General features: G+C 44.1%; 5 protein-coding genes, 1 long non-coding RNA gene and 2 other non-coding genes across 11 annotated transcripts; 5 read left to right on the top strand and 3 right to left on the bottom strand.

Moving 5' to 3' along the window:
- The first annotated feature begins 12,018 nt into the window (after nucleotides 1-12,018).
- PRDX3 (peroxiredoxin 3) lies at nucleotides 12,019-22,604 on the top strand. Its single transcript, XM_042908977.1, has 7 exons — nucleotides 12,019-12,089; nucleotides 13,697-13,832; nucleotides 17,085-17,226; nucleotides 18,258-18,393; nucleotides 19,208-19,311; nucleotides 21,297-21,462; nucleotides 21,798-22,604. The coding sequence occupies exons 1-7, from the start codon at nucleotides 12,054-12,056 to the stop codon at nucleotides 21,849-21,851; spliced, it is 774 nt and encodes a 257-aa protein (XP_042764911.1). The 5' UTR covers nucleotides 12,019-12,053; the 3' UTR covers nucleotides 21,852-22,604.
- A 2,082-nt stretch (nucleotides 22,605-24,686) lies between these two features.
- On the top strand, nucleotides 24,687-48,482 carry SFXN4 (sideroflexin 4). Of its 2 annotated transcripts, XR_006194340.1 has the most exons (15): nucleotides 24,687-24,856; nucleotides 26,249-26,314; nucleotides 28,133-28,207; nucleotides 29,602-29,628; nucleotides 29,715-29,769; nucleotides 32,024-32,049; nucleotides 32,599-32,652; nucleotides 32,738-32,794; nucleotides 32,927-32,992; nucleotides 34,075-34,147; nucleotides 35,025-35,140; nucleotides 40,035-40,120; nucleotides 41,733-41,850; nucleotides 46,120-46,856; nucleotides 47,248-48,482. XR_006194340.1 is itself a non-coding variant. In XM_042907818.1 (14 exons), exons 1-14 carry the CDS (start codon nucleotides 24,818-24,820, stop codon nucleotides 46,195-46,197), a joined length of 936 nt encoding a protein of 311 aa, XP_042763752.1. In that variant the 5' UTR covers nucleotides 24,687-24,817; the 3' UTR covers nucleotides 46,198-47,058. The 2 variants fall into 2 exon arrangements, 1 of the variants encoding a protein (XP_042763752.1); XM_042907818.1 differs by lacking the exon at nucleotides 47,248-48,482 and having other exon boundaries at nucleotides 46,120-47,058.
- Nucleotides 48,483-48,546: 64 nt separating this feature from the next.
- DENND10 (DENN domain containing 10) lies at nucleotides 48,547-70,176 on the bottom strand. Of its 3 annotated transcripts, none has more exons than XM_042907815.1 (9): nucleotides 70,085-70,176; nucleotides 67,364-67,560; nucleotides 64,667-64,746; nucleotides 60,639-60,787; nucleotides 59,301-59,412; nucleotides 57,481-57,581; nucleotides 55,402-55,509; nucleotides 52,448-52,542; nucleotides 48,547-49,939 (listed from the first exon to the last, which is right to left on the bottom strand). In XM_042907815.1, exons 1-9 carry the CDS (start codon nucleotides 70,137-70,139, stop codon nucleotides 49,763-49,765), a joined length of 1,074 nt encoding a protein of 357 aa, XP_042763749.1. In that variant the 5' UTR covers nucleotides 70,140-70,176; the 3' UTR covers nucleotides 48,547-49,762. The 3 variants fall into 3 exon arrangements, with proteins under 3 accessions (XP_042763749.1, XP_042763751.1, XP_042763750.1); XM_042907817.1 differs by lacking the exon at nucleotides 70,085-70,176 and adding an exon at nucleotides 69,984-70,075; XM_042907816.1 differs by lacking the exons at nucleotides 64,667-64,746; nucleotides 70,085-70,176 and having other exon boundaries at nucleotides 67,364-67,452.
- Nucleotides 70,177-78,088: 7,912 nt separating this feature from the next.
- Nucleotides 78,089-88,974, bottom strand: LOC122201854. Its single transcript, XR_006194341.1, has 3 exons — nucleotides 88,872-88,974; nucleotides 85,605-85,755; nucleotides 78,089-80,331 (listed from the first exon to the last, which is right to left on the bottom strand). It is a non-coding gene; the product is annotated as an uncharacterized LOC122201854 (long non-coding RNA).
- A 98-nt stretch (nucleotides 88,975-89,072) lies between these two features.
- EIF3A (eukaryotic translation initiation factor 3 subunit A) lies at nucleotides 89,073-124,598 on the top strand. Its single transcript, XM_042907822.1, has 22 exons — nucleotides 89,073-89,279; nucleotides 95,045-95,235; nucleotides 95,414-95,550; nucleotides 95,973-96,136; nucleotides 98,203-98,402; nucleotides 100,283-100,491; nucleotides 102,196-102,367; nucleotides 105,972-106,076; nucleotides 106,462-106,560; nucleotides 107,706-107,822; nucleotides 108,330-108,515; nucleotides 109,029-109,376; nucleotides 109,807-109,911; nucleotides 109,999-110,112; nucleotides 111,360-111,482; nucleotides 111,990-112,143; nucleotides 112,705-112,889; nucleotides 116,380-116,468; nucleotides 117,309-117,970; nucleotides 121,156-121,369; nucleotides 122,108-122,289; nucleotides 123,370-124,598. The coding sequence occupies exons 1-22, from the start codon at nucleotides 89,231-89,233 to the stop codon at nucleotides 123,597-123,599; spliced, it is 4,035 nt and encodes a 1,344-aa protein (XP_042763756.1). The 5' UTR covers nucleotides 89,073-89,230; the 3' UTR covers nucleotides 123,600-124,598.
- On the top strand, nucleotides 106,186-106,319 carry LOC122202908. The gene has a single exon (XR_006194958.1). It is a non-coding gene; the product is annotated as a small nucleolar RNA SNORA19 (small nucleolar RNA).
- On the top strand, nucleotides 107,240-107,369 carry LOC122202907. Its single transcript, XR_006194957.1, has one exon. It is a non-coding gene; the product is annotated as a small nucleolar RNA SNORA19 (small nucleolar RNA).
- Nucleotides 124,599-128,114: 3,516 nt separating the features above from the next.
- On the bottom strand, nucleotides 128,115-130,117 carry NANOS1 (nanos C2HC-type zinc finger 1). The gene has a single exon (XM_042908465.1). It carries the CDS (start codon nucleotides 130,115-130,117, stop codon nucleotides 129,239-129,241), a length of 879 nt encoding a protein of 292 aa, XP_042764399.1. The 3' UTR covers nucleotides 128,115-129,238.
- Between the last annotated feature and the right edge of the window lie 3,537 nt (nucleotides 130,118-133,654).

The raw sequence follows: 133,654 nt of genomic DNA, 5'->3' as shown, positions 1-133,654 counted from the left end.
ATGTGAGAAGCAGAGGTTGCTGAAAGGAGGTTTTACACTGCTTGGATCCAGTGTTGGCAAAATCTAGAAGCCACCACTTTCACTCATTGTGGAGGGAGCGTGAACTAGCACAGCCTTTCTGGAAGGCAGTTTGGCAAAACATACCAAAACTCCTAAATACACACAGAACACTTAGTCATAGTAGTTTCACTGGTGGAAATACACCCCAAAGATACAGATAAGAATGTGTGCAAAGATGGCCTACAAGGATGGATAAAGATCATCATAGGGAGAGAAATTTCAAGCAACACAAACCTCCACCAATAGCAGATTGGTTAAGTAAGCTCTGGAACAACACTTCAGTGGTATACCTGTCAACAAGGTTCAACCCAAATCTTATCATGAGGAAATACCAGACAAGCAGGCTAAGAGACATTCTACCAAAGGGACAGCCTGTGTCCTTCAACAGGACAAGGAAGGTAAAGAAAGAGTGAGGAACTGTTCCAGATTAAAGGAAACTTAAAAGACCAGGAAACCAAATGCAAGGTGTGATTTGGGAATGGATCATGGAGGGGTGAGGAAGATTGTGTGGCCAGCTGTAAGGACATTTTTAGGACAATTGATGAAATTAAATATGGTCTGGGGATCAGGCAGTAGTGTGTTGATGTCAATATCCTAGATTTTGATCATTGTACCATGGTTATTATGAAAAAGAATGTCCTTGTTTTTAGGAAATACACTCTCAAGCAATGAGGGGCTTCAGAAAAGTGAAGTGTCATTCAAGCTGCAAACTAAGATAGCCATCAGAAATGATTAAGACACACAACATGATTCAAATATTGGCTCAAGGCAATGGTAGAAGGTTTTTTTTGTTTTTTTTTTTTAATTTTTTTTTAACGTTTATTTATTTTTGAGACAGAGAGAGACAGAGCATGAATGGGGAAGGGTCAGAGAAAGAGGGAGGCACAGAATCGGAAGCAGGCTCCAGGCTCTGAGCCATCAGCCCAGAGCCCAACACGGGGCTTGAACTCACGGACCGCGAGATCGTGACCTGAGCTGAAGTCAGACGCTTAACCGACTGAGCCACCCAGGCACCCCAGAAGGTTTTTGATCAAACACACAGGATTTAGCTCCAAAAGAATTATGTTGATGATAGCTGCCAAAGGCATTTAGGAGAAATAAGTGTCAGCTGGGGAGGTCAGAAGTGCCTATATACGTGTGTTTTTAGCCAGGTCTTCAACCAGACTCGTCTAAATGGGCTAGGATTCTGCCATGTGCCAGCCACTGTTCTAGGTGCTGAGGACAGAGTAATGAATAAGATAGGAGCAGCCCTTGCCCTTATTGGGGCTTGTATGTGTCTGAACAAAGGATACAAACAAGGGCCGAGAGAGAATAACACACGCAGCCTTTTTTTTTTTTTTTTAAATGTTTGTTTGTTTTTGAGAGAGAGACAGAGTGTGAGCAGGGGAGGGGCAGAGAGAGAGGGAGACACAGAATCTGAAGCAGACTCCAGGCTCCGAGCTGTCAGCACAGAGCCCAACTCGAGGCTCGAACCCACGAACTGTGAGATCATGACCTGAGCGGAAGTCAGATGTTCAACTGACTGAATCACCCAGGCAGCCCAACACACACGGTCTTTAAGGAAGTCCTCTTGGTGAGGATGACAGCTAAGCTGTGACCTAAATAAGGAGAAGGAGCTAGCCAGATGTGAGTGGACAGCATTCCCACCAAAGAGCACATCCTGTGCTGGACGTCCTGTGTGGGCAAAGTAGGAATAGACCCATATGGCTGAAGCAGGAATGGCGTGGGAGGAGCCCAATGTGTTTTCTGAAAGGAGGCAGAGGCTCGGACTGTGTAGGGCCTTGTATGAATTTGGGTTTTACTCCAATGCACTGGGGAGCCATTGGAGAGTTCTAAGTAGGAGATGAACTGACCTGCTTGGTGTTTGAAGAAGAGCCACTGTTGCTGCTTAAGTGAAGAATAAATGGGAAGGAGGCAAGAGTGAAGGCAGAGAGATGGGTTAGGAGGCCTCAGGGAGGGGAGAGGGCGAGGAGGAAGGCTCGCTTAGACTTCTGTAGTGTCTCCAAACCAAGTTCCGCTTAGCATTACAGAGAGAAGCTGATGGGGCTAAGAAGGGTGACATTCATCCTCTGCTTTTCAACCTGGTTCCCATGACCAGCACTCCTGGCCCAGAGCGCATTACAAATGAATATTTCTACCTAAATCCTATGACCAGCCTGGGGATAGCATTCTGTGTTACAATTTTTATAGTGCTGTGTCCTAGTTTGGGTTCTTCTAGACCCTGAGACAAATCGTATGGGGAAATGGCCGGCGAGGGTGTGTTAAGTCACTGCTGTGGGTGACTAGAACTTAACTGGTGTGGACACTCCGGGAAACACAGCTCAGCTCATCTACCCAAGTGGCGGGGGAGCTGTGGTATTTCTACACCAAATCCGTTCACCTGGCCATTGCAGGCTGGCTGCCAGGAAGGGGGTTAATTCTCTCTCATTTCTGCCTTCCTGGAGGGATGGGCCCATCCCCCCTCCCCAGTTATGAAGAAAGCCCTCAGCACAGAGATGCAGGTGTCGGTGGTTGGTAACCTCTGGAGCCCAAAGAAGTGGCAGGGTCTGAGGGACTCTGGAGATATACAACAGAGTGGCCTGGACCCTGCGTTGTGTTTTCTTTCACTTTTGAAATAGAGCTCAGATGATGAAGGTGACCGAAACTCTTTAACCACCAGGAGACCCTGAGAAGCTAGGAAAGGATTCCAGGGAGAAAGGATGATGGCTTGGACTGAGGAGGTGGTCATGGAGGTAGAGAGAAATCGGTGTATAATTTGAGTGCTGGTTGGGGGTGAGGAAGGCAGCAAGGAATAGATTTGAGGAGAGAAAACAAGAGTTTGGTTTTGTGTCTGTTAAGTTTTCGGGGTGTAAGGAACATCCAAGGGGAGACGAGGCAGGACTGGAGGCACAGCTCCACAGAGCGGATGGGTCGGGGGCAACTGGGCGGCTCAGTCGGTTAAGCATCTGACTCTTCGTTTCAGCTCAGGTCATGATCTCATGGTTTGTGAGTTCGAGCCCCATAGTGAGCTCTGGCTGACAGCACAGAGCCTGCTTGGGATTCTCTCTCCCTCTCTCTCTGCCCCTTCCCTGCTCACTCGCGTGTGCGCTCTCTCTCAAAATAAATAAACAATAAATGAATAAATGAATGAATGAATGAATGAATGAATGAATAAATAAATAAATAAATAAATAAATCAATCAGGGTGCCTGGGTGGCTCAGTTGGTTAAGTGTCTCACTCTTGGTTTCAGCCCAGGTCATGATCTCATGGTTCATGAGTTCGAACCCCATGTAGGGCTCCACATACTGAGAGTGTGGAGCCTGCTTGGGATTCTCTCTCTCTCTCTGCCCCTCCCTTGCTCATGTGCCCTCTCTCTCTCTCTCAAAATAAATAAATAAAAATTTAAATTAATAAATAAAAAATAAAAAGGGGATGGGTGGCCAGGGGTTAGGGTGGAAGAAGGGAAGAATTGAGGGAGCACAGAGGATGTTTAGAGAAGTAAAATTATTCCACGTTAATGGAAATGTATCCTTACATACTCGTCCAGACCCATAGGACGTACAACACCAAGAATGAGTCTCAGTGTAATGAGACCTATCCCATGACCTATCCATGCAGGTGATGCCTTTGGTGATGACCTATCCTTGCAGGCTCTTGTCCTGTAACCAATGTACCACCCTGGTGTGGGCTGTCGGTGGCGGTAGGCTGTGTGGGTGTGGGGTGAGGGAATCGATGAGTACTCCCTGAAAGTTCATTCAATTTCGCGGTGAACCTAAAACTTCTCTAGAAAATAAAATCTGTTTTTAAAAAGTTGGGGGTGGGGGACAGGTTAAGGATAGGCAACAAAGATAAGCAGGGGAGAGGTTCAGAAGAGAGCAACGATGTGCCAGGGGCTGGGCAGAGGAGGAACCTGCACAGGACGAGCAAACAGGAACTAACCGCAGGCCTGCTGGGTGCAGGCACCCCCCTTACTGCAGCTTCCTGGGAGATGGGTGTTCTTAGATGGGGACCCTCAGACTCTGAAAGGTGAAATAACCCACGGGGTTTAAACTGAGGACAAGTGACTCCTTCCATCACTCTGCTGCCTGCCATACAGAGGACAACCTGGAGTAGTAAGGCAATGAAGGGATTGCCAGGGGATAAGACTCAAAGGAGAAGGCTTTGCTAGGAGGTATGTCTCTGCTTTGAGACTTCACCTCCCCTGAACCCAGGAGAGAGTTGAATTTGGGGCTCCTCGTCAATGAAAAAAGGAGAGAGGAAAAAAAAAGAATGCTTTTTGCCATAGAAAGAGGAAGAACTGGGGTGGCTGGGTGGCTCAGTCAGTTAAGCGTCTGGCTTCGGCTCAGGTCATGATCTCGTGGTTCATGAGTTCGAGCCCCGCATCAGGCTCTGTGCTGACAGCTCAGAGCCTGGAGCCTGTTCCAGATTCTGTGTCTCCCTCTCTCTGACCCTCCCCCGTTCATGCTCTGTCTCTCTCTGTCTCAAAAATAACTAAATGTTAAAAAAAAAATTTAATTAAAAAAAAAAAAAAAAGAAAGAGGAAGAACTAAGCAAAACCCAGAGTAATGTTGACCGTCTCTAATTGTGGCCCCAACTCGCAGAATGTGACTTGTGGTTCCAGGGAGGTATTTTCCTAATCATCATAAAAAATAGCATATATCTTTTCATTTGCCTTTCTCTCAAAAAGGTCCAAAAATTCTTCTCCCAAACTCAGAAGGGAGGAATTTAGTTATTTTCTACTCTTCTGGTAATGTGCACAAGGTCAGTTTGTCTTTTTCCTTTAGCAGAACCATTTGTGTCCTTGTTGTGACAGTGAGAGAAAGCTGAATAAAAAAGATGTTTTTTCCAGGACGAGTGTGGAAGGAACGTTTTGGCCACCATGTCGGGCACTGCTTATTCATTCATTTGACAAACTTTTTTTTGAGCAGTTGCTATGAGCCAGGCACTAGCCCAGCCATTAGGACCTTAAAGACGAGTAAGACAGGAACTCTATCCCCAAGAAGTTTGCAGTATGGTTAAGACCCACACAAGGCAACAGAAAATCCCGCTATAATATGACAGGAATAAGGAGAACCAGAAAGGCATGTGCACAATGCTTTCTAGGTACCTGGAAGATGGACGGGGGAGGTGGGCAGGGAAGGCTTGGCAGAACGGTGCCCATATGGTGATTAAACACCAGTCACGGTTACATTTGCATGGAATGAACGATTGGAGGACTCTGCTTCCTGTTTTAGGGGAAGTCTCTGGCTGCAGCCTGGGATGAGCTGAAGGCCATTCACTTTGTAGTTCTGAACAGAGCATTGGAAGGCTCTTGCACAAAATTCCTTCTGGGCCTCTGGGCCTGAGATTCTCAGGTATTTCATTCCCTTTAGGATAAGAGAAATCAGGCTTTAGTCAGAGATCAGCAGACCAGGAGACCCAGCATGTTTACTGAAGGGTTCTTGGTTCTAATGGTCCCCGAGCCAATGAATCCCTGTGTAACTTGAGGAAAGCTCGTTAACCACAGGCAGCTGCCTCAGCTTCCTGTTTGGAAAAGAAGTGATAAGCAGTGAGACTTCCTCTCCTATGGCCAAAGGACTTGAAAATCGGGCCTCTGCTTGGTGTTGAGGGAAACGGTGATGCTTTGTTGAGCATGCTTAAAATGCCAGTGTGAAGAGTGACTTTGGAATGATTGAGATTTATGGAGATAAAAATTACAAAATGTCCTGGCTTGATTTATATTGAGGAAAAAGGCAAAAAGACACCTATAAGGCAATACTTTCACAAGGTGAAAGTTAAACCATGTATTAAAACCATAACAAATTTAGATACACACACACACGCACACACACGCACACGCACACACACAAAATGTAGACACAAGTTAATACAGTAGAAATTAATGCCTTCCATCTGACAAAGAGAATTTCTTTCAAACTTCTACCAACCTATTGGATACCCAACAGGTAAGAAACAGAAATCTGCATCAAGCCTAGATATGGTCACTATTTCTTTCTAATCAGAGCTAAAACTCATCTCAGGTAGACGGGGGTCTGATAAGTGCCTTACCATGATGGTCACCCTTATTCCTCAGAGTTAGTGTTAAAAGGAAAAATAAAAAACTCTAGGTTTCTTGAGTAACAGCCTAGTCCAGGGGCAGGGACTGTGTTAGGCAGAGAACGCTGAGCTGCAGTGAGCTGGTACGTTACTTCACTCCTTCCTTTCCTTGACTTCATGTCCCTCTCACATCCAGAAGAGCCTAATTTGAGGCATTTGGAGATCAGAGCTTGTGCAAAAGCCTCGTTCTTCATTCCTGAATGAGAGAAGGGAGAGGAACTTCATTACTTTGAGAAAAACAAAATGTATTCAAAGTGTGTGCCTGCTGTTTGAAAATGCTACAGGTCTGCTGGTGGGCAAAACAGTAACTGATATTTATTTAACCCTACTCCGTGCCAAGTACTCCCCTAAGCATTTTGCCTGTACTGTCTCTCTCTCTCTCTGCACAGCTAATGATTTAAGGTCGATTTCGGTGATTGCTCTCATTTCACAGATGCAGAAACTGAGGTGTAGAAAAGTTAAGCCACAAGGGATGCTTGATGCTCCAGACATACACCCCGCCCTCTAAGACCACAAATGACAAAAGAAGAATTTGATCCCAAGTCCTGGTGGCTCTAGAGCCTGTGGCATTAACCATTAACCATTAGCGCAGTGGGTTTTCAAATGGGGATGATTTTGTCCCCCAGGGGATATTTGGCAGATATTTTTGGTTGTCACATCTAAGTGGATGCCTTTCTCTCACAAGCTCTGCAGGAAGACAGGAGCAGAAGAACCTAGAAAAGAAAAAAAAAAAAAGGCTGAGAAAAAAAAAACAAACAGAAAAGAAAAGGCTGAGAATAGAGTGGGTAATACCAGGCAGTTCCCCACACTGGTGAACATCAATTGCAGGGGTAGAATCAACAAGAATTGCTCAGACGAAAGAACAGAGAGTACAGAACACATAAAGGAAAGCATCCCTGTCAGGCTCAGGAACAGTATCTGGGGACATTTCACCAAAGGACAGATGGCCAATACTCCCCCAGGTTCAGATTCAGACCACCTTTTTACAAATATTTCCTATTAAGCCCTATTAAGCACCTTATGCTTCAACAAATACGGCAGAAGGGAAGACAACATCAGGTTAAGAAGGGTTTCTGCAGTCCACTTTTGGGGACTGGCTCCAAAAATCCTGGCTCCTTCCCTTTCCACTTGTGAGAATTTGGGCAAATTACTAAACCTCTCTAAGCTTCAGTATCCTCACCTAATGAAATGGGGATGGTGAATTAAAAACAGTACCAATGTCACAGGTTGTGTGAAGACCATAGAAGCTACTGTTTTCAGCCAGATCTTGGCCCTATAAGTTCTCAATAAATGTTGGCTGACACTGATAGAAAAACAAGGAGACAAAAGTCACCAATTCTCTATGCCATCTTCTTCTTCTTCTTCTTCTTCTTCTTCTTCTTCTTCTTCTTCTTCTTTTTTTTTTTTTTTTTTTTGAGAGAGAGAGAGCACAAGTAAGTGAGGGGTCAGAGAGAGAGAATACCAGGAGGGGCAGAGAGATAGAGAGAGAGAGAGAGAGAGCAGCGGGGCTCACCTGAAGCCGGGCTTGAGCTCACCCGACGTAGGACTTGAACTCACCAACCGTGAGATCATGACCTGAGCCAAAGTCAGATGTTTAGTGACTGAGCCACCCAGGTGCCCCTATGTGCCATCTTTCCCTTCATCTTCTCCCATTCCACCCTCAAGGACAGAATCTATCTATTCTAATAACACTTGTTTCCTCTGTGAGACCCTTCTTGAGCTCTCTTTCTCTAAACTCCCATAGCACTTTGCCTGGATTCCTTTTATTTAATGTAACAAACGCTTCTAGTGCTCACTCTGTACCTGATGACTGTGCTAAGTGCTTTAAAATTTAACTCACTTATTCCTCACAACAATCCTTGGGGGAGATATTAATATCACTCCCATTTTACAGATGGAAGAACATTCAGGGAGTTAAGTAACTTCTACAAGAGAGTTAAGCACTAAATGCCAGAACTGGTGTCTGAATCCCAGCTGTACATTCTGAACCATTATTCCTGTCATGCCCCTTAGTATGATGGATCTTGGATTTGGTGGGTTTTTTTTTTTTTTTTTTAATGTTTAATTTTGAGAGAGAGAGTGTGTGTGAACTGGGAAGGGGCAGAGAGAAAGGAAAACACAATCTGAAGCAGGCTGCAGGCTCCCAGCTGTCAGCACAGAGCCCAACGTGGGGCTCGAACCGACGAACCGTGAGATCATGACCTGACCCGTCGGACGCTTAACCAACTGAGCCATGCAGGCGCCCTAAAATCACATGGCTAACTGATGCAAAGTCATCCAACACAGAAGGCTCTACCTGGGACCTAAGTAGGAAAGGAAATGCATTATTCCAAACGCTAAAACGGGCTTGGGGCAGGGAGAATGCAGGAACCACACTCAGATGAATGGCAGCGGGAGGAGGATGGGTGAAATGGACAGAAGGTAATGATATCTTTAAGCGTAAACAGGCCCCACCCAAACAGACAGGACTAACTAAAACTTCAAAATTTTAAAACTGAAACCAAGATGAATAAGCCTAATCATGAGGGAACTCCGCTGTGCTTTGTGGTTCATCACAGTGAAGTTTAGTTATGAACCAAACTGCCTATGTGTGGAAACTTAGATGTGCATAAAATAGGAGAGAGAGGTGCCTTTGCAAATGCTGGAGAAAAGGAGAGGTGGACAGTAAAGGACTATGGGTCTAAGGAACATGGAAAGAGAATGCGACCCCTTGCCTTTTCTTTGCCTCCTCCCCCTCACCTTTGCCAGCTCACATACTGGCTGGCCAGGTGTGAAGATGTTCTGGGTTCTAGTCCTCTCCTTCCAAGCAGCTGCGTGACTTTGGGAAGGTCTCTCCATCTCTAAAAGTCTGTTTTTGTGTCTACAAGACCAGTGCTCTAACCCTTGAGCTATGGAGCCTGTTTTTACAGTGTCTACAAAATCACAGGGCTAGACCACAGCATCATTTTTGTATTTGTTGTTAGTTTCTATTTCTTCTTCTTTTTTTAAAATTGGGGTAGGGGTGCCTGGGTGGCTCCGTCTGTTAAGCTTCTGTCCGACTTCGGCTCAGGTCGTGGTCTCACAGTTTGCGGGTTCGAGCCCCATGTCAGGCTCTGTGCTGACAGTGCAGAGCCTGCTTGGGATTCTCTCTCTCTCTCTGCCCCCCTCCCCAACTCGCAAGGTCACACTCTAAATAAATAAATACATATCTAAGAAAAACTCAGATAAAGTGACGTAAAATTCACATGACATAGAATTAACCACTTTAAAGTGTACAGTCCAGTGATATTGAGAACATTCACTACATTGTGCAATCACCACTTCTATGTAGTTCCAAAACATTTCCGTCACCCCAAAAGAAAACCCCGTACCCATTAAGCAGTCAGTCCCCTTGCCTCCTCCTCCTCCCAGCACTTGGCAATTGCCAATTTGCTTTCAGTTTCTATGGATTTACTTGTTTTACATATTTCATATGAAAGGAATCATACATCTGGCCTTTGGGGTCCGGCTTCTTTTACTCAGCATAATGCTTTTTTTGAGCTCATCCCTCTTACAGTAGGTATCAATCCTTCATTCCTTTGTATGGATTAATAATATTCCTAAAGACTACAGTATGATTTTGAGTTCCAATAGTTTGACCCCCTTTCCTTTTCAAACATCTGTTCATAAACACATTATGAGCAGCAATTAAAAAGAAGGCAGGTACTAAGGGGAAATACTTGGGGTGCCTGGGTGGCTCAGTCAGTTAAGTGTCCGACTCGGTTTCGGCTCAGGTCATGATCTCATGGTTCGTGGGTTCGAGCCCCACATTGGGCTCTGTGCTGACAGTGCAGAGCTTGCTTGGGATTCTCTCTCCCTCTCTCTCTGCCCCTCCCCTGCTCACTCTATCTCTCTCTCAAAATAAATAAATAAACATTTTTTAAAAATTAGGGGAAATTGTTGAGAAATGTGTAGCCCCTTGCTTTATATTTACATAAATTTATATATATGTTTATATATAAACTTATATATATATACATAATATATATATATTCAATTGGAGTATAACATTTAAAAGTGCCCAAGTGTACAGCTTCATGAACGCTCACAAAGTAAATACAACTATTAACTTTAAGCTGGGTCAACACACAATATATTATTCACACCCCATTCTTGTCTTCTCATTACCCGCCCCCAATTCTCTCTTTCTCAAGGTACCACCATTCTGACTTCAAACGCTATACGTTAGGTTTTCCTGTTTTTGAACTTCATGTAAAGGGCACCACAGATTATCAATGCTTTTACATCTGGCTTCTTTCACTCAGTATTACGTTTGTGAGACTCTGGCACTCTTGCATGTCATTGCGGTACATTCATTCTCGTTGTTGTACGGTATTAATAATATCGCAATCTACTTATCCATTCTGTGGGTGATGGGCACGTGAGTAGTTTTAGCTCTGTGCCATATAATAGTGTTGCTGTGAACATTCTAGCCTGTTTTCATAAACTGATGCTCACGCATCTTTTGGGCATATGCCTAGGACTGAAATTATGAGTCATATATTCAGCTTTACTAATACGGACACAATTTTCCAAAATGGTCAGACCATTTTTGATTCTCATCTCTTGCTTCTACGATAATCCTTTCCAAAGCATGGGGCTAGTACCCACCGCCATACTAGTGTTGCATAAAAGGATCTATGTGAGGAGCAAAACAAATAACATCAGGCTCCAAAGTGAGAAAATTATTGCCCGTTTAATGCTCTTTCAGTCCTTCTGATTACATAAAGAGAATCCCATGTGAGGTTGCTAGCTACCTCTCTGTCTGTTTTTATAAAAAGTCTCGGACTCTCAGCAGGCAACTGTATCTACTTGATACTTAATAACATTTTGTTTTCATGTATTTGTTTTAATTACTTTCTACTTATCGCAAGCGATGAAAGGTTTCTCATTTTAGTTATTTAGTATTTTCTTTCAAACAAATTCATTTAAGGGGTGGCTGGGTGGCTCAGCTGGTTAAGCGTCTGACTCGGGACCTCAGCTCAGGTCCTGATCACACTGTCAAGCCCCGTGTTGGGCTCTGTGCTGGGCGTGAAGCCTACTTAAAATAATAATAATAATAATAATAATAATAAATTCACTTAATTTTTTCAAAAGTGAGTCAACTTAAAGAAAATAGTAAACAATATGCAGATGATATGCAGCTTCCAGAAACGAAGTTGGTAGTGGAATGACTCCTGTTTGGAAAATACCCACTTAGAGTGTGCATTTATTTACCAGAAGGCCTCCGTGTGATTTTTATCTGCATTTGATGAGCTTACTTCAGAGTACCAGGCTCACCACTGAGCACTTGGCTTTACTAATCGACAGAAGACAAATTTTAAATTTGTTCCAATTCTAATTTGCGGAAGAGAGGCCAAAATGAAGTCCATACACCACTGCAAAGGTCTTCAAATACCAAAAACTTGATGTGTCTGACCAGCTTGGCTTATTAATGGACAAAAATCGCATTGAAATTACTTCATTTCATGCAGAAGTCAGAAGGCTCTACTTGATGCCTAAACAGATATGAGAACCTTTTGCAGAACTGGTAGAAACAGTCATCCACACAGGTTAACAACAAAAATCCGTAGAAATATGAAACTAAATATCTAGTTCCCCACCTGGATTAGTCCTTTCTGGATTGGGGCGACAATTAGAGACCAAGTGTTGCTTTCCCCAACATTCGGCTACTCAGAAGCCACAACGGGAATCTTCTCATAACTAGGGCTGAGGCGCCCAACACGTAAGTTAACGCGGGGAAGCAGAAGGTAAGTTGAGGCGAGGAATCGAAAGGCCACGAGGACTTCTCTCCGCCCCCGCTCCGGCCCAGGCCCCGCCCCGCCGCCGAGGTCCCGCCCCCACATGCCCCGCCTCCTCCGCTTCCCAGTCGGCTTCGCGAGTCCCGCGCGCACTGGAGATGGCGGCCGCGGTGGGAAGGTTTCTCCGGGCCTCGGTGAGTGGCTGCAGACAGGGGACAGGCGCGGAGACACTGCAGTGGCACCGAGATCGTAGTTCCCAAGCAGGATCCTGCTCTCTGCCGTCTGGGGACCTTTCGCCCTTCTTGGAGGGCACCAGCGGGTAACGGACCCCAGAGGCCTCTCCTCTAGGGAATGTGCCTGCGCAGAATCATCCTGCCCCCGCCCCCCGCCTCCTCCTAGCTGTCCCCTCTTCTAATCCCTCCTCACCCAGGAGTCGCGGGTCCCCAGGCCTTTTTCCACCTGAGCACCTGGTCCCGGAGGCAGGCGACCTGGGCTCTGTTCCCTGTTCCGTAGCCTACTCTGTGACCTTGGACTGACTTTCCGAACCTCAGTTTGCTACCCTTCCTTACCTTAAGATAGAAAGAGTGATGGCCTACATCAGGGCGTTGCTGTGAGCATCCACTAGATGCTGGATGGAAACCAAAGTGGTAAAGTACCAAGTGCTAAAGTGCAAGGCACTTCCCTTCTCCCACCCCAGGTCTGTCCCCACGCTTCTCAGGCAAAGCCTAATTCCCTCTTGGTACCCACCCTCCCCTTTCTCCTGGCGGGGTTCAACGCAGGCTCCTTCTTCCTGAGTCATGCTAGACACTGTAGTTGAGCACACAATTCCCTTGAGCCCTGTACACACTTTGCCGGAGGCTGAACTTTGCTCTGCTTGTTTGCTTATCTGTGAGGCCTTGTCTTTTCTGGGAAAACCTTGACGTGGTAGAAATTGCTTAGCAGATCATGCTGGTAAAGGGCTTAAATACACAGAGCATGGCCAAGTCCTCTTGGTTTTTGGATCCTCTGTGTTGTTCTTAAGAGCATGGCGTCTTTACGGTCTTATAATTCCCCTCTGCCTTGCAAGATTTTAAACAAATTATTTATATACTTTTAAAATAAAAGTTATATCTGTATAAGATGTACAACGTGATGATTCGATATACATAATGAAATGATTACGACTGTCAAACTAACATATCCCTTCACATAATTCCCTTTTTTGTGTGTGATGAGTGTGCCTGAAATCTATTCTCTTAGCAAATTCCCAGGGTTCAATATAGTATTATTAAGTATAGTCATCATACCCCTCTACATTAGATCTCTAGACTTATTCACTTTGCATAACTGCAACCATGTATCCTTTTACCAACATCTCCCCATTCTCCTCTTGCAGTCTTGAAGGAGAAGGAGGCAGAAGAGAATGTTAGGAACATGAAGATTCAAGGGTGCCTGGGTGGCTCAGTTGGTTAAGTGTCCGACTCTTGGTTTTAACTCAGGTCGTGATCTCACAAATCGTGAGTTCCAGCCCCACATTGGGCTCTGCCGTGATGGTGTGGAGCCTGCTTGGGATTTTCTCTCTCTCTCTCTCTCTCTCTCTCTCTCTGCCCCTCCCCTGCTCATTCTCGCTCTCTCTCGAAATTGAAAAAAAAAAAAAAGAACGTGGAGATTCAATCTATGCTCTTAGAGTTTTAGGTTTGATATTTGATTCACAGGATCAAGGATAGCTGAGCCCACCAATGGCCTGATGCCCTTTCAGCAGGGCCAGCCTTCAGCTACCGTTCTGGGGCTACTTCCTAATATAAAGTGTTTCTCTTTCCAGGTTGCCCGACATGTGAGTGCTATTCCTTGGGGTATCTCTGCCTCTGCAGCCCTTCGACCTGCTGCTTCCCGAAGAACATGCTTGACAAACGTATTGTGGTCTGGTTCTGCTCAAGCAAAATTGGCTTTTAGCAGCAGTAAGTGTTAATGCCTTGGGTTGACCCTAGAATGAAAACAGGAATCCTCATCTCAGGACAAGGGTTCTGAACCCTGTCTATGTCTGAACCCTCACTTGGGAAGATTTTTTTTTTTTTTTTTTTTTTTTAATTTATTTTTGAGACAGAGAAAGAGAGCGAACGGGGGAGGGTCAGAGAGAGGGAGACACAGAATCTGAAGCAGGCTCCAGGCTCTGAGCTGTCAGCACAGAGCTCAATGCGGGGCTCAAACTCACGGACTGTGAGATCACGACCTGAGCCGGAGTCAGATGCTTTACTGACTGAGCTACCCAGGCGCCCCGGGAAGATTTTGAAAACGTACCACTGCCCCAGTCCCACTACAGACAAATTAAGTCAATCCCTGAGGTGTGAGACTGGGACATCATTTTTTTTTTAATGGAAAAGTAGTTGATATGACAATATTATTAGTTTCAGGTGTACAACGTAGCGATTCAAGATTTATATACATTAGGTGGTGATCACCATGATAAACCTAGCTACGGGCTGTCACCGTACAAAGTTGTTACGGTATTATTAACTGTCTTCACTGTGCTGTGCATGGCACTCCACCCCTGTCTGTCCATTTGTAACTGGAAGTTCCTACCTTTTAATCCCCTTATCAGTATATTTTAAAAGCTCTCCAGGTAATTGTGATGTCCAGTCAAAATTGAGAATTGCTGAGGCAGACAGCCCTTGTGTCACATTACCATTTTGGTCATCAGAGGTTTTAATCCTCTGTGTTGAGGAACATGGAGGGAGGGAGGTGGGACTCAGATACCTCTGGGCCTCGCTGTGTATGAGGGGATGTGAGGTAACCGGAAGTGGCCAACAGCCTGTCGGAACCAAGGCTTTTGGACTCAGACCTGTGTGCTAGTTCTAGCTGGCCACATGAGAGCATGGACTCCTCCAGGACCTGAGTAAAACAAGGCTATTTCTTTTTTAAAATTTTTTTTTTTTTTTAATGTTTATTTATTTTTGAGACAGAGAGAGACAGAGCATGAATGGGGGAGGGTCAGAGAGAGAGAGGGAGACACAGAATCTGAAACAGGCTCCAGGCTCTGAGCTGTCAGCACAGAGCCCGATGCGGGGCTCAAACCCACGGACCGCGAGATCATGACCTGAGCCAAAGTCGGCCGCTTAACCGACTGAGCCACCCAGGCGCCCCAAACAAGGCTATTTCTTGAGATTTACACTCCCATTTTCTAGAATGTGGGTTTTGCTGAGATGAGCCTCAGATGAGCGGTATTTGAAAATACCTCCTTTAAATTGTCCCACCTTGTAAAAAGCACGTGCAACATCTAATCGCTTGACAAATATACTTCAGCAAAGCCTTTGCTAATTTTACTACCCTGGAGCTTTAGAAAAAATTTCTAGTAATTTGACGCCCCACATATAAAACTTTCCTTGTCCCCTGTCCCAGACCCACTCCAGCGGCCCCCACCGTTTCTGAAGCCTGCAAGTTTGCGGCAAGTTGCCAGTGGAAGCAAGTCCTCTCTAGTTCTGACACATGTCTCGTACCCTTTCCTTCCGTCCTGTCCTCTCAGGCACACCCCTCCTGTCCGTACCTCTCATTTAGATAACTGCAACGCCCTCCTACCATCAGTCCCCCTTCCTCCTGCTCCCCTTACCCTCCCCTGCCAGACTAACCCTCCCAAGAAGAGTTGACTCATCTTCCATCTCCTGTGTGTAAACCTCCTGCGTGAGGGGCGCCTGGGTGGCGCAGTCGGTTAAGCGTCCGACTTCAGCCAGGTCACGATCTTGCGGTCCGTGAGTTCGAGCCCCGCGTCAGGCTCTGGGCTGATGGCTCGGAGCCTGGAGCCTGTTTCCGATTCTGTGTCTCCCTCTCTCTCTCTGCCCCTCCCCCGTTCATGCTCTGTCTCTCTCTGTCCCAAAAAAAATAAATAAAAAACGTTGAAAAAAAAAAAAAATTAAAAAAAAAAAACAAAAAAACAAAAAAACAAAAAAACCTCCTGCGTGAAACCTCCAGTGAGGACTCTGTCTTTTTTTTTTTTTTTTTTTTTAAGAACAAACTCCAGCCTGATATTTCAGGGCTGTCACAGCCTGGCTTTCAGTCATTCTTGCTTTGTCTCTCACACTTCCTTCCACACACCTGCTCTCTCTGTTCTTTGTTTGTTTGTTTGTTTAATGTTTTTTATTTATTTTTTATTTATTAAAAAAAAATTTTTTTTTTTAACATTTATTTATTTTTGAGACAGAGAGAGACAGAGCATGAATGGGGGAGGGTCAGAGAGAGAGGGAGACACAGAATCCGAAACAGGCTCCAGGCTCTGAGCAGTCAGCACAGAGCCCGACGCGGGGCTCAAACTCACGGACCGTGAGATCACGACCTGAGCTGAAGTCGGACGCTTAACCGACTGAGCCACCCAGGCGCCCCTAATGTTTTTTATTTTTAAGAGAGAGAACGCACACACGAACCGGGGAGGGGCAGAGAGAGGGAGACAGAATGCAAAACAGGCTCCAGGCTCTGAGCTGTCCGCACAGAGCCCGACGCGGGGCTCAAACCCACGAACCACAAGATCATGACCTGAGCTAAAGTCGGACGCTTAACCGACTAAGCCACCCAGGCGTTCCTGCTCCCTCTGTTCTAATCAAACTGTGCCACAGGCTGTTCCCCACACTTGCCCAGTTCCCTCCTCCATGCCGTTTGCCCTGTCCCACGTGGCCTTGACAAAATCTAACCCATATTTAGAATCCACGTCTGGGCTCATGTCTTCCTCGGTTCTGTCTTAATGCCATCCCTACCGTCTCTGGCATCATCTTTTTCAGCTTTTTAGTCCCCATAGTACTTTGAATTGAATTTGTATACAGTCTAGACTACAGAAGGTGGGGGGGAAATGACCTAAGATGTACAGTTGAACTGAACCTTTTATTTATTTATTTATTTATTTATTTTTTAATGTTTATTTATTTTTGAGACAGAGAGAGACAGAGCATGAATGGGGGAGGGTCAGAGAGAGGGAGACACAGAATCCGAAACAGGCTCCAGGCTCTGAGCCCTCAGCACAGAGCCCGACGCGGGGCTCGAACTCACAGACCGCGAGATCGTGACCTGAGCCGAAGTCGGCCGCTTAACCGACTGAGCCACCCAGGCGCCCCTGAACTGAACCTTTTAATTTATACTACTAATTAGTTACTGTGAGAGATTTGAATAAAGTCAAGTAGGCGCGTGAATAAGCAGATGATGAACTGTACGTGCGTGTGGGCTTCCTTCAGGTTCTTCGTACCATGCTCCTGCCGTCACCCAGCACGCACCCTATTTTAAGGGCACTGCCGTTGTCAACGGAGAGTTCAAAGACCTAAGCCTTGATGACTTTAAGGGGAAATATTTGGTGCTTTTCTTCTATCCTTTGGACTTGTAAGTATAATTTCTGTGATGCTTGATGTCATTCTGAGAGCAAGCAAAGGTCTCTGCTTCCCCCTGACATTTCCTATCTCTGGTTGCTCTTCTGGTCAAGGGAAGGGTTCTTTGGGTTGTTTATCGCCAGTGGCCTTGCTGAGTACAGCTTGCAGCTGCAGCTAATCTGATACGTGTAGAGGATGAGGTGGCATTCTTAGTGGGGTTGGGTTTTGATATGGCTGTTTTCTGTACTCCAGGGCAGTGGTGTCTGTAAGCCAGTCTGTAAGGAAGCTTTCATTGGCCTGGAGGAAAATGAGAAAAGTAAAGATAGTAATAAAATGAGTTTTCTCATAAAGTTATTTATTTTTGGGCACGCCTGGGTGGCTCAGTCGGTTAAGTGTCCAACTCCGGCTCAGGTCATGATCTTGCAGCCCGTGAGTTCGAGCCCCGCGTCAGGCTCTGTGCTGATAGCTCAGAGCCTGGAGCCTGTTTCGGATTCTGTGTCTCCCTCTCTCTGACCCTCCCCCGTTTATGCTCTGTCTCTCTCTGTCTCAAAAATAAATAAAGGTTAAAAAAAAAAAAATTAAAAATAAATAAATAAAGTTATTTATTTTTTTCTTTATTCTTAGACTATGCCTCTTTTCCTCTGCCCACCCCCATTTTTTGATAAGATTTTTTTTTTTTATGTTTGAGAGAGAGAGAGAGAGAGGGTGAGCGCGTGCTTGCAAGCAGGTAAGGGGCAGGCAGAGAGGGCAACAGAGGATCCGAAGCAGGCTCTGTGCTGACAGCAGAGAGCCTGATGTGGGCTCGAACTCACGAACCATGACATCATAACCTGAACCAAAGTCAGCTCCTTGACTGACTGAGCCACCCAGGCATCCCTTGTGGTATGATTCTTCAATAGAAAGGGAAGTCCATTGAGGGTGGTTAACCATTTTTGCTTTTTTCACCTATAAGCAAGTGGAACTAGTCTTCAGACTACGTATCGTTTAAATTCTAAGTCCTTGTTTTTAAATTCTCTGATGGGAATTGCTTCCCTTTTTTTCTAGCACCTTTGTGTGTCCTACCGAAATTGTTGCTTTTAGCGACAAAGCCAATGAGTTTCACGATGCGAACTGTGAAGTTGTTGCAGTTTCGGTGGATTCCCACTTCACCCATCTTGCCTGGATAAACACACCACGGAAGGTACAGACCTCAGTTACCCTACCTTTGCAGTTAGCTTCCTAAAGACTGGAAAGATCCCATGAAAGACTAGCCTAGAAGTTGTTAGAGCATGATTAGTCTGAAATAGGCGTTCATAGGTCCTAAACTCCCGGCAAATTCTGTTAAACTCTCGCCATGTCTCCCTCCACATTGCCTGGATTTACTGCCCACCACTCGTGTGTTTTCCAGGGTACAAACAGTAACAGAGACCAGTCTCAGCAGAGCGGGGCAGACCCAGCTGGGCATGGCTGCCTCCTCTCTGACCTGTACCTTATACATCCCACATACCCGGCCTGGCTTGTGGGACGGTGGTTAATAATTTCACTCTTTTGCATGATCATTGTTCCTGCCTGAAAAGTTGCTTGGGAGAATCAAAATTTCTAGCTGTGTTCCCAGCCTGTCAATACCAAACTATTCAAAGTCTTTATTACTCTTCCATTTTTATGCTATAGAAATTAATCTTCAAGTAAGAGAATACTTCAAGAATTAGGAAAAGAAAGTTTTACAGTATGAGCTGGGTTTAAATCCTGCCTCTGTCCCTTTCTAGCTGTGACCTGGAACAAGTTACCTAACCTTTGTGTGCCTCCAGTTTCCTCACCTGTAAAAAGGTGATTGTCATGGTATCTGCTCCAGGATGGTTGGGAGGAGGAAGTGAGTTAACAGAAAGAGCTTAGAGCAGCACTCGGCCTGCTGCCGGTGCTCAGTCCCGCTGCCTGCTGCCATTCTTGTTGGCCTCAGACGTCATGTTACCTGGCTGAGACAGTGTAACAGCCCGTCGCGTTTGCATTTTTATTAGAATGGCGGCTTGGGCCACATGAACATCGCACTCTTGTCAGATTTGACTAAACAGATGTCCCGAGACTACGGCGTGCTGTTAGAAGGCCCTGGTATTGCTCTAAGGTAAGATCCTGTTCCTTATGAACTTAAACTTTGTTTTTCGTGTTTAGCATCATCTCACTTCTTCGGGGATTTGTAGAGACCTCGGTAAAGCGCTTTGAAGCCCAGAAAGCCTTCATTCACCTTAGCTTTAGTAGCGCCAGTGAGTGCCTGCTGCGAGGGTTGGCAGAGGCTTTCAGAATGGCTGTGACAGACCCGCCCCCTGCAGCACCCTGAGTGTTGATGGTCACACTGCTGCACTTGCCCTAACCACCTGGGAGCCGCTTTCGTGGTGGGGGGTAGGGGGTGCACTCCTGGCGTGTTTGGGGAGGGGGAGACCAGCAGCCCGTAGGAGTCAGGAAGCTGGCGTGGGTGAGATCTTATTCAAGCCCGAGTCAGACCAGAGTTTGAATTTTGTTTTTTAACCCAGCTATTTGTTTAACAGCTGTAGGACTTTGGGAAAGTTAATGTAACCTCTCTGAGTCCCACTTTTCCTGTCACTGAACTGAAAATGTACCTCCCAGGTTGGTTGGGAGGGCTAAATAAGGGGAGGCAGCCAAAGTTTACAGCACAGGTTCTGGTAGCTGTGAAGACCTTTGTCCCAGAATGTCATTTCTGTCCTCGTGCTTTCAGTAGTTAGAGCTTCATTCCTTTGAGTGTTGAAGCTTTCCTTCTCTAACAGTCCTATATGCAGGAATGCAGGCTTCCTGCAGGGGGGTGGGGGGGGCAGAGAATAAGAACTTAGGCCTTAGAATGGCATCTTGATGACCACTGAGTGAAGGAGGGTTGGGCAGAACTTCACCTCCAGGAAGCCGATGAGGACCTCACTGGGATGCACCTAGCAGTTTTGCTGGGGCTGGTTGGAACCTACTCACCTGCTCTGTCTTGGTACCTCACTCTTCTCTGGCCCACTTTCCTTTTGGGTTATCCCTGGGATTTTAGTTCTCCACCTTGGAGTTTGGGCCTTTTTTACTCCAGGCAGAGTCTCTCTTTCTTTAATAAACTAAAGCCTGGCTTTGGCAAAGTTGGCTAGGGAAGGAGAAAAGGAGTGCTGGCTTTTTCCTCCCAGGCTCCCCTTCCCTGTCGGGTCTTGCTGGTGTTGCCGTTACTTCCCTGCTAGTTTCACCATTAGGATTGACAAGGGAGGGTAACCGAGTCTGGTTCGTAAGATGAGGCTTTCGTTCTGGAGTCTGTGGGCTCCGTCCTCGCTCTGCATCTGCACCATGGACTCCAGCTTGGCTCCTCTCTCTTGAGCATGCGCCAGGACCGCCGAAAGCCTCAAAGCCCAGACCCCCAAGAGCCGGGCCCAGGGAGGAAGAAGCACCATTTTACCTTGCTGTTTTCTCCTACTTGCTTCTTCCCTGAACAGTGAACACTTGGAATGCCACACCCTTTTAAGATGGGCTGTTAAAACCTGTGGTTTAAACATATCTGCATATGTCATAGTAACACCAACACTTGTACAGAAGATGAACACAGACTTTGGTTTTTCCTTTAGATTTCTGCCCTGAGGCCTTATTTAAGGCCATTAAATTCTTTCTGCAAAGATTTCCCCTGGGATTTTCCACCATTTCCCCAAGAATTCACTCATTTAATAAGTATTTACTGAATATAGATAAAATACATCTCTGTCTTTTCCTTTTGCCTATGGTTTCTTGCCAAGGTTTGATACGGCAGCTCAAAGAACACCTGCTAAATATCACTAATAAGTGAAAGAAGTCTTTGCTCTCCGTGACTTTTAGACTGTGTGACAGTCCAGTCACATTTGCAAAGGTGACTACCTGCTTTCCATGTTGTCCTGGTCCAGTCACACCTTTGTTAAGGCATCTCATCAATAGGAGATGATCAGCTTTTTATATAACAATGAAAACACCATGTTTAAGCATATGATTGAATTTAAGAAATGCTTTATTGATGAGAATTAAAGACAAAAGTGGGTAGAAGTTAGACTTTCTAGTTCTCTCTAGAACATTCTGCCGAAGTACTAATGAGCACAAATTCTCATGCAGAGGTCTCTTCATAATTGACCCCAATGGAGTCATCAAGCATTTGAGTGTCAATGATCTCCCTGTGGGCCGAAGTGTGGAAGAGACCCTCCGTTTGGTGAAGGCATTCCAGTTTGTGGAAACCCATGGAGAAGTCTGCCCAGCAAACTGGACCCCGGATTCTCCTACAGTAGGTTTCTTTTCCAAAAGCAATGAGGTCCAGCATAAGGATCCCAGGTCCTCACTGCCTCAAGAGATGCTGGCCTGGAGCACCCACAAAAGAACCCACCCTTGGTGCCAGGGTGCAGATAGTGTGCAAATGGGTGAGGCTGCCGAGGGGTGGGGGTTGGGGTGGGATCAGGGATCAGGCAGGCTGTTAAAACAATGTCCATCCATGCATTTTAAAGGAAACAGACCACACTTTAAAAAGTAAAAGAACTTTGGGTTAAAAACTGAGCTTTCAACTCACTTTTGAGACTGTTATCTTAAAGGCAGTTACCTGATTAAATGTTTTCGTACTTTCAGATCAAGCCACATCCAGCTGCTTCCAAAGAGTACTTTGAGAAGGTAAATCAGTAGGTCATCTATCCCCTGCTACCTGCAGCTTCTCCCATCAGAAAGAACCACATTTGGACTCACCTATTAGCATTTCAAAGATGATGATTTCTAGAAGACGAAAAACCAATTATGTTTGCATTCATAAATAATACTCTGAATGTTTTCTTTTTGTGACATTGGCTAAGGCTTTTTTAAATGTACTCACACATACAAAGCGTCCTTTATTGGTAACCTCTTGGTGGCTAGTTTGTAGAATTTGCTAGTTCACCTATTCCTTCAATTGTGTCTTCAATGGGAAGAGCAAACACTCTTCTTTCTCAGCCTTACTCGAACTTTTCTGTGCAGCAGAGAAGTCAAACGAGCCCCCAAAGCTTCTGATCAAGGGTCCTGAAATTTTCTTCTTGGATTTGTTTGTACTAAACTGAATTTTCTTTTCAGGTAACAAAGATCATTGTTTGAAGGTGTTAATGTCAGTAGTCTGCTTTAACTCTTGCAGTGGATGTATATGTACTTGAAACAAATGTGAATCATGTTTTTAAAAAAACACAGTGACAAATGACTTAAGCGATCATGCGTGTTTCTCTTCCCTGAGATTAAAATAGTTATTTTACTTATTTGCTAGCTGACATAGTGTCCACAAATATTGTAGATATTGATTGGGCGTAATTATAAAGCATATTTATTGAATCCAGTAATTGCATTTTGAAATCATTATAATTATTTTCTTTTCTGAAGTGCTCAATGTAAAGTACGTAATAAACATTTTAAAATATTTGCATGCTCAACACCATTAATTGTTGGTTCGGCTTATGTTGTGAGGCTCTAGGTCTCCTTCTGATTAGATCAGCAAACATTTATGGAGCATTTAGCTCAGGGCCCCCAAATATGAGTAAGATGCTGGCTCTGTACCCAAGGAACTCAAGTTAGGGCAAGAGAGATATGGAAGCATCTATTCATTATATCAGTAAATCCTGGGTGCTGTTTTGGAAGCATAAGGGTGAACAAAAAGAGACAACCCCCTTCCTTCATGCAGTTACATTCCAGAGAGGGAAACCCAATAAATATAATAAAAATACATAGAATGTTTGAAAGGGAAATAAAGTAGAGTAGGGGGCTAGAGCAGAGAATTGAGATGTTCTAGATGGGGTCGTCAGGAAGGCCTTAAAGTCAATGTCCAGGACCGTTTTCTCATCTGTAAAATGAGGGCAATAATTGTCATACCTCAGGGTTTTGATGAGGATCAAGTGAGATAAAACATGTAGAAAATGAGGGTGCTAGGCAAAGGGTTTGGCAAGTGCAAAGGGCCTGAGGCAAGAGTAGGCGTAGAGTGGATGAAGAATTGAAGGGGCTGTGAGACTGCAGTGGTGAAGGAGGAGCATGGTCAAGGGGAGCCCAGAGTGCCTAATGGATAAACTGGGGACTTTGGATTCTCTTCTAAGAATTCAGAAGGTTTAGAATTTAGAAGGTCTCTTCGAAGGTTTTGACTGACAAGAGTCACCTCAAGCGCTTTTCTAGGAGGATCACTCTGGCTCCTTTGTTAAGACTAGACTATAAGGGTCCAGAGAAGAGAAGCTGAGCTGGATTTGACATACTTGAGGGTAGAGCCAACAGAAAATACTACAGGTGTGCTAAATACTATGGCACAATACGCAGTAGATGCATTCCTGGGGTGTGAGGGGAGCACTGGGGAGGGGGGAGCTTACCCAGCCACTGGCATGGGGGTGAACTTCCTGGAAAAGGAGATGAACTCTTGAGGTTATTGAAAAGTGAGCCAGGTGAGCTGAGCAAAAAGGGGCACAAATTCACATCAGCCTGCATAAAACCTTAAGCTTTCATGTCCCTGGAGGGAAAGGCAAGACAAGGCAAGGGACAGAACAGGCCAGCTGGCTGTTAAAGGCCCGAACAGCTTTTCCAACGGACCCAGTGTCATGTTAGGGCTTTTACACGTTTCGTCTCATTTGATCGGCAACAAAACCTTAAAATGGGTGCGATTACTGTCCTCTTTTTTACAGATGACTAAATAGATCCATTTATGTTGACTTCACCAATGCCATCCAACTAAATAACTTATGGTCTTCAACCCAAGACTCCTGAAGACCCCTGAACTCCCTAAACGTCCAGGAGCACACATTCTACAACCACCCCACCCACCCCAGTGCAGGGCCAGGATGTAGGGGAGGTAGCAGCAGGAGGAGGGCAGATGCATTTCTTCTCCAGAACCAGACCCTACTTGATCTGGTATTCAAAGGAAGGAACTGAAACTGCCCCAGCACTAGAGAAAAACTTGGGAGATTGCACTTTATGCAGTGCCCTCTTCACCCGCAGGGTCAGGGCCCCACACTTAGAAGGGCCCTGGGCCTGGTTTAATGCTCAGGATGTTGACTTTTTGAAACTCTCAATCGTTTTTAAATAAGGGGTGCCACATTTTCAAATTTCACCGTGAAAATTAAGTAGCCAATCCTGACTATCCCCAACGCCCTTCCAAAAGGTTGGCACACCGGTCATCTGGGTAAGATTCAGGTTCTTCTCAGTAGGTACTGTGATGGGGGGGAGGGGTCCATAGGTGACCCCTCCAACCTGGAAGCGGTCCAGCTACCCTAAAGGGAGAATAAGGTTGGGAAGACTTGGTTTGCAGGAGGATGGGCAGGTGCACGGGGACCAGGGCGGGATGGAGGCGTGGAATCTGGACGCTGGAGCGTGGTGACAGCGAGCATCGGGAGTTCGGGGACCGGGCAGCGGGAATACCGGGCGCACCGGGTTCCCGCCACTGGCGCGCGGCGACAAAGAGCAGCGGGCGAGCCAGGAACCCGGCAGCGGGAACAGTGGACGCGCGCGCGCCTGGGCGGGGCACGCCGCCCGGCTCCTCCTCCGCGCCTGGCGGGGTGGCGGCGGCCTCCCTCCACTACATAGGTCCCAGGAAGAGGAGCAGGAGGAGGAGGAAACGCGGGGGCCGGGCGGCTCCCTGGGTGCAGCGGCGCGGCCCCCGCATGGAGCCCAACGTGCGCTTCTGGATCACCGAACGCCAAGTACGGCCCGGGCCCGGCGCGGCTGGGGGCGGGGAGGCCCTGGGCCGCGTGAAGTCACCGGCTGGAGTGCTGGCTGGCCCGGGTGACCTTGGGTAGGCCACGTGGTCGCACCACCCGCCTTCCCACCTCAGACCCCGGGAGGGGACGAAGGGGAAACCCAAGCGTGCGGGAGGCCGACAGCCAGGGCTGTTACCGCGTGTCACCGCTACCCCAGGCCTGGCTAGCGAGGGTCGTCACAAGGTCACCCTACCCATCGCCCTGAAGAGTCAGGCCCCGCCTCGCAGGGGTCTGCCCTCCGCTGCCTGAGCTGTTGCTGAGCACCAGCTTGGAAAGGAACAGCTGCATCCAGGAGCCACCCCCGCCCCTCCTAACCTCCGTAGGCTCAGCCACTCGGATGGCACAGGGGCTGTCGGCAGCGGTAGACAGGGAGTAGCGCGGGCCCCGCCTCCAGGCGGTGACTGGGCGGCGCTGCCCAATAGAAATACGATGGGAGCCGTAGAGGTCATTAAAATTTTTCTAGTAGCCACATTCAAAAGGGTAAAAAGGAACAACAGAAATTAATTTTAACAGTCTATTGTATTTAGCCCAACAAATGTAAAATATTAACGTTTCAACACGTAATCAATGTAAAAGTTATTAATGAGATATCTACAGCCCTTTTTTACATCTTTGAAATCTGGTGTCTGTTTTACACATACAGCGTATCTCAGTTTGGCCTGGCCACATTTCAGGGGCTCCAGAGCCACACGGGGCTAATTGGACCATACAATTCTAGGGTGTTCTCTTTCAGCCTTACCTAAAGGAGGGCCTAGCCTGGTTTTGAGTGGGGAAGTTGAAAGGGGACAGGGAACTCCAGCTTTCCAGGCAGAGCCAGGACCGGAAGCCAAAACCATTGCAGAGGTGGTGTGTGTTGTGGGAGAGGGGAAGGGGAAGGTTTTGGAAGCCAACCACACTTCCTCTGTCCACATGTGAACTGAGCTGCCTTTATTGATGCCTGGCTGAGGTGTCGGGTTCTTTATGACTCAAGTTAAGTCTTAGAACAATGATAAGAGGGTAAAGAAGAAGCTTCTGAGAACTTTCTAGGTAGTTGATTCCAGGTCATTTGTGCGATGTGAACATAGATAGGCCCATTTGACCCCAGAGTCTGAGCTTTTAATCCTCGAGAGTAATTTGATATTAGAGTAGTTAAGAGCACAGGCTGCTGGGTTTGGTCCCGGCTGGGTTTTCTTGGGTACGTTCGTGAGCTTTACCTCACCTGTAACATGGGGATGTTGCAGGAGCTGCAGTTAGAAGCCCTTTAGGGTCTCAAACATTATGTTCACCGTTATTATTACCATACATCTTTTCTTTTCTGCCACCACTAACCTCTCTGGTGCTCTTCTCCCTCTCCAGTCTTTTATTCAGAGATTCGTTCAGTGGACAGAGTTATTGGATCCTACAAATTTGGTCGTTTCAATTGTGAGTATTTCCTTGTTTTCTGAGATAACGCATTTCACATCTTATTCTGAAACGGGAAGACCGTGTGTCCCTTTTGAAAAGCAGTGGAAACAGAATCCATATATATTATCACGTTTTCATTCCTTCAGAATGAGCTTGTTAGATTGGAAGGTGGGTAAGCAAATGCTGACAGGTAATACCAAGCTCTGGGCCAGGTGCTGGTGGCTCAAAAGGGATCAAAACAGTCATCCCTGGTCATGGAGGACAGACTGGCAGAGGTGGTCACAGACCTTGACCTCGGGTTCTAAGGGAGGCGGAAGGCCAGAGGGAGGAGGCATCCAGGAAAGGTCAGACAGAAGGGACTGTAAGCAAAGCCCAGGGGAGAGAGCGGGTAGTCCGGTCAGTGCGTTGGGGAACCAGGCAGTTCCTGAAGGGCCTTGTGTGTCACTCAGATGAGAGGGGTTTGCATTTAGCCTGCAGGGCGAGGTGGTGAGGTTTGTGGTTCAGAGGGTCTCTGGTCCCATGTGGCGAAGGATCAGAGGGACCAGACTGTAGATGAGGTGAGCTGTTCAGGGAATGGCTCAGCTATCTGAGTGAAAGACCAGGGTTTGAACCATGTGTTGCTGAGGGCAGAAGAGGAGATGCCCTGTCACCAGCAATATCCCTCAGGGCCAGAGGCACAGGGACACTCCCATCCTTGTGTTCAAGTTGTTCCAGGCAGCCTTGTTTATTTATTTTTATTTTTATGTTTTTTTAATGTTTATTTATTTTTGAGGGAGAGAGGGAGACAGAGTGTGAGCCGCGGAGGGACAGAGAGAGAGGGAGACACAGAATCCAAAGCAGGCTCCAGGCTCCGTGCTGTCAGCACAGACCCGACCTGGGGCTCATGAGATCATGGCCTGAGCCGGAGTCGGATGCTTAACCAACTGAGCCGCCCGGGTGCCCCCACAGTCTAGTTTATAATAGAGAAAAATAACCTGAATGCCCATCAGTAGGGAGATGGGAAAATATAATGTATATTCATACAGTGGAATACTAACAGAAGTTGAAAATGATGATCTAGTTTGCGATGTATAGTATTAACGTGGAAACACGTGTATGATGTTACATGGAAAGCATCTACAATGTTAAGTGGAAAAAGCAAGACGCATAAAGTACAACATTTATGCAGATGACAATATAAACCAAAACTACATCTTTGTTTACAGATACATGTATTCTTATTTGTAGAAGTATAAGAAAATGGACTGGAATTTCATACCTTGAACTCATAATACTTTCTCTCTGATAGAATAGGGAGACAGGAGACTGCGGGTGATGGCTTTTTGGGGAAAAAGAAAAAAAAAAAAAGAAAAATTGGAAGCAAATATAACCGAATGTTTTATAGCTGTTAATTCTGTGGAAGGGGATTGGGAGTATGTACTCATTCTTTGTATTTTTTGTATTTAATTCTTTTTTTTTTTTCTCAAATTAAGAAGAAATGAAGAGAGGAAGTAAGCCTGAATGGATCAGATGTGGGGGTGAGAGAGAGGAGAGATCTTCAGGTTTCTCTCAAAGCCAGGCAGATGGTGGTGGCTCTCACGGAGACAGCTGACATCAGAGAATGGGAGGGAGGTGGCAGCACCCGTGGCTTGAGCTGCTGGAGCTGTCTGGGAAGCTGGGAGCTCTGGATCTGAGTGCCACACGGGACTGTCCTCATGGAAACTCTCAGGGAGTAGAGAACCTCATCAGCGTGTTGCACTGAAATCAGATGTCAAGGAGCATGTGATTCCTAAATCTGAGGATATAGCTAAACAATATTGAGATCATTGCTTGATTTTTTTTTCTCTCTGATTATAGGAAAAAATAGAAAAATCAAGGCAACTATTGTTAACAAACGAAGATGCGTTCATACATGACTTGGAGGACCGAAGGGTATGTCTCCCGTGCCAGGTTCAGGGTTGGATGTGGTTGCCTTCAGGAGATTCTGCTTTGCATGGTCTCAAATCAGGTGGAGTCTTGTCATAGTGAACACTGTCCAGGGGATCTGCTTTTTAGAACTGGATTAGTTTTTTTTTTGTTTGTTTATTTATTTTTGATAGAGAGAGACAGAGCACAAGTGGGGGAGAGGCAGAGAGAAGGAGACACAGAATCTGAAGCAAGCTCCAGGTTCCGAGCTGTCAGCACATAGCCCGACATGGGGCTCGAACCCACAAACCGCTAGATCATGACCTGAGCCAAAGTCGGACGCCTAACCGACTGAGCCACCCAGGAGCCCCATGGATTAGTTTCTTTTAAATGTAGTGAGGATTCATTCTCTTAAACCAGATTACTAGCAGAAAGAGCTAGTATTAAGGAGAAAAAAGCATAGGGTTCCTCCTGTGCTTAGATATTAGTGGGGATCCTCTGTGGCCGATCCCTGGAGCCCCATGGGAAACTCCAGAATTCAGGCAGGCCTCTGAAGTCAGAATCTATTTCCCATTAAAGGCAGTGGTCCAGGTCAGGATTACACTCCTGCCCAAAGAGTTAATTAAACCAAGCATTTGTTATCTACCTTGTGGTGGATGGGGCTTTCCAGAGCCTACAGACATCAGTCCTGTGAGGCAGCCTGTGGAAAGCTCACATATGTAGTTTGGGGTGTGTGTGTGTGTGTGTGTGTGTGTGTGTGTGTGTGTGTTTATGAACTTGATAGGGCCTCTGGGCTCACAGCCTGGCTCAGATGCAGGTGCCTTGGCTAATGGCATGGTGCATCACCTTGCCTGCTCTTCTCTGAACCAGGGGCAGGCTAGATTCAGGTACTCACCTGAAGAGTAAGTTAGGTGTTGGCCTTGAGTCCTCTCCAAGGTAGGAGATTTAGGACTTTTTAATGTTCTGGCTGTTTTCTTTCTGTGGATCATCTTATTGCTTATTGTTAGTTCATTTGTTTGTTTGATACATTTGATTAATTTTTTTAAAATTTTTTAAACATTTATTTATATTTGAGAGAGAGAGAGTGAGAGGGGGGAGGAACAAAGAGAGAGGAAGATACAGAATCTGAAGCAGGCTCCATGGTCTGAGATGTCAGCACAGAGCCTGATCGGGGCTCGAACTCATGAACCGCGAGATCATGACTTGAGCCGACGTTGGATGCTTAACCGACTGAGCCACCCAGGCGCCCTTGACTGATTTATTTTGATTTATTCTGTCCATGTGGCATTGAACAGTTCTGGCCTTCACTCTCTAAAAGGTGGAGTAAAGGTGGCACCAGAAATGAGACTGGAGAGATTTTTTTTTTCCTTTTTTGCTGCCAATTCACCTTTAAAAGCTTTGCTTGTTTTTTCTCTTTTTAGGTACAAGAAGCTTGGAAGAGAAGTCTTGTAAGTTTCAGCCCCTTGCTAATTTTTAGCCTGCTACGATAACAAAACCAAACATCAGACTGACCCTTGTGTTTGCTCTTGTGAAGTCAACAGTGCATCCTGACAACAGCAAACTGATCCCCGTTCCTTTTCGGCCTGCAGGTGAGCAGATTCCAATTTTCACAAGCGGGTTGAGAAAACATGGCTTGTAACAGTTAAAAAACTCTGTCTAGAAGGATTTCTGACAGTGAGTCTGGAAACAGCTTAAAAGGGATGTTTGAAGGGTCTAGGTGTTGATAGTGGAGAAGAGCAGGTTTGGGGCCCAGAGCTGCATCCAGTGCTGTGGAAAGATCTGGAAGGTTGGGGGTGAGGGCACAGGCCTGGGTCTGAAACCTACTTTGCTCTGTTATCTGCTAAGAAACACGGCTGATCATTTCATCGATGATGGTTCTAGAACTGGTAACTCATAAGTGTTTTGGATTCCATGTAGTATCCTCTCTCTCATATCTTAATTACAATGAGGGGAATAAAACCTATGATCATACAGGGCCCTTTTAACTATAAATTCTCTTATAAACAAAAAGCTGGAAACACCATAATATCCAACAATTCAGACTATAGTTAAATAATTCATTAAAATGAATGAGGTAAATCCCATGTGCTAATGTAGAAGAATGGATCTCCAGGAACTAGTATTAAAGGGGAAAAAGGCACAATATGAAACAGTGTATAGTGATCCTGTTTGTATGAATAAGTGTTGTGAGCATGAGAGAGCACCAGAGAGCGTGGGAGTTTCCATCTAGTAGAGGAAAAACACTTGTCTCTCCTTTTAATGCCTCGCTTCTGACACCAGATACATGGGCTTTTCCCACACCCTTCAATTCTGTGACACCAGCCAGGTGTCTTATAGGTTTTTGAGTTTTTAATTTTTTTTTTTTTTTTTACATTTATTTATTTTTGAGAGACAGAGAGACAGAGCACAAGTCAGGGAGGGGCAGAGAGAGAAGGAGACACAGAATCCGAAGCAGGCCCCAGGCTCCGAGCCATCAGCAAAGAGCCCGACATGGGGCTCAAACTCACAAACTGTGAGATCATGACCTGAGCTAAAGTTGGACACTTAACTGACTGAACCACCCAGGTGCCCCTGGTTTTTGGGTTTTTTTTAATGTCTATTTATTTTTGAGAGAGAGAAAGAGAGAGAACTAGCAAGGAAGGGGCAGAGAGAGAGAGAGAGAGAGAGAGAGAGGGAGAATCCCAAGCAGGCTCTGTGCTGTCAGTGCAGAGCCTGACATGGGGCTCAAACTCATGAACTGTGAGATCATGACTTGAGCCAAAATCAAGAGTCAGACGCAGCCACCTAGGTGCCCCTGTCCTACAGTTTTAAGTCAGTCCTGACTGTCGACCTGAGGACAGCGACAGACCCCACAGGTTAAGGGCTCAGGCCCACCAGACCACCCCAACTTCAGAGGCCAATTGAAAGTCCAGGTTCTCTGTGCTTCTGAAGAACCTGCTATAAATTGGAGGTCCTCACACTTCCCCCAGCCCCCCCAACTCCTGGGGCTTGAAATTGCTAGACTGGCTCACAGAGTTCAGGAAGACCATTTACTTACTAGATTCACCGTTTATTATTAAAGGATACAGCTCGGGAACAGATGGAAGTGATGCACAGAGTGGGCTGGGGAAGAAAGAGCTTCCACACCTTCCCCAGGCCTCTGCTCTGCCAGCACCTGCTTGTCCTCAGCAACTGAAACACTGTAAAAAGCAGGCTTTATCACTACGGTTGACTAGATCGTTGGCCCTTGTGACTAGCCCCGCGTCCAGCCCCTTTCCCCTCCCTGGAGGTGGAGGTAGGGGGGGGGCCGAAAGGTCCAATCCAACCCCCTCATGCGTTGGCTGGTTCCCCTGGCAACCAGCCCCTCCTTAGGGGCTTTCCAAAAGTCACCTCATTAACACAAACTCAGGTGAGCTGGACCGGGGTTCTTAGGAGTACAAAAGACACTCATTTCTCCTTCACTGCTGTTCTCATTGAGGAAATCCCAAGGGCATTAGGGTCTCTGTGCTCGGAACAGGGACGAAGAGCAAATACGGATTTCTTATTATAAATGACTGCATCACAGATGTACTAAGTTCGTGCAGAAGGACGAACAGGTGCGGGTTCACAGCGCTTGCTCTGAGTTGGAGGGACTGGGAAGGCCCGGGGGGCGGGGGCACCTCTCTAGGTCTTTCCTTGCTGTGCTGATTGAAATGCTTGCCATATGCATATAGTTATTATTAGGAAAAAATGAAACAATGAAGACTGTCCTTTGGCGTCTGTGCCTTCAGGGCGCTGGAGAGGAGGTTCTCGGGTGGGTGCCCCCCCCACCCCCCCGCCTGCCTCGGGGGCTGCAGTCACTGACCCTCTTCTCTTCCTTGCCAGCTCTCCTACCTTTCACGGCACCCATGGTGAGTCAGCTGAGACCCCAGGTTTAGGAAGATGTCCACTCATCTCCTAACCTCAGCGGTTTGTGTCCTCCAGCTCTGGAGCCCTGTCCCACCACCCCCTGCCTCTGACCCTTGGCTGCTCTCCTTGTATTTTCAGCCTGCCCCCCACACTTAATCCAGTCGGGCATCTGGGCCTCTTGAAGGTCCCTGTGTCACAAGGTAGTCCTTTCTCTGGATGCCTACTGTGCTCAGCGCTACAAGGCGGATGAAGTGCTCCCTGCTGCAAGCACACAGGACTGTCCGTGACCTTCTCTCCCTTAACCCTCCACCCCACCCCTGTCCAGTACAGGCCCTCTCCTGGGACCTGGGATTGCCCCCCCACCCCCACCCCAGAGAGGCTGTACCACCGTCACTCTCACGGGGTGCTTTTTCACAAAGTGACAGCGTTCCTCCGTCGCCTCCTTGTCCCAGTTCCTGGGGGGCCAGTCCTGCATCTCCCCTGGGAAGTCCTTTGCCTGGCAGCTCCCCCTCCCCCAGAACACTTAAAACTTTGCTTTATTTTCTTAAAAGATCTTTTTGTCGATGCTGTCGGTGAAAAGTCTGAAGTCCCTGATTTTACCTCAGGTAACAACTGTTTCTATTTCATGATGACTGAATTCTGTTGTGCTCGAAACCAGTGTGTGATCCGTTTGCCTCCGTCTTTGTGCAGGTTTCCTTCTACACCTACACTACGGCATTCAACATTGTCAACGGAAACGCAAGTTATGTGAGTATTATGAGGCCCAGGGGATATGCAATTCTCTGTTATTTCTTTTGGAGTTTTGTTTGTTTGTTTTAATTATCCTTCCAGGGTAAAACTGTGGTATTTGCTAAGTATGTACTTTTGTTTTTTCCTTAGAATCGTCGCCCACATGAGAGTCTATTACTAGGGACAGGAGTAATTGCTTCTTCATCCTTTTTTGGAGTGGGTATTTTAAAAATCTGTCAAATCTTATTTATTCCTCAGGACAAAACAAAATATTCTGAATTAAAATTCATGTTTCAACTCAAACTATTTTTTTTAATCTTTGTTTTTTAATTCAAATTTTTTTTTTTTTTTTTTTTTTTTTTTTTTTTTTAAGAGAGAGAGTGCGTGCGTGAGCAGGGTAGGGGCAGAGAGAGAGGGAGAGAGAATCCCAAGCAGGTTCCATGCTCAACACAGAGCCTGACATGGGGCTCAATCCCACGGCCCTGGGATCGTGACCTGAGCCGAAATCGAGAGTCAGACGCCCAACTGACTGAGCCACCCAGCCACCCCCTCAATTCAAACAACTTAGAAAGTATGACTAAGAGATAAGAAAGGAAATGGTCACCTGTAATCCTGTCACCCCCCCCCCCCCAAATAAGCATATGAGCATCCCAAGTTTCTAGGCATATACTCAGTACTCTTACCTTTTTTTTTTTTTTTTTTTTTTTTTTTTTTTTTTAATTTAACGTTTTATTTATTTTTGAGACAGAGAGACACAGAGCATGAACGGGGGAGGGGCAGAGAGAGAGGGAGACACAGAATCGGAAACAGGCTCCAGGCTCCGAGCCATCAGCCCAGAGCCTGACGCGGGGCTCGAACTCACGGACCGCGAGATCGTGACCTGGCTGAAGTCGGACGCTTAACCGACTGCGCCACCCAGGCGCCCCTGACCTTTTTAAAAAATGTATTTAGGCTAGATAAACACGTATCTATTTTTTCGTATATTGCTTTGGATGTCAGGGCACTGTGATGGTTAAAAACGCAGACATTAGAGTCAGATAAGCCTGGGTTGGCATCCTGGCTCAAATTCTTAGTGGCTCAGTGACTCTGGACAAGTTATATAACCTCCCTAAGCCTCCGTGTGTTCCGCTGATAATCGGGAGAACACCTCAGCGTTGCAAGAATTAAAAAATACACGGAGAGCATTTGCAAAGGCCTGACCTGTGCCAGGAACTAGGTCGATGCTAACTCTTGCTATTGAGTATGTTCAGCTGATTTCTCGGACCTAGGCAATAATGATTTTTCTCTTGTTTTTCTAGTTACTCCCTCATTTGCTCCAGATGCGGCTGAATAACATGTTATTGAAAAAAGCCCTTCCCATCATCATTCTGAGTAAGCAGGAAGCATGCAGTCTCTGTGGTCTCTGAGCTTTCCTTCATCTTTGGGGACAGCCAGGTCCCTTGGCCACATTGTGACTGATGACAGCTGCTATTTGTAGCTTTCCGGGGCCCCCGGGGCCAAACTAGGTCCTTGGTTTGAGAGGTGACACTTGCTCTTGTAGATATGCTCTTCATTGTCAGAGGATGAACACAATTACATTTGCAAGACTGTGCAAGCCCTGTGCATGTATCATTTCACTTAATCCTGACAAAAATGTATGGGTAACAATATCGGTAGTCCGTTTACGGAAGCAGAGGCTGAGGCAGGGGAACATTAACTGTCCTAGGGTCACACAGGGAATAGGTGGCAGTAGGGGGGATTCCAGCCTGGCGGACAGACTCTAGTGGGAGCAACAGAGATGTTAACCGTTTCAAGTTTGCCAGCCTGCAGATTCACTAATTCGCACTCCATGTTTGACTCTGGAAATCATAATAGCGGTTTGAAGTGTTGGCAGAATGATGTGGGCGGTGACATTTGGGAGAACGTCATAGAAACCTGATCAGACCAGCTAAAGCAAAGAAGGGGGGTGTATTTGCAGGACCCCGGGGTTTCTCCTGGAATCCTCCCGGGGAGCTGGGCTGGACTTTCAGAGGTGCTGAAACCTGGTGCCAGGTCCTGGTCAGGGAAGGACCAACCGACTGGGAAGCCAACAGTTCTGATCCAGCTCCACAGCCCCAGGACCGAGCTCGGTTGGCCAGCTCCCGCCAGGTGACCGCCTGAGGGCGGAGGAAGCACAGCCATCAGAGGAAGAGGCGTGACATCAGAAAAGGTGTTCCTTCACTGGGCCAAACTCACCCTCTGTTGTGCATTTTCTTCTCTACATCCACAGCCCACATCAGTGCCATGAATGTTGTTGCCGCCCGAAGCCTTGAGCCCATTCGAGGGATTGAAGTCATGGACAAGGAAGGCAACGTCATGGGCTATTCCAGAAGAGCCGGGACAAAGGTAGGGGGACGCAGTGGAGCCTTAGCTGGCTTGCCTCTTGGGTAGAGCATTGAGTTTTCTGTTTGAGAGCTGTACCCAAGTCATGTCTCCCTTCCGTCTTTCCTTATCCTGTTTTCCCTCTTGCAGACAGAGCGGTTTTCCATTTTGCACTGTGATGTTTGAAATGATGTTTCCATTTTACACCACTAATATGCAATTAGTCTGGGTTCTCCAGAGAAACAAAACCAGTCGTATGTATGCATGTGTGTATTTATTTTAAGTAATTGGCTGATTGAATCGTAGGGCCCATAGGTTGCTCAAGTGTAGGCCAGGTCGGCAGGTTAGAAACTCAGGAGCCGCTGAGGCAAAATTTCTTCTTTGGGAAAACCTTCTTGATTTTGCTCTCAAGGCTTCCCAACTGATTAAACAAGGCCATTCACACCATGGAAGGTAATCTTTGCTTAAAGTTAACTGATTATAGATGTTAACCACATTTACAAAATAGCCCCACGGTAGCACGTCAGTGTTTGGTTTAAGTACCAGGTCCCATCGCCTAGCCAGGTTGACACATGAGACTGACCGCCGCAGACGGGCTTCCACCAAATGCTAGGCCGCTCTCTGAGGGTGAGATTTTATTTTTCCAGCTCAGCATCCACACACACCCCCGCCCAAGGCTGCTCTGCACTTGTGGAAGTCAGTGACTCCCTGTCTGGATTTGAGAGCAGTGTTCGCGGTCCCCCTCACAGCAGATTTTCTTATAGTCTTCGTCTTTCTGGACCAGTCTGCTGGCAAGGCTGGGCTGAGAAAAACCGTGCTCTGACCAGAACTCTTCAAAAAGGCTTCGGTTTTTAAAATTTTGTTGTAAATATTTTTTTAAGTTTATTTATTTATTTTGAGAGAGACAGCGCATGCCAGAGGGACAGAGAGAGAAGAAGAAGAAGAAGAAGAAGAAGAAGAAGAGAGAGAGAGAGAGAGAGAGAGAGAATCCCAAGCAGGTTCCACACTGTTGGCACAGAGCTCCACATGGGGCTCAATCTCACGAACCTCGAGATCACGACCTGAGCTGAAATCAAGAGTCAGACACTTAGCCAACTGAGCTACCCAGGCGCCCCTCCAAGGCCTCAATTTTTAATAAGTTTTATTATTAAATAGTTGAATTCTTTTGCTCAATTCAGCACCCTGGCTTCTGTGTGCATTCAGGTTGAAGAAACTGGACTGGCCTATGGTGGTCTCATTTGGGGTTTGAACTTTTTGTAAAATTACTTTTTCAGCAGGTGAGGTTTTTTTGTTTTTTTTGTTTTTGTTTTTTCTCTGTGGAATGCCATTAGCTAAAGAATCATAGCATGAGGCAATTGTGTGCAAATGGCCTGAACAGCCCAATAAGAAGTGAAGGGAATAATAGCTTCTCATGGTGTCAGTGTTCAAGGGGACTCCTGTCGGGACACCCTCTGCCCTATGTGTCAGCAGAAGAGGAGGTCAGAAAAGATGACTGATGGGGCGCCTGGGTGGCTCAGTCAGTTAAGCGTGTGACCGGCTCAGGTCATGATCTCACAGCTTGTGAGTTCGAGCCCCACGTTGGGCTCTGTGCTGACAGCTCGGAGCCTGGAGCCTGCTTCAGATTCTGCGTCTCCCTCTCTCTCTCTGCCCCTCCCCCACTCACACTCTGTCTCTCGCTCTCTCAAAAAATAAATAAACGTTACAAAAAATTAAAAAAAAAAAAAGAAAAGATGGCTGCTCGTTCAGTTGGTAAATATAGCGTTGTTTGGCTCACAAACATCTTGCTGTAAACCCTGTCCGTGATTCACAAAGCTGAATTACAAACCATTAGCTACATGCCTGCCACCAGATTCCTGCCAGAACGTCTAGTAGCGTGTCTGAAAAATAGGAGCCACCTTTTCTTTCTTTTTAAATTTTTTTTAATGTTTATTTTTGAGAGAGAGGGAGACAGACAGAGTGTGAACAGGGGAGGGGCAGAGAGAGAGGGAGACACAGAATCCGAAGCAGGCTCAGGCTCCCAGCTGTCAGCACAGAGCCTGACGTGGGGCTCAAACCCACGAACCGTGAGATCATGACCTGAGCTGAAGTTGGACGTTTAACCGACAGCCACTCAGGCACCCCGGTAGTGGCCACCTTTCTAAATGAATTACAGGTAACAAGGGGACAAGTGGTTGCCTGAAACACCTCGTTTTCGAAACAAAGGTTTTGTGCCTAAGAACCACCCTAACGAGACATTTTTAATAGCTTTATTGAGATGTAATTTATATACTATAAAATTCACCTGTGGCGCGAGTATAGTTGGACGAATTTTAGTAAATTTAAGCAGTTACGCGGCTATCATCTCAGTCCAAATCTAGAACATTTTCATCCTAAAAATCTCCCTTGTGCCCATTGAGCCACTCCCTTCTCCCACCCCCGGCCCCAGAGAAACACTGATCTGCTTTTTGTCCTCATAGTTTTGCCTTTCAGAAATTTCACGTAAGTGACTTGTACAAGTGTTTTTTTGTGTCTGACTTCTTTCACTTTTGAGGTTCATCCGCCTGTACCAGGCGCCGAAAGGTTGTTGCTTTTCATTGCTAAGCACCATTGCATTGTATGGATGTGCCTTCCAGGTTTTGTGTATCCATTCCCCGGGCAACGGATATTTGGATTATGTCCAGTTTGGGGCTGTTATGCAGAACGCTGCTCTGAACTTCCGCGCAAGTCTTTATGTGGATGGCCATCTGTCTGCATCTGTCTTCGGCTCCCTTTACCTGTAGGGTGCTAGGGCTGCTGTGAATCATTTGCACAGCTGAAGAGAAGAATGAGGGCAGGTGTATTTATTTTTAAGAGCCAGAGTGAGCAAGACTGGGGGAGAGGGGCGGAGAGGTAGAGGGAGAGAGAGAATCCCAAGCAGGGTCCATTCAGTGCAGAGCCTATCATGGGGCTCGATCTCACGACGCTGGGATCAGGACCCCAGCTGAAATCAAGAGTCAGATGCCCAACCGACTGAGCCCCCCAGGTGCCCCATGAGCAGGTGTTTAATCTGTGAGTTGCTCCTTGGCTCCTCGTGCCCTCCAGCTGCTGTGTGAGCACAGCCACACCCTTGGCCTTAGGATCCCTTCCCTCCAGGAGCCAGGAGCTCTCAGCCTCCCAGGGGAGGCAGCCTCAGGCCCTGCTAGCTGTCAGGACATCTAGTCCATCTGTCCAGGAGGAGCTTCGTTTTTGCATGAAGGCCAATTTAGGGTAAAAGATTTGATGGTCTGCTTGAAAAAAAAAAAAAAAGAAAGAAAGAAAAAACGTTTATTGGTGCACCTGCGTGGCTCAGTCAGTTGAGCATCTGAGGCTTGATTTTTGGCTCAGGTCATGATCCCAGAGTCGTGGGATTGTGCCCGCATCAGACTCTGAGCTAAGCATGGAGCCTGCTTAAGATTCTCTCTCGCTCGCGCTCTCTCTCTCACTTTCTCTCCCCTGCTCTCCCTCTCTCCTCTGCCCCTCTCCTGCCCCCTTGTGCATGCATGCACGCTTTCTCTTTCTCATTCTCTCTAAAATAATAATAATAATAAAAAGAATAGTGTCTGCAACTGTGCATAAGGATAAGCATTCTTCCAACATTTCCCTGTCACCAAAAGGTTTATTTTCTGTGGCTAAAATTTCAGAAACTACGCAACCAGCAATATCTGATTGTAACAGGGCACCTTTGATCAGATTTCAGGGGCCAGTCGGCGTTGTTTTCCCTTGACGGGCCTTGGAAGGCACTCCGCTGCGAAGTGTAACACGTCTCCCAGTGCCCCCCAATATAGGTGTCTGCTTTGCAGTGTCCTCCCCTCACACACAAGTGGAGAGAGGCCGGCCTCGCCCCACTGACGTGGAAACACACCACACTCAGCAGCCGCTTTTCTCTCCCTGAAGTTGAGCAGTTTTATTTTATATTCCTGAAAGTTTAAGTGCCACCCTCCTCGGTCCCCTCTGTCCCTGTGGGGGAAAGGCGTTCTCTGCAGAGGAGTCGGATGAGCTGAGCATCATCTGATGTGGGAAGCAGAGAGCGGGGCTGGCGGGCATGGGAGGGGAACCCAGAAGGCAGGCTGTAGGCACGTCCTGGGAAGCCAGCTATGGAAGAGACGGGGTTGGAAGGGGACAGTGGCCTCATGCCTGTTCATCTTGTGCAGAGCAGTGCTGTCCGTGGAGTCATGCCTTACCCGGGGCTGGGGTTCTGAAGTTAACATGTGAGTGTCATCTATAGTCAGAATTTCCCCGGAAAGTCTCTTACGTTGCCCTTGAGTGCACATGACTTTGTGCATATATAACCCATACAGTAAATAACATGTTTAAATGTTGGATGTATAATGTATATTATAGAAAAGATGACAAAATGTTATCAACCGTACAACTTACTTGTGCAAAGTAAGATTTTGTAGCACCCCTCATTACACAAGCAAAAGGTGGGTGCATGCAGGTGGATCCGTGCATGGCACGTGTGGGTGTGATGCCACGCCAGTGCCCTCTGAGCTGGACTTCTGGAAGGTTCCTCCACTCAAAGGGGTAGGAATAGCTGGGCTGCTGCTCGGGATCAGGAGGCCTGTGGCAGCGTCCTGGATTGAAAGGAAATCATGCAGCAGTCCTCGGGGGGCACTTCCAGCATTTCCACCAAGGGGCCTGCCCTTTGGGTCTAGGTGACGATGTTTCTATAAGCTGCCTTCGCTTTGTACTTTGGGTGGTTGGCAGACCAATGGAGACCATTGTGGAGTCAGCGGAGGCAAATCCCGTCCCCAGTTGCTCCTGCACCCGCCCCCGCGGTCCTCCAGCTGCACGCACGTGGGGCTGCCTCCACCTCTCTCCACCTGCATTATTTTTCTAAGTGAGAAAGGAGAGCTGCTGAAGGATATCCGGAAATGGCCTCATGCCATGTGTTAAGGTGCTTCCTTTCCATTTCTACTAGGCCGTTAAAGATACAGCGACGTCCAGGATCGTGCTGTTTGGGACCTCCGCTTTTATCCCTGAAGTCTTCTCCCACTTTTTCATAAGGTAAGAGGCAGGTAGGAATAGACGTTTGACACTCAAAATCCTTACAAAACTTGTCAAACACCGAGCCTGGTGGGAGGGATGGGAAGAAGTTTCTTTGGTCACCTTCCTGCTACATTCTGTTCATCACAGTTAGGACAGCAGGATTCACTTGGGGCACGTATGGAAATCCAGATTTGCCTGTTCCTTAAACGTGGAATCTCACCCAGACCCTGTTCTCAGCTCACTGTGTGTTCCTGGGCGTGTCCCAGCACCTGCTGAGGCACAGCCCCTCAGGTCTCGAATGCTGAGTTGAGGTGATTGGCAGGTTCTCCCAGCTCTGATGTGTTGTGAGTGTGGCTCAAGCCTGCCTTCCCCCTTCATTCAAGCATGTGTTAAATTAGCCTAAGTGGCCTAGATTCAGCAGACCACCATCCCTTTTGAGAAGCAAGAAATGGCCGGTTGGGAGGAAGTCCTGGGGACCTGCCAGTGACAAGCCCAACACGCAGTAGCTTAGGCCGGAAGGCAGATGTGTTGGTTTAGATACTGGGTGCGGGCAGAGAGCGTAGCCCAGGGCAGCTGAGCAGACGACCCACCGCAGGGATGGTCCTATCTTCACGGTGTCAGCTTCCCTCTGTCCTGCCACACGCTGGCTTCCTCGTGGTGATGAGGGACGTGACTGCCAACACCTCCCAGCTGCTATCCTCAAAGAGTCCGGAGGAGGGATAGAAATGTGGCAGAGACAGGGAATGTCTTCCACTCGGTTCACAAACTCCCAGAGGAGGACTCAGTTGGCCCAGATGGGGTCACCGGAACCCATCCCCTCTATCCAGCGTGGTGAGTTAGAAAGCCTTCGTTAGGACCACATAAGGAGTGTTTTCTAGAAGTAGCAGCATGCCGCTTAGAGCCAAGTGTTACTTCCCATGGGCCACCGGCTGGATGGCTGTAGAGACTAATGCTGGCCGGGTTCTTCATGGACCAGTCTGGCTGGGTCAGAGCTGGGCTTCCTCCGAAAGCTGGCACCCTCCGGTCTATCCCTTGAAGCCCACCTAGTGACGCGAGCGGCCTGGGGAGAAGGGAATGGCGTTCATTTCCCAGTGGGCCCTCACAGCTGTGATAGTGTCCAACCTGGAGTGACCTCGGTGGCTCTTCTGGCTCAGCCCTTTTATTCTGCGTGTGAATGAACCTGGGCTCAGGAAGGGAAGGGGTCTTGCCCAAGACCCTGCAGTCTGTCAGTGGCAGCCGGACCCAGGCCCCTGGATCTCTGGCTCCCAGGCTGGGTCAGAAGGTCACATGCATGTCAGCAGAGCCCAGCATCTAGAATCTGGCCTGTCACTTTGGAGGTGTGGGATTTTGGACAAGTGACTTAACTGGTCGGTGGCTGTGTCCTTGTTTGTGTGAAAGGGGGTGATGATAACACAAACTTCAAAGGGTTCTTGGGGATCAAATGGGCAAATGCCTGGGAAGTGCTGAACCCCAGGCCTGACGCCCAGCGAGCGCTCCGTCAGTACAGCTGCTGGTATCGCTTGTTTGCTGGTGAGTGGGGACCAAGGCGTGGGCCTGGCCAGCTGCACGTAAGACCATTAGAGCAGAGGGCCAACCTCTGAAGAAAGCCCAGTAACCTTGTCTCTTACAGGACCCAGTTTTTCCGGCAATATCCGTGGTCATTATGGACCTTCAAGCTGTCCTGTACTGTCTTAGTAATGGGACTGATGGTGCCAGTTTCTTTTAGTATGTACCCACAAATTGAACGGGTAAGTGCCCCCTATTCAAATTTCTCTCAAAACAAAAACAAAACAAACAAACAAAAAAACAAGCCTTTTTCTTCTCCTCGTTGTAAGAGAAAGAGAATTGTAAGAAATCTGCGAAGTTTACAGAAGTATAAGAATAACATTATTTAATCCCGTCCCGCAGATCACTTGTGCAATTCTGGATTCTATTTTTCTTAGTGATATACCAGAAGCATTTTTCTGGGATATTTAAAAAACCTTTGAGATTTTTTAGATACCCCATAACGTTCCATAGTGATGCCTCATCCAATGGGACTTTCTGCAGCGATGGAAATGTTTGATACGTATGCTAATACAACCACCTCTAACCACATATAGCTGTTGAGCACCTACAGTGTGGCTAATGTGACTGAGGAACAGAATTTTTTTTTGAATTATTTTTTTAAATGTTTACTTATTGCTGAGAGAGAAAGAGACAGAGTGTGAGCAGGGAAGGGGCAGAGAGAGAGGGAGACACAGAATCTGAAGCAGGCTCCGGGCTCTGAGCTGTCAGCACAGAGCCCGACGCGGGGCTCGAACTCACGGACTATGAGATCATGACCTGAGCCAAACTAAGCCACCCAGGCTCCCCTAATTTCATTTTTTTTTAATTTTTTTTAACGTTTATTTATTTTTGAGACAGAGAGAGACAGAGCGTGAACAGGGGAGGGGCAGAGAGAGAGGGAGACACAGAATCCGAAACAGGCTCCAGGCTCTGAGCCGCCAGCACCGAGCCCGACGCGGGGCTCGAACTCACGGACCGCGAGATCATGACCTGAGCCGAAGTCAGGCTTAACCGACTGAGACACTCAGGTGCCCCTGAATTTTTTATTTAACGTATTTTAAGTACTCACATGCAGCTAGCGGTTTCTGTATTAGACGATGCAGTTCTATAGACGAGGATATAATTATACTCGATGATGAGCCAGACTATCTGGGTTCAAATTCCCAGCTCCTCCATGACCTCGGTCAATTTGCTTAAATTCCGTGAGATTCAGGTTCCATATCCGTTACAGAGAATTAAAGATAGTATCTCCGCAAAAGGCTGTTGCTGCTGTCAGGGACATTGTTGATGTCACAGCTTTTGGCGATTCCTGGCGTTTCTTAGCTGAAAATTTCAAATGTTTGTTTCTGTCACCGAAGTTAAAAATCAGTGATGTCTTCAAAAGCATTTAAATTTATGGAATGAGCTTGTTCAAAACCCAAATCTAGGTTCATAACATCATTAATTCAGGTAACTTTGCCATCACCTAACGTAGAAACTTTAAATTCTCTTAGTTGCTATACTCGCTAAATATTGCTAAATATTTATTTATTAAAATAAAATGTTAGAATATATTTTTAATCCTTACAGGCCCACCTAGACCATGGCTTATTATAATAAGATTGTAATAAAAGTGAACCCTTTTGCAAATAATTACTTCTGGTCGCACTGGCACTCAGAGTGAAGGAGGAAATTCCCCTGTGGGCTATTCAGCTATGGAGAGGCGGGGCCAATGGGGGAAGGACCTTACCAGCCCCTCATGGTGATAGAACTTTATACGGAGGCAATGAGGGAGACGTTTCGAGGGGGGAGTGGCTTAGTCGGGTTGTATTTTAGAAATATCACTCTTTGGATGTCACAGTGTAGATGGGGGCAGTCCTGGAGGCTAGGAGGACAGCTGGGGGGCTGTAGACACATTCTGGCTGGAGGTGATGGGGGGCTCAGAGTAGCTCCATGGTAGTAGGTTAGAGAGAAATATTGAATTGGGCGAGTTAGAATTTGTGAGCATTCAGATTGGGGGTGAAAGTAAAGAGACAAGGATCCAAGGGGATACCCAGATTTCTGGTTTAGGTGTGATGCCAATAACCAGGACAGAGGGAAGGAAGCGCTCTGTATTAACTAGGATTACGTTTGGGGCACCTGGGTAGCTCAGTTGGTTGAGTGTCTGACTCTTGGTTTCAGCGCAGGTCATGATCTCACGTTTCGTGAGTTCAGCCCCGCATCAGGCTCCACACTGACATGCAAAGCCTGCTTGGGATTCTCTCTCTCTCCCTCTCTCTGCTCCTTCCCTGCTCATGCTGTCTCAAAATAAATAAACTTAAAAAAATTTTTAAAGATAAATTAGAATTACATTCGGTTGTAAATGAGATCGAAAATAACAGCCTGAACAAGGTAGAAGTTGTTTCTCACTCACATAAAATGTGTCATGAGCACGCTGGGAAGGCGCACACATGAGTTGTGTTTTTCCACAGTACCTTTTCCAATAAAGCACCAGTTTTATCCAGTCACAAAGCAAAGGGAATCACGATCATAAAAGCAGGTTCAGGGTTCCAAACTGGGTGACATTTCACCATGTGATTAAACTTGGCTTCTTACACAGCGCATGGAGCAGAACATAAGTCACACAACAAACAAGGTAACGGAAAGGTGCAGAAGTTAGCGAAGCCAACGTGAAGTCAGTCTGTGGGTGTGCAGTTGAGATAAGGCCGTGGTCCAGTCGGGTCAGCTCTCGGCACTTACCGCTTATTATGGTCAAGCCGTGAAGGATCTCAGTCATGTTCGAGATCAATCGGGTAGTGCCTTTGGCGGCAGCTGCTTTTTAAGTGGTCATAGAGGGGTCACATCAGAAGAGTCTGATGGTTTGCTGCAAAACTCGTCCCTTTATGAAGAGCCCCTGCAGACCTCCTCTGGTTCGGCTTGTTGCCAGTGCTGGGGCATCAGCTGATGCCGGTCCCGGCGATAATCTCGGAGCTGCAGTACCTCTGACTACTTGTGTCATTGCTTGACACAGGCCCCTGCTTGACATCAGAGGCTCCATTTTGCTTTCTACTGTGAGGTGACCAGCCCAATAAGGCAGCGATGCGCCATAAAGTCCTCAGGGATCTTAATTCCTTCCAGGCCAGCATGACACCATTCCTAGGGTTTGGCCCCATCTTCAAGGTACCAGATGGTACCTTTCTCATTCCACTTGGCCCCGTGCCACTTTCACTTCATCACATTGGCCAGAACTTAGTCATGTGGTCAAGCCTCACCGCAAGGGAAGCTGGGAAATGAGTTCTTTATTTTGGACCTATTTAAAATTCTGCTGCTGTGGAAGAACAGATGGGACAGATGGCAGGAAGGGTAATGTGTCACATATGGAAACAACTGTTACCTGCTAGGAAGTAAGTATGACCAAAAGGCTATGGGGAGATTAGGGAAAGAAGAGAATTGCCGGCTGATCCAGGAAGGCTGCCTGGAAGAAGTAGGCTTTGGACATGGATGGATTTCAACAGGCAGAGATGGGGGAGTGAAGAGGGCATTCCAAGTCAGGGTATAGGAGAGCTGAGGAGTCCAATGTAGCTGGGCACAAGTCACTGAGTGTGACTGACAACATGCTTGGGGCCAGATAGCAGGGCCTGTGTGGCCAGGCCCAGGAGGCAGGCTCTACTCTGAAGGCAACCGGTGGGTCATGCAAGGCTTGAAGGGGCAGGGCTCTCAGAGGCCAGAATAGAGGCAGGAAATGGAATCCATTTCCCCTCCTGAGCCTCTCCCCGCCAGCAGCCAAGCAAGTCTTGGCATTTGCTAGACCTTGAAAGAACCTTGTTTGTCCAAGGTGGGCACAGAGGTGGCTGAATGGTGGTCCCCAGCCAGTGGGGTCCCCAAGCCCTGCCTCCTTGTCTGGCCCCCGCCCAGGACCAAGACATCTTCTCAGACGTACCACGGGCTGCAGCAACCTTCAGGTCTGGAAACTCAGTGACCTTGACAGGGAAACTTGTCCCCTGCAAAACTCCTTTTTCACTAAGCTAGTACTTCTGCCACCTCATGAGACTAAGAACCGTGACTGGGGATTAGGGGGATTGTTGTTAACTTTGGTGGGTGTGATGACAGCAGAGTAGTTGCATAACAAAGTCATTGTCCTTTGGAATTTCATACGGAAGCATTTGTAGGTAAAATGACAGATCTGAGAATTGCCTTCAAATACTCCAGAAAATACCCCCAAATTGGGATTGGGAGATGCCGGATGAAAGGAGATTGGGAGGTTGTTACTAATGCTGAGTGATGAGTAGATGAGGGCCCATTGTATTCTTTCTGCGTGTGTTTATATTTGAAATTCTCCATAACAAAGTGTTCAAGAAGTTCTGCTTTTTTGTTGTTGTCGATCAGACATCACTGAAAAAGTTGGACCGGAAAATAGATGCTTTCTGTAATATATACATATATTTTTTTGCCTTGGCTCTTAAGGCAAGAAAAGTTAATATAAATATTAAGAATTTAACTTTGTTTTTCAGATACAGTGCAATAAGCTTGAAAAGGAAATTCAGTCCGCAACAGAAGAAACGGAACTCTTCTATAACAGAGGGGTATAGGGATGAGTTTTTGGTGAATTTGTTCTGTTCCTGCTTGAACACCTTCCTCTCTGCTCGAGGTGCCCGTTCCGAGGACTCTGCCAGGGGTCTGGAACCCGAGGTGTCTGTGCCCCCAGGATGGCTTACAATTGCACAGGCCAGCGCCCTTTCCAGGCAGGGGCCTGGGGTTTCAAGCCTGGATGAAAGGGGAAACAAGAGGCTGTCCTGTCTGGTCCACCCCCATGGGGTTGCTGAGGGGACGGGTGATAGAAGATTCGATTCTCTAGGTGTTTGTTCATCGGCCTCTGAAGGGATACTGTGAAATTACTAATAAACTTATTAAAAGTTGAGTATTTGGAAAAATAAAGGAAAAGGCTCTCCCGTGCCCAGGGCCCAGGCATTAAATTGGTGGCCCACCTCAAGGTAAGTGGGAGCCTCTGGTGAGCGCTGAAGGCCTCCACCCCCAAAGCAATCCTCTTTCCCTCCTCAGCTTACTCCCATTTTGGACGACTGAAAATCTTTGGCCCCTGGGGCCATCCGCCTCCTTTCTCCTCTCAGGCAAATGACCCTGCCTCCTCCCTCACAGTGAAAGCAAGGCTGTGGACCAGCGGTGGAACCTCCTGGCATCAATTCCGCAGACCTCTTTCCACCCACGCCCAGCCTTCCCTCCTCCTCGCAAGGTCAGCTGTGGGCCGGGCTCTGGGCCCTTCCATTCCGATTTCCTCAGGGCCTTCCGTGCCTGTGTAGCTTCCCTGCCTCTGGCTCCAGACTCCTCCCTCCTTCCCAGAAGCAAGGGAACTACTGGGGTCACCAGCCTCGTTAAAATAGCTAACATCCTTCCAGAGCCAAATGTTTTCAAGGATTGTCTCCCCTCACTGTGCCCACCGCCTTCCACCCTGCTAGAACTGCTCCCCACCCCGCACCCCACCCGAACGCTGACTGCCAGTCTGCTGGGTGCTCAGACTCAGCATGGGGTTTTTGCTTCTCTGAGCAGTAGGCCCCCCTCCTGCTGCCCCCGGTACCCCGCCCCTCAGACATCCACTTGAGACCATCTTTTCCTCCCCGTCTCAGGAAATGGCACCGCCCCCGACGAAGCGGCGTCACCCAAGATCACTGGCGTCACCCTCTCTTCTCCCTCCCCTCAACCCCATTCAACAGCTGAGCCCAAAGGTGACAAGTGCCACAGCCTGCCCAGCCCATCAGCATCCCCTGCTGGCGTTACTCGAGTCTCTCTGCTGGCTCCTCCCTTCCCTGCCTCAGCCTGCTCTGATAAACACCTGCCCAAAAGCCTTAAATGGCTTCCCAGTGCATCAGGTTCAAGTCCAAATTCCTTACCAGGCAGGCAAGAGCCTTTACCTTATTCATCTCCTGCCGCCCCTTTTCTTCACTTTGGACCATACCCTGTTCCTCATACGGGCTGCAGTCTTTCCTTCCTGGACCTTCCTATCAGCTGTTCCCAGCTCCAGGTTAACTCTCGCTTATGTATCAGGTCTGACTTGGACATCAATCACTCCCTCCAGGAAGCCCTCTAGGATACACAGTACTGAATTAGGTGCCCCTGCTATGTGCTCCCATAGCACTCATACTGTATCTAGCCTGGCCACACCACAGTGGGATAGCCTGTTTGCTGACCCTGAGCCCCGCCCCCCCAGACCGCATGCCTTGAGAGCAAGAAGTGTGTGTGTTGTGCAACAAGGGAAGCCTCAGGACACAACGCAGTGCATGGCAGAGTAGGCACCCTAACATCTGCATGCTGGAGGACGTTTCCAACACACCCTGCCCCAAATCATCAAAGAATGTATCTGAGGCTTTCAATGTTCCCTGGGCCAGAATGATGGTTATCTTCAAATTTGGTTAAAAGGGTTTCACAAAAGCCTAAACGAACAAAACTGTTTAAAAAAGCCTACCAGATGGCTCGGTATAGCCACAGGCATACACGAAACAAAATGAAAGAACAAAACACAAAAGACCCAGGTGGAGGCTTAGCCACTAACAGATGACAGAGTAGAAATGCGAGGGCACCTTTTCAAAGGAGAAGACACAAGTGCCAGCTCTAGGAAATGGGGGATGGAGAAGGGCGAGGGCAGGGAGGGCAGGGGGTGAGCCAGGCACGGAGGCAAGGAGCTGAACGCCTTAACTTTCAAACAGGCCTTGTAATAACTTCTCAGCACATCTGCATTGACAAAAGGGTTTTATCTTTTGTTTTGAGTGGGGAGCATTACAGAAAGAGGGCACAATTCTTCATCTGCCTAAATTTCGTTGGGTATCAAAATATTTTCATTTTATTTCTGCATCATAAATCTGTAATTTTAACAACTTTGATCATTAACTGCTATAGTAATACAAAAAATGGAGATAAAGACGTTCATGTTCGTTTTCATAAAGTGCAGATTTAATTTTCAATTGTTTGCCTTAGTAAACATCATCTCATTCCAGATCCTCCCTGCCCCCACCCAAGGAGGGAGGGGAAAAGGCTATTTTTTATTTTTACTTAACAAATGTCTAACACAAAGAATAAATGAAAGATCTAATAAAGACAAGATTTTTTTGCAACTGTTTTTCTGGGTAAGATTTCTAAGGACAACAGTAGTGAGTGTAAAATAATTTTTCATAATATGAATACATATAATAACAAATACATAATTTAGACCTCTATGCTTATTTTGCAACTTTTAAGTCTCCGATTATGAAAAAGGTACATAAGCTGAACAAGAATACTTTCCAGTGTGGCCAAATTACTTTCACTGAAGTATGAAGACACTCTCCGGTCTTAGCCTTTGTAATTATGTAAAGTTGCTATTTTCTTCATACCGACATTTATATCCAAAATGGGCTTATTTTTGCTCTATTATATAAGGACTGGCATCTTTTTCAAAAGAATATTGCTAGCAACAGGGTTAATTAAAGAGTACTAATGGCTTAAGTTTGCCAAGTGCTTACTTCTGTGACAATATAAATATGGATTATTAAAGTTGTCTACTCAAGTATAAAATCTATGCAAAATCCTCATAATATAGGCAAAAATGTTTAAAGGCCAAGAAAAAGAATTCTTTTCTTTTACAAGAAAGTGCAACTGCAGGATCTTTTTTGAATGATCTTCTGGACAGTTCTGCAGAAAACTTAGTAGTTTGGCTCAGAAAGTAGAGTTCCTCATGAGGAATAAAAGTTCTTCCTAGAAGAATACAAAGCAAAATTTCAGGCAGCTTTCTGAAAGTAAGCCATTCGTTTGTGGCTACGCAATGGGACAAGTGGAACTGATAATAACGAAGGCTTTCGGGTTTGCTGTGATTTGCACTAAAACTTGGCAGAGCTTTTTTTCTCTTACGCCGGGACACCACGTCGTTGCTCACGTCATAGGTGGTAGTTACAGCACTTGGTCTGACCCTGACCGCAGGCATGAATCTGACCAGGAGGACATCGGAAATGTTTTCATATGTGTTTTAGGGCTTTTTCAGGTCAAATCTCAGTACTTTCACATAAATCATTAAAAATAGAACATTTTCTGTGCTATTTTCAGTATTTTACACAGTGGATAACCATGGTGAGAGAACTTTCTATCATTCATCAGGGATATGCTGTCACACAGTCAGATTTTCAGCATTTGCTCGGCTGCTGCTAGATGGTAAAGGAAGTTTTCTGTTGCTGGTGGAAATCGTCTTTGCTTTAGTGCCTCAAAATTGAGAACTAGCTTTTCTCCATCACTAGAAACTTCTGAAAATGGTTCCAGGTGGGTGAAGATTTCTCTAGTTTTTAGAGAAATATCCTTTAATGGAACAAGAAAATATGCCATAAGTTAGCATCAAAAAATATGAATTTTTGCTGCATTTGGAGAGAATTCTTCCTATTTTTTAAGTTTACCAAATTATTTATGCATTACAAAAAATGAAACAACTTAAAACAACTTAGAAAAACCAACACCATGTTTTTGCCATTTTAGCCATTTTTAAGTGACAACAAGTACATTCAGTGTTTTATGACTACTATCCATTTCCAGAACTTTTTCATCATCCCAAACTGAAATCTTGTACCCATTAAACAATAACTCCCCCATCCCTGTCTCCAATGCCTGGTAACCACCATTCTACCTTTTGCTTCTGTGAATTTGCCTGGTTCTGGGTACCTCATATAAGTGAAATCACACAACATTTGTCCTTTCGTGTCTGGCTTATTTCACTTAGCATAATGTTTTCAAGGTTAATACATGTCGTAGCACATGTTAGAACTTCATTGCCTTTTAAGGCTCAGTGATATTCCACCATACGCATATACCACGTTTTACTTATCCATTCATCCACTGATGGACATTTGGGTTATTTTTACCTTTTGGCTCTTATTTACAGAGCTGCTGTCAACCTGAGTGCACAATTACTTATCTGTGTCTGCTTTCAATTCTTTCTGAAATATACCCAGTAGAATTGCTGGATCTATGGTATTCCTATGTTGAATTTTTAAGGAACCCTGGTATTGTTTTTAGAACACATCTCCCCACCCCCCAAAATCCTCTTCTACCTGGAATAAGTAACCCAGCACCTGCCACATGGGCTGTATTCCTCTTTCCCGACAGTCCTTTGCATGGCTGATGACTCACGAGAGCTCACATTAAAGTCATGTCTTTTTCTTGGTTTGCTGACATCATTAATTCAAATATTTTCAAACCCATACAATATAATATGCCAGGCAATTTCATCATACATTATACTGAGTCACCTGCGTATCACTTTTAGTCCACGAAAAACGCAGTAACACAAAACTCATATTTACACAGTTAACCAACATTGTAAAGAGCCAGCATTTTTACTTGAGCGTTGATGGAGGGATGGATGGGCAGTGATGATCCACACGGTAGGAAAGGAAGAGTCTCAGCTCTCAAGGCAAGCCCCGCCCACTCTTCCTGGCCTGAGCAGATGGGCCACCAGCGCTGAACAGAAAGAACGGTGCTGCTGGCGGGTTCCTGTCACACCTGTGGCTCCTCTCAACCTTTAGCTCATGTGTCACTTCCTCAGAGAGCTGTCTAATCTCTTCTCTAGTATTCTTCACCTTGACCTTTTGTTTCTATCACAGCATTCATTTCGCATGGCTCACAATGATCTGGCGTTTACTTTTTTTTAAGTTTATTTATTTATTTATTTTGAAAGAGAGAGAGAGAGAGAGAGAGAGCGAGCGAGAGCATGATCTGGGGAGGGGCAGAGAGAAGAGAGAGAATCCCAAGCAGGCTCTGTGCCACCAGCACAGAGTCCGACGTGGGGCTCGAACTCACAAACATGAGACCATGACCTGAACTGAAATCAAGACTCAGACATTTAACCAACCGAGCCACCCAGGGCCCCTTACATTATTTCCTATTCATCTACTCCAATAAATACAACCCTACAGCCCCATGCCTGACATATAGTCAGTGCTCAATAAATATTTTCTGGATAAATGAATGAATAAATGGAAAAAAGAACCGGGTCCAGCCAGATGAGTAGGGCCTGCCTATCAGAGCCCCCCACCCCCACCCCTGATGAGGTGGCACAGGTACAGACAGTGGGAGACAATCCTTCCAGGCCTCTGGCCCCCACGGGATGACACAAGGGTCTAGATGAGCCAGGGCCCGGAGGCCAGGATGGAAGTGTATCCCGGGAAAAGAGTAAGGAGCTGGGAACAGGCTGAATGCAAACCGGCAGCAGACAGGAAAGGAGCTGGCAGGCTGCGGTGCACAGGAGGGCCTGTCATCACCACAGGGACAGGCTTAAATAAACTCTCCAGCCATCCCGATCCAGAAAGGGGAGAGGGGAGGATCCACATGGCAGCTCTGGTCAGCCTGACAGGGAGACCCCACAGCGGGGCTAGCCCTGCAGGGTGTGAGCCCAGACCTGCTACCTTTGGCAGGGATCTGACTACATGCTTGCTTACTGCTGTTCTGGACACAGTACATTGAAGCTAGATTGAGACGCCCTCTCTAGTCCTCAGCAGCAACTATCTCTTGAAAGTTGTTCCTCCGTGAAAATTCTGCTGGAGCACAGAATGCGTTCGCTCAGGAAAGCATTCCAGACCAGCTGGGGGTCACACCTGTCACCAGCCCCCTGCATGTCTCTGTCCCCAGAGCCTGATAACTATTTGGCTACGGTGGGCCTCTGCCCGCTCCTCTAACCAGGGCCACCCTGCAGACCCTCGTGCTAGCATCTGCCTACGGCTTCTCACGGCTCCTGGCGCCCCAGGCAGTTCTGCCACACGCTGCCCGGCACCACCACTGCACAACTCTCAGTAAGTCAGGGGACTGAGGAGTTACCTGTATGACTTGGCTGTCTGACTTCTCCGGATCTTCTGCAGATTGAACAATCAGCTGACCAATTTCTTTGTGCAGTTTGCCCATTGTCATGGCCTCTGGTGAGATCAAGCAGAAGTTATGTAGATATTTAGAAGTTTACATAATAAAAACCAGGACGCCTATTTGAAAATGTAAACCATCATACAGAGGAAATTTTCAAAACAACCAACAACCGCCCACATTTCCATCTTCATCCTGAACGCAAATATGATATCACTCCAAGGGACGTGCTAGGAGGCACGGCAGAATCACGATTTCTACTTCGTTCAAAATAAGAACATGCCAATACCAGGTTTCTCCTTCACACCTACCTGATAAGAATTTTTGTTTTTCTTCCTAGGCAAGACCTAATGAAAACTACTGACTACAAGTAAGTTGTGATTTTAAGCCAAGAGCCTGACCTCCCTACGCAGGTCTTTACGGTTAAGAATTCAAGTGTAACTCGGGGGCCTGGGTGGCTCAGTTGGTTAAGAGTCCCACTTCGGCTCAGGTCATGATCTCACATTCGTGAGTTCGAGCCCTGCGTCGGGCTCTGCGCTGACCGCTCGGAGCCTGGAGCCTGTTTCGGATTCTGTGTCTCCCTCTCTCTCTGCCCCTTCCCCACTCATGCTCTGTCTCTCTCTCAAAAAGAAATAAACATTTAAAAAAAAATTCAAGTGGAACCTTCTGGTGGGGATCCTATAGCAGCAGAGCGTCCTATCAGTTCTGCAGAAGCCAGCTGAACATTCCAGTGTGTGAAGACCCTCAGAATGTGCAAAGGAAACAACCTGAGTCACACGATTTACATACACTGCTCCTTTTCTGCAGCAAAAAGATGAACAGAAATTTCTGTTTGTCCCTCCAAGGGACAAACTCCATTTGAATGCTGTTGATTTGAGACGAGCTCATCTTATAGACTCGGAGCAACAGAAGGCGGCAGGACATGGCCACCCTTTCTGGTCCTAATGCTTCAGCAATATAAGTGGCCCTGGCCACAGCCAGTATCCTATCACTCTGGCTTTACAAAGGGCAATACTCACCTCCATTCCCTTTTGCTTACTGACACATCGTTCAAAAAGATTTTCCATACAGGATTCATGTTCAGTCCTTGTGCAATAATAAATTTCCATGCCCTTTTTCATTCTCTGTCCTTTAAGAGGTGGAGCCTACTTCCTCTCTCTTACGTGGGGACTGGACTTAATGGCTTCCTTCTAACAAATAGAATATGGAAGAACTGGTATATGACTTCTGAGACTAGGTCATAAAAGGCACTGTGGTCCTTCTGTCTCTTGGATCACTTACTCTTGGGGAAGCCAGCTGTCATGTCAGGAGAATACTCAAGCTGCCCTACAGAGAGGCCAGGTGGTGAGGCCTCCTGCTAAAAGTTAGCTTAGAAGTTGAGACTTTGGATGACTGAAGCCTTGGGAATATCTTTGTTTTTTAATGTTTATTTTTGAGAGAGAGACAGAGCATGAGCAGGAGAGGGACAGAGAGAAAGAGGAAGATACAGAATCCGAAGCAGGCTCCAGGCTCTGAACTGTCAGCACAGAGCCCAACATGAGGCTCGAACCTACGAACCATGAGATTATGACCTGAGCCGAAGTCGGACCCTTAACCAACTGAGCCACCCAGGTGCCCCTGCCTTGGCAGTATCTTGATTGAAACCTCATGAGAGACCCTGAGTCGGAACCTCTCAGCTAAGTCAGTCCTAAAACTGTGATATAATAAATATTTGCTGTTTTAAAATTTTTTTTTTTTAACGTTTATTTATTTTTGAGACAGAGAGACACAGCATGAACAGGGGAGGGGCAGAGAGAGAGGGAGACACAGAATCTGAAACAGGCTCCAGGCTCTGAGCAGTCAGCACAGAGCCCGACGCAGGGCTCGAACTCATGGACCACGAGATCATGACCTGAGCTGAAGTCGGACACTTAACCGACCGAGCCACCCAGGCGCCCCAATATTTGCTGTTTTAAACTACTAGGTTTAAAAGTGATTTGTTATGCAGCAATAGGTAACTCATACAGCTTGTTTAAACAGAAAAGTTGAGAAACGAGATAGAGACACTATCCTATTGGGGCACCTGGGTGGCTCAGTCGGTTGTGTCCACTCTTGATCTCAGTTCAGGTCATATCTCAAAGGTTCATATGACGGAGCCCCACGTCCGGCTCTGTGCTGACTGCACGGAGACTGCTTGGGATTCTTTCTCCCTCTCTCTGCCCCTCCCCCACTCACGCTTACTCTCTCATAATAAATAAATAAACATTACAAAAAAAAGATACTATCTTATTAACATATACTGTACAGCATAAGCACCCAGAATGTACTACTGACATGGCTGGGCCTGTAAGAATAAATGCTCTGTTCCAGACACAGAAAATCTCTCCAGTTTCAGCACAGCGGGCAAAGCAGGCCCTTGAATACCAGTTTTTGAATACCAGTTTTAGAGCATCAGCCTACAGATACAACTGCTTCAGGGGCGCCTGGGTGGCTCGGTCAGTTGAGCGTCTGACTTCAGCTCAGGTCATGATCTCACGACTCGTGAGTTCGAGCCCCGCGTCAGGTTCTGTGCTGACAGCTCGGAGCCTGGAGCCTGCTTCATATTCTGGGTCTCCCTCTCTCTCTCTCTCTGCCCTCTCCTGCTCATGCTGTCTCTCTCTGTCTCTCAAAAATAAAAAAATAAATATATAAACATTAAAAAAAAATACAACTGCTTCAGGTGGGCGGGAGGATGGGTGAAACTGATAAAGGAGATTATGCGCACACTTATCTTCATGAGCCCTGAGTAGCATGTGGAAGTGTTGAATCACTGTACTGAACCCCTGAAACATAACCCTGTATGTTAGCTACACTGGAATTAAAATTTTAATAAATTAATTTTAAAAAGTATAACTGCTTGGCTTATTTTGTTATCAACGACGGAAGAGAGAACTAACCTTTCGCAAGTGGGGCGACGGTAATCTCACGATCTGCCAGATTCACAAACACGTCATAGAGGTCTGACCTGTTGCTCACCTCCAAGTCCACAAACCCAGCGATGTAACCTGCATGACACAGATGACCCACATTACCGGAATGGGAACAAATCCTGTTGTGAACGGGTCGAAAGAGAATGGACTCTAAAAGTTCACCAGCTGCTTTTCTTCACTGCTTTATTCAGGGGACATCAGCTGTACCCTCTGGCATTTCTTCAGACTACATTATTGACAGTTGCCTGAAGAAACCCTTCCAACTCAAAACGTCCCCCAAACTACATTGTGGTGTCAAAGAAGAAGGCATTTACTTTTCAGTTACTGCTATTCAGGTCAAGAATGACAGCCGAGGTAGAGGTAGCAAGGATTCTCTTGACCAATGTTCCCCCTGTAGGTCTCTGTCTCTAAGCAACCACAGCCACACGTCCGGCTTTCTCAGGGACAGTGTGCTGGGGATGGCATCATCTTTCACCAGTTTCAGATCTGATACAATAAATGCTAAAGGAATCAGGACAACTCAAGAATTAACAGAAGTTTGGAACTGATGTTAAGAAAACAGCTACCAGACTTTTCACATTTCACAGAGCAATACAATTAAAAACAAATAAAAAAAAATTGAGGACCAACTCACTATTGGGACCTCATCAAAATAAAAAGCTTCTGCACAGCGAAGGAAACAATCGGCAAAACTAAAAGGCAACCGACAGAACGGGAGAAGATATTTCAAAAGACATATCAGATAACGGGTTAGTATCCATAATCTATAAAGAACTTATCAAACTCAGGGCGCCTCAGTGGCTCAGTCAGTTAAGTATCAGGCTCAGGTCATGATCTCATGGTTTGTGAGTTCAAGCCCTGTGTCGGGCTCTGTGCTGACAGCTCAGAGCCTGGAGCCTGCTTCAGATTCTATGTTTCCCTCTCTCTCTGCCCCTCCCCCGCTCGCACTCTGTCTCTCTCTCACTCTCTCTCTCAAAAATAAACATTGAAGAACTTATCAAACTCAACACCCAAAAAAACAAATAATCCAGTGAAGAATTGGGCAAAAGACATGAAAAGACACTTCTCTAAAGAAGACATCCAGATTGCCAACTGACACATGAAAAAATGTTCAACGTTACTCATCATCAGGGAAAAACAAATCAAAACCACAATGAGATACCACCTTACACCTGTCAGAATGGCTAACATTAACAACTCAGGCAACAACAGATGTTGGCGAGGATGCCCAGAAAGAGGATCTCTTTTGCATTGTTGGTGGGAACGCAAGCTGGTGCAACCACTCTGGAAAACAGTATGCAGGTTCCTCAAAAAATTAAAAATAAAACTACCTTATGACCCAGCAACAGCATTACTAGGTATTTATCTAAGGGATACAGGTGTGCTGTTTCGAAGGGACACATGCACCCCCATGTTTATAGAGCACTATCCACAATAGCCAAAGTATGGAAAGAGCCCAAATGTCCATCGATGGATGAATGGATAAAGAAGTGGTATATATATACACAATGGAGTATTACTTGGCAATCAAAAAGAATGAAACCTTGCCATTTGCAACTACGTGGATGGAACTAGAGGGTATCATGCTAAGCAAAATTAGTCAGAGAAAGACAAATATCATATGACTTCACTCCTATGAGGACTTTAAGAGACAAAACAGATGAACATAAGGGAAGGCAAGCAAAAATAACATAAAAACAGGGAGGAGGACAAAACAGAAGAGACTCTTAAATATGGAGAACAGAGGGTTACTGGAGGGGTTGTGGGAGGGGGGATGGGCTAAATGGGTAAGAGGCATTAAGGAATCTACTCCTGAAATCATTGTTGCACTCTATGCTAACTAAATTGGATGTAAATTTTAAAAAATAAAAATAAAAAATAAAATAAAATGTGAAAAAAAATAAAATTTTTAAGGAAAAAAAATTGGTTGCATTTACCAAAGAAATAATGCATCATCAATATTCCCTTTGGGAAGGCCAGAAAAAAGTCCTCCCCCAAACCAGGTGAACACCAAGCCTCTCCTCCTGCGAGACCCCCACTGTCTACCTGGGCACATCCGCAGGGCTTCCAGCTCCTCGGCACTGAGGTGCACATAGGAATGAAGTATGGTCCAGTCCTGTCGATGCCACACCAGGGCAGGCAGAGTCCTGGGGAACGAAGACAAGAACTCAAATGGTTGCTGGCCCGCACCCGCACCCTCCTCCCTCTTCCTCCCGAGGACAGAGCTGGCTGTCAGAGGCAGAGGGGAGAATGAAGACTACACGTGCCCCGACCTCCAGGCTTCAAATTAAAGTAATGCAATGTCTTCAACTCTGCCTTTTTGGGTCAGATTAGCTACAAAAAGCTCAAGGTGAAGTTTCAAAACATCTCCGTGGTGGCAAGGAGTAACACTTCTGAAGTTTTCCTCCAAATGCCTCACTCCGCAAACTGCCACAGAGGGAGTCTGAGGGTAGAATCCAGAGTGGGGCCCTGCAAGCGACACATTTTTTTTGAAGTCTCTCATTTCTATCTTTAAAGTTCCAATCAAACTTGCAAACCACTTTGTGTTTGTTTTTATACAAAGTAAGTTTCCTTGAAAAAACCAGTGAAACAGCTGCCGCAGAGAGAGGTGACGAATTGAACTGTGGTATGGTGAATCCGCTGTTGCCCTGCTATGTTTCCCAAGCTGTGGACATCCCCGTTTCAGAAGCATAGATGTAGAGGGAAAGGGTAACTGGGTGGCCATCGCAATGACAGCAGTCCTCGTTTCCAGAGCGCACACGATGAGCAAGGCACACGCCAAGTACTTCACACACGGCATCTCCAGTCCTGACAACAGGCTTACGAAGTGGGCATTATTACCTTCATTTTACAGATATAGAGACGGAGGCTTAGAAAGTTTAAGTATCCTGGATGTGGTCACAGAGCGGGTAAAGCGCCCTCCAGGATTTTAACCCAAGTTCTTCTGACGACCAAACCTTCTTTTTCCCGTTTTCTAACCAGTCAGCCTCCTGGAGCCTCAATTTTCTCATCCGTAAAAGAAGGCAAAGTTCCTTGCAAAGTTCGTGTCACAAGTAAATTTAATAATTGAGGTGATTTATACAACAGCTGGCATACAGGTTAAGCACAAAAGCTAGGTCCTCTTGTTTTTAAAAAAGAATCTATGAACAAGTTAGATTTGGTAAAGAAAAAACTTTCAAAACATCTTTATTATAAAAATAAGAGAGGGGCACCTGGGTGGATCAGTCCGTTAAGCATCAGACTCCGGCTCAGGTCACGATCTCGCGGTCTGTGTGTTCAAGCCCCATGTCGGGTTCCGCGCTGACAGCCCGGAGCCTGCTTCAGATTCTGTATCTCCCTCTCTCTCTGCCCTCCCCCCCCCACTTGTGTTCCGTCTCTCAAAAATAAATAAATGTTTTTTTTAAAAAAAGAAAATCTGTGGTAAAAGTGAAAAAAAAAAGAAATAACTTACTTAAAACAGGGGTCAGGAAACTATGGCCATGGATCAGCTGTCTGTCTTTGCACATAAAGTTTTATTGGAACACAGCCATGCTCATTCATTTACATATGCACGACTGGCAGTTCGGTGGTTGGGACAGAGAACTTATGGCCTCCAAGCCTAAAATATTTATGGTCTGGCAAGGAAAAGTTCAAACTCCCTGCTCTAAAATATTCTTATTTCTAAATTTAAAGAAGAATCTGCCCAAATTCGGTGACCTTGAACTACTAAAGCTCACCTGAAACATTAGACCAAGATAGCATTTCACCCACAGCCTACCACATTCTATTTATACCAAATGTGTAACAGAACAGAGCACACAGGAACACAGACTGCCCCAAATCAGCTCCCAACAAAGCCTCTACTTTTTAATGACCACAGACAATACCTGGTGAACTCCTGGACAGCTTCTATTTTGGGGTGATAGACGACAATTCTTTTCTTTAGCATCAGTGCTGTGTGTAAGATAACGGTTTCCATTCCAAACTGAGATACAATGTCTTAAAACACAAGAAATTATAATATTACTGCATTAAATAATATGTAAGAAAATAACATTTTTATTGGAAGGAATTCTTTCCAATAAATGCAGAGTTTATTTTCTGTATACAGAATTATTTTCAATACAGAGAATAAAAAAGCACCTTATGCACTGGATGAGCATATAAATCCAGACATCTGCTCCCTAGGATGGGTGCTATGACAGCCTAAACCTGACCCCCCTCCAAGGGACTCTGCACTGGATGCACAGATGAAGCCAGAGCCCAAAGAAAGTGGAATAAATGATATGAAGGGAACCAGTATCTTTCTGTGTCATGAAACACCCTTAGGTTTAAAAAAAAAAAAAAAAAAGTTTACTCTGGAGCACCTGGGTGGCTCATTGGCTTAAGCAACTGACACTTGATTTCGGCTCAGTTCATGATCTCACAGTTTGTGGGTTCGAACCCCACATATGGCTCTACACTGACAGTACAGAGCCTGCTTGGGATTCTCTCTATCTGCCCCAACCCCGCTGGCTCTCTCTCTCTCAAATAAACATTCAAAAATAATAATAGATAAATAAATAAAAGTTCATGGACACCACCCCTCCACCAATACATACGTCATTATGTAAGTCCTTTTGAGACAGCTGAACAAACCTGTCAACAAGGATGCTTAGAAACCATACAGAACAGCAGGTTCACGAGCTAAGACAGGCGCTGTAGGAGGACAAGAGTGAAGGCCAGCATTTCCCCTTTCCTCCCTTTTAAGGACCCTGAAATCTGTGGCTTAGCCCTGCACTGCTGTTTTGGATTTTCCAGTTGGGAGAGGAAGGCGGAGAGTTAGAAGAGGAACTCTGGGTCAGGGGCCTGAGCTCTCCACATGGAGGAAGTAACTGCTAAAATGTAAGGAAAGAAAAACTATGGAAGTGGGCAGACACTCAAGCTGTGAAATTCAGCTTACCCACAAAAGAACATTTCTGTATTATTAACAGTCAGAATCGTGTGGAAAGGGCCACCACAAAAATCTGCTTTCCTACGACAGAATTCTAATCAAATAAGGCAATGTAGAAGTTGAACTACCCTCCTGTATAGCAAATAAATATTACATAGATGAAAATATACAGAAAGATGGAATATTAGAGTACAATGAGGATTGCCCTTGGCTTGGGGATCTTGTTGTTGGGATGGAACCATCGGGATGGGTTTTTGTTTTGTGGGCTGTGTGTGTGTCTGCGTGTGTTTACCTTTGATGGAGCCTGCAAGATAAGCCTTTCGGGCATCAAAATCCTTGCTAAGGAAAGAGCCATTTTCTTCACTCTGGCATATCCCCTTTGTGAGTACTGCAATATAACTCTCCATCATTTTAACTGGGCTCCCATGTTTCAGGTACATTCTGTAAGAAAAAACAAAAAACAACCATGCTTTTATATAGCATGAACCACACAGAGCAATGCACCCAAGGCTGGGTATGGGTACTTCCTAAAAAATCTAAGTCAACCTGCTGATAACGCTTCTGAATGCCTGAAACTTTTTATGACATGACTACTTCTATAATTTAATTCGATAATGTATTGAAAAAAACAACCATTCAAGAGACCTCCAACAACTCCCTGAAGCTGGCTTTCTCCTTCCATCTCCATAGCCCACTCGAGCAGGAGAGTAAGCTAAGGACTTTCTAAGGACTCATTTTTCTTTTTTTCCCTAAGTTTTATTTTTTAAGTTTATTTATTTTGAGAGACAGAGAGAGAGAGCGCATGTGCACACCCGCACAAGTCAGAGAGGGGCAGAAAGAAGGAGAGACAGAATCCCAAGCAGGCTCCACACCATCAGCACACAGCCTGATGTGGGGCCTGAACTCACGAACCCAGGAGATCATGACCTGAGCTGAGATGCTTAACCAACTGCACCACCCAGGCGCCCCTGAGGGCCCACTATTCTTAAAAAAAATATTGCATTTTTATCTGTCTTATATTCACAAATGGTGCTTCTAGCCATAAGGACTCTATTATTGCTGGGATTTCCTTTGACAAGAAAGGAGTTTTACACATTGTTCACAGAGAAAACAGTAATTATAGAACCTATATTTATTATCAGAGTTCCCAGAGGTAACTATATTTAGATAATTAAGAAATCAAACTCCTTTAAGTTTCTGGTGGTAAGTATACACTAGATATATTCATCATCAAGTTCCAGAAAACGCTGACAGGAAACTGCCTACATTTATAGCTCACATGTGAAATCAGTCTCTTCCCCTGAAATCTCTTCCTCTGAGTAACTAAATCTAAATTTTGCATGAGAAGCAGGACTGGGCCTACTTGAGCCTTTTAGTAGCTAAATGGATTAAAAAACTGGAAAGAAAATAAAATTATTGTTTAAAACAGATCATTTGAGGGATACCTGGGTAACTCAGTCAGTTAAGCGTCTGACTCTCAGTTTCGGTTCAGATCATGATCTCACGGTTCGGGAGTCTGAGCCCCTCGTTGGGCTCTGTGCTGACAGTGTGGAGCCTGCTTGGGATTCTCTCTCTCCATCTCTCTCTCTTCCCCTAACCCACACATGCTCTATCTCTCTCTCAAAAATAAACATTAAAAAAAAAAAAAAGATTTAAAAAAATTTTTAAAAATAAAATAGATCACTTGAAACTGTATTTATTGTAGGTTAAGTGAAAAAAGCAAGTATTGTAACTACTAGCCAGTCAGTGTTTTTAAATGACTTCAATGCACAATTGAGGGAAAGAGGTAGAGAACAATGAATATGGTAAGCTAACCTACATGTAAACTAGTCAAACCCATGAACTCATATACATGCTTCCATATGGAGAAAATATCTCCGGTATGATAGAAAGAAAACAGCCCCAGGAGTGCCCCGGGGTGGGGGTCGGGAGGCAGATTTGAAGGCTAGGAATAGGGAGAGGAAGGGACCTAGTTTTCACTGTATACCCTTCTGTATTGTCTGTATTTTTTTCCTGTGTGCTTACATTACCACCACCAAACAAACAAACAATATACCATTAAAACTGTAAAATAGACGGGCACCTGAGTGGCTCAGTCAGTTAAGTGTCCGACTCTTGATTTCTGCCTAAGTCATGATCTCACTGTTCGTGAATTGGAGCCCTGCATCAGGCCACATTGTCAGTGTGGAGCCTGCTTGGGATTCTCTCTCTCCCTCTCTCTGCCCCTCCCTTGCTCACGTGTGTACGCGTGCACGCACGCGCACACACACACACACACACACACACACACTCTCTCTCTCTTTCTCAAAATAAATAAATAAACTTAAAAAAAAAAAACACCCTGTGAAATAGAAACGATATACAGTAATGGAGAAGAGAAACACAGGAAGGGTAGTAGGATAAGATCACTTTTTCCATAACAACCCTGGGCCATGAACTACTGACAGAAGCAAGGATCCCCCCAAATCATTCCATAGGAAAACCACAAAGTGCAACCCAGGGGAACTTACTCAGATGGGACAGCCGGAGGCTGTCACACCTGGCCTGGACAACTGGTTCCAAGTGAAACCCTGGTTCTCTACCACGGCCACTAGCTGGAGGCTCCAGAAGATGAAGGGGGTCATGGCAAATGACCTGGATCCCACACAGGGAACGAACCCCCTCGTGTGGGCTTCCGCTGCCACTGTGAGCAGCGTGCTATGGAAGGCACGCCTGCCTGTCCCCTCCCCAGAAACGGAAGGGAGCACCTCCATGGTAAGCAGCAGCATCGAAAAGTGTTGGTCTATGTACTTGTGCACACAGACAGGTGTTAGTGGGGAGAGGCAGTGTGTGTGTGTGGCAAGAGCATGTGGGTATGTACACATGCAAGGGTACGTGCAGTAAGGTGCAGGGGGCACAAGAGGTGGCTGCCAATAGCTCTCAGTCCTCCTTTCTCCTAAACTGTGACAGGAGAAGAGTCCAGAACCCAACAATGCCATGGCACTACAGAAGCTGAGGAACCTTCCAGCTTCCTCCCGGGCAGGAAGTGGAATCTAAAGCAATCTTAAATTTTGAGCCCAAGAATATTTCCCAGTGAATTCACTGGGAAACCTAACCCTGACTCAGTCAAATGAAATGGGAGTCCAACGTTTGTTCAAAAGCAGCTTTACAGTGTTTTTAGCTCATGGCTTGTAGACAGCGTCTCTTCTCACAATAATAGTCTCCCTTTGTGTCAGTGCCATGGTAGCAGACAACTGTTTATATTCCACAATGAACCATATACCTGGAACTTATCTTAAGAGAGCAGAAAGGTTTTCTTATCATAGCTGGCTGCAAAACAGTAAAACTTCATTCTGTCAAAATACAATCTACCTGAAACCCTTAAGTAATTAGAAAGTAGTCTTCTGCTACATGTAGATATAGATATATAGATATAGTTATGGATATAGACATATAGATATAGATAGCCAGAGATAGATAGCATGTGTGTGTACACATAAAAATGGCAAAAAAGCAACCATTCATCAGGCTTATAGCGAGGAACACAAAAACAACTCCCTTTGCCCCCCACCCCATCTAAAACAACTTACTGAGCATAAGCCTGAGGGCTGATGTTGTAATACATAACCTCTAGAATTACAATTCTATCTAGTAACAACAATATTTAAAAAAAAAAAAAAATCTAAAACCCTGTCAAAGCCCTGATTGAGGAAAAAACTAATTTCCCCAAGATACAAGAAAGGTTTGATTAACTCCACTATATACACTCACCAAGGCAAGCAAGCAGACTGGTATATTTTACTTACAATTTTTCAACAGCTGGGATGAAACTAAAGAAGTTTACCTGAATCACTATTAACCAATTAATTGGATTCTCAGCTTCCCAGCACTCCAGCTAAGAAGTATTTTCCTGCGTTTTTGCATAATTCAAAATGCTCATTAACTTTCCCCAAAATGACTCCCCCACACAGACCTTGACACATATAAACTAGCTTACCACTTCGCCAGCACTTAACTTATCCGTCCTGCTAAGGAAAGTTCTAGATTGGAAGTGAGCAGAAGTGTCAGGCCAAAAGTAGCAAGTGACTCAAATACCCAAGAACTACAATCGTTGTGTAAATTGCTTTTTGTCCTCCCTTCTACCATTTTCCCAAATAAGAGCAGTGTCATAAAAGCAGAAGAGAAAGTTCCTCTTACAAAAGTTTCCAGAGGGCCAGTAAAGATTAAGTTGGGGAAGCAGAGGGCTGAAATTTGCTTCCTCCGTGTAGAAATCTGCTATGTAACTACCGAGCAAGATCTTCATTTTTGTAGGATAGCATTTAATACAGTTTTCATACAGACCTACACAATATCCTAGTGAAGGCGGCATATTTCTCTGGATTAAAATCTTTGGCGGTCAGAACAATAGAAAAATGAGTCACCTGTCCAAAAGAAACAAAAAGTATACTTTTTAAAGACACTTTCACAGATTTAAATTTTATTACTACATTCTAGCAAACCTCTTGTACAAGACATAACAGCATTAAAAAGAAAAGATCAAAATGTAACCAAGTTCTCACTTCCTTGTTTATACTTTTATGTTTACATACACACATATAAAAGATATGTACTTATATATACCTATATATTTCATTTCTTAGATAAGAATGTAGTACTTTTAGAGTTAACATCTTTTCAAAAACACAAATATATTTCAAATATCAAAAATGTGAGTTTTCATTTAAAGTACTCTCACCTCATCAAAGCAGAATTAGAAATGTCATATCAGATCTACCAATTTGTCAACTCTTAATTAATGAAAGAGGATACAAAACAACAAAAATACACACAGTAAGATCACACAGTTCCTGAAATAGTCAATGCTCTACAGAATGCCATATAATCTCTGTAGAAAGCACACTGTAACAATAAGCTTCATTTGTCTATACTCCTCTATTATTATAAATATAAATTTCTTCTAATCATATACCTATTATTCCCATTAATGAGATAAAATTCAGGACTTTATAAAAGGCAAAGCATTTAAGAAATACATTTTTAGAAATCATATTCTTTTTTTTTTTTAATTAAAAAAAATTTTTTTTTAATGTTTGTTTATTTTTGAGACAGAGAGAGACAGAACATGAACGGGGGAGGGGCAAAGAGAGAGGGAGACACACAATCGGAAGCAGGCTCCAGGCTCTGAGCCATCAGCCCAGAGCCCGACACGGGGCTCGAACTCACGGACCGCGAGATCGTGACCTGAGCTGAAGTCGGATGCTTAACTGACTGAGCCACCCAGGCGCCCCAGAACTCATATTCTTAAGTATAAGAACTACCTCTAAATCTTGTCATTTTTCAAATCTGAAAAGCAGATTTGAAATCGATGTTGCTGCTATTGACATTATGGAACAAAACACACATAAACCTATTCGACACATCAAGACTTTTCAGCAAGAACTTAATGAACATAAACGAAAGATTTTATAACACATTGAAAACTATCTTTTCGCAAATTTACATTTTCTAATTATGAATCTGTTTTGTTTTAAACCTCTAACAGTTTTAAACTGTTGCCTTCTTGTTATTTTAAAAGTAACTCCTTAAATTTAAATTGATATCTTGGACATGTTTCATGATTATTGGCTATAAAAGTAGCCCTAGATGGTAAAAGAAGTCCCCACACAGGCACACACCAGGAGCTTCGTCACTTTCCAATATTTCTTTATTTGAAAAAAAACAAAACAAAAAACCCTGCTGGTTACTTGGAATTAGAAAAGCCCACAGTGACCACATACTGGTTTTCAACATGTCACATTGATACTATTCATATCAAATGACACACACACAAAAGCCTACTTAATACATGTTTCCTTAATTCTCCTTTCTATTCCTAACATATCCTTACCATCCATAAACAAATGAAAAAAAGTTTTCTTAATTATATCAAGGATAATTTTATCTTTAAAAATTTTGGGGGGGTAAGGGGCATTAAGGAATCTATTCCTGAAATCATTGCTTCACTATATGCTAACTAATTTTGATGCAAATTTTAAAAAATAAAAAATAAAGTTAAAAAAAATTTTTTTTTAATGTTTATTTATTTTTGAGCGGGGAGGGAAGGGAGACACAGAAGGAGAGACGGAGACACAGAATCTGAAGCCGGCTCCAGGCTCTGAGCTGTCAGCACAGAGCCCGACACAAGACCCGAAGCCACTGAGTTGTGAGATCATGACCTGAGCCAAAGTCGGACACTCAACCAACTGAGCCACCCAGGCATCCCAAGGATAATTTTATCTTTTAAAACAGTTTTTAGGGCGCCTGGGTGGCTCAGTTGGTTAAGCTTCTGGCTCTTGACTTCGGATCAGATCATTATCTTGTGGTTTGTGGGTTCCATCCCCATTCAGGCTCTGCACTAACAGTGCAGAGCCTGCTTGGGATTCTCTCTCTCTCCTTCTCTCTACCCCTCCCATGCTCTGTCTCTCTCTCTCTCAAAACAGATAAACTTAAAACAAACAAACAAACAAACAAACAAACAAACTTAGGGGCGCCTGGGTGGCTCAGTTGGTTAAGTGTCCGACTCTTGATCTTGGCTCAGGTCATGATCTCATGGTTTGAGTTTGAGCCCCGCGCTGGGCTCAGCGCTGACAGTGTGGAGCCTGCTTGAGGTTCTCTCTCTGCCCCTCCCCTGCTCAATCTCTCTCAAAATAAATAAACTTAAGAAAAAAAAAAACTTAAAATGGTTTTTAATTATGGACAAATGCTTCTTTCCACTTTTAATCGGTCACGACTTTGCACGTCCACATTACTACTCCATCAGAGTATAACCCAGAAAGGACTTCACTACACCAGCCATAGGGTCAGTCAATAGAATGTACATCAACCAATATTCATAGAATGAATAAGAGTGAAATTTGAAAGGGGACATTCCCAGTGAAAAGCATATCTGGTATTTTTCAAAAGCGTACTGTGAGCAATAATGTCTAAAGCTAAGAGTCAATGGAAGAATGTTACGTCACTTTAAATATTTTTGGTTGTTAGACCTTCATGCAGTCATACCTTTATCAAAACTGAAGAATCTGGAACTTCAACTGTTGTGATATAAAACCATGTTCTTCTGTACTGACCAAAGACGAAGGGATGGAGAAGTTTGTTCTCATCTGTAAGGCAGCATTTTCTCAGCAGTAAATTCCTTAAAGTAGCTGTCGTGGAAGGATAACACCACACCCACAGAACTTCTCCATTTGTGTCCTTTTCTACGGTGGAAAGATGGTCACTGTGAGAATGTCAAACAGCAGCAAGGAAGTGAATTGATTGGTTACTCAGAAGCACTTAGCGGAATCAGTTTTCACATCCCATTTTACAAAGCATCCCGGAGCATGTGTGACCCCAAATTCCCATCCACCTCTGTTGGTCAAATCATGCAGCTCTCCTGATCTTGAGTTTTAGGCCACCTGAGTAAAAACCTTTTACAACAAATCATGAATGAAAACTTAAGGGGCACCTGGGTGGCTCAGTCAGTTAAGCATCCGACCTTGGCTCAGGTCGTGGTCTCATGGTTCGTGAGTTCGAGCCCCGCGTCGGGTTCTGTGCTGACAGCTCGGAGCCTGGAGCCTGCTTCCGATTCTGTGTCTCCCTCTCTCTCTGCCCCTCCCCTGCTCGTGCTCTGTCTCTCTCTCTCTCTCTCAAAAATAAATAAACCTTAAAAAATTTTAAGGAAAAGAAAATCTGAGCCTTAAATTTGGCAGAGTTCTTTCCTATCTCCTCCCACACAAATTCATAAACTCAGCATTACGTTTTGTTTTAATTTTAATTAAGATTAAATTTTAATTTTTAATTTTTTTTAAGTTTATTTATTTTGAGAGAGCAAAGAGAAGACAGAGTGAGAGCAGGGGAGGGGCAGAGAGAGAAGGAGAGAGAGGGTTTCAAGCAGGCTCCACGTTGTCAGTGGAGAGCCCAATGTGGGGCTCAATCTCACGAACCTTGAGATTGTGACCTGAGTTGCTCACTTAACCGAGCCCCCCAGGTGCCCCCTCAGCCTTACATTTTTATCAGTTAGAAGGATCTTTAATAAATACACAGGAAGTGTTTGTCAAAAACAAAACTGGAGATGAAGAAAATGGTGCAATCTCTTTTAAATCATGTTATATACTGATTGTATAAATTCCATATTTAACATTGTAATAGTAATAATAATAATGTAATAATAATAGTAATAATAATAATGGTTATCCTGTCACATAATGTAGTTTCCTCATCACAGTAAACACCTCAATAACCTAGCCTAAGCTTCAGAAAAACAGTTACTGTGCATATAGCAGTATGGATGCAGATTTTTGTTATGGAAAATATCAAGTTCATAAAAAAATGAATTCCCGTCTCCCTCATTCAGCTCCAGCAATTATCAACACCTGGTCCCTCCTTGTTTCTAATGTTCCCCCTCCCCCATTATTTGGAAGCAAATTCCTTTTAAATCCGTTTCCATACGAAAAATAAAAATCTGAATTGAAAATATGATTGTAAGTCATCTTCGTCTTTGCCGTTACCAGATAAAGTCAGAATTTAACCTAACCTTATTCACAAGTACCTTCAAGCAGGACTAAGATGCTTGAAGTACTTAGGTTTTGTTTTGAAGCAGTTCTAAAACCACATTAGAAATAATACAGGGGAAATAAAAAAGAAACACAGGAAGCCATTCCCAGATAAATGCACTCCTTTGAAACACTGAGAAATAATCAGCACAGTTAGCCGGTTTTGCTGAACGCAAGCAACGTTCTTCCACACTAGAGGAATAGAATGTTATCTCAATGGAGTATTACTTCAAAGGTCAACGGCAGGCAGGGAACCGACAGACGTTCATTCAAGCAACCCGCGGCCGCCAATGGGATGAATGGTTCCTTGAAACACCCAACCCTGAGACGCTGCACACGGCTCAGGCACACCCAAAGATCCAACGTACTTCCTCAACCACTAATTCCTCAAATCTAACCGGGATCCCGCCGTACATGATTGTGTAGACACGCCGGCTACGTGCCTGAGCTCTATCACATGATACAGGATTCCGCCACTGGTGTGAGTTGGGGCTCTGCGGCTAGACCGCAAGGGTCCCAACCCTGGCTCCGCCGCTTCCTAGCACGGGTCCGTGCGCAAAGGACACCCTGGGCCTCCATCTGCTTCTCCGAAATGTGGTCACCAAACATTACCCACATCCCCTGGAGCCGTGGTAGAAGTTTAACGGGAGATAATCCGTGCATAATGCTCAGCACTCGGGGCTGGCACAGTTGGTCACGGTGACTCGAACTGCTCAATCACATAATCGGGGCCAGCCGGGCGCTGGGCAGGCAGTCACGCGTGCCTCCCGCACGCTCCGAGGTCTGCCCTGCCGCCTCCCCGCCCCCCCCCCCCCCGCACCGCCCACTACCCGCTCTCGGCCCAGCCCCTGCCCCGCCTGCGCAGCGGCCCCTCGCAGCCGCCGGAGCTCCGTCACCCTCGACGTCCGGGCTTCTGCGCATCATGGGGCGTCCGGCAGGAGGCCCGGGGTCCCTCCGCCCTGCTGCCCCGCCCGGACGGGTCCCACGCGAGGCTACAGGCGGACCCGCCCAGGGCGGCTGGCCGGGTCCCCGCGCCCCGCAGCGCCCCCCGCCCCGGCCCAACAGAGAAGGGGCCGCGACCTCCTCACCGCAGGCGGCGCCGGGGACCGCGGGAGCAGAGGCCACCCCGGGCCCAGGCGGAGGCCGAACTGGGGCGCGGGACTGCGGGGCAGGGCGCCTTCGTCCTCACCGATCAGCCCGACTCCGAGCATCAGCTGAGGGTCCGCCGCCTCCGCAGCAGCCATTTTCCGCCGCCGCCGCCGCAGCGCGCCGCTCCCAACAATCCGCTCGCAGGCCCCGCCCCTCCTCCAGGGCACGCCCACCATCCGGTCCCACCCTCAATCAAGGCCCCGCCTCTCCCTCTGGCCCCACTTGGGTCCCGCTCGCCCTGACTTCCTGCCCCCCCACCCACCTTCAGCCCTCAGCTCTTTTTTTTTTTTAATTTTTTTGTTGTTGTTGTTATTTATTTTTGAGAGAGAGAGAGAGACAGAGCACAGGCAGGGGAGGGGCAGGGACAGAGGGAGACACAGAATCTGAAGCAGGCTTCAGGCTCTGAGCTGTCAGCGCAGAGCCCAACGCGGGGCTTGAACTCACAAACCATGAGATCATGACCTGAACCCAAGTCAGACACTCAACCGCCTGAGCCACCCAGGAGCCCCAGCCCTCAGCTCTTCAAGCTCGGAAAACTCCTCAGCCTGGGCATCTTTCCTCAATTCCTCTAATCCGATCTTCATAAGCCCTCTATTCAACCCACTCCAATCTTCCCTCCCCTCCAATCTTTTCTCATTCTACCTCTGCCCTCCAGGCCGGCTAAAAAGAGGAGTCATGAGTATGGAGGAACGGTCTCCCTCCATCCACCCACCCATCCATCCATCCATCCATCCACTCATTCATTCATCCATCCATCCATCTATTCATCTATCCATCCCAAAAACAAAAACAAACAAAACCAAAACGAAACAAAACAAAAAGCCCGGAAGATTTGAAAAAGCTTTGGGAATATAGTGTTGAACAAGATAGAGCATTCTAGTGGAGGGAGACAGACAATTGCTGAGTAAAATAATACAAAACAGCCTAGAGTGATAAGCCCATTGCAATAACATAGTGGAGTGTGTTACAAAGTGGAGGGGATGTACTGCTTTAAAATAGGTGTCAAGGAAGGCTCCTCAAGGAAGAGATATTTAGACAGAGATAGGCATGTTGAGAAGGAGCCAGGCAGTTTGTGTAGCTCCAGGATCCCTCCTCATGGATCTTCTGTGCCTCCAACCCCAAACCTCACAAAACTAATTAGGGAGGGTCTTTGGTATCTACAGGAATATCATACCATCTCCAACTCACTTGACGTACATTTTAAACTATTTAATATAAAATATTATATATATATACACCAATTGTTACATATATACATAAATGCTAATTTAAGGAAAAGAGGTGGTTATCCCCCAGTTTAAGAAATAAAGCATTACATGGGGTGCCTGGGTAGCTCAGTCAGTTAAGCCCCTGACTCCTGATTTTGGCTCAGGTCATGATCCTGTTGCATCCACACGACTCCTGAAACAGAATGTTACGGGCACCAGTGACCGATTGGGACCAACACTCTTGATAAGAGTGTGGCCCCAAACAGCCGGGGTACAGAGTTTTTAAAGCTGATCACATCATTTTATCATTATCTGGGAACAGAACAAAGAAACAGTTCCCAGATGAGTTAGAAACAGTTGCCAGATGAGTCAGAAACAGTTATCGAATGAGGTGATTATTTTAGACTTTCTGCTGCTAAGTTGCAACCAGTGGATCTCCTTGACCTTGTCTCTGATGCTCTTTTTTTGAGCTTTTGTTTCCTTCATTGGTAAAGCCTGATTCACAAGAGTATGAAGTATGATTTACAAGAGTAAAAGCAAGGCTGTTATCTTTTGACCTTTAGTGTCAGAACAAAGTTATCTTTCAAGCTAAGTGTTAGCCCTACACTACAATCTAACCCTTACAATCCTAGCATTGTGGGATTGAACCCCACATGGGACTTCTTGCTGAGTGTGGAGCCTGCTTGAGATTCTCTCCCCAACTTAAATACTCTTTCTCTTTAAAAAAAAAAAAAAAAAAAAAAAAAGCATTACAAATATAGTTGAAGCACTTCCCTTTTCTTCTCCAACCTCCTTCCCCTCCCTTTCCTACAGAGGTGACCACTGCTCTAAGTTTGGTCATTGTCATTTTCCCATTATGTTATTAAGTTTTGGTTTATTTGTATGTTTCACTCAACAAAATATTGTACTCTTTCTTTTAAAACTTTACACCAGTGCAACAGTAGCTAACATTTACTGAATAGCAGACATTGTTCTAAGTATTTTACTTGGTTTTTTTTCCTTAAATCCTCAGAATATCCTTTTGTATAAGTCCTATTATGATCCCCAATTCATAGGTGAGAAAACTGAAAAGTGGCACAATTTGCCTAGGATCACATACATGATTGCAAGTGGTGATGCCAGGACACAGACCCAAGCAATAAGACTCCAGCCACACAAGAAATCACTGTGCTACAATGCCCTTCCATTCTGTTGCATACTATTTGTATTCACTTGTAAGTTGCTTTTTTTGCTCAACTTTGTTTTTTTATTTTTTTTAAATTTTTTTTTTTCAACGTTTTTAATTCATTTTTGGGACAGAGAGAGACAGAGCATGAACGGGGGAGGGGCAGAGAGAGAGGGAGACACAGAATCGGAAACAGGCTCCAGGCTCCGAGCCATCAGCCCAGAGCCTGACGCGGGGCTCGAACTCACGGACCGCGAGATCGTGACCTGGCTGAAGTCGGACGCTTAACCGACTGCACCACCCAGGCGCCCCTCAACTTTGTTTTTTTAAAGATTTATCCAAGTTAATACTTATAATTCTGGTTCAGTAATTTTAACTGAGTGATACTTTTGAGTATGAAAATATGATTAGTTCCACCAGCTATTAATGACAATAAATGTGTTTCCTGCTGTTTACTCTGTAATCACAGTGCTGCTATATTTTCAACAAGTCTCCCTGTTCTACTTTCTCCTTACCTTGGGAAATTCTACATCTTCAAGGTTCAAATACCATTTCTGCCCTCAACCCAGGCAAAACTAAGTTATCCCTCTTCTAAGGTCTAATAGCATTTGGCCATAGAACTAGAATTGGGAATATATATGGCTCTTCTTTAAATTTTAAAAAAATGTTTATTTTTGAAGGAGAGACGGAGCATGAGAAGGGGAGGGGCAGAGAGGGAGACAGAGAATCTATAGCAGGCTTCAGGCTCTGAGCTGTCAGCACAGAGCCCAACGCAGGTCTTGATCGAACTCATGAGCTGTGAGATCATGACCTGAGCCAAAGTTGGACACTTAACTGAGCCACCCAGGCACCCCATATATGGCTCTTCTGTTTCTCTCATTAGACTGAACTTCCGGAGGGCAGCACCCTGAATTATGCCCCTTGGATTGATTCCCTATGCTTACTATTGTAGTAAATAGTTGCTAATGTTTCTAGATCTCACAGAAAATACAAAGGTGTTAGGGGCTGAGGAGTGGGATGCAGATTTGGAATCAGTTTGGAAGCCAAGTAGACACTTGCACTCATGTTTCATTGGCTTTTACAATCTCCTGCAAGGTTCTACAGATAAAGTGTTCACAAGGAAAATAGATCCTCTTGTAGATTCCCTTTAACGTGAACAATGCACCAATCTCCATCAATCTGCACCTTAAATACCTGCTTTTGGTGAAGGTCACTGTCATCCAATTAACTAGGATAATTAATTATATAAAATCCTAACATATTTCAGCTACTGTGATGGGCTGGAATAACTCCATGGTTATATGGTATAGGGCTAACCTCACCACCTCAGGATGTGATCGTCTGTGCAGATAGGGCCTTTAAAGAGGTAATTTAATTAAAATAAGGTTGTAAGGGTGTGTCCTAATCCAATCTAACCTATGTCCTTATAAGAGGAGGAAATCTGGACAAAACAAAGAGATATCAGAGATGTGGCTGCCCAGAGGAAAGGCATCTGCAAGCCAAGGAGAGAGGCCTTAGAAGAAATTAAACCTGCCAACACCTTGATCTTGGACTTTTTATATCTTGAACTGTGGGAAAATGAATCTCTACTGTTTAAGCCCCCTAGTCTGTGGTATTTTGTTGTGGCAGCCATAGGAAATGAATATAGCTACTCTTCAGCCATGTGTGTTAAGTTTGAGAGAGAGAGTGAGAGAGAGCAAGAGAGCACACGTGGGGGAGGAGCAGAGATGGAGAATCCCAAGCACCGGGAGTGTGGAGCCTGATGTGGGGCTCAGTGCGGGGCTCAAACCCACAAACCTTGAAATCATGACCTAAGCTGAAGTTGGGATGCTTGACAGAGCCACCCAGGCGCCCCACTCTTGGGCCATTTGTATTGGGTGTATTTGAAGCACCCTACTGGAGATTATATTTCTGTGGGGGTTCTCCCCCTCTTCTCTGATAAAAGAGAAGCTTGGAAAGATTGCCTTTGAATCACTAAGGGTAAACCCCTCTTCTCTCTGCAGTAAAGGTGTGGGCCCCTCAAGTTCACTAGCCATCTTCCTTGGGTGGGCAATTGCTCCTTTATCTGGGGTTAGGACATACTGTCACGTCCTTTTGTGGTTGAAGTTTCAGATGTGCCAGGCACCTGGGGAAATTCCCATAGCTTGGAGGAGAGAAAGCAACAAAGGATCTTCGTTCATGGAGTGATGGACCAGGGAAAAAGCCCTAACCTGCTGCTCCTGAGGGACTGGAGTCAGAGTTCATCAGTGAATCAGGGAAAGCATTCCTCCTCTCCCCAAAAGCAGCACTAGGATCTGTGCACTGAGGAACATCCCAGGTCCTGGATGGTGGCCAGATGCTGCAGGCTCAGTCTTCAAGAGCAATCTTTGAGGCCAGAAGAGCCACAGCCAGAAGCAGAGTGCCCAGAACTACCTCACAGTCTCCCTGGATTTGTTTGCTGGCCCAAGAGTAAGCCCCTGGGATCTGGGACAATTGGAAAGAGACGCTGAAGAAATACCAAAGTCTCTGGTAATAAGGCAGTTTTTAATAAGAAAGATAAAAGCAATACGAGCATAATTGCCTGTTGAGTTTGTGACAATTTATGCTGACTTTACTAGGAAATACCTTGTTTTGTTCAATATGGGTTTTATGCATTTAAAGAAGATGTGTTAATGAACTGAAGACTTTCTGAAAGGCAGTCTGGCAGTATCTAACAAAATGCTGAAGTGCATACCCAGCGATTTACTTTTCAAAAATACACATACCAAAATGTGCATGTTTAATGATGTTCATCTGGTGCTGCTAGTAATCACAAAAATATGAAAATTACCTAAATATTTACTCATGAAGAAACTAAAAAAAAATAAAATAAAGGCGTATTCCACCATCATAGAGTGCTATGGAGCTATTAAGGTGAGGTAGACATATTTGTACAAACTCACTATAATCACATCTGTGTGTAAAACTCCAAGCTGGTCTGTATATACACAGGATTGGAAGGACGCACACTCGGATACTGACAGTGATTACTTCAGAGGAACGGTGTGGGGATAGGGTATGAAGGAAGGTATGAATTGTATAATAAAAATACAAATATAAATATTTGGAAATGTATGATATGAATATATACATTTACAAATACGTATAGATGCATATATTTAATACATAAAGACATTAAATTCACTAATACAAGGTCCGTAACTGTAAAGATGTCATAGGACAATATAGAAAAATAATAGTGGTTTTCTTTAGGCGGGTAAGACTTTAGCTATTTTGCCTCCTCCTTTTACTTTCATTTCACAATTTAAAAGATAAAGAAGTATTTGTTGCTTGCAGTAGTTCAAATTAAGAAGTCTCTGAAATTGGGATGTATCCTCCAATTATAATTGAAAATGTTTTCAAATGTATGGTAGATAAAATGATGTGCTTAATCACTGATGGCGTTTCTAGATTTGATGAAAGATAGTACACAGAAAAAATGAGAAAATATGTTAAATCCACAGGCCCCAGATCTCCTGTCCTTCCCACCTCACCAAGGTCATTTGCTGAATCTTACAGGGACACATTTAGCTCTAAATACATAATATAATTTTCTGTGGTATTTGGGCTTGGGGAATCATTTTCCATGACATTGGCAGGGGTATAGCATTAGGAAAACTCCACTTCCCTTGCACAGAGTGCAAACATTTGCAAAGCACACTGTGAAATGGGCCAAAGGCTGGGGAGATGGGTGCACAGATAACCTCAGCAGAACTCGTGCCTGTGACCACCTTACAATCAGGTGGGAAAACAGAGAAGGGGTGGGGGAGGGCCTGACCAGATCTATTAATTCTGGGATTTTAGACCTAGAGATCCAAACTTGAGGAAAGGAAAAAAGGAGACAATCTCAGAAGTAGAAGAGCATGAAAGCACTTTATGTGTATTGCCTCTCCTTGTTCTTGGTTGGCTTGTTCATGTTGTGTCTCCTGCAGTCCCTGATGCCTGCTAGACACTCTATTTTCTCAGTGAATTAGTTAGGGAGCAGCCCCTTGTGGCGGGGAGAAGGATAATGAGGCTGTGGCCAGGCTCAGGACACAGGGCAGGGGTGGGGAAAGAACGCATGCCTGCCTCCCTTCCATTTCACTGCTGGGTGCTGTCAGACCTGCCAGACAGGTTCACAGAGTTGAGGGAAAATGAGTAGAGGGCACGGAGAAGGGGAGGTATTTCTAACCTTAAGCAATAAGATGCTGCCTGTCATAGATGGAAGGGGGTTGGAGGGTGTGGAAACAGACAAGCCTGAGTTCAGATGTCAGCTCTGCCATCTTGGCTGCCAAATCTCTCATTTCGCTACTTTCTGTGTACTTGCTTCCTCAGTGATCAAATGGAACTAATCATACTTTCTTCTGTGCCTGTCCCAAAGTTTGAATCAAGAAAAATCTTTATGTTAATATTATAGATCACTCCCAGACCCAATGATTTCTTAGGGGGCCCCCGCAGGATTCAGCACACAGCTGTGCTCATGGTTAGGATTCATCAGCAAGGGGAAAAGGCACATGGGGGTGATTTCCGAAGGAAAGTAGGCCAGTAGGCCCGTAGGCCCAAGCTTCTAAAAGTCCTCTCCTAGCGGAGTCACACAGGACACGTTTCATTCCTACAGCAACAAGTTGTAACAACACAAGTGAAATATTATTGAAGAGGGAAGCTCGTTAGAGACAGGCAGGTTTTTATTGGGGGACAGTCAGGTGGCACCTTCTGCCGAGCAAGTACCCCAAATTCCAGTCTCTCAGAAGGAAACAGGTATTCAGCATGAACCCCACTGTTTGTGCAAGGAGTCTAGATAGTCATTCTTATCAATTCCAGGAATGGTGGGAGCATTCCCGAAATCCAAGTTCACAGATACCAGCCACGGGCCTACCTTATCAGTAGGCTTTTCTAAGGATAGCTGGCTGAGGCCTGCTATGTCTTATTTGCACAGCCTGCTTGCTCTTTGCTCCCTGGGAAAAGAGTTAAGATGTTATTGGCACTAATATGGATTTGGAAATGCCCCAACTCCCTGGGCATGTAGGTAAGGCACCCCAACATCTTCTATAGATGTTCCAATTCCCAGATCCCTGTGAGCCAAATGTGGCTTTTCGTTTCATCGTTTTTCCTTACTTGTATTTAATAAGAGGTTAGGCATATGTCGGGATGTCAGCTCTTTTCAGGGATTCCAGGCTTGCTTGGGGCCCAAGAAGTCACCTCTGAAAGTGGCTTTAGTCAAATGCCTTGACACTCTTTGCTGATGGTTAACTGGCTACCAGATTATGTGAGGCTTTCAGAACATTCCCAAGGGAAAGTCATCCTTCTTATGTTCTCCATCCATAGTTTTAGGGTGCTGATATTGGAACCTGAGTAGATCCCAGGCCCCAAAAAGCCTAGCTTTCAAACTGTGTTGTATTAAAAGAAACAGATCATCATGAAAATGTAATTGAGATAAATTCTGATCTGTATTTGCATTTTTCTTTTTTTTTAAATTTTTAAAAATGTTTATTTATTTTTGAGACAGAGACAGAATGCGAGTGGGTTAGGGCAGAGTGAGAGGGAGGCACAGAATCCAAAGCAGGCTCTAGGCTCTGACCTGTCAGCACAGAGCTCGACGCGGGGCTCGAACTCACCAGCCGTAAGATCATGATCTGAGCCGAAGTCGGACGCTCAACCGACTGAGCCACCCAGGTGCCCCTGTATTTGCATTTTTCAAAGAATATTAAAGATGATATAATTTGTTACCTACAGTGATATGTCTTAAAATCCCTTTCCCCTATTTTATAAATAGATATTTTATTTTTCTTTTATCATTTTTAATTTTTTTTTATTTTTTTGGTGCCAAAGTCTGGGATAAATATTTTATTTTAGAATAGTCTTAGATTTACAGAAAAGTTACAAAGATAGTATCTAAAGTTACCTACCATACACCCCAACCATTTTCCTCTTTTGTTAACATCTTACATCAATAAGATACGTTTGTCACAACTAATGAACCAATACTGACACATTAGTAACTAAAGTCCATATTTTTTTTCCTTATTTTCTGGGTTCTGTTCCAGGATCCTATTTAGGATGACACTATATTTAGTCAACATGTTTCCTTAGGCTCCTTTCGGCTGTGACAGTTTCTCAGACCTCCCTTGCTTTTGATGACCCTGGCAGTTTTGAAGTATGCTGGCCAGGACTTCCATGGACCGCCCTTCAATTTGTTTTTGTCTGATGTTGTGCTCATGATTAGACCGGTTCATGCGTTGTGGGGAGGAAGACCACAGAAGTGCTCCTGTCATCACATCATATCAAGGGTACATGGAGGTATTAACCTTCATCACCTGGCTGAGGCAGTGTTTGCCAGGTTTCTCTCCTGTAAAGTTACTCTCCTTCCTCCTTTCTACGCTTTCTGCTTTGGCTACCAGTCACTGTGCACGGCCCACGCTGAAGGAGCGGGGAGTTACGCTGCACCTCCTCCAAGGCAAAGCGTCTACACAAACTATTTGAATTCTTCTTCCTGGGCAATGTGTCTATTCTCTCCCATTTATTTACTTATCCAATCGTTCGTTCACATTGGTGTGGACTCCCTCCGGGTTTTTGTGAACCATCACTCCCATTCAGTGGCACGGGTTCTGAAATCTCCCTCCTCCTCTTACAAAAAGCTCTTCTTGTTGTTATCTCCTCTCTCCTCTTTCCTTTTCTTCCCCGTTAGCCTTTTTCCCCTACCCCTCTATTTTTCTCTCTCATCTCAGCCCTTTCCTACTTGATTCTCCCACCTGACTTTTCCAGCTGTCCTCCCAACTGATTACCTTATGTATTTAAGAAGGTATAAGTGGGAAAAAAGGGGAGGAACACAGGGGGAAATGCCCACTAGTCGGTAGATGATGTTAGCAGTTGAGAGGGCAGAAAGAGGCTGTGAATATTTCATGCATTGATTATTTGCTCTCTCTTACATGTCCATGTATCAAAAAGACTTCTTGAGAGCTTGTATCAAGGACAGTGTGAAGGGTGCTCGGGGTCGTATCTCCTTCAAACCTTGCCCGACTCATGCATATTTCACAGGTGAGAAAATGGAAGCTCAGAGAGATTACTTGCCCAATATCATAGTGCTAATAAATGGCAAAGCTGGGAGCCATTTGGCTCCAAATGAAGCCAACTGGCTCCAAATCTGGCATGCTTATTGGATGAACTGAGGTGTATTTATAATTCTAAATTCCCTAGGAGATGAAACTTAACCCCTAGTTCTAAAAACACCAGTGTGGAGTACTGTAACACGTTCATAGTCTCAGATTCCTTCTAAAGGGCTTTTGCTTGGACAGTCTGAATTTGTAAAGTTAAACCTTACACAGTCTTGCCCTTTTCTTCTACTGAGCTGTACCTTTGTTTTCATTTCATGCAAAGCAAAGTCACTTTAGAATGTTAGACTCCATTTGTGTTTCTTTCTTCTTTTTCTAGAAGTTAATATGGAGAAAATTTGTTAAGGTCTCTGTATTAGTTTTCTATTGTTGTGTAACAAGTTGCCACAAACTTACTGGCTTCACACAACACCCATTTATCACCGTGCAGTTCTATAGACCAGAGGTCCAAGCATGTAATGACTGGGCCTCTGCTCAGGCCCTTGTCAGGCTGAAGTCCTGGGATGGCAAGGCTGTATTCCTCTCTGGAGGCTCTGCAGAAGAATTTCCCTCCAAGCTCATCCAAGTCGTTGACGGAATTCAGTTCCTTGCAGTCGTGGGAGCGAGGCCTCCGTGCACTAGCTGGTTTTTGGCTGGGGGCGTCCCATATCTAGTAGAGGTCACCGACAGTTTTTTACCACGCAGCTCCTTCCATTTTTCCTCTCAAGCTTTGAATCTCTTACTTCCTTTGCCAGTGACCTCTAGACCTGGATTCATAGGGCTCATGTGATTGGTTAGGCCCACGCAGAAAATCTCTTCTGAAAGTCAACTGTGATACATAATATAACTTAATCACGGAAGTAACACCTCATCATATTTACAGTCTCGGGTATTATACAGGGTGTGTACATCAGGGACTGGGAATCTATGGGCATCTTACAATTCTGCCTACCACATTCTCCACTCCTTTATTTATTCACACAACCCATATTTGTAGAGTGCCTGCCCTGTGCCAGGCACAGTTCCAGGAGTTGGAGCTACAATGGTTAACACGACCAGCTTGGTCCCTTAAAGATTACCATCTAGTGTGGTGAGACAGATGGTAACCAAGGAAACAACGAAAACTATCCATTAGTGATGAATGCTGTGCCGAGAATTAAAATAGGGTAGACTTCAGGTTTAGATGGGGTGGTCAGGAAGAGGGTCTCTGAGGAGGTGCCATTTTAGCTGCTTCATGAGAAGACGGCACAATGAAAAGGTCCATGTGAAGATTGTTTAATACCCACAAGCCCAAAATGAAAGCCCACACCCTGTGGTTCCAGGGTTCCTTCTAATCATATTTAACATATTTAACACAGAAGCCTATTTCCAAACCACACCCTAAACCACTCTGCACAGCGTCTTCCTCATTCTGCTCTTGGCCCTGGTTGGTTGGTGTAGCTTTGAGCATAATCTCCTAAACTCCCAGATCCCGGGCGGGAGCTGGGCTGTGTGGCACGTCAACAATGGAGACTATGGACACCAGTTCCCACAAACATGCTTCTCTTCTCCCCCTCAGACTTCTCCTGGAGTCGGGCAGAATATTAGTGGTGAGGACTCCTGGGTGTAAGATGCATTTCTCCCAATAAATAACAAATACTGCTAGGACAGATTTCTGCTAAAAATCTACTCAACTGAATCTCCATTCCAATTTCCTGCTTTAAAGTTACACAACCCAAAGGTTCACTGAGAACTGCTTGGCCCAGGCACAGTGCTCCCCACATCTGCTCTTGGTACACCACCGTTGAAAAGATTTCCAACCCTCGTTGGTCACTTTCGTGGTTAAGAATGCAAAGGTGTGGGAAAAAAAAAAAACAACAAAACAACAAAAACCCAAAGGTGTGAGGTTTTGGACCTTGTGTATCACCATGCAGTTGGAACCATCAAGGTGCTCTGAAACATACACTGAACAAACACTTTCCGGGTGTGGACCATGTCCCTACCATCAAGGGACTTCCAGTGTCATGGAGGAGACCAACATGCAGGTGGGCAATGATAACACAGGAGGCTTGCTTTAATGTATTAAGTGATTTTGTCAACAAATATTTATTGAGTGCTTACTCTGTGGTAGGCACTGTTTTAGGTGCTAGACTTAATATAGCAGTTAAATGGAACAGACATTAATCCCTGTCCTCATCAACCTTATTATATTCTAGAGGAGTATATCATGAAATATATAAGTAAGATGTTGATCGCTAAATAAATTCTGTGGAGGAAAATAAAGAAAAGGGTGCTCAGAAGTATGAGAGGAAGGGGGTGCCTGGGTGGCTCAGTTGGTTAAGCGTCTAACTTCGGCTCAAGTCATGATCCTGCAGTTCATGGGTTCGAGCCTTGGCTCTAGCTTTCTGCTGTCTGCACAGAGCCCACTTCGAATCCTCTGCCCTACCCTCTCTCTCTCTCAAAAATAAACATTAAAAAAAAAAGCGGGAGAGAAGTATGGGAGGAAGGGAGGTTATTATCACTTTAAAGAGGTGAGGGAAGGGGCACCTGGGTGTCTCAGTCGGTAACGTGTCTGACTTTGGCTCAGGTCATGACATGATCTCACAGTTTGTGAGTTGAGGTCCTGCATTGGGCTCTGTGCTGACAGCTTAGAGCCTGGAGCCCACTTCGAGTTCTGTGTCTCCCTCTCTCTCCTGCCCCTTCCCCACCCCCATTCACACTTTGTCTCTCTCTCTCTCTCAAAAATAAATAAACATTAAAGAAAAAAAGAGGTGAGGGAAGACAACACTGAAAAGGTGACACTGGCATGGCCTGGGAGGGATGGGAATGGGGAAGGGTAGGATGGGAATGGGGAATGGTAGGGTCTCGCAGGCCACTGTATGGACTTTCACTTTGACCACATGCACTGGGTAGCCACAAGAGCGTCTTCATCAGGGGACTGGCATGATCACCTCCTTTTTACTCCCTGCTTGCTATGGTGGAGAGTAAAGAGAAGGGGGTCAAGGGGAAACAGAAAGACAAGTGAGCAGGTTATTACATATTCTAGGTGAGAAATGATGGTGACTTGGACCAGAGTGATAGTTATGGAGGTGGTAGAAATGAAATTTGCTGATGGATTGATTGCATGTGGGGCTGTGGCAGAAAATGTGGAGTCAAGAATGTCTCCAATGTTTTTGGTTTAAGCAACTGGAAGAAGGGGGTTGCCATTATTTCCATGGGGAAGATGATGGAAGGAGCAGGTTGGAGGCCAGAGAGACCAAGAGTCTGGTCTGGGGCAGGTTGGGTGTATGTTGTATGTCAAACGCTTAATGGATGTGTCAAATAGGCATCTGGGTGTGAGACTGGCTTTCAGGAAAGAGAGAGAGAGAGAGTGAGAGAGAGCACTAGTGATATAATTTTGTAACTTCTAAGCACAGAGATGATGTCTAAAGCCATGAGTTAGAACCAAAAGATGGATGTAGTTAGAGAAGGGAGAAGTCCAGGACCTCGGCCCGAGGACTTTTTAACCTTAGAGGTCTGAGAGGCGAAGAGATACCAGTCAAAGAGACTGAGGAAGAGTCAGAGAAGTAGGAGGAAAATCAGGAGAGGGTGATCCTGGAAGCCAAGTGAGGAAGTATTTGAGGAAGGATGGAGTGAACAACATTCCGTGTGAGAGGAGACAGAATCCAGTGCACTAGTACAAAAGGCTGGCCTAATTTTTAAAATTTATTTAATTAATTAATTTATTTTTACTATTTTATTATTAAAATTTTTTTTAAATGTTTATTTTTGAGAGAGAGACACAGAACGCGAGCAAGGGAGGGGCAGAGAGAGAGGGAGACACAGAATCCAAAGCAGGTTCCAGGCTCAGAGCTGTCAGCATAGAGCCCAACTGCAGGCTCTAACCCACGAACCAGGAGATCATGACCTGAGCTGAAGTCGAACACTCAATCAACTGAGCCACCCAGGTGCCTCAAAAGGCTGGCTTTAGAGAGGAGCACAGACTGCCGGGTAAGAGTAGGGAAGCAGAGTCTCTGAGTACAGAAGCAAATGGGTGGGTAGATGGCAGAGTGCAGAGGCAGGTTCTCTTCTCGCTGCTCCACTGTTTACAGTGCTACAGAAAATGAAGCCATCAGCTGAGAGCAGAGGATTGGAGACAGGAAAAAGTACGAAACAGTCATTGGGGAGATTGGGGATGTGGCCCAGAGAAGTGTAGTAGGATGGCTGAACAGCAGCACGGTACTTGTTGGGGCTTGTGGTCAGGAATGTCAAGTGGGGCTTGTCAACATGGTTGTGCATTTTTCCCCAGTCATACTGGGCTGCAGGCAAGGAGCAGGAAGACACTTGGATTGGCCAGGGTTGGGGTCAAATAAATGGAAAGCACAGCAAGAAAAGAACTACATGATGGAATCCAACTTGGGTGTGGAGGAAATAGAGGACATGGGGGATGAGGAACAGTGAAAAGGAAACAGGATTTGTGAATGGAATGCAGGTCCCAGTCAGGCAGCAGGACCACTGGGGTTGTGGTTCACTATGAACAAGAAAGTGAGATACTTGAAATCACAATCTGGGAACTGAGAGAGTTGGTATGACAAGGTTTAGTTAAGAGTCAGCAAACATGGCCTAAGGGCCAAAGTTGGCCTACTGCCTGTGGTTTACACAGCCTTGAGCTAAAAATAGTCTTTACTTCTTTTTTAGTCTTTATTTTTTTAGTCTTAAATTATTTTTTTAGTCTTTTTTTTTTTTTTAATTTTTTTTTTAACGTTTATTTATTTTTGAGACAGAGAGAGAGAGAGAGAGAGCATGAACAGGGGAGGGTCAGAGAAAGAGGGAGACACAGAATCTGAAACAGGCTCCAGGCTCTGAGCGGTCAGCACAGAGCCCGACGCGGGGCTCGAACTCACGGACCGCGAGATCATGACCTGAGCCGACGTCGGACGCTTAACCGACTGAGCCACCCAGGGCCCCTATTTTTTTAGTCTTAAAAAATTTATTTTTATTTTTATTCCAGTATAGTTAACATATAGTATTACATTAGTTTCAGGTGTACAATATAGTGACTCATCAATTCTATATATTACTCAGTGGTCATCAAGATAGTTTTTATATATTATTTTCTTTTTATTTTTTTCTTAATTATTTTGAAAGAGAGAGTGTGCACATGTGTGGGCTGGGGGAGGGGTGGAGGGGGGAAGAGAATCCGAAGCAGGCTCCTCGCTCTCAGCACAGAGCCCAATGTGAGGCTCGATCCCATGAACTGCAAGATCATGACCTGAGCCAAAATCAAGTCGGACACTTAACTGACTGAGCCAACCAGGCATAGTTTCTACTATACAACCCAACATAGTTTTTACATTTTTAAATGTAATATACACACACACATACATACATACAAGGGCAATTATTCTTTTGGCAAGAACAATTGCTCTAAGAATTGAAGACATTGCCTCCTGGCCTGCAAAGCCTAGGGTACTTACTATCAAGCCCTTAACAGAAAAAGTTTGCTGACTCTTAGTCTAGACTCTAGGGTATCACCATGAGTGTGAGTAGCTGAGGTAAGGAAGAGGACACAATTGTAAAGGCCAGGTGGCCAGGATATTGGCAGGAATATCTACACGTGTATAGAAACTGCTAATAATTATGACGGTGTTGGAGAGAGTGGCAGGGAGCTAGAACTAACAGTTAAGGAATAAGGAGTTGTGACCTGGGATCTGTAGATGCCTATTGAGGACTGCAACATAGAGGAACCACACGTAATCCAATCTGATAGCATGAGGTTCAACATTCAAAGTTAAGGGAGGAGAGAGAGAATGTTCTAGAAGTAGCTGGGTGAAGAGCTAGTCAGTCATTGGTACTCCTCTAGGCACCAGTGGTTTGAGGGATGAATACAGCTACCACTTGACAGAGCTGCAGGGGAAGCAGAGTGCTCAGAGATGGCCTGGGTGACCAAGTTAATGGTGCCTTAAGGAAAGAGCACAAGTGAAGGGGCAGTTAAGTCAGCCCCCACTGGCTGGAAAGACTTTGCAGAGGAAAGCTTTGAGCGGAAGCTTAAAGTATTGGTAGGACTTAGGTAACAATGGGCGGGACAGGAAGAAGGGAAGGGATATATAGGTGTAGGAAAGCATGATATATTTAAACACTGACCTCAGAAAGGCACAAATGAACTTCAGTACAGCTGGAGGTTCAAGACTGGTGCAATTAGGAGCTTTGGGAGAAGAGCATTATTGTCTCTTCTTTAGTATTTGTGTGCTGGGGCTTAAGTAGATTGAGAGCCTCACGTAGATAGGTAGATGCTCTATAAATGAAACAAAACCACACAATCAACTTGCAGACTTGTTACTTCCCCACGGGTATAGTAGAAACTGTTTTAAATAAATCTGTATATGGGGATGCACTCATTCATCTCTCAAGCATTTTTTGAGAGTATCTCATCTGCCCAACGCTCTGCCGGGCATTGGGGGTGTAGTGGTGAACAACACAAAAGCTTCCTTCCACTCTCTGAGCTTATAGTCTGCAAGTATTGAAGTGTGATCAGGCTCAGATAGGATGTTACTGGTGCTCACTGCTTTGGCATCTAAACCAATCTGGGGGCCAGGGAAGAGTCCTGGAGGAAGTGACAATGTGGAGAAATAGGTTGTTGTTAGAACAAGGAATGGGTGGTGGTGGAGAATGTTCCAAGTGAAGTGACAGCACTCATTGGGTTGGAGGTGGGAGAAAGGGCTATTTAAGGCACTGAAGACATGGAGTGTGGTGAAAAATGGACTCGGAAAGACGATGGGGGTCTAGCCTGGAGTGGGGTCTGCATCCTCAAGAAGCCTCTGGCAAAGTCCAAGAAGGCAGGACCCATGTCTGTCCTGTTCGCTGCCTTGCACCTGCTATCAGGTGCTCACTTCCCATACCTGGCACGTGGTAGGTACATGATAATGGTTTGTGGAAGGAGTGTGTCACTGTGAACCATAGTCTAACGCTCTGAAAAAATTATTAGTTTATCAGTATAAATACCTTCATTATTCTTGTAAACAAAATGACAAATGTGAAAGCATTTTGTAAACTGTAAAACATACCTGATTTTAAGCTATATTATGTTGCAATATGTATAATGTAGTACCTCTTTTGTGCTCCTAACAACTGTTTTTTTTTTTTTTTGAGACTCTTATTTACTCAACTCAAAATCCCCAAAACATTGTATTAGAGAAATTATCCAGTCATATGTAGTACGAAAGTAGCTTGATTAGGGAAAAAACCTTCATCAGCCTTTTAGCCTTTATCACTTCCTTTTACCACTTCCTAAGGTGGCTTCTAGCATATTCACATTGCTTGTTTTCTATGAAGTGAGCATAAACCAACAAAGTAATCATACTTTTCTCCTGGTTCAGAATAGATCCTACCTTGTTCCTCACTGTGTACTCCTCTATCTTCACCAGGGAATCATCAACTCCTTGGAAACAGGCGTCTTGCATCGTTTATGCCCAACATCCAACATTATGGCTATTAGCTGGTATTTAATACCTACCGGCTACATTTAATAAATTTATTCTGGAAGTTGCGACTGTTCACAAATACAGTACTAGAGCCTAAATAATTGTATTTAATGCACTTAAATGATCATTGGCTATTATATTACCAAATGTTTCAAATACTTTAACTTGAAAGGGAAAAGAATGAAGATGCAGAAATATTGAATTTCATCTTTTCTCCAAATTTTCTAGAGTTTGTCTTGTTTTAGGTCTACCACATAATGGGCGATAACCCATGAGATCATTTTAGCATCTTCTTTGATATATAACGCAAAGGTAATAATGTTGAAAAGCTTTTTCTGATATTTAGGCCAGGTTTCCTTTCATTTTATTCTGTCACATCTCTCTGTGGCCTACTAAATAGTTTTCTATCTACGGCATTTAAAAGCTATGCTTGCTCTTATGTTAAGCTCTTTAATTCTGACTTAATTATCATATACACAAACGAGTCTCTTGATCCTGCCCCATAAAACAGTTCCTGTAGCTTCTTAGTAGTACTTGTTGTTCAACTCTGTCTGGCTCTTATTTTGGGGGAGGAGGGTAAGTTTAATTTAGAGTGGCCCAAGCATTTTGGAGAAAGAACTCTGAAGCTAATTTTTAAGTAACCTCTTTTAGAATTTCTTTTTTTTTTTTTTTTTTTTGGTCTATGTTTGCATTTCCTAAGTTTTCTTTCTTTACAGTGATACATTTAGTTACATAGAAAAACCTCTTCGCTCCGGTAGAACGAATGAGAGGAAAAGGCTTTTTGTGTGTATGTGTTGTCGGTTCATTGTTCCCGGATGTAGTATTCTGTCATTCATTCACATGTACCATCCATTTTTACAAAATGTGTAAAAAATTTGTAACAATGTATCCCACTGCTGCTTTCTGATTTTTTTCTGAACTCCTCTTAATTTCATACCAAGGGCTTGAGTAATTAGATTCAGTTTAAATGGCTTTCAAGTTCCAGGTATAATAGTTACTGATTAAACATTAAAATTGTTGGTCAAGAGGCACCTGGGTCAGTAAAGCACCCGACTCTTGATCACGGGGTTGTAAGTTCAAGCCCCACGCTGGGTGTGGAGATTACTTAAAAAAGTAAAATACTCAGGGGCGCCTGGGTCGGGTCCCTCAGTGGGTTAAGCTTCCAACTGCAGCTCAGGTCATAATCTCCTGGCTCATGGGTTGGAGCCTGGAGTTGGGCTCTGTGCTGACAGCTCAGAGCCTGGAGCCTGCTTCAGATTTCTGTGTCTCCCTCTCTCTCTGCCCTCTCCTGCTCACACTCTCTCTCTCTCAAAAATAAACATTAAAATTTTTTTTTAAATATTCAAAAAAATTGTTGGCCAGTAATAAAAGGCTGTAGCAAAAGGCCTGATAAATTGATTTTTTTCCACTAACACTCATTTTTCTTGTTTGTGATGTGTGCTGAATGTAAAGCTACCACACTCAAGTATTTTCAAACGATGCAAAATCTGTTCTGCTGCAGAGCTTCTGCGCCCTTGCCACGTTACTCTCTTCAGCCTGTCCCCACCTTTCAGGTCTCAGCTCAAAACTCACCTTCTCTGAGTGTCCCTATTCCCCAATCTTGGTCTCACCAACTTTTTTACTTTACCGATATGAAATAAACTTGCTAATTACTTATTGCGTCCCTCCTCCCACTGCTAGTCCGTCAAGGGTCGGGCCACTATTACTTCCCAGAGGTGAGCGGTGCTGGGCTAGTGATACCTGCTCGATGCGTTTCTGATTAACGGATAAATACGGCATTTTCACTCAGCGGAGACAGGCCATTCCCCAGGCGGAAGGGACCGGCCTGTAACTTTGCATGACTGCGCACAAAACATGCTCAAAATGACCCTATGCAGACGCCTTCTTTCTCGCCAGGCAGAAACCCTGACCCCAATTTCACCTTTGCTACCCCGTTTCGCGCTCGAGGAGTGAGGGGCGAGCGGTCTGAAAACCTCCTCCCTAACGTTTCCCGGCGGAGGCCGGAGGAGGAACCGGCGCGCACGTACTGCACCCGCCGCCACGTCAGCCGGTGCGCGCGACGGTAGCGCGCCTGCGCGCGGAGGACCGCCCCGTACATCCGGGGCCTGGGCGGCGGCGGCGCCGCCGTGCGGGGGTCACGTGGCTCTTTCCTTTCCGTCTCTGGCCGGCTGGGCGCGGGCGACTGCTGGCGAGGCGCGTGGAACCTCGCGCTGGTTCCCTTTCGTCTCCTCTCGCGGCCCGGGCCACCAAGGAGTTCGCTGACGCCGGTGAGCTGAGCCGCCCGCCAAGATGCCGGCCTATTTCCAGAGGCCGGAAAATGCCCTCAAACGCGCCAACGGTGAGTAGGGGATCGGGGCGCGCCGGGCTGGGTCGGCCCGAGGCCTCGGAGGTCGAGGGGCCCGGGCCTCCTTCTCCCTGCTCCGCCTCCCGTCTGCGGCTGCAGAGGTGGTCGATGAGACCTGTCTGCCGCCGTTCCAGCCTGTGGTTGGGCATGGTTTCCCTTCTCGCTCCTACCGACCGCGGTTGGGGGGGTGGGAGGTGCGGAGCCGGGAACCGTCGCTCTGGGGGGGGCCCTTCCTTCCCCCCGCCGCTTCCTGCTGCGTCTCAGGGGCCGCGGCCCCGGAGACAGGTCTACCGGGGCCTGGCCTCCTTAACCGCCCCCCCCCCCTTGTCCGCCTCCGCCCGGCTCCCCAGGCCGCCGGGCCCTCGGCTGCTTAGGCCCCGCGCCCCCAGCCGCCATCTGGGAGTGCCGGGGAGGAAGAAACATGGCTCCCTCCCGGGGACAATGCACGCGAGAACCTCGACTCCACCTCCTGCCGGCGCCGGGAGCCGGCCAGTCCCACCTCCCGCCCTCTCGCAAACACCTCCGCCCCCCAAATCCAGCGCCGGGCTTTGCTGGGTCAGGGTCCACTTAGCCTTTTCCCCAGTCACTATAGCTCTGCTTCGGGGACTCTGACCCAATTAACCGGTTATCTGTTTTTTTCCTGGCATTGATGATTCTCAGTCCCAGAGCCTATCCCAAATCACATGAAGTTGGAACATTGTTAAACCTGTAAGAGACTTGAAGTTCTTTCGTAAAGATAACGAAATTGAGGCCTACAGAGAGAGAATGTTTACCCAAGGTCACTCCGAGAGTTAGTTGTGGAGCCAGGAGACTAGAACCAAGGTCTCTAGACTTCCAGATGAGTTGTTTTTTTTTTCGCCACAGCGCTCCTGCCTGCGATTTTTATTTCCATGTGTTCTTATGCCACCGGCCCTTTCGCGAAAAGTTGTGCGTGTCTCGGTCTATTCGAGAGGCATTTATTACGTTCGCATCATGGGGGTGCAATGTATTATGCATGGCTCTGGTCTTTAAAAACTTTTTCGTTTAGAGTTTTTTAAGCCTAATAATTTCTAAGTGTGTAGGTAGTTGATCGTTCTTATTTCAACCCTTCCTGTACCCCAGACAAGTTTTGAGTCTTATCCCATTTTGTAGGTGGATATACCGTGTCTCTTACAGTCTTATGTTGGTGGAGCTAATTTTGTTAGCTTGTTTGGAAATTCCTCTTGTGGAAATGTCAATTTCAGTCGACACAAAATTGTTAGTGATAATCTGTCGGGGTAAGGGTGCCTTTGTCACATGGTTATTTTAAAAGCAACAAAAAAGAGTGTGAAATAGGATAATGCCACATTCTTTGGAATAGAGTAGAGTAAGTGTTCTAAAAATCAGTTAAAAGTACAACTTCGATCTGATGACTGCTCATTTTAACCAGTGATCTAATGGTTAGGACAGGCAAGAATTAAGGACGTTAACTTATAGGAAAGAAACTCAGTGGAAATGGAGATTTATCACTAGAAAATGAACTGTAGCAAAGTTAGAATTTTTTTCTTACGTTTCGAAACTTAGAAATCTGTATTATGGTATACAAAGTGACTTGGATTCAGTTGCTACTGTAATTGCTATTGTAGATTTGTTCTACAGTTGTTTGCTTTACCAACAGGCATTTTTCCTTCTAACAGGCTGAAGCACTGTAATCTGGATAGCCTAAGTATTCCACATTTGATGTGCTCCGGCCTTGTTGCTTTCATCACTCCCTTTTGAATCCTCATATGAGTTTACTGTTGCAGTAATTGTTTAAATTAAAAGGGTTATCTCCTGTGTAACGAATCTTAAACCTCTTTTTCACGTTTTCTAAGTTGAAATAGCTTTGACTCATGAAGGGCAAGTCAGGGAAAACATCTGAAATTAAAGTAGGCAAGATGAGAAAGGGGCACTGTGGGGGGGGGGGGGCTTTTATTTGTGTAGGTTTTTTAAAAGTCTGTATTGACTCCTTGCTGCAGCCCTTTTAAATTGTAGGATGGGTGTTACAGTAGAGAGAGGCCTTAGCTTTCAAGTAGTTAGCTCTGTACCTTTGATCTTGTGAATGAAAGATCCTGTCTGAAAGTGTCAGAGTGAGCTGAATGTGGATGGCACATGGCACCGCTTACAAAACTTTAAATAGGATCGTAAAAGCGCATTTCATTCCATGGAGATAATCTCATTTTATGTAAATGTTTTATCTATGACATTTGTAGCCTTAAACACATTTAGACCTAATCCACTGCATTATCGTAATAAAATGTGAATATGTTTAAGTAGAATAGTTCTTCAAGTCACTCTGAGTCAGTAATTCAGAACAATTCCTTCGGAAACTATTATAGTAATCATTCAGGAAGATGAGAACTTGGCCTAAGCAGTTACAGACAAGAAATCTATACCCCAGAATCATTTGGAAAAAGACCCTTTTGCAGATTATGTTGTCAGTAGTGCAGAATTAATTGCTCCTGACCTTGTAACAACCTTTTAATTTAGTTCTACCAGTGACTTATAAATAAAGTTATTAAACCCACAAATCGAGTAACATTATAGCTTATCTACTTGGTCTGTTGCCCAAATAAACTAGTAATGTTGAAGGGCCGACCTAAGCTTTTTCTTTTATAAATAGATACAATTTGTCACTGTGTCTGAAAGGTAAGCTCAGCATGTCCACCCTCCTAGTAACAGTTCATAATGCTAGATTTTTATTTTTATTTCAAGAATATCAGTTTGGAAATGAACTTTTTTTTTTTTTTTTTTTTTTTTTAACATTGCAATAGAGCTTTTAATATGTGGTATGCCTCTCTAGCCTCAAAAAGTTTTTTTTTCCCCTTACTAGAGAATTCATAGGAACTAAATTCTCCCTGTATGTGACTTCGGATAAAGACAGGAACTCACCCTCATGGACTATCATATCTGTTCCCATTCAGGTTTTTTCCCTTTAAAAATGTCCTTGCTTGGTATCCATGTTTGCTTTTTTCCCACGATGATGGTAGGGTGTCCTATAAAAATTATTTTTTAGTGCATTTGCTTTGTTTGAACCTATTGTTTCAGAGTTTGAAAGTGGAATTTGTAATAATAAATTCTGATTGGCTGTTTAGGAAGTGAAAAAAATCACTTTTCTATCCCTAAACAAGATTTTTTATTTTTTATAGTGACATTAAGACACCACACTCCTCTATTTAAAAATAAGAGATAGGGTAGGTAAATTATTTTTACATAGTTTATTATTTTGTCATCACCATCCCGGGCACAGTTCTCAACTTTAATTCTCTTTGTGCCTGTTCTGTGTTACAAGCATTTTGACAGTGTTTATATACTAAACAGTATAAGATTTAAATCCTCAGTGTAAGATTGGGAATTGGATATAATAGGTTGTTCTGGTGCTGATGCTGTGCTCTTTAATATGAATGCTAAATTTAACTAAAAACATTTACTTCCAAATTTTTGGGTGATAGAGACTTTTCTGTTAAATAATTGTTAAAAACACCTAAGGTACTGTTGGATTTTAGAGGATAACCTCGTAAGTATGCTCCAGTTTAAAGACTGTAACGTCCTCCCCTCAGAACAGGAAGGCTTAAAAAACAAAAAACACCCAGGAAAGGCTAGTATTCTAACAAAGTATCTAGTTGTGTTACATCTTTGTTTCCTCTTACAAGGTGTTTTTTTGTTTTTTTTTTTTTTGGTTCTTTGTTTTTTTTTTGGTAATAGCATTGATTCAAATGAAAATGGACTTTTTCTCATAACAGTACTACTAATGTTGACATTGACGTGAATTACTGAAGAGGGGTTTGTTTTCACTAGCCTATGAAGAATAGGGCTTAATATGATATGGGAAGACACAGGCTATCCTTTAAAGATAAGAATTTCAGTATCTTTTGTGATTTGTTGCAAACCTCTTAATATACCAGAGAGTTGGAATATTGTTTGTAGTTTTCCCGGAGGAAGGAACGTTCAGAAGCAGCATTCCTGAAAGATGTGATAGTTGGGAGAAAAATTACTTACTAAATCTGTAAATCTGGTAAAACTCCCAAATAAGCAGTGTTTCTGCCAGTTGTTTGCCTAGCACAGAGTTTCATGATAATGCTGTACGCTGTTTGGTTAACTCTTAAAAATAATTCTTTGTCAAAGATTTTTTTCTTAGGAAAACAGTGATTTTTAACAATAGGGATGTAGTGTTTTAAGATCTTTTTTAATAGTGTTAATTAGTGTTTTGGTTCCCCAAAGTATGTTTCAAATGTTCAGTGGAAAGATTTTTCTTTGTGAAATTTGTTAATTACTGAATTTTAAGTTGAACATAACCAAATGACTTAGGTTAAATAGCCTTCCCCTTCCCTCAGTTTACTAAGTTTTGTGCAAAAGTAAATAAAGTAAAAGATGAGAAAAAAGATAAATTTTAACCTGTGTCAGAAGTAATGTGATAGAGGACTCTTTGCTTTTGAGTGAATTTCAAAATGAGCAGTGTACATAAAACCTTAGATTGGAACTGGATTTTGAAATATTGCCACTTGCAGAGTGCCTTCAGGTTTAGGTGGTAGTAAATTCAGAAATGTGTAATTTTCTCTGGTATGCATTCTAAATTTTTTTTTTATTTTTAAAAATAAACTTAATTTTAAAAGTTAGAGATTTACAGAATTATTGCAAAGATAGTACACAGAATTCCCATATACACCATAACCTATTAATTTCTTCTGTCATTTTGGGACATTTATCACAACTAATGATCCAATACTGATAACATTATTAATGAAAGTCCATACTTTGCTCAGATTTCCGTAGCTCTCCCTCATGTCCTTCTCTGAATTCCAGGATCTCATCCAAGATACCACATTATATTTAGTCGTCCTGTTTCCTCAGACACTCTCCTCCTCCCCCCCTTGGTTATGACAGTTTCTTAAACTTCCTTGTTGGTAACCTTGACAAGTTTTGATGAGTACTGGTCAGGTATGTTGTAGAATGTCCCTCATTTGGGGTTTGTCTTAAGATTTTTCTCATGTTTAGGTTGGGATAAATAAATGGGAGAGATATTTCATAGATTGGAAGACTATTGTCAATTCTTCCAAATTTTGATATATAGATTCATTAAATCTGAATGAAAATTCCAGTGAGCTATTTTGTAGATATTTACAAACTAATTGTGAGTTTATATGGAAAGGCAAAAGACTTTCCAAACAATAGAGAAGCCAAACAATACAGAAGAACAAAGTTGGAGCACTCATACTACTTGGTTTGAAGACTTTACTATAAGTCCATGGTAATCAAGTCAGGGCGGTATTAGAAAAAGACTAGATACATTGCAATAGAGAGTGATGAGAATAGAGAGCCCAGAAGTAGACCCACATAAATAGTCAATTGATCTTAAAGGAACAAAATCTAATTGACTGTCTTATTGAGTCTAGTGATCCTTTTGCCTAGAGCAGAAATTGTATCCACCAGATCATTGTGACTAAAGTCACATTTCACTTTGTTTGCTGGGAGGAGATTTTTCTCTCTCATAACTTCAATTTTTGGAACATGGCAGTCATTTACAAGGGTTTGGTACAATGTAATTGGGTGAAATCGTTTTATCCATAGACCATATTTTGAGATAATACCAGTTTTCGTTCTATTAAGTTGGGTGATTTTGGCATGGCTTTAGATGTCAAAAATAAGTGTGATCTAAAAAGAGATGGTAGCGAGTTTAGAAATTAAAATAGCCAACTTAGGCAAGATTTACACTTTAGTATAGTATACATACCAATTTTAATTTTTCTGAATTACTTTTCCAGAATTTCTTGAGGTTGGGAAAAAGCAGCCTGCTTTGGATGTTCTTTATGATGTTATGAAAAGTAAGAAACACAGAACATGGCAAAAGATACACGAGCCAATTATGTTGAAATACTTGGAACTTTGTGTGGATCTTCGCAAGAGCCATTTGGCTAAAGAGGGATTATACCAGTATAAGAACATTTGTCAACAGGTATGAAAAGAGCTGGGTTTTATATTTTTAATAGTGCTTTAATGATTTTCAGAGAAGTTTACCTTTTAAAGGTAATATGCTTTTATGTCATAAAATTTGCTCTTAAAGCATTCTGTGGTTTGTTGAGAAGTGTTTTAAGCTTTTCTCTCTCTCTCTCTCTCTCTCTCTCTCTGGTTAGGTGAACATCAAATCTCTAGAGGATGTTGTTAGGGCATATTTGAAATTGGCAGAGGAAAAAACTGAAGCTGCTAAAGAAGAATCTCAGCAAATGGTCCTAGACATAGAAGATCTGGATAATATTCAAACTCCTGAGAGGTATGTAGCTTAAATTGCTAATTTTTTTTTCTTTTTCTTTTTTTTTGCTAATACATTTTTGTCAATGTTTTTCTTTACATGTGTCTCCATCGTCCTCATTTGAAGTATAGATGTTTATTAGAAAGAATGCTTACCTTTGGAATTTTAAGTGTCTGATAAGAAAGCAATACTATTCAGAATTCATAAAGGTGGCAAATTAACAACCTTCAGATAGTCAGATACTAATTTAAATGGTTGTAATATGGGTTGGGGGTGCAAATACTTGAACACTTACATGGCATCTTTATAGTATGCCCAAAGTTGTAAGAAGGATTCACACTTTCTTACACTGGTATCATTGTTGGTTTTGTTTTTTTTAATCTTAGGGCAAAGTAGGAAATCGTGTCTAAAATTGTTTTTAACTTAAAAAATTTTTTTTTTAGTGTTCTCCTAAGTGCTGTAAGTGGTGAAGACACTCAGGATCGTACTGACAGACTACTTTTAACTCCATGGGTTAAATTCCTTTGGGAATCATATAGACAGTGTTTGGACCTTCTTCGAAATAATTCTAGGGTAGAGCGTCTCTACCATGATATTGCCCAACAAGGTAAAATGAGAACTGATTTGAAAAGTTGACTTTTAGGAAAAGACTTTGCAAAAGATTGACAATTAAAGTTAACCTGTTTTTCTTCATCGTATTTATTTTATAGTTTTTATCCTCATTGAGAGATGGTTGGCATTCGTTCAAATAGTAACTAAGGGACTATAAGAAATTTGTTTTACTAGTTAGGGTAATTCTATATGAAATCCACTTCATGGATGTCTGAAAGACAAAGTCATTTTGGAATTTCCCAGGTGACTAGAAAAACAAATGTAACTTTTTGATTGCTTTCTGATAAATGTGACTTGTGCTTTTTGACTTCACCTACTGCATATATACTTAATCATGCCGTGGCCTTTTTTTTTTTTTTTTTTTTAATGCTTATTTATTTTGAGAGAGTGTGAGCAGGAGAGGGGCAGAGAAGGAGAGAGAGAATCTCAAGCAGGCTCTGCTCCACCAGGGCAGAGCCTGATGTGGGGCTCGAACTCATAAACCCGTGAGATCATGACCTGAACCCAAATCAAAGAGTCGGCCATTCAACCAGCTGAGCCACCCAGGTTCCCCATGTAAGGGTTTCTAAGGTCTTTTTAAGCTCTGGACTTCTGTGATTCCCTGAAAAATGCATATTTTTATTTTCTTAAACAGTATTACTGAACATAGAAATAAGTCATCTTGATGACTCTGGATCATCTTAAAAGGTATCCAGCTGTCATAGTGCATATACAGTTGACACTTGAACAGCTTGGGGTGGGGGATTAGAGGTGCAGACTGAAACACCCCTTTGACCCCACCCACGCACCGTTGATCTGCCTGTGATTTGCCTATCCAAAAACTTAACTATAGCCTACTGTTGACTAGAAACCTTGCTGGTAACATAAACAGTTGATTAACACATTTTGTACGTTATATGTGTTATATACTGTATTCTTAAGGTAAACTAGAGAAAAGAGAAGGTTAAAATTATTGAAAAAATCCACATGTAAGTGGATCCACACAGTTCAAACCCTTGTTCAAGGGTTAGCTGAACTTTCAGTCCTAAAGAGCTGCATCAAGTCTGTTTCCTTAATCTTGTGTCTGTCTTTACTGCACTTATCTTGCTCTTAATGGAGCTTTCTAACTGTATACAAATGGGGTATGTGTGACTTGAGAGTAGCTTTCGACTTTTTCTTATTTTGGCCTTAGTACAACCTTATGTTGCCATTCTGCTCACTATGGGGATGATTGGCATTTGTTTTATCAAGTTGTAAGTGACTTTAAGGAATATTTTACCAAAAAAAAATACTGTAGGGGCAACTGACTGGTTCCATTGGTAGAGTATATGACTCTTGATCTCAGGGTTGTAAGTTGGAGCCCCATATTGGGTGTAGAGATTACTTCATAAATAAATGCTTATAAAAATATTTTACTATGAGTATTACAACTTCTGTTTTATTTACGTAGCATGTGTGAATTTTCATTTAAGACAAGTAAACTTGGGCTTTTTGCTAACTACTGATACATAAATGTTAACTTGAAGTTAAACTGCATCCCTTCATTTTGGGCCTATTGAAATAGAAATGCTCTCTCTCTCTTTTTTTTTTTTTTTTTTTTTTTTAAGGGCAAAGGAAATCTGAAAAAATTGTTATATTGCATATATGACAGTAGAAAATTATTTTAATGACAGAGCAAGTAGTTAAGGTATACATCTATGTACACAGTTGAAATCAGGTTATCATAAGCCCAAATTTTGTTAGATAAGAAGGCTCTTTGTATTCCAGGCTAGAATTTTTTGTTCTTTTAGGATTTGAAGTGGTAGGTGTTTGAAAGGTGAGTCCCTCCTACACTTCAATTGAATAGCTTCCCATTTGTAAACTCTCCCAGAATCCCAGAAACACATTTTAGTCCTAGGCCAGGACTATGTCTAGTAGATGGTCACGACACAAGTGACTAATGACCTTGATCATTTCTGAAGACTGATTATAAGTTTGGGTAAATCTTGTTAAAATAACTGATTTCAGTATTTGAAATAAAACTTATTCACATACTTGTTGATGGTGGAAAGTACCTAATATATTTTATAATTATGTCTATAGCTTTCAAATTCTGCCTCCAATACACCCGTAAGGCTGAATTCCGTAAGCTTTGTGACAATTTGAGAATGCACTTGTCACAGATTCAACGCCACCATAACCAAAGTACAGCAATCAATCTTAATAATCCAGAAAGCCAGTCCATGCATTTGGAGACCAGGCTGGTTCAATTGGACAGTGCTATCAGCATGGAATTGTGGCAGGTACGTTGTGAACTACTATCTGTCTTTTGTAGTAACAGTAGCCCATATTGTTATTATTATTTTCTTTAATGAGTATCTTTCTCTTGATACTTACTGGTTAATTTCAATCATTAATTGAAGAATTTAAGATCATCTGATGGATAACCAAGAGTTCTGAACAAGCAATCTCAGAATATCGTGGTTCTAGTTACCTGCTGTGAAATGGGGGCCAAATGTGTGCTCTTTTGGGCCCATTGGCTTTCCATATAAAACAGTTCATCCTCAGTGCTGCTCCAAGTGTGGTTCATTGCCTGGTGCCAGTCTGAACTACCAGATTGAAATAATTAGAGAGGAGAATATGCATTTACGAAGGGTTTTTTTGGGGGGGAAGGATAGCGATTTCATGGTGATGGTGTGTGTGTGTTTTACTCTGTTTAGAAAAACTGAGCTTGTTTTTCAATTAATTTTTGTAATAATTTTACAAATTTGTAAAATTTTGTATTTTATAAAAGTATTGGTGGCAAAAGGTTGGAAATTAAAAACGAAACGAAACAAAACAAAACTTGTCCTTTGCTGTAGAGAATTGGAGAAGCGCACTGGATCGTCTCTCAGATTTCTTGGTGCTGCTTTGACTTAGTAAACATGCATGGGGAATATCCTACATGGGAGATCTCAGTGTGGTGCTGGGAGTCTTGCCCACTACTTGAGCTTTTTACACTAAGAATTGTGCAAAGACATTTTCACGTGATTTTGTAGTCACAACTTGAGACTTCTACATGTTTGACCAAAATATAAAATCTAATTGAAATTGCAAAGAAAGAGTGGTAGTTTTTTGAGCCAAGTGAAAATGTGATTTCCTGCTCTCCAAAATATTTTCCATTTCTGTAGGGACACCCTTAAAATACTACCTGATGAAATAGGAAAAAGAGGTTCTATAGAAGGTAGACATACTCCTTATAGAACAAATGGATAGATAAGTAGAAAGAAGGAAGTAATACATGTTATCACTCAGAAATAACCTCTATGTTTTGTTTTAATGTCCTTCTAGATATTTTTACTGTATATCCCAAGTGGTATGATAATCACTTTTAAAAAAGAATTTTAAAGTCACATTTACTGATGTGTAAGTTATCTCCAGCAAAACTCGCCCTGAAGTCTGACAAATGCAGTAACCACCATAATCAAGATGTAAAACATTTCCTCAAAACTGCCTCATGCCCCTTTGCACCCAACCCCTCCCTGATCCTTAAGATCCGCTGATCTGTTTTCTGTCAAAAGGATCAGATTTAATCATTAAAATAATCTATTACGGAAAAATTTGTAAGCATATAAAACCATGCGTGCAAGGGTACTTTGAAACATTTTTAGGACAGTCAATGGGATTTAAAAATAACCTTTGCAAATTAAAGCATAGTTGGCAAAGTTGTCAAGATAGTTGTAGAATAGCTAACCTGGTTACTGTGTCAAGCTTTAGGCTGGGGCTGGTTGACAGAAAGACTAAATAAAATTGAATTCTACAAAATTCTCTGTGGGGCAGATAGATGTTTGTATAGATATTTGGCACTTTCTCAAATTACACCCCTGCTACTACTGTGAAAGAGACAGAAAGCAAAACACTGTGTTCTGTACGTCAGCTGGCACATGTTCAAACCTGTGCCAGTTCAAACCTGTTCTGTCTAATTTTAAGAAGTTTAAGGATTTAGTATGTTTGTGATCATGGCAGTTTTGTGAGATACATCAGATACTAGATTATAGATGAATAAAAGGAACCACACATAGAGGGATTTTACTTCCCACTTTTATTCTTCAGTGTTTTGTGTTTTAGATTTCATAAAGAGATTTGGATTAGATTTTTTGTTCGTTTAGAATGCAGTGACTGTAATTTATACTCCTAATCTTAGGAAGCGTTCAAAGCTGTGGAAGATATTCATGGACTATTTACCTTGTCTAAAAAACCACCTAAACCTCAGTTGATGGCAAATTACTATAACAAAGTCTCGACTGTGTTTTGGAAATCTGGAAATGCTCTTTTTCATGCATCTACACTCCATCGTCTTTACCATCTATCCAGAGAAATGAGAAAGAATCTTACACAGGAAGAGATGCAAAGGTAAGAATGTTGAAGTCAGATAATATTGAAAGTATGAAACAAATATCTCCTACTAAATGGCATGGTTCCAGGTTAGGGTTTCTCAACTTCTACACTGTTGACATTTGGGGCTGGATCATTTTCTGTTCTAGGGGACTAGGCATGAAGGATGTTTTGGGGCATCCCTGGTTCACCAGATGCCAGTAGCAGTTCTTTCCCTTCTATCAGAAATGTCTCTGGACATTGTTGTTCTTTGGTAGTAGCAAAAACCTGATGGAGAAAATTGAATATTAGGAAAGACAGTGTTATGGTATGAGCTTTCTGTCCATAAATGGTATTTAGAATCTAGTTTTAGAACAAATAAGAGAACTAAAAAAATAAATGCTGCCATCATGCCTGATTATAAGACATTAACTGAGTGTGTGTTTGAACATAAAAAAAGGGTCTGTGACGTAGCAATCTAAAGACCACTTTTTTCCTTTGGCATCACACGTAACCTATTTTCTTCCGGTCAAATACATATATTTTTTAACGTGTTTTGGTGGACTCCGGCAGCTCACACACCACTCTTTTCTCTTACTGGCAGACCATGTTATTTTGGCCTCCATAATTCTTTCTGTGTACCAAATTGTTTTTCTTTTACCTTTGCAGCAATACACGGAACCAACTAAATTAATTTTTCTAGTATATTTTCTTTGAAAGTCTTGAGGACAGTGTTCACTCATTGTCCTTCATGTAATCCGTGTCTGTTTGAGATTTAAAACAGAACAAAACTTGGTTTCCTTTAAGGTACCTATGTACCATCCCTTTATTTTTATTTATTTATTTAGTTTTTTTTTTTTTTTTTACATTTATTTATCTTTGAGGGACAGAGACAGAGTGTGAACAGGGGAGGGGCAGAGAGACAGGGAGACACAGAATCTGAAGCAGGTTCCAGGCTCAGAGCTGTCAGCACAGAGCCCTTGCAGGGTTCGAACCCATGAACCGTGACATCATGACCTGAGCTGAAGTCGGCCGCTTAACCGACTGAGCCACCCAGGCGCCCCAGTACCATCCCTTTAGAAACTGCTGTAATGGTATTATAATAGTAAGTATTGGGCTATGTAGCTCTGTGTACATTATTTTGTTTAATCTTTACAATAGCCTCATGACTCAAAAAATTGCCTCAGGTTTCAGTCTTGGAAACGGTGAGGCTGCGATTCTAACCCTTCACCCTTTAGCTCCAGAGCCCACTATCCTTAATGTAATACGGTGATCTGAATTCAACCTGACTTGCCTCTTGTGTTTTAAGGAAGTTACGATTTCTCTCCACCACGCGTCCTCCCAACACCCCTGTTGTGTTCACTGACATTCTTTGTAAATTTCCACCCCTTTCTTAGTGTCATTTTTCTTAGCTTTTAAAGCTGCCTTGTTTCTCTAAGGAAGCATAGGATATACAAAGGTATCTTATTCTACATTTTAACCTCCCAGTCTTTTTCTATAGCTGGAAGATATTGAGAGTAGTAAGTGGGTAGATGAAGTTCTGATTCTCCCAAGTACTCATTTTAGTATGGCCCATTTCTCTTAATTTCCTGTTTTGATGAATAATATGTATGAATATAGTCCACCAAAGGTGGTGTACATAGTCTGTCACTGGCATATCTTACGAAATGATTAAAGAGAAGTGTCTTTCTTTATGTCAGGTAACATTTATGAATGTAACAGATTTGTGATTTTGTTCTCCAGAATGTCTACTAGAGTCCTTTTGGCCACTCTTTCCATCCCTATTACCCCTGAGCGTACTGATATTGCTCGACTTCTGGATATGGATGGCATTATAGTCGAAAAACAACGTCGCCTTGCAACGCTGCTAGGTCTTCAAGCCCCACCAACACGAATTGGCCTTATTAACGATATGGTTGGTATAAGTTCGAGCATTCTTACAGCTCAGAATAGGAAATTTATGGTCAGGGTTTACAGTTCGTGCCAGGTGGTTCTGATGAATGGACTGGTTTGAGAACTGCCGGTGTAAGTCAGCACAGTGTTCCTTTAAGGTGATTCCTCGGTAGGGGGTGGACTGAAGTTACATTTGATGTAGTAGATGAGAGTTGGACTACCTCTGAGGAATAATGTGGACCACTCAGTAAGAGAAAAGGTAATGATGGGTAAGGTTCATGGCTTACTTCAGAGGGCTGCAGGAAAACTAACCAAGCTGACAGATGGTAGAAATGGGGTGATGAGTATAGGAATGAATGTGAAGTTGATTAGGCCTGATTCTGGACAATGGGAATATTTCCAATTTTTCTTTCTCTTTTAATGTTTGTTTATTTTGAGAGAGAGAGCACAGTCACGAGACCATGAGCTGGTGAGGGGTAGAGAGAGAAAGAATCCCAAGTAGGCTGTGCGGAGCTCAATGCAAGGCTCGATCCCATGACCATGAGATCATGACCTGTGGCAAAACTCAAGAGTTGGAAGCTTAATTGACTGAATCACGAAGGCACCCCATGAAGTACTTTGTAAAATGCAGATTTCTAAATATAAATAAATAAATAAATTAATTAATTAATTAATTAAAAAATGCAGATTTCTAGGGGTCCCTGGCTGACTCAGTCTTCTGAGAAGAGCATGTGACTCTTGATCTTGGGGCTGTAAGTTCGAGCAACACGTTAGAGATTACTTAAATAAAACTTAAAAAAATGTAGATTTCTAGGTTGTACCCAGTACCTACACCAATCAGTTTCAGAATATGGAGCCTAAGGTTGGTGTATCTTTACAATGTTTATGTTGATGGACTTTTGCATTCACTGGAAATTAGCATGTGAGTGCGTATTATTTTCTTAATGTTTATTTATTTTGAGAGAGAGAGAATGTTCTCCACGGGGGAGGGGCAGAGAGAGAGGGAGAGAGAGAATCCCAATTTTGGGGCTCAATCTCATGAATCACAAGACTGGGACCTGAGCCCAAACCAAGAGTCTGCTGCTTAACTGACTGAGCCACCCAGGTGCCCCTTACACGTGTGTATTACATGCCAGGCAATTAAGATTTACAACTTTAGGTTTTAGAGAGTCTGACTCACAATAGTCAGACTTAGTAGTTACTGTAATATAATAGCCCAGTAAATTACTTTGGAACAAGAGAAATAAGAGGGACAGTTGCTAGAGAAGAGGCTTTCCTTTTCTGGCAGAACCCGTTAAGTAAGAACTAATCAGTTTTCTATGTAGCAACACTTTTCCCTTGGAACACTTTTCTGTAACAGTAGGAAGGCAGATTCCCTTTGTTGTCAGTTTTTATTTTTATTTGTTTGTTTGAGAGAGAGAGTGAGAACTGTGTGTGCAAGCAGGGGGAGGGGTGGGGAGAGAGAGTCCCAAAGCATTGTGGAGCCCGACGTGGGGCTCGATTTCGCAAACCGGAGATTGTGACCTGAGCTAGGAGTCAGATGCGTAACTGACTAAGCCACCCTGGTGCCTGTTGTAAGCTTTTAACAAGAACTTAATCTGCAAAACAGCACTTCTCTGTCTCTGTATGCCTCCATGTTTTATTTTGTTGCCACTGTCCACAGGTCAGCTTTGTGTTTTGACGAGTTTTTGTGGGACTGACTTAGAATTAAGTGAATAAAATGATAGTATTTTCTTTGGGAAGAGATCTTACTAGCAAATAGTGTAAAAGAAATTTTTTTTTTATTTTAAAATACTGAACAAGTGTTTAAACCGGAAAGAGAGTCCATATCTCTTGAACTTTTATCTATATACCTAACACACACCTTGATGTTAAAGTTGGTGTCTTACACTGGTTTGTTTATCATTGTTGGAGAGCTTTCGGCCAGCAGCCAGGACATCCAGACTTGGGTCCTTATTGTGCCCATAGACAGGTATAAAGGTTTATGAGAAGGGTATAGGTTGGTATCAGGTCAGTTATTAGCTGGCTGTCAGTGGGCATTTATATAAGTCTTTATGAGTTCACCATACATTCAAGATTGAGACCTGAGCTTTGAGCTCCTATAACTGAATTTGTAAACACCAAGAGAATGATTTTTCTAAATTTATTTTTTAATGTTTATTTATTTTTGAGAGAGAGGCAGAGCACGAGTGGGGGAGGGGCAGAGAGAGAAGGAGACACAGAATACGAAGCAGGCTTCAGGCCCTTGAGTTGTCAGCACAGAGCCGGACGTGGGCCTCGAACCCACGAATCGCGAGATCGTGGCCTGAGCCGAAGTCAGATGCTTTACCGACTGAGCCAGGCACCCCGAGAATGATTCTCTTATCTCAGGAACATATTCAGGTTAAGCAGAGTTCATAAGCAACTCGTTCTTAGATCAGAAAGCCAATTATAAATCTTAGAAATATTTTAACAGATTACAGTAGCCTATTGTAGCATATCTCCTCTTTGGGGAAAAGGGTGCTAAATGGAGAATCTAGAATAATTTGATAGGAATACGATTACAGCCGGGAGAATTTTATTTGAATGCTTATACCACACCACACTTAATTCAATAAAGGCACTTGTGAGGGAGGTATTCCAGAAATGTGGAAATCAGTCGTGCACCCATTTTGGATAGGAGGTAGACTAGAGTGCTCGTGTGTGGGGATAGGATCTGCTGTCACTTGCCTCAGTCGTGTGACCAGTCTCGTGGCTACACACACAATCCTGCAGTCCTGTGCTTGCAAGTCTTGCTGTGTGTCTGCAGTTAGTCTGCTGTCTTTGGGTTTGCAGTTCCCCACATGTAAAGGGTAAAGGTCCGCGTGCATTCTATATTCTAGTTTATAGTTCAGGTAAGGTATGATTTAATTATGGGCAGTTTTGAGGTTTATAAAGTTTGGCCATTTTTTGTCTCCCTTTTTAAGAAAAGTTATTCAGGTGGCACCCTTAGTTGAGTTTTAGTCACATATAAAAGTGTAGATCATAAATGTAATTGGGTACATTCTCATCAGGTGGTTTATAGTCCTCGCTCCCCATGCCCCCCAAAATAGCCACTTGCCCTGATATGCGACACCACACATAAATTTGCCTGTGTACTTTATGTGAGATTTGAGGTTCACGTAAATGCAGTATGTTAAATTCCTGTGAGATTTATTCACATGTGTAGCTTTTTTTTCTTCGATCATTTCTGTATAAGAACCTATCCCTGTTTGTCCTGAGTTTTTTCTAATAGGGGCTTTTATGAATAGTGTTGGCATGGTAATTTTTGTGTGCTACAGTAAATTGTGAACTGTGGGATTTTACTTATTGCTGGTAATTAGGTTGGCCACACTAGTTGTCTTTATAAATATTTTGTTGGTTTAGAGTTCTTATATCCTTATTAAGCTCTTGGGAGACTTTTCACTGTAGATAGATACATAATTTGGGGTAAGAGACCCAAGTGTAGTTTTCTTTTAGAGTCCTCTGGTAAATTTAAAGAGGATTGAGGCTGGTCTTTCAGACACTTTCTAGATCTCCAATCCTGTATTTTTCTTCTTTGTATTCAATTCAGTTGGGAATTTAGTTGGAAAATTTCCTTCAGCAGTTAAACCTTTTGTTCATTGTAGGTCAGATTCAATGTATTGCAGTATGTTGTTCCCGAAGTGAAAGACCTTTACAATTGGCTGGAAGTAGAATTTAACCCGCTAAAACTCTGCGAGAGAGTCACAAAGGTAAGGCTTGGCGTTCTAGTTTTGGTTATATGACCTTTGCTGGCTGGCCTTTTTTCAGGTTGTATTTATACTGAGGAGAGAGAAGTATTGTCCTCTGTGTTTAAATTCAGTGCACATTTCATTGTCTTTTTTTCTTTATGTTAAGGGAAAAGATATTTCTGATGTGCTAAATAAATAAGCCTTTGGAGGTAAATTAGCAGCATGGCTAATTTAGTCATTGCTGTCAGTCACCTTCAGACAAGCATCAACATAGTTTTGTATTACATTTGTATTTCCCTGCACTGTGATGTTTCTGTATGTTTAAAAAAAAAATGAGAAAAAGCTTCACAAATGTTTGACTGTTATTAGAAAGTATGATCTGTTTTCAATGTAATGGACTTTACAGGTTCTAAATTGGGTTAGGGAACAACCTGAAAAGGAACCAGAGTTGCAACAGTATGTCCCACAGCTGCAAAACAACACCATACTTCGTCTTCTGCAGCAGGTAAACATTTTTAAATAAATGTTTTATTTAGAACTGGAATTTCTCCCCTTGATTGTTTTTATCACAACACTAAAAAATTGAGGAATGGCCTAGGATTTGAACTCCTCACCAAATTCTAGCCTTGCCAAAATTAGTCTTAATGTATTTGATTTGGAAAACAATATTTTACGTATAATTTGTAGTTTTTTTCTCCTTTATTGTTGAATACTATCTATGTACATTTCTCCTCATTAGTAGTGTAAATCTAATTCAACACCTACATGGTTTTAAATTGTCTCAAGGGTACTGTGATTTATTCAGACTCCAATGATGGAAATCCGTATTTCTAGGGGTTTTTCTGCTATTAGAAAATGTTTGTAGCAGTGAACATTCCCATACATGTGTCTTTACGTACTTCTGTGACTTTGTGTAATATCAGAAGTGCAATTAGTCACAGAGTTTACACATTTAAAGCTTTAATAGCTCTTCAAGAGATTCAGGTAGTGAACCCTCCTACCTGTAGTGAGTGGGGAAGCCTTTTCTCTTGCTAACGCTATTTATTGTTAGTCTTTTAACATACTTTAGGCTGACTCATGTAAGTTTGAATATTAGGGTTTATAATATGGCTTAAATGTTCCTGTTTTGTCTTCCATTTGTTTCATTGGGAGGGGGCTTTTACTATGTTTTCACTTCAGTATTTATGCACATTTCATTGACCTGCTTTCTTTTGTATATGTGAGCAGTGTTATTTCTTATGTGCTATACAAATAGTTGAAGGCTAATTAGCAGTATAACTAAATAGTAATGCTGCCAGTCTCCTTCAGACAAATAATTTTATTAGAAGTGTTCAGATGAATTAGGTAAGTAGCAGATCTCTACAGATATATGGCCATTCAGGGCTTTTTGTTTGATGAAACTAGGATTTGAAAGGATTATGCTTTTGAGGAATGGTATAATGTGATGGTTCAGAGCATAGCTTTTGGGGTTGATAGCTTTGAATTGTGATTCCACCTCTAGCAGTGTAGTGTTAACAGTTAACTTTGAGCTTCAACTTCTCTTCTCTGGGAAATGGACATAAGTTCTACTCATAGTTGTGTAAGACTGCACATAAAAATGCTGAATAAATTATTATAGCTATTACTGCTAACCTTGTGTTCTTTATGCAGGTGGCACAGATTTATCAGAGCATTGAGTTTTCTCGTTTGACTTCTCTGGTTCCTTTTGTTGATGCTTTCCAACTGGAACGGGCTATAGTAGATGCTGCCAGGCACTGTGATCTGCAGGTATGTGCTGGAAGGGACACCGAGGTAGAAGGCCTTTAAGGACTAAAAAACGCCTATCCTTTGTTTCTCGCAGTTTTTGGTTCAGTGGCACCATTTTAAAGTTGTACCGAATGGGTTTTCTAGCTTTTGTATTTAACATTCTTAATGTTTTCTCATATTCATTTGAAATTTTTTATCAAAAGTTACTTATTTGTGGGACGCCTGGGCGCCTCAGTCAGTTGGGCGTCTGACTCGGCTCAGGTCATGCTGTTGTAGTTCACGAGTTCAAGCCCTGCGTTGGGCTCTGTGCTGACGGCTCGGAGCCTGGAGCCTGCAGCCTGCTTTGGGTTCTGTGTCTCCCTCTCTCTCTGCCCCTCCCCCGTGCTCTGTCTCGTGTGCACACACGCTCTCTCTCTTTTCCTCTCACTCAAAAATAGACATTTAAGAAAATATAAGGGACCCGTCTGTAGAATGATTTCGTATTTGTATATAGATGTAACTATTGATGAGGTCGTTTAATTTTCAAAGGTTCGTATTGACCACACTTCTCGGACCCTTAGTTTTGGATCTGATTTGAATTACGCTACTCGAGAAGATGCTCCAATTGGTCCTCATTTGCAAAGCATGCCTTCAGAACAGATCAGAAATCAGTTGACAGCGATGTCTTCAGTACTTGCAAAGGCACTTGAAGTCATTAAGCCAGCTCATATTTTGGTATGCATCTTGGGGAGAAATGAACTACAGAATCTTTCAGGGGCCCTTACGCTATGTCTTGCACAAAAAGGTTTGTTTGGGATGATGTCTGAGAAAAAGACTTTGCTATATATTTTCTATTCAGTTGTATTTCTTAGTTTTGGTATTGTACCTATCACATATAAGACGATATCCCCTCTTCACCCCCTCTGTGGGATTTTTCCTTCCTGCTTAACTTCTTTCCTTGTTAGTGTTGTTAGCCTTTCTCCTTGGCTTACATGCTATAAAGTAGATTTGGTGCAGAGAACAATGGACCTAGCAAATGAAGGTTCTTCAGCTGTGTCGCTGCTATTAAAGACTTTGTATAGGTCATAGTATTTGGTGCTGGGAGCTAGTAGCTTGAGTAACATCATCTCTTGTTATTAAATGCAGATACACGTAAGGGTAATAGGTCAGGATTATTTAGTAATTTTTTGGATGCCTAATACCCTGGTGTGTCATGTGATAATTTTTTTAATCCATTTATTTTTGAAGCAAGAGAAAGAAGAACAGCATCAGTTGGCTGTTACTGCATACCTTAAAAATTCCCGAAAAGAGCATCAGCGTATCCTGGCTCGCCGTCAGACAATTGAGGAAAGGAAAGAGCGCCTTGAGAGTCTCAATATTCAGCGTGAGAAGGAAGAATTGGAGCAGAGGGAAGCTGAACTTCAGAAAGTAAGGAAAGCTGAAGAAGAGAGGCTGCGACAGGAGGCAAAGGAGAGAGAGAAGGAGCGCATCTTACAGGAACATGAACAGATCAAAAAGAAAACTGTCCGTGAGCGTTTGGAGCAGATCAAGAAAACGGAACTGGGTGCCAAAGCGTTCAAAGACATTGATATTGAAGTATGTAGCTCACTACTTGTTACGGTCTTTGATCCACATTTAGGAAGCACAGTTCTTTACCAATTAGTGATTTACTTTGAGTAATCTGGTTATTTTCACTCGTTGGGGTACAGCTGATTGATTAACTATAGTCTGTGAAGTAAGCATTTGTTTTAAATGGCTCTGTGCAGTTTTTAGCCATTGTTAAAACAGAGTTGGGTACGTGCAGGTGGGCGGAATGAGAAGTAGATGTTAAGATTATGTTGTTTTTCCCTACACAGAAGTGGAAATATGGCTATTGTAAAACATTCTTACGTTGCCTAACTTTACCCGCTGGTAACACTTACTCATTGTATAAAAAGTAACTTAGGTTTTGATTTCAGAAAACATTGCTCCATACGCCTTTCTTCTATATTCTTATTAGTGATTGTGCGTTTGTAATACTTTACAGGATCTCGAAGAATTGGATCCGGATTTTATCATGGCTAAACAGGTTGAACAACTGGAGAAAGAAAAGAAGGAACTTCAGGAACGCCTGAAGAATCAAGAAAAGAAGGTGAATGAAAGGACTGGTTGGTAACTTACAACATGTCAGGTTAATAGAAATTTCTTTCTTAAATACTTTTGTTTTCATGTCATTCAGATTGATTATTTCGAACGAGCTAAACGCTTGGAGGAAATCCCTTTGATAAAGAGCGCATATGAAGAACAGAGGATTAAAGACATGGATCTGTGGGAACAGCAAGAAGAAGAAAGAGTAAGATTTACATTGGACTGTAACACTTTTAGACTGTAAGCTATAATTAAATCCTCTGCCAGTAATGGGGCCACGGTTTCAGAACTGATCATTCTGTGCTCTTTTGCGAGGAATGGTGGCGCTTTAATGGCTGAATACAGACAGACTGGTGGGCAGATAGATGTTTTTACAACAGAGGTTAAAAAATGAAACTTGTAGTAACGCAAAAGACAGGTGAAAAGTTCACTTAAAAAAGAGCTTTATGAGGATATAACTCACATGCCACACAATTCACCCGTTTGAACTGTGTAATTGATGGGTTTTAGTACATTTACAGAGTTGCACAGCCATTAAACTTTACCCCAAAAGAAACTCCACGCCTATTAGTAGTCCCTCCCCATTTTCTCCACACCACTTTGGCCTTATGCAACCACCAGTGCCCTGTCTGTCTCTAGATTTGCTTATTGTTTAGATATTTTATATAAATGGAATCATACAGTACATGGCCTTTTGGGACTAGACTGTTCCTTCTGTATTTATCTAATGGTATAAGAGCAAGGCTTTCAAATGCTCGTGATTAAATTGTGATTAAAAACTAGTGGCCCTGTTCTAGTTTTAAAAAAAAAGTAAATACAGACAACAAACCTGTGGGGACTTGCAGTGTGGAGAATGCAGCCTCTTGGTTCCACTGGAGTGTTGCCATTCTGTGCTTCGTTTGCCAGTTCCTCCCATTCTTTCAGAAGTTCGAATTTTTGTGATAATGTGTAAAATCAGAGAAAACAGAGTGCAGACCAGATAAAATATTTGAGATGATTTGTTGTAGTCTCTGCCCTGAAGCCTTCCGTTTCCCTTTGGAGTACAGAGAGGAAAGTCTTCTTAAATCATTAGTGCACTCTGCCTGAACCTCCACAGTTTTCTTTAAGGGAGAAAATATCTTTCATAATTAGATCGTAGTGCTTATTACCATGAGGTGTTTCCTTTCTGTTTTACTGTATACATTGTAGTTTTTCCTTTATAAAAATTTTCAGTACCATGGGCCTAGATAAGAATTTCTTACAGATGCCTCAGGACTCTTTTACCCGTCTCCTGTCCCTGATTTCTGCCCAGGGACACGTGGGCATGGATATAGTAACCCTTCCATTTTTATAGCAAGACAGAAGGGGCAGAGGATCTGCTCGTCATTCTTTGAGAATATCTGTCAGGAATTGAGAGTAAATTAATCAGAAAGTGAATGCTTTGAAATTTAACTTCATGTTATGTATTTGCAGATTACTACCATGCAACTAGAACGTGAAAAGGCTCTCGAACATAAGAATCGAATGTCACGAATGCTTGAAGACAGAGATTTATTTGTAATGCGACTCAAGGCCGCACGACAGTCTGTTTATGAGGTGAAGTTACTGGTTTCAGGGAAACATTTATTCATGAGCTTTTTTGTTTTGCCTTAAGGTTCTTCTTTAATGCAGTGGTACGTTGTGTCCTGAGCCAACGTTTTGTAATAATCATTTAAATAACATTGTAATAGAAACGTTCTTGAAAATATTTTGTAGGTTATTAAGCAGTCAGCCATCTATAAACAAATTTTCGGAAGGTGCAAGTGGACTGCATAATATTTACTTTGGATGTAGGTTTTGTTTACTGTTGGATTTAGAAAGGAGAAAATAGATCAAAGTGTCCTGCTCTTAAATTCTGATTTAATTATTTGATTTGTTTTGTATAAAAACAAACCCACTGGGTGTAGGAAAAAATAACTGGCCACGACACGTCACAGAAACCGGTCATTGGGAAATGTGTGTACATAGGGTTTCAAGAAACTTGCGGTGCTTTTGTAAACTTCAGATTTAGCTGGTTTGTAGGGCTTCAAAAGATTTGATTTTTATTGTCCATTCTATTAATAGGAAAAACTTAAACAATTTGAGGAGAGATTAGCAGAAGAAAGGCATAATCGGTTGGAAGAGCGCAAAAGGCAGCGTAAAGAAGAACGCAGAATAACCTACCACAGAGAAAAAGAAGAGGAGGAGCAGAGGAGGGCGGAAGAACAGATGCTGAAAGGTATCGCTAGACCAAGGTTGGAGGGTGTGTGAGGCAAGGTTGATAGTCCGCCTTACAGTAATCTTACTTAGAAAATACAGGAATGAGGAACCAGGATCAGTGGCTTCTTAACTGCAGCTAACTTAAGCTAACTTGTAGCTGTCTGAAGTTTGTTTTAGGTGAGGATGTTCTGTCCTCTTCTAGCTTATTGCCACATCTTTTGTTTTGTTTTTTAAATTAATACCATTCTTTAATTTTTAATTTTTATCACTCGAGTTTATGTAGCACTGACATGTACTAAGGAGCACATACCACATGGAGTCTGTCAGATGGTCCTTTCTCTGGAATCCCAAGATGCTCAGGAGTTGGGGAGGCATTCGAGTATCTTGTCGTTACAGAAGCGTCGAGTGGCATCATACTTGTTTTCTTGACTATCTTCTGCCCCTTAGCTCATTGTAAAATACACACAATTTTTTAAAAAGAATTTTCCTTCTACCTTACGCTGCCTGCTGAATACCAGCAAAGTAGACCTAGTTCTAGGGCAAAGACTTGGCACACTTAATAACCTAACCCGTTATCTAGAGCGTGAAGAGAGAGAGCGTGCTGAACGGGCAAAACGTGAGGAAGAGCTACGAGAATATCAGGAGCGGGTCAAGAAATTAGAAGAAGTGGAAAGGAAAAAACGCCAAAGAGAGCTGGAAATTGAAGAAAGGGAACGACGTAGAGAGGAAGAGAGAAGACTTGGTGACGATCCACTTTCTAGAAAGGTGAGTGTAGAAGTTACTCTGTTTTTATGTGCCATGCTTATCACCCGGTTCTCTTGCATGCCTCAGTGCACATATCAGTGTCTGAGCTTCATGTTTTATTTATTTTTTCAATGTTTATTTATTTTGAGAGAGCAAGCGATCAGGGAAGGAGCAGAGAGAAAGAGAGAAAATCCCAAGTGGACTCTGTGCTGACAGCACAGAGCCTGATGTGTGGTTTGAACCCATGAACTGTGAGGTCATGACCTGAGCCGGAACCAAGAGTTAGATGCTCAACTGACTGAGCGACCCAAGCGCCCCAGCATCTGCATTTTAACAATATTTCCAAGTGATTCAAATGCTGCCCTAAATATTTTTAATATGCGCTCACGTCCAAAACTGACTTTTATTCCCCCTCTAGTTTGTGTCTCTAATCCCTGCTCCTGATTGGTGGCACCGTTACCCATTTAATCTTAAGAGTTTTGAATCTACCCCCTCTCTCCTTTCTGTTCTACGTTCCTGGCTTACTTTAGAATCTTCCTTTGTCTGTATTATTTTACTGGTCTCCTTACTGTTCCCTCTGATTATAGTCTCTCCCCAGCTTCAGACCTTCCTCTACATCGTGGCCGTTTTTTTCATGATGTATATTTGATCATTTTACCTGCTCTTGGGTTTCAAACTTTGCTTTGATTGCTACTCATTACTTAGAACCAAAGGTAAAACCTGCCTTAGCAGTCAAGGCCTTTCTTGTTTCCTGCTTTTTCCAGTAGCTTTGTCTGTCACCATTTTCTTCTTAGTCATCTATACTCTAACCGTTTCTGAGCTCGTTTTATGCCTTATGGTTCTTTGACATCTGTCTGCATTCTCTTTGTTTCCTCTTGGATGTGCCAGTGCTCCCTCTTAAACAAGATACAGCTTTGTTTCTACGTTCAGACTTGAGGAGCTGGAGGGTTTCTTGCCTGCTGCCTGTCTCCATTCCTTCCTCAGTGCCATACCTTGTGTCAGTTTTCTTGGATGGATGACCTGCTGTTCTTTGATTTCCGTTTAAAGTGTATATGGATAGATTTTTGGTTTTGTTACTCCTGTTGCTAGTTTTTATTTTTACTTCCTTGTTACTAGTGAATGTGGCCTATACGATTCCTAACTTTGTGTTCTAAAACATGATGTGTTACGCCTATTCTTTTTCTATTGGGCACAAAGTTGTACGTGTATATGGAATCAGAAATGTTGTTACTTATTTTAATTTGCTACATTCTGTTAACTTATGGGAGCTTCATCTTCTGAAGAAAGGGAGGTGACTTACTTGGCTGTGATGATGGATTCCTGAGTTGCTTTTTTTTTTTAGTTTTCGCAAATCTGTCCATTTTCAGTCTTTTGTTTCTGTTTTGTGCCTCCCCCTCCCTACCCTCCCTTTCAGTTAGTCTTTAATTTATTTACATTTAACATAGTAATTATTATATTTTTTTATTTGTTTCCATGTTCCTGCCACTGCTTCCTTCAAGCCAAATTTAAGAACTTTTCTCAGTACATTTTTGCTGTCTCTAGTCTCTTATTGATTATCACCATTTTTTAAAATTTATCTGAACTTCACCATCTGTAAATTTTGGGAACTCTGTCTTCTCAGAACAAAAAAATTCTGAGCATACCTTTACTTTTATTTGTTCTATTGCAGTAAGTTGAATATTTTTACATCCAGCTCACTAAAACATGTTAATCTATTTAGGACTTTCTTAACAGTTTTCCAGCAAGATTGGTAAACATGATTTAGTTTCAAATAATGTTTATACTTACCACTTTTTCTCTTTTGCAGATAACATTTTTTTTGGTCTTGTTTTGTATATCTTTTCAATTTTTTTTTTTTTCCAGGCTGTCTTTGTATATATCTCCAAAGAGGTTTCTTTTTTTTGTTTCCTCCCCTCAAAGTTGAAAATGGTGTAGTGGTTTGGTCAGTTCGAATCCTCCCTCGGAAGTTTCACGACTGCTCAGTATCCCAGTACACAGTGAAGAGAGGAGATCGCGAGCATAGTCTTGGTCTTGCTACTTCTGTAGATACTCTGTATTATTCCTTGGGAATTTCAGAATATTCTGTCCTTGGAGTCAAAGGAGCATGAAGATTTTCCTGAGACTTTGTCCAGTCACCTAAGTACATAGCCTTTATTATTCACCCATTTTGGCACTTGTGCCTTTTGTAGTCAGAGGATGCAATTTATTTACCTTAGAGAAGATTATGTTTCCTTAATCTAGGGAAAGTTTTTTCTCTTGTCTTTATTTGCCTTTCAGAGCCCTATTGTTTTCTTTTAATGTTTCCCTTTTTAAAAAAAAATCTCTTTGTCCTTTTGAAACTGGTTCTCTGAGATTCCCGTTCAATTTATATGTTTATTAGCGGGGCCTGTTCTGTTTGATATATGGACTGAGTTAAAAATTTTTGGTAATCATGTTGCCTTTTGGAATTCTTTTTGTTTGTTTAATGGCTATCATAGCCATCCCTGAAAATCTTCTTTGAGGTTCTAGTTGTATGAAAACCTCTAATAACTTGAAATCTTTGCTGAGTTTACTTTCTAGGGCAAGTATGAAGGGTGGGAGAAACTTGGTTTTCTGGGCGTTGACATTCCCTGCATTGTAGTGACCTCAAGTGTTATGGACAGTTGAGCTCCTCTTTTCTCCCACGGTGTCCACCTGGGAAAGTCTCTTAGAATAACCTCCACCTTAAGAGTCCAGAGGCCATTGCGATGGCAGGTGACTTACCATCTCTGCCTCTTCTTCCCTTCAGTTTCTTATGTTAATTGTTATTGGAGGTTTTATTACCAAAACACTTTTTAAAATTTAAATAAAGATCCTCTTATACACCACCTACTTGGAATTGTTAGCTTTGTTAGATTTTTACCTTACTCCTCCCACCCTTGCCGCAGATCTTGTTTTGTATTTTCCAGAGTATTCTCAATTGCTGACTGTGGCCTTAGGTTATGTTTGTAGGAGCCATCAAACTGTGTCAGAGCTGTATGGGATTAAAATTGTGTGCTTTGCTCTCTACAGAGGTTGTACCACATTTACATTTCCACTGTAAGCGTATTTATCTCCCTATACTCTTTTCTGTGATTTTTAATGACAACATAGTACTTGGAAGAGGGAAATACTGTTAATAGAAACATCCCTCATTTGACATTTCATTTGTTCCATTTTAGGAGGTCCTGTGCAATGTAAGTTTGGGGCACCGAGCTTTTTTCACAGAATCTCAGGAGGGAATTTTGAGGATCAAAGGATATCTGCAGACATTTGAATAATTCCAGGGGTTGGGTGCCAGATTGCTTTCAAGGTGGTATTTTGTTGATTTATAAAGCCAGTCACACCAGTTTCACTGTACTACCACTCTGACTTTGGGTTAAAAGAAACCATTTTAAAACTTGTTTATATGTAAGGACTTAAGGTTAATATAAGTGCAAAAACATTTGGTAATGCTGGTAGTTGTAATAAGTGTTGCCGACGTAGTGCCTCACATTAACTTTGGTGAATGTAGGACTCTCGTTGGGGAGATAGAGATTCAGAAGGCACATGGAGAAAAGGACCTGAAGTAGATTCCGAGTGGAGAAGAGGCCCACCAGAGAAGTAAGTAGAGTCAAGGAAAATAGTACCAATTAGACAGAGGTCCTGTTAATGCCTCATTAGCAGTTTTTCAGTTGGGGTTATTTTATAGAGGTGGGGAAAGGAGAACTTCATACAATATGAAGAATTGTATGCATGTCTGCTACCAAAACGTTTTTATAGTTTACTGCAACAGTGCTGTAATTACGGACTTCTAGATATTTTGAGAAATAAATGCTTCAGGGTTTTTGTTCCCTAATGGAATAATACTAAGATTACAGTAAGAATGAATAGTTCTAGAACGTATTTTCCTTTTATTTTTTTGCTTATGATTATTATGATTATTATTTTGAGAGAGCGAGGCAGGGAGAGAGGGAGAGGGAGAGAGAGAATCTTAAGTAGTCCCCATGCATGGCGCAGAGCCCGGCACAGGGATTAATCTCACAACCATGAGATAGTGACCTGAGCTGAAATCCGGTCATGATTACCCACTGAGCCACCCAGGTGCCCCTTCCTTTAAATTTAAGTGGATTGAACCATCCTTCAAAAATGACTGCTCATGATAAGATGGCTGGTCATAAGTGCTATACAGAAATTAAGTTTTGAAAGGTCATAGTAATGGATGCCAGGATGCTTCTGGTAAAGTGCAGGTAGATACCTTTAATTGTCTACCTGTTTGTTTATTTGTTGATGTAAGATTTTATATTTTGTGTTATTTTTTATTAGGAGCACATATTCTTTCAGGACTAGGAATAATGAATTTAGGCTGAAGTGGTTTTTAGAAGTGAATGAAATAATTCCCAAAAGGATCATTTGCTCTTAAGAAAATGGACTCTTAAAGATGTTTGGCTTGTTGCTCTGTAGGGAGTGGAGACGTGGAGAGGGGCGGGATGAGGAGAGGCCTCATAGAAGAGAGGATGATCGGCCAAGGCGACTGGGGGATGAGGAAGAGAGAGAGTCTTCTCTCCGAGCAGATGATGATCGCATTCCCCGGCGTGGCATGGATGAGGACAGAGGTCCCAGACGTGGCCTTGATGAAGACCGGTTCTCTCGCCGGGGAGCAGATGATGACCGGCCTTCCTGGCGTAGTGCAGATGATGACAGGCCTCCCAGGCGAATTGGCGATGAAGACAGGGGAAGCTGGCGTCATGCGGATGATGACAGACCACCTAGACGGGGACTGGATGAGGACAGAGGAAGCTGGCGAACAGCTGATGAGGACAGAGGACCAAGACGTGGGATGGATGAGGACCGGGGGCCACGGCGAGGAGGTGCAGATGACGAGCGGTCTTCCTGGCGTAATGCTGACGACGATCGGGGTCCCAGGCGCGGCATGGATGATGACCGGGGTCCGAGGCGTGGGTTGGATGATGATCGAGGACCTTGGAGGAATGCTGATGATGACAGAATTTCCAGACGTGGTGCAGATGATGACCGGGGGCCTTGGAGAAACACAGATGATGATCGGATTCCCAGAAGGGGCGAGGACTCAAGGCCTGGTCCCTGGAGACCATTTGTCAAGCCAGGTAAAATTCTGGTATTCAGAAAACCAGCTTAGATGCTTTATAGACTCTGCTTGATGTGTTTTACAAATGGAAAGTGTAATCTTGCACATGCTACTCACTATTCTGTAGTGTTTCAAACAGGGACATTTCAAATGACTGTATTTCAATATCTAAATAAACAGTTATTTTTTAGTTAAAAAATGAAATTTTAATGTATAAATAACAATGATTAGGCTATATTATTATTAGTTTCTGGATAAATTGGTCTTTTATTTTCCCTTAGATGTTTGTGCAGTGACTTTTATCTCAGGAGCTTGGCTTTGATATCCCACACACCAGAACAAGTTAAATAACCTTACCCCTTTTTCTGCTTAAGTGATTCGTGCTTTTTTTCCCCTTCTGCCTGCTGACTGCTTCTTTGAGGGCTCTTGTCCCATGCCTGTCCCTTAAGTCTCGGTGTTTCTCAGGTTCTGTCCTACACCAGCCTTCTTGTGTAAGTAATGAAAAAAGTACACTGAGTATTTGCAGTCTTGCCTACCATGGGGTTAGGCTTACGGGAAGAGCGGTTCCTTACTTTCTCAGTCTTGGGCCTGCTCATGTTTTCATACTTTTTTGTTCTTGAGCAGTTGTACGTAATCTGTGACTTCTGTTACCATCTTCTCCAGGTGACTTCTTTCCTTACCTTCAGACCCATGTTACCAGCCTCGTGCTGCACACTGTACAGTTCTACCTAGAAATGTCTCTGACGTGTCGCCTTTAGCCTGTTGAAACTGAATTCACACCCACAGGCTTCTCGTCAGGTCCACCGCCATCCGTCCCATTTTATAACCTAGAGATCTGGGAGCTGTCCTTTGCCCTCTTTCATCCTTTATGATAAGTCTTTTCATTTAGTTCAGTTCTGTTTCCTTGTGTTCCTTAAATCCACCCACTTCTCTGTTCCCCTACAAGTGCTTAGGTCTGGGCTGCTATCATGCTTTCCTTGAACTCTTGCTGCTCCTGGTCCCCGCAGGCTCTCCCACTCCCGACTCGGAGCAGTAACCGGAGGCAGCCGTCCTGAATGCACATGTCAGTGAGCAACTTCCTTTCCTTTGCCCTTGGTGTTTCTGTCTCTTCTGGTCTCCATTCCTTCCACTGTCTGGCTGTGTGACATTTCTGTGCCTTGTGTAAAACAGGGATAACGGTGTGGTAGGTTCTCATTAATTCACGATAGATGTTTTATAGTCACTGTGAATACTGAATCATTGCTCTGAAGGAAAATACCAGATTAGGTTCCGTTAAGCCCTCTGCTCACAACATTTCTGTCAACCAAGTCAACCAATGAACGCAGAACCCTTCTTTTGTGCATTTCTGTTTTAACATGTTAATTGACTCATTAACATTGAACTCGTGGCCAGCAGCACTGTCTCTCCTCAATGAAGCTTATCTAAAATGGTATTTTTTCTGTAAGGCGCGTCCATCACCTTCTTGTGCTTGGGACACGAGACAGCACTGCAGCACAGTGCTTGAGGGCCATTTTAAACAGTGAAATCACCAATAAAACACAAAAACGCAAAGATGTGTCGCTAAATTTAAGACCAGCAAAAGGATACTTGTTTTAAAGTATGAGACAGCTGGGGCGCCTGGGTGGCTCAGTCAGTTAAGCGTCCGACTTTGGCTCAGGTCATGATCTCGCGGTTTATGAGTTCAAGCCCCGCGTCGGGTTCTGTGCTGACAGCTGGAGCCTGGAGCCCTGGATCCTGCTTCAGATTCTGTGTCTCCCTCTCTCTCTCTGCTCCTCCCCCACTTGTGCTCTGTCTCTATCGAAAATAAATAAAATGTAAAAAAAAAATTAAAAAAAAAAAAAAGTATGAGTGCTGCAGCAAGAAGACCGGACCGTTGCCTTGTTCACCCTCCACTGTGAATGGGCTCTTCCGGCGACTCAGGTACCATTCTGCACGTGTCTGCGAGGGACTATAAAAGTGCTTGAGTATTAATTTTAGCAACTTACAAATTTTAGCAAGTATGTAAAATGGCAGGTATGGGATTTACTTAGCTCAAAGCTACGGAAAGGATTAAATGAGTTAATATACACAGAAGGTTTAGAATAGTGCTGTGGCACGTTGTAATAGAAATGTTAGCAACAATAATAGTCCTGCAAGGGTAATAGATTTTCATGTAAATTTGCTCCCTTTGGCCTCTTTGTGCAAATATATTACATTCCTAGGTTTGGGCATCCCAGCGTTAAGTGTGAGGTGAGGTGATGGATAGGGTGGGGTCAAAGGATTGATCTTTCTTTGTTCCGTGATTGCATGGGTGGTAAATGGTGGAGGGCAAGAATATGAAAAGAAAGTTTTTAGTTACAAAGGTTTTGAAAATGTTGCAACATGTGAATGAAATTACAGTTGGGGCTCCATCTCTCAGAGATCTATTTCCTAATCCTCCACTTTTTAAGTTTTTTTGCTTAAAATGAGTTGTCTATTTACCATCAGAACAGATTTTTATAGCCATAATCTCAGCATATGAAACAACCCAGGCTATATAAATTTCCCTTATCTTACATGTTCCTCCCTGTGTGTTAGAAAAACAATAATAGGTAGTTGTAAATACAAGCTGGTGATTCTGTAAAATGATATAAGTAGCTTTAGTTCTTTAAAAAAATTTATTTTTATTTTTTTTTCATTTATTTATTTTTGATCGAGACAGAGCACAAGTGGGGGAGGGGCAGAGAGAAAAGGAGACCCAGAATCCGAAGCAGGCTCCAGTCTCGGAGCTGTCAGCACAGAGCCCCGCACGGGACTTGAACCCACGAACCGCGAGATCATGACATGAGCCGAAGTCAGACGCTTAACCAACCGAGCCACTCAGGCGGCCCTAGTTCTTTTTAAAAATAAGATTGTACTGTATTTTTTTTTATTGTTTATTTTTGAGAGAGTGAGAGCGAATTGGGAGGGTCAGAGAGAGAGGGAGACAGGATCTGAAAAGTAGGCTCCTCACTGTCAGCACAAAGCCCGATGTGGGGCTCAAACCCACAAACCATGAGATCATGACCTGAGCCGAAGTCAGGTGCTCAACTGACTGAGCCACCCAGGCACCCCTAGAGTGTCTTAAATTAACATACATAATGGTGATATTAATGTCAACATAAAGATGTATAGTCATAGTTACCAACTTGGGTTTCTGGAGTATTAAAAAAAATTTTATTTCTTAAAAAAAAAAAAAACCAACAGGTGGATGGAGAGAGAAAGAAAAGGCCAGAGAAGAGAGTTGGGGTCCACCTCGAGAATCGAGACCATCAGAAGAACGTGAATGGGATAGAGAAAAAGAAAGAGAGCGAGATAACCAAGATCGTGATGAAAATGACAAGGACCCAGAGAAAGAAAGAGAGCGAGAAAGGGACAGAGAGCGAGAGGGGGATCGAGAAGACCGCTTCAGACGGCCGAGGTTTGATGCTCTGATTGGGACTCTTTGTGGAATTACAGCTGGGATTCTCCTAAATACTCTTGGGTGTTTTCCCAGATCACGTTGAGAAACGGTGTGCTGCATCCCTCAACCAACGTCCCCTTTTAACAAAGTTGAGAAAGTGAGGCTGACACCGTGTAGCTTTCTGCAGGTTTTGTAATGATTTAGTAAGGAAGCCAGACCAGGTATCTTTACCCATCTGTTGCCTATCCTCTGTGGTTTAAATTCTTCAGTTATATAGTCCTTAAACTAGTAAAAGCCCCTTTTACTTTTATTAGCGGTAATGGTTCTAGCTTGCTTCTTCTGGCCAAATTGGCTTTGTGCTGATGAACCTAAACCAGCACTGTTTATAATACAATTTTCTGCAAGGATGAAATTGTCTTGGATCTGTAATAATCCAGTATGGTAGCTATTTGAATACTATTTGGCTACTGAACATTTGGAACGTGGTAGTGCTATTGACAGAATGTCTTGACTTTGTTTCAGTTAATTTATGTTTAAGTAGCTACATACAGGTTGTGGCTGTTAGGTTGGAAAGCACAGATCCAGATAATCTCATTTGACCTCTACACCTGGGGCATCAGGTCGAGATCAAGTTATAAATCTAAACTTCATCCCTGTTAGGTTTGTAAACTCTCTCGGCACCGACTTGGAAATGATCTGTTCACATATGCTATCATGTAGTTTAACAACAGGATTTAACATTTTGAATGGCTACAGGGATGAAGGTGGCTGGAGAAGAGGACCAGCGGAGGAATCTTCGAGCTGGAGAGATTCAGCTCGCCGAGATGATAGGGATCGGGATGACCGTCGTCGGGAGAGAGATGATCGCCGTGACCTAAGAGAAAGGCGAGATGACAGAGACCGAAGAGGACCTCCTCTCAGATCAGAGCGTGAAGAGGGTATGGATGGCCTGCATGTTGCTGGACTATCAGAAATCCATAATTTCTGGGGAAGTTTTGAGTTTTACTTAATTATCTCACATACTCATGTAAACATCAAAAATAAGATCATGAATAATCAGTTTAAAATCTCTAGTTTTCATAATCTTCGTCACTCTGTGAGGTTAGCTCATTTCTAAATTCAAAGTATATCAGTAGGCTAATTACGTTGGATAGTAGTGATATATATTGCTTTGAAAGCTTATTTTATGTAACCAGGAAATAGTGTATTTGTTCTTTAAGATCTTGGTAGATAAGCACAAAGTGTAAAACATTGTTTCTCTGAAATTGTGACCATTGAAACTTTAGCTTTAAAAAAAAAAAAAAAAACCCCATGCTGGGGGCGCCTGGGTGGCTCAGTCAGTTAAGCGTCCGACTTCAGCTCGGGTCATGATCTCACAGTCAGTGAGTTCGAGCCCCGCATCGGGCTCTGTGCTGACTGCTCAGAGCCTGGAGTCTGCTTCGGATTCTGTGTCTCCCTCTCTCTCTGCTCCTCCCCTGACTCATGCTGTGTCTCTCTCTGTGTCTCAAAAATAAATGGGGGCGCCTGGGTGGCTCAGTCGGTTAAGCGTCCAACTTCAGCTCGGGTCACGATCTCGCGGTCTGTGAGTTCAAGCCCCGCGTCGGGCTCTGGGCTGATGGCTCAGAGCCTGGAGCCTGCTTCCGATTCTGTGTCTCCCTCTCTCTCTGCCCCTCCCCCGTTCATGCTCTGTCTCTCTCTGTCTTAAAAATAAATAAACGTTAAAAAAAAAAATTAAAAAATAAATAAATGCAAACAAACAACTATGCTTAATGGCTACTTTGCTGTTTGATTTCATTAAGAGCCAAGAATTTTTTTTAATTTTAAGTTTTCATTTAGATTTTTGTCACCTTGTCTTAAATTACTAAATTTATTTTATTGTTTTTTTATGGGGGTTCTGCATTGTTACCTTTAGTACAGGATTTCTAAGTAATTGGAAACATTCTTTTTGCTAAAGTTCTGTTTAGTCTGAGCCAATACAATACAGCACTAACTTACTCTCTTTTCTGTTAAACTTTTAGTAAGTTCTTGGAGACGTGCTGATGACAGGAAAGATGAGCGGGCAGAAGAGCGGGAAGCCCCTCGTCGTGTTCCTCCCCCAGCTCTTTCAAGAGACCGGGAAAGAGACCGAGAAAGGGAGAGAGAAGGTGAAAAAGAGAAGTCCTCTTGGAGAGCTGAGAAAGATCGGGAGTCTCTTCGTCGTACCAAAAATGAGACTGATGAAGATGGATGGACCACGGTACGACGTTAAATCTCAAGATAATGGATTCAAACTCATGTCTCACATAGGTTTGATCCCATTCAAGGATTATTATACTTGTGTGTCAACCAGTCTAAATTGGATTCTTTAATGTTGTTTCACCATAACACAAAAAGCATGAACTTGTATTAATCCTCTATAATAGATTGATCATGCACCGTACACACAGGAGGTTGGACGACGAGGCCATTTTCTGGAATTTGAGGTGTTGCATTATTTCATCAATCATTTGTTTACAAAAGAGAAAAACTAAAAAATAAATTAAAATGTGAACCCTTCAGGTATGGAGTAACACCTGTATCTTGGTATAGAACTGATTTTTTTTTTTTTTTTTTTTTGAAATACCATATTCATTTGGAATGAGGTAAGGTTCTATTATAGAAAATGTATTTGAAGACTCTTCAAAGCAGGGGCTGAAACAATTTCCACACCATTAGTGGTTGAGACATACCTCTAGATACTTTGAGGTATTTACTATATTAACTACATTTAGAAAGTTTTTAGGTTCACTATAAGTGCAGTAAACATTACAAACATTGGATACAGTGGGATTTTCTGTAGGTTTTACTTGAGAGGTGAGTATAAAGCAATTTGCAGTCATGATTGTAATGACAAGAATACTGCTCAAGTGTGAATCCGAAACAGTTACAGCTTTTAAATTTTAAAGCATTTGGTAAACTGTTGCTGAGTTTTTTCTGTTGCCAATAGCAAACTGCTTTTCCATTAATGGAGAATTCATGCCTTTCAAGCATTTTAAATATGACAATATTTATAAATGTGTGGTTTGGAGGAATTGTTTAAATTCTTTTTCCTAATTTCCTTTCTCTTCAGGATAGATTCTTTGAACAAGTAATTTGTAGTAATGACTGTGTTGACTTCAATTTTGGAGTGTTGTAGCTATGTTAAAGATTAACTATTTGGTCTTATTGAAGCCAACACAGAACTTGCTGCTGTGTTTTTTCTTCAATGATAAATAAAATACTTACAGAATTTGTTTTAGTGTTGATTTGTAGTTACAGTCAAAGTGTTTTATTTATTATGGTGAGTTTACATATCCAGTTGAGTGTGGTTTTGAGTTTTTGGGGCCATTAAATGTCTCAGTATGTAGGATCAAAGAAAATAACCCAAATGTAACAGAGCAGATGTGGCTACGATGTTTCCTTCCAATTAAGGATCCCCTTAGTTTCCTTGCAATGCCATCCTCTCTGTGAGTTTATATATATGGGGGGGTGGGTGGGTGAGTGGTTTACTGTTTGGGGTATTCTCCTCAAATTAGAAACATCATAGTTTCAGAGAATGTTAGTTGCAAATTGATAGTGGCTACAGACATGTAAATTATTTCCAGTGTTGAGTGGTGGGGAGAATTCCTGCTGGTACAGCTATAAGGCCAGAAGAGGGAGTATTGATGCTTCTTTACTTAATCAGATGCAGCGTTTTTGGTTTGATGTTACCAGCAATGGAAGCCACTGTTTTCAACATTTAATCTTTTTTTTTTAAGAATTTTCTAAATGTTTGTTTATTTTGAAAGAGAGAGAGGGAGAGAATCCCAAGCAGGCTCTAGACTGAGCCACCCAGGCACCCCAACATTTAATTTTCTTAATATATTTAGTATTTCAAAAAGTGGAAATCTTAAAAGATATTTGGGGGAGAAGGCCTTTTCTTTGTAACCAATAAAAGAACTGGGGGCAGTAACCTGCTGAGTGTCCAGACACTAGAGCAGGACTGTACCTGTGACATCACTGATTGGCCCCAAGGCACGATTTATTAGCTGATTAGATGAGTTGTAGTTGCATGTCTGACCATTAGCCTGCATTTCCAGGCTAGTCTGCAAGCTACTAGGACCCTTTCCCAAATATATGATGCCCCCCGGTTCTTTGTCCTGGGAGGTGTGAGTCCAGGGCATGGGGTAGGGTCAGAAGAGTCAGCTGCTGCTCTGTGGTCCTGCTCTTAAGTTTCTACTCTGAAGGCCTCCCCACCCCAGTATTCACAGGTGTCACAGGAAAACCGAACATCCAATCTACTCACTATGTGTAGAATGTCTTCCATGTTTCCAGTGGCATCTGCTTTTTTTAAGGTTTACTTATTTTGAGAGAGAGCACATAAGGGGGAGGGGGACAGAGAAAGGGGGAGAGAGAATCCCAAGCAGGCTGTGTGGTCAGCACAGAACCTGACCTGAGGCTCGAACCCATGAACTGTGAGGGATGATGACCTGAGCCAAGATCAAGAGTTGGACACTTAACTGAGCCACCCAGTCTGCATTTTTAAACCAGAACACCATTGCTATTAATACAGGTGAATTCTAAGAGTGGAAGACAGTGGCCCAGAAAAGACTACAGCCATCTAGCTGTCTGTATTGGCTTCCAGGAAGAAGTTGGCGTCTACGTATTGGGATGCTTTTATGTTTTAACTGTGTTTTGTTTTTACCCAAAGACATTTGGACTGTGGATTCATTTTATAATTTTACAAGTCTAATGGACATATATATTGGACACTGGAAGGAATGAAGGAATGTTCCTCGTGCCTAAGCACAGACTAGAAGGTTAGGACTGACACCAAAACTTGCCTGCCCTTTCCCTTGAGGCACGCATATTTGTAGTATAATTTTAAAATACATACATAATTTTGGCTTCCTTACAATCTATGCCAAAAGTTGTAATAAAAGTTAATTCTGCAGCTTCTAAAAAGCACTGCATAGGAAAACTAAAATACAAAGAAATTAAAAGCTACTGCAGAGGTCTCTACAGAAGGGGACAAGCAAGGTAGGGCAGTCTAGTCTGCCTGCACAGCTGGTAAAGCTCTTTTGAGATTCCATACATTGTTTGATTTTTAGCTAAACATATAGCCATATTTTTATAAAAACAAGATCACTTTGTCATACCAATTATTTTATGTATTTTTTAAACTTTGGAAAATTGGATTTCTTTTACCCTAAATAAAAGAAAATTTTTTTTAAGGTTAAGCATCCGACTCTTGGTCTCGCCTCAGGTCATGATACCGTGGTTTGTGGGTTTATTCCCCAAGTAGTCAGGCTCTGCATTGACAGCGTGGAGCCTGCTTGGGATTCTCTGTTCCTCCCATGCTTGTGTGTGCTGTGTCAAATAACCTTAAAAAATTTTAAATTTTAAGTCAACTCTGCCACCAGTGTGGAGTTCAAACGCACGACTGACTGACTACAAGATCAAGAGTCACTTGCTCTACTCCCACTGAGCCAGCCAGGTGCCCCACACCCTAAATTAAATTTTGCAAGTATTTAAAGTTTTAGATCGAGAGGTCTCTGAGTCTGCTCTTAGGTGCATTAGAGCATGGTCAGATTTTCCCTAAAAGATCTCTAGAAAATGTAACTGTAATGTTTCCTTTTCACACTTCAACTCCCAGCATTTTAATGTTAGCTGGGAAACAGGAAAATTTGAGGGGGGGAGGGGCTGAAACAGGTGCATTTTAAATGGATGAACATGATGGTTGGTGGTCCAGGGTCTTTGGGATACCTTTCTTGATACTCTTCACTTCAAGACTTGAATAAACTCCACGTTGCACATGTTCACAGTTTGGATAAAACCGTGATCGTGTCAATATCCAATCCTTATTAGGCACACCTCATCACTGAGGGATTCTCCTATTGAACGAGCCACGTGCCCGAGATCTAGAAACAGTGTCTAGAACAATTTGGATCTTTGAAAATACAAAGCACTTGCCTGCCTAGTTCTGGGTTGCAGAAGACATGGGCCTGTAGTGATCTTTGGAAAGGTAGAACAGTGAGAAGCTAACAGGAATTCCTACTGAGCTGACACCTCCCCAAAACCAAAAGTAAACTGGTATATTTTCTAGCACAATAAGAGAATAATTACATGTTTTTTATGAAACTACTTGAGTTTAAGACTAGTCCTATCTTAAGTTCTGTGGTCTGGGGCTAGACTAGCAGGAATGGATCTTCTCTTGGCTAATGCACTGTTTGCCAGCACCTCTCCTCCTCGTTCTGATGCCGTTTCCCTCCACCAAAAAAGGCTCCTAGCCTTCCAGTGTTATTTACTCCAGCCTGTATTCTACCTTCAAAGGAGTGTTAAGCCAATTTGTTCTAGAGGAAATTAGTGGTTTGATAAACAATCTACGTCTAGTAGAGAAGCTCAACTCTCCTACTTGAATCTATATATTTATAACCAAATCTCTTGCTGGTGTTTTCAGATAGTGATGTATTTTGTACATTCATATGCGTTCATCCTAATTCACTGTTTTTGGCTCTGTATCTGTCCTGATGGTAGCTGCATGCCATTGTGGGACATCCAGCATGGATGTAAAAATAAGGGTGCGACATAAAGTAGGGATTAAGGATGTTTGCCTAAAGATCGGGTCTAATCTTCAGATAAGTGGTGGGATTCCAGAAACAGACTAGGGTCTTTGAGGGAAAAAGGAGCACGAGGGTGGCCATGTTCCTGGTCTTCAACCCCCACTCCACAAGTAACTCCTTTAGTGCTTATTCCGGTTTGAAGACTGCCTGTGCCTCAAGCCAGACACAGCCCATAGTGGAACCTTCTTGAGGACAGGTTATTACATTAACCTTCTGCAGCTCAAAGGATTGCATCGTCCATTTAGTTTGAGAGGCAACAGCTGGAATGAGCTTTCCACTATTAAGGAACCTTGAAACTGATGAGCAGGGTAACTAAATACTGCTCCCTTTTGATCCTACAAATGTTTTTCAACAATTGGAGATGGGGAGGTGGGTGCATATGGACAAAAGGCCAAGTAACAAAGTTATAGGCAAGATTAATGAATTCATATACTGTTACTGTATAAATACACAAGTCAGGTTTTTTAAACAGCACCAATTTCCAAGTGTATACACAATAAGATTTTAACTTGGCACAATTTTTCAAGGTGGAAAGACTAGTTCCTAGTTCGGTAATAAAAAGATCTGGTACATAAAACGATAAGGAGCTGTACTGTACCTGCTACAGATTGTACATTTTTTACACCTCCAGCCAAGACTGAAACAAGCCACAAGGAGGGAGTAACCCACACAAATCAATACTGGAAAGTTTACTAAACCTTCACTTCTCAAAACAGTGATGCTGCCAGGGCTTGCTTCACCTGGAATTAGAATAACTGATTTAAGGACAACTAAGAAATTGTTTCAAACAATAAAATAGTCAATTTGCCGACATTCCATAAAATCGTCAGTTTCAAGTCCAGTTATGAGGCTTTTAAAAAAATATTCTAGACCTAGTAAAGTGCCTCCATAAAATTAAACATCCGAGATTAGATGGAGACACTTCATACTGATGCGCATCTAAAATAGATCGACGTATACCGTAAATAAACAGCGCCACTAAGTTGCCATATTTCAGGTAGTGGAATACACACCCAGCCTTCACCGTCTGGATGTGCACAAACTGGAAACTATAGACATAAACAAATCAAGATGTTAGCGTCTAGTCTCAACCGCTCTTCGACAGGAAAGTACTCCGCACGGCCGGCTTGCTTTGAAAAAAACCAAGACTTCTTCCCAAGCTGAGCCAACTGCTGGTCTCCAGGCCTCTCCCACAGCGAGGGAAAGACGGTGCGCAGACCAAAAATGAGAGAGCGGGCAGGCGGTGACCCTGGTGGCGTCAGGTGGGGGCAGACCGGAGCCCAGGCGCTCAGCGCAGCTTCTTCCCCGGCTGGCAGTCCCTGGCGCTGCGCGGCGGCGGGCGGGCGGCGGGCGGCGGCGGCACTTTGGAGAGCGGGCAGTACTTGATGGTGTGCGCGTTGTCGCCGCTGGCGCCGCACAGGGGACACGTGTAGCGGCGCAGCACCGGGCACAGCACTCGCCCGTCGGGTCCCTTCAGGATGTGGGTGGTGTAGAGCGCCACCGCCTCCTTGTTGTTCCGGCAGAACACGCACACCTGCAGCTCGGGCTTGAGCAGTCGGGCGGCGGCCGCCCCGGAGGCGGCGTGCAGCCGGGGCTCGGCCGCCCACGCCGGGGCCCGCTCCTCGCGCGGCGCCACCTCCGCGGCGGCAGTGGCGGCAGCGGCGGGCGCGCAGCCTAGCAGCACAGCGGCGGCGCGACCGGCGAACGGGCTCAGCTCGGCGAAGCGCTCCTCCAGCAGCCCGGCCTCGGCGGGGCCCGCGCACAGCTCCAGCGCGCGCAGCTCCAGCGCGCCGCCCAGGTAGCGGCCCCGGGACGCCGGCTCGTCGCTGTCGTCGTCGTCGTCGTCGTAGTCGGGCGGCCCCAGCGCCGGCCCCAGCGCTCCGGGCCCGGTCCCCGCGTGGGGGGAGCAGCAGGACGACGAGGAGGAGGAGGGCGGGGAGGCGCCGCCGCCGCCGCCGTCCCCGCCGCGGGCGCAGCCGAAGCGCGGCTCGCCGTCCACCGCCTTGGTGATGAGCGTGGCGAGCCCCAGGTAGTCGTTCCACGAGCTGAAGGGCTGCGGGTGCGCCGGGCCCTGGGCGCTCACGTAGCGGGCGCTGGGCACGAGCGCCATGGGCGGGGGGGCGCGGCCGCGGCTGGGCGAGCGGGGCGCCCAGGGGAAAGCCTCCATGGGCGGGCTGCGGGCCGCGCGCGCCGCCTCCCCGCGGCCGGCGCGGGCCGGACGGAAGGGAAGCGCGGAGCCTGCCCGCCGGCCTGCCGCGGGGTGGGGCCGCCTCGCAGCCTTTTTATCGGGCCCCGCTCCTCCCCGTTCCCCCGGCCTCGCCGCCGCGGCCCTGCCCCCTGCGCCACCCCGCCCCGGCCTCCTCGCCCGCGCCTCGGACGGAGGCGGAGCGGAGGCGGGCGCGCCGGGGGCGGGCGGGCAGTGCGCGCGCTCCGCTCCGGCCCGCGCGGCTTCCGCGCCCCGCGAGCTGCGCCAGCCTAGCCAGCTGCGGGCGGCTTTCATTCCGGGAGGGGGCGGGCGAAGCGCCGCCTCGGGCCTGGCCGCTAATTGGCTGCTGACCAGAGCCCCCTGCGCCACGGGCGCCGCTCGGGACGCTGATTGGTGAATCTGGGGGAGGGGCGTGCCCTGCCGGAGCTACTGGGAGGGGAGGGCGAGATGGGGGGGGAGAGCAGAGGAGCGGAGGGGAGAGGAGGGGCGGCTGCCGGGACCCGCCTTCGCCCGAGCGCTGTGCCTCGGGTTTGGAACAGGTGACCAGGCTTGGGTCTCCCTCGGCCGGGTGGCGAGATTCGCCGAGGAAGCGAGTAGGCATGGGTATGGGGGGAGAGTGCCCCAAGGTTCGTGCGCCCATCTCCCACCTCCCCGGGGCAGCCTTCCGAGAAGCCCCTTCTCCCGCCTCAGCAGGAAAAGCTCGGGGGGAGGCAGGATTTGGCGCGCTCTGAGGATGCAGTCGTCAAGTCAGAGCTTCCCAACAATCGAGAAACTTCCGTTTGCACAGTGCTTTGGAGAGCTTTCCACTGGGTGAAATCTTCGCACAAACCTGAGGCTCGGAGGGTTATGGTTCTTGCCGTAGCGAGTAGGGGAGGGAACAGGACTTTCCCACAGCGCGCGACACACTCCCAACAGGTGTTCAGAGACTGGGTGGCCATTAACTGGTGACTTCGTAGGGATGAGGGCTCGGCCAGAAAATCTTCCAGCCCTCGGACAGTGATTGGGGTGTGTGTGTGTGTGTGTGTGTGTGTGTGTGTGTGTGTGTTTATGAAGCCCCTCATCCCTAGGTGGCCATATCAAAATCTGGGCTGCCTGTGCAGTTTGAAAAATAAACCCTGTTCAGCGTCACAATTTAATACTTTGAGTAAAATATTTTTGTAAAAACAATGGAAAATAAATTGGAAGATTTTTTTCTTTTTTGAGAGAGAAGGAGCCAGCGAGCAAGCAGGGGGGAAGGGGAGAGAGAGGGGGAGAAGGAATCCCAAGCAGGCTCCCAGCCGTCAGCGCAGAGCCCAGCAAGGGGCTGGAACTCACCAATCATGAGTTCAGAACCTGAGCTGAAATTAAGAATCCCATGCTTAAAGAGCTGAGCTGCCTAGGCGCCCCAGATTTTTGATTAGGAGGATGGGAGGTGGCCATGCCCTTCCCAGAAGGGGCAACACTTTCTTTTTTTTTTTTTTTTAATGGAAAGCAGTAAATGTTTTTGGTATTGCGACAGGTTCTTTAGGGTTCTGTGGGACTAGGAAAATGCCTCCTCTGGTGGCTGGGCTGGCAGGCAAGGTGGGCTGCAGAGGGCAGGTCAGGACTTTCCTTCCTCTCTCTGGCTATGCTGTGGCTATTGAAACAAGGCGGGGAGGGCAACTGCTACTGACAGCCGTCATTAGGCCTGAAGCTGTGAGTCTGACTGTGTCCAGCGGGTCTAGAGTGGCCCAGCAGGGGATGCCGGGAACCTCATGGTGGCTCTGGTTTATGGTAGAATGAACGAGTGGATCAGAATGTCAGCGGTGGAAGGGACCTTTGGGATCCTTTGATCAATCCAACCTTCCTTTACAGATGAAGAAAATGAGAGCCAGAGAAGAGAAGGATTTCTTCAAGGTCACACGGTGAATATGTCACAGCCAGAACTAGAACTCAGGTCCCTTCACGAATGGCTTGGTGGCTTTCCTGTTACACATGGACCCCGAAGGTATTTCAGACTTCATGCCTGGGTATGCATCAGCAGAAATCAAGTGTGGAACACAGGGGAAGTTGGAAGAAGAGAAAGGAGGTGGGGCCATGTGCCTTTGGCTTGATCTCCTGCTCTCAGGGAACAATCCAGAAGCCAGGTGGTGGGCATGGGGAAGGAGTTGGAACAGTACCATGATGCATATTCCAGCCACCTGTTTGCATGAAGAGTAGAAGCTATGCTTCTCAGCCTCTTCTACACCTCTGGCTCCCTCACGGTGAAGCCATGAAACCAGGCAGTAATATTGTGCACCTGCCAACCCAGTTCCTTCTTCAAGTTTGTGTTGGCACTCAAGTTAAAGAGTCGTTCCTTCTCTTTCCTCCCCCTCTCCCACCAAAAATAAATAAAAGAGCCCGCAGAAGCGTGGCGGGTTTGCTGACACTGAGCTCTGAGCTCTTACACAGGAACACCAGCCCCTAGAGTAGCATGAAGATGATTATTCTATAAATGGAAAATTCCACTCTGTTCGCACAGCCCTGCAGCTTGCATGCTTTCAAGGTATGCAGACTTTTCAGCTCTGAGGAGCGGGAGCCACTGTGCTGAGAATAACTTGTGTAAGGAAAGTTGAAAACCACCAGCTGCTGCGTTGGCTTCCCTTTGGTCAGGCCAAAGGGGATGGCAAGGGAGTGAGACCTTTCCTCTCCCACATGATTTTTAGCCCTTGTGGGTTTTTTTGTTTTTAATGTTTATTTATTTTTGAGAGAGAGAGAGAGAGAGAGAGAGAGAGAGAGAGAGAGACAAAATGAGGGAGGGGCAGAGAGAGAGAAGGAGACAGATAATCCCAAGGAGGCTCCTTGCTGTCAGCACAGAGCCCAGTGAGGGGCTCGAACTCACAAACTGTGAGATCATGACGTGAGCCGAAATCAAGAGTCGGACACTTAACCGACTGAGCCGCTCAGGCACCCCATGTTTTGTTTTGTTTATAAGGGGAATTAAAGCTTTTACAAGAACGTGGGTAAGAACAAATGCCTTGCTGTGGGGCTGCAGGCTGGGTGGGTGGGTAGTGATGATGGCAAAAAAGATGCCCTGGAAAGAGGTGGAAGAGAGCTCCTGTGTCCCCGGGGGTCTGGCTACCTGCTTTTTCCGCAGGCTGCTCACCTTATCTGCTACCAGCCTTTCCCCCACAGTAGGTGGTTTGATCTGGAACATCTGGAAGTGGAGACAGAGTGCATGATGGCTTTTTTTTCCCTTTTTCCTCCTGCACGTGTGGCCTCCGTACCCTGGGAACCTCTGCTGCTAGTTTCCACAGAAAGGCCAGAGTGGGTGCCTGATCCAGTTCTGGGTTTAGCAGACAATTACTTTTATCACTAAGCACAGGCTTCAGCTGGGCCATGAACTCTCCAGGAGCTCTCTCCAAGGTGGTGGAGCTGACCTCAGACATGTTCTTAGCACCTCAATGAAGTCAGCCTGCTTCTTGTCCCCCTTCTAGAAGTCTGGAACAAAGTGGACAGCAATAGCCAGAGCATGAGCATTTATTCAAGGGATGCCCTCTG

This window comes from Panthera leo, chromosome D2 (assembly GCF_018350215.1).
Source record: "Panthera leo isolate Ple1 chromosome D2, P.leo_Ple1_pat1.1, whole genome shotgun sequence".
In the NCBI taxonomy this organism is placed as follows: domain Eukaryota; kingdom Metazoa; phylum Chordata; class Mammalia; order Carnivora; family Felidae; genus Panthera; species Panthera leo.
The sequence above is the reverse complement of the archived record's forward strand: the minus strand, read 5'-3'. Positions and strand labels throughout refer to the sequence as shown.

What these genes read in the sequence shown, in the direction of transcription:
- PRDX3 (XM_042908977.1), top strand. Translation starts at nt 12,054, where the DNA reads ATGGCGGCCGCGGTGGGAAGGTTTCTCCGGGCCTCG. An exon ending in TTCTTCTATCCTTTGGACTT is followed by an intron (nt 17,227 to 18,257) that starts GTAAGTATAATT and finishes CTTTTTTTCTAG; the next exon opens with CACCTTTGTGTGTCCTACCG. An exon ending in GGACCCCGGATTCTCCTACA is followed by an intron (nt 21,463 to 21,797) that starts GTAGGTTTCTTT and finishes TCGTACTTTCAG; the next exon opens with ATCAAGCCACATCCAGCTGC.
- SFXN4 (XM_042907818.1), top strand. Translation starts at nt 24,818, where the DNA reads ATGGAGCCCAACGTGCGCTTCTGGATCACCGAACGCCAA. An exon ending in AAGCTTGGAAGAGAAGTCTT is followed by an intron (nt 29,629 to 29,714) that starts GTAAGTTTCAGC and finishes GCTCTTGTGAAG; the next exon opens with TCAACAGTGCATCCTGACAA. An exon ending in CCAGAAGAGCCGGGACAAAG is followed by an intron (nt 35,141 to 40,034) that starts GTAGGGGGACGC and finishes CATTTCTACTAG; the next exon opens with GCCGTTAAAGATACAGCGAC.
- DENND10 (XM_042907815.1), bottom strand. Translation starts at nt 70,139, where the DNA reads ATGGCTGCTGCGGAGGCGGCGGACCCTCAGCTGATGCTCGGAGTCGGG. An exon ending in GCTCGGAGTCGGGCTGATCG is followed by an intron (nt 67,561 to 70,084) that starts GTGAGGACGAAG and finishes TTTCCACCGTAG; the next exon opens with AAAAGGACACAAATGGAGAA. An exon ending in CGTCGCCCCACTTGCGAAAG is followed by an intron (nt 52,543 to 55,401) that starts GTTAGTTCTCTC and finishes TGATCTCACCAG; the next exon opens with AGGCCATGACAATGGGCAAA.
- EIF3A (XM_042907822.1), top strand. Translation starts at nt 89,231, where the DNA reads ATGCCGGCCTATTTCCAGAGGCCGGAAAATGCCCTCAAACGCGCCAAC. An exon ending in TTAAGCCAGCTCATATTTTG is followed by an intron (nt 108,516 to 109,028) that starts GTATGCATCTTG and finishes TTATTTTTGAAG; the next exon opens with CAAGAGAAAGAAGAACAGCA. An exon ending in GAGACCATTTGTCAAGCCAG is followed by an intron (nt 117,971 to 121,155) that starts GTAAAATTCTGG and finishes AAAAACCAACAG; the next exon opens with GTGGATGGAGAGAGAAAGAA.
- NANOS1 (XM_042908465.1), bottom strand. Translation starts at nt 130,117, where the DNA reads ATGGAGGCTTTCCCCTGGGCGCCCCGCTCGCCCAGCCGCGGCCGCGCC.